The sequence below is a fragment of the Giraffa tippelskirchi genome, chromosome 10 (assembly GCF_054371585.1).
Source record: "Giraffa tippelskirchi isolate mGirTip1 chromosome 10, T2T-mGirTip1v1.2.pri, whole genome shotgun sequence".
Classification (NCBI taxonomy): domain Eukaryota; kingdom Metazoa; phylum Chordata; class Mammalia; order Artiodactyla; family Giraffidae; genus Giraffa; species Giraffa tippelskirchi.
In genome coordinates, this window is record NC_137284.1 from 96,135,905 (window position 1) to 96,280,083 (window position 144,179).

Below are 144,179 nucleotides of genomic sequence, written 5' to 3' on the forward strand. Positions count from 1 at the left end.
CCATTGTGTATATGTACCACCTCTTCTTTACCCATTCATCTGTCAATGGACATTAGGTAGGTTCCATGTCTTGGCTATTGTAAATATTGGTGCTATGAAATTTGGGTGCATGTATCTTTTTGAATTGTAGTTTTGTAGTTTTTTTTCTTCTTTTTGTAAGAAGGTAGCAAGTATAGTGATAAGTGATTTGTGTGGTTTTCCTATAAATGCAGAGATCAGAGGCATATCCTTTTAGCTGTCCAACCTCCTCAGGTTGTAGAAGAGAGCAGAGTAGCCAGAGATTCACTCAAAATTGCATATGTGATGACATTGAAAGAGATGTGTATAACAGGATATTGAATATAGCTCCCTGTGCTATAAAATAGGACCTTTTTGCCAATCCATTCTACATGTAATAGTTTGCATCTGCTAATCCCAAGCTCCCAGTCCTTCCCTCCCCCACCCTCCTTCCCCTTGGCAACCACACGTCTGTTCTCTATGCCCCCGAGTCTGTTTCTGTTTCATAGATAGGTTCATTTGTGGCATAATTTAGATTCCACATATATTTGATATAATAGGGTGTCTGTCTTTCTATTTTTAACTTACTTCACTTAGTATGATAATCTCTAGTTGTATTCATGTTGCTGTAAATGGCATTATTTTATTCTTTTTTGTTTCTGAGTAGTATTCCATTGTGTATATGCACCACATCTTCTTTATTCATTCATTTGTTGATGGAAGTTTAGGTTGTTTGCAGGTTTTGGCTATTGTGAACTATACTTCAATGAACATAAAGTAAAAAAAAAGCAAAGAGAAGTGTAAAGCAGAGAATCTGATGTCTCATCCAGGGTTAACTGCATCACCATGAGGATTTTTATCAACTCAAAATCATGAGTGCCAGGCATGCCAATAGATGAGGACACTGAGACATTGCAAACATTGTTGGCAATGATAATCTCCCGATCCATCCATGCTGCAATAAAACTACCATATGATCCAGCAATCCCACTCATGGGTATATATCTGGAGAAAACCATCATTTGAAAAGATATTTGCACCCTAAAGTTCATCACAGGAGTTTGTACAATAGCCAAGGCAAGTTTCCCCTCTTGGCTTCTGTACTTACTACATTATTTCTTCCCAATGAATAAATATTTCCAAATCTCTAAGATGAGGGCAATGTATTTTACCTAAAGAGGACTGGTCAAAGTAATGGGAACCAAGGGATCAATCTAAGGGCTTCCCTCATAGCTCAGTCGGTAAAGAATCTGCCTGCAATGCAGGAGACTCAGGTTCGATTCCTGGGGTGGGAAGATTCCCTGGAGAAGCAAATGGCAACCCACTCCAGTGTTCTTGCCTGGAGAATCTCAGGGTCGGGGGAGCCTGGTGGGCTGCCGTCTGTGGGATCTCACAGAGTCGGACACGGCTGACGTGACTTAGCAGCAGCAGCAGCTTGCTGTTCCTCACCTTGGTTAGATTTCATGAAATTAAAGTACACAAACAAAAGGGGACTTGTGATTCTTTTTTATTTATTGTACATATTCTGAAAATCTAAGTACAGAATTCGAGCAGCAAAGCTGACTTTTCCAGGGTGTGTGACGGGCAGGGTCAGGGTCGGGGTCTGGGTGGAGGTGCTGAGGGAGGAGACAGGGAGCTGCCCACAGTGTGCGCTCAGGAGTTGACAGGACTTCGGGGTGGGGAAATTATGACATCATAGATAAATACACATCTGAACTGAGATAACCCAAAGCAAAAAGCAAGCAGAGAGTTTCTGGGACTGTAGATGATGAAGAAAGTTCACCTCTCGGTAGCCCCCTCTGTCAGAAGATCTTCCCATCACAGCAGACGCCTGTTCTCCTAAACACACAGGAAGTGATGACAATAAAGTAGACTGTGCTCATGAGGAAGAGTAAGCGGTAGGTGTAATAGGCAGAGGTGTTCACGCGCTGCAGCTGCACGGTACCTAGGAGAAGTCATTTTGGTTAGTTTCAAGTGTTCTTGTGAGAGGAGAGGACATATTCACGGAAGTGGTCACAATGATTTATTTCTGGTGATCTGCAAAGAAGTGGCACCCCTGTTCCACCAAACCCAAAGAAAACAGATACAACCACCATGAGCACCACCACCACCAGAACAACTCGGAATCCAGTTGACAATTCAAGTCGATCAACAACCTCAACTAAATTCAACAGAACCTTCCAAAATATTACCGAGCAAGGTTGTGTTTTTAAAGAATGAGTCCAAATGGGAAAAATATTTGTGAGAAATTGCATTTTGCATTTTTTGCCCCATCACATCTCTGAGTAATAATAACAGGTGATATTCGTTAACCCTAACCAAATGTCAAACACTTATTCTGAGAGCTTTGCATGCAAAATCCTAATCTTATTTAAGTTTTCAAATAACCTATGAGATAATTACTTTCAATCCCCTTTTACCAGTAAAGTGAGGACAGAGAGAAATAATTTGCCTGGTATCACACATTTAGAAAGCACTGGAAATCACATTTCAATCCCAGCAACCTGAGTCTGAAGAAGGTATTCTTAGCTGCTCTATAGTCCTGCATCTGGAGAAGGCAATGGCACCCCACTCCAGTACTCTTGCCTGGAAAGTCCCATGGACGGAGGAGCCTGGGAGGCTACAGTCCATGGGGTCGTTAAGAGTAGGGCACGACTGAGCGACTTCACTTTCACTTTTCCCTTTCATGCACTGGAGAAGGAAATGGCAACCCACTCCAGTATTCTTGCTTGGAGAATCCCAGGGACGGCGGAGCCTGGTGAGCTGCCATCTATGGGGTCGCACAGAGTCGGCCATGACTGAAGCGACTTAGGAGCAGCAGCAGTCCTGCATCTCCGTGTGCAATAAATAGCCCAGACATCAAAGTTAAGCATAAATAGCAAGTTAAATTGCTGATGGGGAACCATCAGAGCCATCACATGTTGTGCACCAATGAGATTCCTATGAGAGGGATAAACCAGGGAAATCTGGTTGTGACACAGTGAGGTGGGTGGAAGGTTTTAGTAAAGAGAACTTTGTCCAAAATGGAAGAAAGTGGTTAGTCCAAATCCCGGAAACCTTAGGAGCTCATGCCTCAGTCACTCGTCTTGCTTAGATATCTAACATCGTGCCCCTGATGTTGTAGGATAACTGCACTTACTCTCCTTTGAAGTTTTACAAGAAATATATGATGTCAAGAAGCAATTAACAACGATGCTGGGCCTGTCTTCCTACTCAATGGACCACAAGGTTGAGTTTCTTCCTGTATACGTTTCCCTTTTCTGTGCTTTACCTTCATGAAGTGAGAACTCCAGAATCACTAGTATGTGGTGTGGAGAGGATCTCAGGAGGTGACATGCTCATAACTCATGGCCCCTGGGTCAGGTCTGGTGTTCGCTGAGTTCCAGGCCCCCTGACACACTGGGAATGGAGGAGGGATCAGCAGGACCATTGCCAGTGCTTCTAAATTCACTGAGAACCTTCGTGTAGGGAGAAGGGGCCACCAACTAGTACTGATCCTGTGCCAGCTAAATGGATACCCTATGGGAGACACTCCACACAGGTGACCCTATCTCTGTAATAACTGAGTTGGGTGCAGTTGTTCCCTACTGGCAGAAGAGGGCACCATTGCCCAGAAATAAAAGTATTATACCCACATTTGTGCAACTAATAATAAAAGAACTAGGGTTAAGTCCTGTCTGTAATAGTCGGAAATTCATGCACTTATACCATGCCCAATGGGTCCACCCTGTCTCAGGGCCTCCATTTTAGGATTTTTGCTCTTTATCTTAGAGAAGGAATAGAGAACTGAGTAAGTGTCTGAACCATTGATTCAGATGGCCTTTGTTGAATCCTCAGATCCACAATTTCAGATAATTGGTCTTTTCCACTTTAAGCCAGAGAAGTTCAAAAGATAAATAGATCAGGAAGAAGGAAAGACTAAAGCATGACATAAAGGCAAATTTGTACAAAAACTTACTGGTTTCATTGGTCAAACAATCATTTGGAGACTCAGTAGTGGGAGCCTCAGTAGTAGGAGCCTCAGTAGTAGGAGCCTCAGTAGTAGGAGACTCAGTAGTAGGAGCCTCAGTAGTGGGGACAATTGAGGCGATAACTACAAGAATTGAGAAAAAGTATTAGTGATTATCTGTGCCCAGGACTTGATACTCTGTGTGTGTTTCAGCAGTAAAGAATCCAGTTGCAATCCAGGAGTCACAGGAGACACACATTCGGTGTCTGCGTCGGGAAGATCCCCTGGAGGAGGGCACAGCAACCCACTCCGATATTCCTCCCTGGAAAATCCCATGGACAGAGGAGGCTGGTGGGCTACAGTCTATAGGGTTGCAAAGATTTGGACACGACTGAAGTGACTTTACATGCATGCACATATGTTTATATGTGTGTGTATATAGTAATATATATGTGTGTGTATATATACACATATAAAATCTGCTGACAGACAGTCATTAAAAACATGAACCCTACAATTCCAAAAACAGTTGGTCTGATTCTATGTAATCCATAGTTTTAATTCATATATGATTTTCTACACGTGAAAATCTTGTAGTTCATGAAGTTCATGAAGGCTACATTTTTCTTTTTTACTGTAACTGGAGGGTAATACCCAAGGGCATCTTATCTTCCTTCTGGATTCATAGCTCCTAGCACTGTGCTTGCTACAAAGTAGGTGTTTGAGAAATACTTGTTGCAAAGACAAATCATCAGAAAAAGTGGCTACTCTGCATGGTCAGCACCCACTGCAGAGATGGAAGAGTTGCTACCCAGTCAAATTCATCCTATCCAAGAGTCCACCAAGCAAATCCCACCTTTGAAAGAGTCTGGCTCAGGCAAACTGCCTGTCTAAGCAAAGGAAAGCAGACACACCTTTCCAACTCATGCACATCCCCTGATTTTCTGCATTTGTGGTGTTTGTGGGCATAATGAAAACAGTATTCATTAAGTTATTAGCCAGAGAGTGACTATAACTTGCTTAAGTACTTCACATGTATTATCTTCTTTAATCCTGCAGTGACACTGGAATGGGGTGTATTTTGGAGGATTCCATGTTACAAAGAGGAAATAAGGATCAGAGGGAAAGTGAATGGCAGAGAGTTGTACCAATGGTATCAGTAATGGCAGAGCAAGCATTCAAAGGGTCATCATGGGAGATTAAATGAGACAGGGCCTGTGGAAAGTACTTTGTAAAATAAGCCACAGAAATAAAGAGAAATTAACTTGTAAACAATATAATTCCTCTACTGTAGATGCTAAAGGCATCTTCTTTTCCAGGTATCTAAATCATTATTATCAATGACCTTACTTTTTTTTTATTACAAGAGTTCAATATTTAAGTTGAATTCCAGATATAGAAAGTTCTAGATATAGAAAAACAGGCCAAATCACATTTATAATGCTGTGACTAGAAAGAAACTGAGATGAATAATGCTAAAAAAAAAAAAAGACTGTCATACAAGTAGAAAGTTTTTAAAAAAGATAATGGACTATTAAATGGAGGAAAACAATGTCACAATAATCGTTTTCTTTATCCTTTTTCTCCTGGATGTGTTCTTCTTCATAGAGATTTGGTTCTGATATGCCATTTTATGCCCTCAATGAGGTCTTTTTTCAGTAAGCTCTAAAAAATTGATTGGAAGTATAAAGACTTAAGAGTAAATCCCAAGAGTGAAAATATTAATAGTCATGTTTAGGTGTTAGTGTGTTAGTGTTAGCTGGTCAGTCATACCTGACTCTTTGTGACCCCATGGACTGCAGACCACTGGCTCCTCTGTCCATGGGATTTTCCAGGCAAGGATACTGGAGTGGGTAGCCATTTCCTTCTCCAGGGGATCTTCCTAACCCAGGGATCAAACCAGGTCTCCTACACTGCAGGCAGATTCTTTACCGACTGAGCTACCAGGAAGCCCATGTTAAAATATCCTCAAAAACTGACTTTAATGTGCTTAAAAGCCTCTTTCTTTCCCTTACAATGACTTTATTCACTAAAAGATAAACAAACCTCTTATTACCATGCATTGATTGAGGTAGAAACAATAAAGTAACAAAGTTTTATAATAAACTCAGTGGTTTTATTATAAGTTCTCTTTCTCAGTGAAGGTTGGTCGAAAATTAGGACCACATTAGGTTTATTTCTCTGCAAAATGATTTCACTGGTATGTACTTCATGTTATATTCTTACCTTTTATCAGAAAAAAAAAAATTTTAAGAAACAGCATTGGAAATTTGCTATAGAATAACATTAACCGAAATGCCATCATTAGCTTTCCAGTCATTAGAAATCCTTGGAAGGCATTTGTTTCAGAATTGTGTTCAGTAAAACACATTATGAACTGGAATGTCTCTCTAATATGGTAACCATCACAATGAAACTTACTATACTTATGTTTTTCTCATCACAAGAAAAATTAAAACCTAGTAGGACACTTAAGTCCATGATTACATTAAACTGCAAATTTGCTTCTTTTCTATTAGAATTAAAAATTAAAATTTAGGGCTATTTTTGCAATTTTATTTTTAATTAGTTTTAGGATAGGAAATAAATAGATACGATGAATATATGAATAAGTACAGCCATGTCATATTTTGGAAAGCAAGTGTTTTCTCTGATGTTATTTCATTTGGTCTTCATTGCAGCCCCAGGACAAAGCCAAGACAAGAGTTCAAACCTGATTTGATCATTGAATAAACTAAGAATCAGAGAAGATAAAGACTTACTTCAGAAATTTGGACTGGTGCAAGGCAAACATCTATGCACATTTTATGTGCTTGGTTCCCACTACTTAAAAAAGGTTTCCTAACCACAAGGAAAAGCACAAAATGGTTCCTTCTGATGGGCACTTTGGGGTCTTTGGTCTGTTAGGTGAACATACAGGACATTAAATCACAAATCTGGTGAGCTACAGGAACACTGCCAGGGCCAAGGCACATCCAGCTCTCTGCCCACACTGCGTGGACATGTCCAGCATCTGCTCACAGGGGCTGCTTTGAGACGTCATGCCTGGATCACAAGTGACCCTAAGTCATCAAGGAAAGTGTATATTCTCTTGACTGCAGTGCATCCTCCTAGGACAGTAATTCACCCCAGTATGTCCATCCACACATCCCTCCAGACCTGGCATGTGCTAGGGCTGCATGCAATAAAAATATCTTGAAAGGCCTTTTCTAATTGCAAGAAATGTATTCATTATGTAGAATGGGAGTAAGTTTGTACACTTTAGCATCACCCAATCTTTGATTACAAATTTTATCTTATAGTGGTATGTAAAATACAAATTTCAATAACCTAAGACCTTAAAAAACCACAGTGGTCAAATTATTCTTTCGCTGAGCTACAATTTGGCTCCCTCATACAAACACCATTTTGTCATTTAATAACTCACTGCTTTGGAATTGTAAAGGAGAACTGAATCGAGAATGACTTCGTCTGCTGAGTAGGACATTCCTGAAAGATGTATGAATGTTCTTATTTCCTAACCAGCCAAGATCACCAACAGTGAAGATCTGTTGTGTGCTCAGTTGCTCGATGCTTTCACACATGTTGTTTCACTTAATCCATACAACAACTCTAAGGCTTAGACATCATATGTTCTTAATATTTTGGAAGATGAAACTGAGGATGAGAGAAGTAAAATTTTTCTTTTTTATGTTTCAAAGCCTATCCTATTGTAATTCTATGGGGAGATAGCAGAACATTTGTGCTACCATTAAATGAAACATCATTTTATCAAGACATATTTGTTTGTTTTTCATTAACACTTAGCTGGAAAGATGGGGTATTTCCTTTGAAAACAGTATTTGGGGAGTTTATATTTATATTTATTTTCACCTACCTTCTTTTATTGAAGGAAAAATAATCTCTTGATCAATTCCTCCTATATTTTTCTTGTGTTTGACAATACATACATGTTGTTTATCCATAGAGTTTTTGGTCACAGTCAGCCAGCTGAACTTCATGTATGTGTCCTTGGTCTTCACGGTATTGCCCTGCTGGGATGGCAGAGCTCTGTTGTTATTTTTTACTCTCCAAGAAACCGTAATGACATCAGGGAAAAATTTCTCCAGGAGACAAAGATATGTTCCAGCATTATCATGGTTGATTTCAGCCATTGAAGGAAGAAAAATAGTGGGCTTGGGGGAGGTGTCTGCAAGAAGGTTTCTCTCTGTAGGGGAATATGAAATAGTAATTAAAAAGAATGGTTAAAGAAACACCAACATGTTGTGGCTTGGAAAAACCTAGTGAGTAGTAAAAGAACAAAAGGTTACTGCTCACTATGGCCTTTCATCCACAGTACATTGTTCGGTGCTTAGTACTGTTTTATTTTCAATGGCAAGACAAGTTCAAGACTTCATGGAGAGCGGGGCTAAGATGGCGGAGGAATAGGACGGGGAGACCACTCTCTCCTCCACAAATTTATCGAAAGAACATCTGAACGCTGAGCAAAACTACTTCTGAACGTTGGCAGAGGACGTCAGGCATCCAGAAAGACAGCACATTATCTTCGAAAGCAGGTAGGAGAAATTATAAAAGATAAAAAGAGAGACTAAAGAGTTAGGGACGGAGACCATCCCAGGAAGGGGGTCGTAACAGAGGAGAAATTTCCAAGCACCAGGAAACACTCTCACCAGAAGGTCTGGGGGAAGATTTCGAATCTCGGAGGGCAACATAACTGGGAGAAAAAATAAATATAACCCACAGATTACGTGCCTAAAGGCGACTCCCAGCAAAGAACCCCAGACGCTCGCATCCGCCACCAGCAAGTGGGGGCTGAACGGAGAAGAGCGGGCGGCACTGCTTAGGGTAAGGACTGGGCCCGAAAGCCCTGAGGGCAATCTGAGGGAGCTAAGGTGAGATAGTAACCTAAACTGTGGGACAGCCAGAGAGAGAGAACTATCCCGGGAAAAGCCCAAATCTAAGGCACTGCCGGCCGGCTCACAGAACAAAGGACTGAGCGATACCAGAGGAGAGCTAGCCGGCTGCGGACCGCCCCATCCCCCACCGGACACAGCAGGCAGGGGGGGCCACCCAGAGCTGGAAAGGGGCAAACTCGGCCCCAGAGAGGGCACCCCCTACCAAACTGCAAACAGGCTCCCAGTTTCTAAGCAAAGACTGCTTGAGATCCTGGAGGGTCGACAGCCCCCGAGAGGGTCGCAGCCAGAGACCAGCTCCCCAGAACCGACACAAAGTACACCGGAGCCGGGCGCGGCCATAAACCGAGGCGGGGACCAGGGAGGTGATAAGCCGCACCGCCCCAACAGGGGAGAGTGTGCTCGCCAAACTCCTGGCTGCCTGAGCTGCTCTGACCGGGAATGGCACAAACCGCGGGCACAACCGAGTCTGCGCCTTTGTGGAGTACCCGGGAGCCTGAACCTGAGCGGCTTAGACCTGGGAAGTGCACGCATTTCAGGGCCCACTCCCCGGCAGCGTAACCTGAAGCCTGAGCAGGGTAGACGGGGAAAGCACAACGCCGTGAGCGGGGGCGAACCCAGTGCGGCCGAGATACTGTGAGCTCGCCACACATACGCCAGTGATATAGGTTTGCAGTGTTCCTCCCTCCCCACAGCACGACTGAAGGAGCGAACCTAAAGAGACCACCCCTGCCCCTTTGTGGCAGGGCGGAAATTACATACTGAAGAGACCCCCAAACAGAAGCCAAATAACAGAGGGAAGCGCGTTGGAAGTGATAGGCCAACAGATTAAAATCCCTGTAGTTAACACCGACTGCACTGAAAGGGGCCTATAGATCTTGAAAAGTATAAGCAGGAACAAGGATCTATCTGAAACTGAACAGACCCCACACTGCTCACAACAGCTCCAGAGAAAGTCAGGGATATATATTTTTACCATTATCATTTTTAAAAAATTTTTTTTGCTTTCTTTTTTCTTTAAGTCCTCTATTACACCTTTAATTTTCATTTTCATAACCCACTATTACCTTGCAAAAAAAAAAAAACCAAAAAACCCTATTTTTAAAGCAAACTGCATACATATATCTTATACCTTTTGTGTTTTCTTCTTTTTTACTGTTTTTTTTCCTGTTTTACTTTTTTTTCTGTTTCTTTTTTTACTGTTTTACTGTTTTTTTTCTTTTTATCCTGTTTTCTTTTTTCTTTTTTTTTATATTGTATGTTTTATAAGAGTCTAACCTCTACTCTAGATTTTTAATCTTTGTTTTACATATTTGATATCAATTTTGTACATTTAAGAACCCGATCTTTAGTACCCATTTTTACTCAGGAGTGTGATCACTGGCTTGATTACTTTCTCCCCCTATTGACGCTCTTTCTTCTCCCCCAGGGAACCTCTATCTCCCACCCTCCTCCTTCTCTTCTCAACCCAATTCTGTGAATCTCTGAGGGTGTTCTGGGTACCGGAGAACACTTCGGGAAAAGAATACTGCCCAGATCTCTCTCGCCCCTCTTGATTCCTCCCTTTCTGCTCATGCTCACCTCTATTACCTTCCTCCCTCCTCTCTATGTATCTCTGTGACCCGCTCTGAGGGTTCCAGACTGTGGAGAGCACAGAGGGAAGTGCTTACTGGCTAGACTGCTCTCTCCACGTCTGAGTCCCCCTCTTCTCCTCCTGGTCACTTCAACCCCGCCTCCCCCACTTCACCTCTCCATGTAACTCAGTGAACCTTGTTGGGTATCCCTCACTGTGGAGAATCTTTTCACCATTAACCCAAAAGTTTTATTATTGATGCTGTATGGATGGAGAAGTCTTGAGGCTACTGCAAGAATAAGACTGAAAGCCAGGGGAAACATTAATTAATGAGATCATCCAATAGCCTCCACATATACACTGAAACCAAGCTCCACCCAAGAGCCAGTAAGTTCCAGAGCAAGACATACCACACAAATTCTCCAGCAACGCAGGAACATAGCCCTGAGCATCAATATACAGGCTGCCCAGACGCACACCAAATCGATAGACATCTCAAAACTCAATACTGGACACTCCACTGCACTCTAGAGAGAAGAAATCCAGCTCCACCCACCAGAACACTGACACAAGCTCTCTCAACCAGGAAACCTTGACAAGCCACCCGTCCAACCCCACCCACAGAGAGGAACCTCTACAATAAAGAGGAACTTCAAACTACCAGAATACAGAAAGGCCACGCCTAAAACTGCAATGTAAACAAGATGAAAAGGCAGAGAAATACTCAGCAAGTAAAGGAAAATGAGAAATGCCCACCAAACCAAACAAAAGAGGAGGGGATAGGGTATCTATCTGAAAAAGAATTTAGAATAATGATAATAAAAATGATCCAAAATCTTGAAAGCAAAATGGAGTTACAGATAAATAGCCTGGAGACAAGGATTGAGAAGATGCAAGAAATGTTCATCAGGGACCTAGAAGAAATAAAAAGGAGTCAATATATAATGAATAATGAAACAAAGGAGATAAAAGACACTCTGGAGGGAACCAACAGTAGAATAATGGAGGCAGAAGATAGGATAAGTGAGGTAGAAGATAGAATGGTGGAAATAAACGAAGCAGAGAGGAAAAAAGAAACAAGAATCAAAAGAAATGAGGAAAACCTCAGGGACCTCTGGGACAATATGAAACGTCCCAACATTCGAATCATAGGAGTCCCAGAAGAAGATAAAAGGAAAGGCCATGAAAAAATACTCGAGGAGATAATAGTTGAAAATTTCCCTAAAATGAAGAAGGAAATAGTCACAGAAGTCCAAGAAACCCAGAGAGTCCCAAACAGGATAAACCCAAGGTGAAACACCCCAAGACACATATTAATCAAATTAACAAAGATCAAACACAAAGAACAAATATTAAAAGCAGCAAGGGAAAAACAACAAATAACACACAAGGGGATCCCCATAAGGATAATAGCTGATCTTTCCATAGAAACTCTTCAGGCTAGAAGGGAATGGCAGGACATACTTAAAGTAATGAAAGAGAATAATCTACAACCCAGATTACAGTACCCAGCAAGGATCTCATTCAGATATGAAGGAGAGTTCAAAAGCTTTACAGACAAGCAAGAGCTGAGGGAATTCAGCACCACCAAACCAGCTCTCCAACAAATGCTAAAGGATCTTCTCTAAACAGGAAACACAGAAAGGATGTTTAAACACGAACTCAAAACAACAAAGTAGATGGCAATGGGATCATACTTATCAATAATTACCTTAAATGTAAATGGGTTGAATGCCCCAACCAAAAGACAAAGGCTTGCTGAATGGATACAAACAAGACCCCTATATATGCTGTCTACAAGAGACCCACCTCAAAACTAGGGACACATACAGGCTGAAAGTCAAGGGATGGAAAAACATATTTCATGCAAACGGAGACCAAAAGAAAGCAGGAGTCGCAATACTCATTTCAGATAAAATAGACTTTAAAATAAAGGCTGTGAAAAGGGACAAAGAAGGACACTACATAATGATCAAAGGATCAATCCAAGAAGAACATGTAACAATTATAAATATATATGCACCCAACATAGGAGCACCACAGTCTATAAGGCAAATACTAACAAGTATGAAATGGAAATTAACAATAACACAATAATAGTGGGAGACTTTAATACTCCACTCACACATATGGATAGATCAACTAAACAGAAAATTAACAAGGAAACACAAACTTTAAATGATACAATAGACAAATTAGATTTAATTGATATTTACAGGACTTTTCACCCCAAAACAATCAATTTCACCTTTTTCTCAAGTGCACACGGAACTTTCTCCAGGATAGATCACATCCTGGGCCATAAATCTAGCCTTGGTAAATTCCAAAGAATTGAAATCATCCCAGCCATCTTCTCTGACCACAATGCAGTAAGATTAGACCTCAATTACAGGGAAAAAACTATTAAAAATTCCAACATATGGAGGCTAAACAACACGCTTCTGAATAACCAACAAATCACAGAAGAAATCAAAAAAGAAATCAAATTATGCATAGAAACAAACGAAAATGAAAACACAGCAACCCAAAACCTATGGGACACTGTAAAACAATGCTAAGGGGAAGGTTCATAGCAATACAGGCGTACCTCAAGAAACAAGAAAAAAATCTAATAAATCAACTAACTCTACACCTAAAGCAACTAGAGAAGGAAGAAATGAAGAACCCCAGGGTCAGTAGAAGGAAAGAAATCTTAAAAATTAGGGCAGAAATAAATGCAAAAGAAACAAAAGAGACCATAGCAAAAGTCAACAAAACTAAAAGCTGGTTTTTCGAGAAGATAAACAAAATTGACAAGCCATTAGCCAGACTCAAGAAACAAAGGGAGAAGAATCAGATCAACAAAATTAGAAATGAAAATGGAGAGATCACAACAGACTACACAGAAATACAAAGGATCATAAGAGACTACTACCAACAGCTATGTGCCAATAAAATGGACAACTTGGAAGAAATGGACAAATTCTTAGAAAAGTATAACTTTCCAAAACTGCACCAGGAAGAAATAGAAGATCTTAACAGACCTATCACAAGCACGGAAGTCGAAACTGTAACCAGAAATCTTCCAGCAAACAAAAGCCCAGGACCACACGGCTTCACAGCAGAATTCTACCAAAAATTTAGAGAAGAGCTAACACCTATCCTACTCAAACTCTTCCAGAAAATTGCAGAAGATGGTAAACTTCCAAACTCATTCTATGAGGCCACCATCACCCTAATTCCAAAACCAGACAAAGATGCCACAAAAAAAGAAAACTACAGGCCAATATCACTGATGAACATAGATGCAAAAATCCTTAATAAAATCCTAGCAAACAGAATCCAACATCATATTAAAAAGATCATACATCATGACCAAGTGGCCTTTCTCCCAGGAATGCAAGGTTTCTTTAACATCCGCAAATCAATCAATGTAATACACCACATTAACAAATTGAAAGATAAAAACCATATGATTATCTCAATAGATGCAGAAAAAGCCTTTGACAAAATTCAATATCCATTTATGATAAAAACCCTCCAGAAAGCAGGAATAGAAGGAACATACCTCAACATAATAAAAGCTATATATGACAAACCCACAGCAAACATTATCCTCAATGGTGAAAAATTGAAAGCATTTCCCCTAAAGTCAGGAATAAGGCAAGGATGCCCACTTTCACCACTACTATTCAACATAGTTTTGGAAGGTTTGGCCACAGCAATCAGAGCTGAAAAAGAAATAAAAGGAATACAGATAGGAAAAGAAGAAGTAAAACTCTCACTGTTTGCAGATGACATGATCCTCTACATAGAAAACCCTAAAGATTCTACCAGAAAATTACTAGACCTAATCAATGAATATAGTAAAGTTGCAGCAGCAGCAGCAGGATATAAAATTAACACACAGAAATCCCTTGCATTCCTATACTCCAATAGTGAGAAAACATAAAGAGAGATGAAGGAAACAATACCATTCACCATTGCAACAAAAAGAATAAAATACTTAGGAATATATCTACCTAAAGAAACAAAAGACATATATAGAAAACTATAAAACACTGATGAAAGAAATCAAAGAGGACACAAACAGATGGAGAAATATTCCGTGTTCATGGATTGGAAGAATTAATATAGTGAAAATGAGTATACTACCCAAAGCAATTTATAGATTCAATGCAATCCCTATCAAGCTACCAATGGTATTTTTCACAGAACTAGAACAAATCATTTCACAATTTGTATGTAAATATAAGAAACCTCGAATAGCCAAAGCAATCTTGCGAAAGAAGAATGGAACTGGAGGAATCAACCTGCCTGACTTCAGGCTCTACTACAAAGCCACAGTCATCAAGACAGTATGGTACTGGCACAAAGATAGACATATAGATCAATGGAACAAAATAGAAAGCCCAGAGATAAACCCACGCACCTATGGACACCTTATCTTTGACAAAGGAGGCAAGAATATACAATGGAGAAAAGACAATCTCTTTAACAAGTGGTGCTGGGAAAACTGGTCAACCGCTTGTAAAAGAATGAAACTAGAACACTTCGTAACACCATACACAAAAATAAACTCAAAATGGATTAAAGATCTAAATATAAGACCAGAAACTATGAAACTCCAAGAGGAAAACATAGGCAAAACACTCTCCGACATAAATTACAGCAGGATCCTCCATGACCCACCTCCCAGAATATTGGAAATAAAAGCAAAAATAAACAAATGGGACCTAATTAAAATTAAAAGCTTTTGCACAACAAAGGAAACTATAAGCAAGGTGAAAAGACAGCCTTCAGAATGGGAGAAAATAATAGCAAACGAAGCAACAGACAAACAATTAATCTCAAAAATATACAAGCAACACCTGCAGCTGAATTCCAGAAAAATAAACGACCCAATCAAAAAATGGGCCAAAGAACTAAACAGACATTTCTCCAAAGAAGACATACAGATGGCTAACAAACACATGAAAAGATACTCAACATCACTCATTATTAGAGAAATGCAAATCAAAACCACAATGAGGTACCATTTCACACCAGTCAGAATGGCTGCTATCCAAAAGTCTACAAGCAATAAATGCTGGAGAGGGTGTGGAGAAAAGGGAACCCTCTTACAATGTTGGTGGGAATCCAAACTAGTACAGCCACTATGGAGAACAGTGTGGAGATTCCTTAAAAAACTGGGAATAGAACTGCCATATGACCCAGCAATCCCACTGCTGGGCATACACACCGAGGAAACCAGAATTGAAAGAGACGCGTGTACCCCAATGTTCATCGCAGCACTGTTTACAATAGCCAGGACATGGAAGCAACATAGATGTCCATCAGCAGACGAATGGATAAGGAAGCCGTGGTACATATACACAATGGAATATTATTCAGCCATTAAAAAAATACATTTGAATCGGTTCTATTGAGATGGATGAAACTGGAGCCCATAATACAGAGTGAAGTAAGCCAGAAAAAAAAACACCAATACAGTATACTAATGCATATATATGGAATTTGAAATATGGTAATGATACCCTATATGTGAGACATTATAAGAGAAACAGATGCATAGAACAGTCTTATGGACTCTGAGGGAGAAGGTGAGGGTGGGACGTTCTGGGAAAATAGCACTGAAACATGTATATTATCATATGTGAAAGAGAACACCATTCCAGGTTCAATGCATGAGACAAATGCTCAGGGCTGGGGCTATGGGATGACCCAGAGGGATGGGATGGGGAGGGAGGTGGGAGGGGGGTCCAGGAAGGGGAACACATGTAAACCCATGGCTGATTGATGTCAATGTATGGCAAAAACTACTACAATATTGTAAAGAAATTAGCCCCCAACTAAAATAAATAAATTTATTTAATTAAAAAAAAAAAAAAGACTTCATGGAACTTGCCCAAAGTCACAGCTGTTAAGATGCAGAGCTGGATTATACCTTCACCCTCACTTTTTCTCCATATGCAGAGATGGGGTGCATCATCTGTGCGTGCCAAGCCGCTTCAGTCATGTCCGACTCTTTATGACCTAAAGACTATAGCTTGCCAGTCTCCTCTGTCCATGGGATTATGACTTTTAAATATCCCACATAAATACCCCACATCAAGTCTTCCAACATTCATGAACGTGTTTACTGATTGAATCCATGCCTCCTACTGTATATAAAATAGAGAAACCATAAGAACCTACTATGTAGAATAGAGAAGTATATTAAATATCTTGTACTACTTTAATGGAAAAGAACCTGAAAAATAATACACATACATGAAAAACTGAATCACTATGCTGTGCACCTGAAACTAACCCAACATTGTGAACTAACTGTACTTTCATGTAAAAAAACGCATTTTCAGAAAGGCTCTTATACTAAACTTATCAAGTAATGTACTTAGAATTTTTCTAAATTCAGAAAATGTTCACCAAAAGCGCATTTTATTTTGGAATTTCATCTGAAGTTTTAGCTTGAGTAATAATACACAATATTCTGGCTCTTGGTGTTTCCCCTATAATTTGAATTTGCCTCCTAAGGCTGCTGAACTGCTTTACTGCCACTATTTTCTTTTTTATCACCAGCTGCTTGAAATATATATCCCGACAAGGGATCAAACCTGTGCCACCTGCATTGGAAGGCGGAGTCTTAACCATTGGAGAACCCGGAAGGTCCTTCATGGGGAAATATCTTAAGAAGGGAGAAATTGGATTTCTCATCTGAGAAGAAAAGAAAATTCTTGAGAACTTCTGCCTGTGCAGCAAAGTTCCTGTTTTTTTCTACTAAATCAGTAAGCAGACACTGTTGATTTTTCACTCATGTTGTAAATCAAGTTGGGTTGTAATGTGCTATTTTAATTTTATACATCTTGCTTTTAGTACAAGTAGTATTTTATAGAACATAAAAGCAAGACACTGTGTATTTGTCCAGCCATATACTTTGTTGATAGTGACTTATGTCTTCCCTCTTTTTGCTCTCTCATTTTTCTTTTATAAACTAAATAATTGGAGCTCTTTCATACTTAAATAAGAATTTTTGATTCATGAGATTTCTATCTATCTTTAATTGACTACACTTCTTGATCATTTTCTTCATAAATTAAAACATTTTTTCTGATAAGTATGAGCATGAAGCTTAAGCTTACTGGTTATATATTTTAGAGTCAATAAATGTTGTGAGAAATGACATCAATTAAATTGAAGGATTAAGATTTAAAGCACATAGAACAACAGGACATATAAAAGTAAACATATTTTAATCTCATTTTTTCCTGCCATGTAAAGCAAAGTCTGCTAAAGAGAGACAGATACCTTCCAATTCAATTTTATGTGTGTGAGGGAACCATAAGATAACTTTCCATTTGAGAAGTTAATAGTACAGCTGCATCCTTCGAAGAATTTCAATTCATCAATAGTTTGGCTACCAACACTCTCCCTCTTGGATGCAATTTTCCCATTACATTGGAATAGCGTAAACACCTATCCAACACCTATGACGTGTTAGCCAACAAAACGTATGGTGCTCAGTCGTGTCCAACTCTTTGCGACCCCATGGACTGTAGCCCATTTGGCTCCTCTGTCCCCGGGCTGATCAGACAAGAATACTGATGCATTAAACAACATGCTAAATATTTCATCACACTATGTCATTTAACCTCATACAACCCCTGCTAAATAATACTGTTATACTATATTACAGATTAGGAGACTGAGTCCAGAGAATAACTTCCATGTTCACATATGTAGTTAGTGGTGGATCGGAAGTTCTAGGTCAGCCTGACTCCAAAGCCCACTGTCTTTGCAAACACCCCTTCAGCATCAGAAAAGGAGACATGTTAACTCATGAAACTTTTCTGTAATTACAAACTTCAACCCTGGGCCAAATACTTTCATGATGGTTATGTACATTATACACGAGCCCTTTATAGAAGTCCACACAGACACGAAGCCAAATTCTATTTCAATATTTGTACAGTGTTGTCTATGCTCTCCTTTACTATGTGGATTTTTTGTAAAATCTCTCCTGAAACTCTACATCTAATTCAAATCCACATTCCCATTTTTGGTAAATATCATTCCTATTTAGTTGCTTCTTACCTTCCCTCTATTACCTTGAAAAAAAATTATATTCTTCTGATACCTACCTGTGACAATGACGTTTGCTCCGACGTTGAAGTTTTTTATGTAATTATTCCACAGTGATTCAAGTCGTACCAAAAACTTTAGACTAATTAGCTTCTCTGATTTCTTCAAATTTTAGTAGAAATATGATGACTTGGAATTCAAGACACTAGGATTCTGGTCCTGGATCATTTTGCTTCTAACAAGCTCTGTGGTTGAGCAAATCAAGTAAACTAACGCCTTTGGTACCTTATTTATTTGAAAATGACGGCTACTGTTAGGTCAAGTGAACATCCTTACTAGTGTTTCGGTGAGCTCAAAATAAAACAGGATCTGAAGAGTCATTTGAATAAAAATTATATAGAGGTAAGAGATTGTAAATATTACTATATTAATATTGACATTTTTATTAGCATTTGTATTTGTGATAATTGTGTGGTCCAACATGACATTTTAATATCATGGGAGCAAATCTTGCCTATCTGATAGGAATTCAGTATCTGGGGTTTACAAGTAGATCCATAGCAACTGATGACCTGTTTGCATTCCTCTGTGTTTTGATGTCTAGGATTCTCCAAGCCTGTATCACAGCTTTTCACACACCCAGTTAATAGGCATTTGTTTTGTCGTGTTTGCTCATTTCCAGGGTGAACAAAATCAAAGGGAACATTGGCTAAAGCCTAATGTATGCAGCCAGTATATAGCATTTCTCTTCTGTTGTCCACAAGAAATGGGTTTTTCCGCAACACAGCACAATCTATGGGCATCTCAAGATTTTACCAGAAATTTCAGCTTCAAAAAAATCTATCCAGTTCATGCCCAAAGTTCAGCTTTCAGCTCCAGGTATGGCCCTTAAGACAAATGACCACAAAAATGGCTGGATGCTTGGTACTCAAATCCTCCATTGTTAAGTTGTATCACTTCATTGCCTGCCCCATCTTATCAGCTGAGGGTCACCATTCATGACTGACATTACATTTTGGTGCCCATTGCATTGATGCATTGGGAGTATAAACGTATTTGTTTGAAGACCTTTTCTTCCATTTTTTAAACTGGATATTGAAGGCAATGTCCCCTTTTTACTTCATTTTCCTACTAAAGACTCCCACACTGAAGTTCTTTTTTCTAATTTTGTGGTGGGAAAACATATTTGAAAATTTGGTGTGCTTATTTTAGTCAGTTAATATAGGGTATCTATTCCACTACATTTTTTCTTGCTTTCTTATTTCTTGTTTTTAATTCACTTCTTTTGGATTGAGATAGAACTGACACATATTCTGAATGTTTAATAAATGCACATTCATGTGACTTACATGATCTTTCTGAGGGAAAGAGATGTCATTTCAGTGTTATGATTAAAAGCAAGAACATTGTTTTCAAATGTGAGTAGCAATACAATGTATGAGCTATTACTAATAGTTAGTTACAGAATCCAGGTCAGGCTGCAGAAGGGTAAATATTCAGGATATAAAAACATGACTTAATGTTTCAAATATCACATAATGATCCAGTCCTCTTACTTTGACAAGTCTCTACTGGATCCCAAACTGCCAGAGTAGCTAGTCATGTGACTTTAGGCAAGTAACTAAACTTCTCTAAACCTCAGTTTCTTTATCTATAAAATGGAAATGAAAGGATTACTGGTGAGGAAAGTGTAAGGCATTGAAACTACGTATCATGGTGTCTATCCTTCAGTAAATATTAACTAATATTAAAATTCTCTTTAATGGCATGGTTTGAGGCCATTTCATCAAAATCTTCCACCAAACAAAAGGTATGCTTTTTATAAGCAATAACTATTACACCAAGCTCAACAATCCAAGACGTCCTACTTCGGCAGCCATGGACCATAGAAGAGAGGTCTCCATTAAGCCAGAATCTAGAATGCTTTTCCACTAGCATAGAAGCTGTTTGGTGTTGAGACTCGTTCTGTGTCTTGATCACCCTTCTGTCTGCAGCTCCCAGCACAGAAACTGTCCTCAATAAATATTTGCTGAGAGAATGAAACAGCAAAGGAGAATGCCCAGCCATGAAGACACTTGCATGAACTTTGGAGCTGAAATGGCTCATTGAGCTCACAAACTGGTCCATGTCCAGACAATTTCACGAGAGATGAGATAGTTTAAATTTCAAATAATCTCAGCCTCCCTCTAAGAAGCTAAAGTAATAAGTGAGATTTATCAGTGTTGTGTAATCATTTATTGTAAGAATTTTCTTCTACTGCTCTTAGGGATGAAATGAAGATCAGTAATATTGGTTTTGCAGGAGATTCAGGAGCACAGTATTTTATCTCAAAATATAGAGAAGAGATAGTAAGAAAAGTGTTTCTCACTTAATAGACTGCCTACAGGAAAAGGAACTCAAACTAATAACTTATACCAATGTGATGATATAATATGCTATTTATTTAAGAATATATTTTAGAATATTTTAGGATATAGAAAGATAAATGAAGCAATAATACTGTCCTTCAGAATACTTTACTATCGAGTGTGAGTCTATTTTGTATATGTTTTCTAGAACACGAATTTCAACCGCTCTCAAGCAGAGACAAGAATAAACAGTTTACAGTGGTTTAGGTTCCATATACAGTGACCAAGAGCTGTAAAACTACTGTTTAGATGCTGAGACCAAGAATGTGGCAGTCAGATCAGTGAGACCCCAATTGTTTCCACAAAGCATCTATCAGATTTTTATGACTAGAGTAAGAATAGAAAACGATACTTACCAGGAGGAGTTACTATGATGTTAGCTCCTTCTCCAAATATCTTCTTCCAGCCTGAGCTGTCACGATGGTAAAAGCTCCTACAATAACCCAGGCTTCTCTCATCTTTATAAAGTGACTAGAAGTGAAAAAACTACATACTGGGAGTTTGATCTTCTGAATTCTTTTTGAAGTCCTTGCATATAGGTTTCACAGCATCCAATGTTTTATAAGTTTTCCTCAGATTTGTTCTTACTATTTAGTCGCTAGGATGTGTCCAACTCCTTTGCAAACCCTTGGACTGTAGCCCGCCAGGCTCTTCTGTCCTTGGGATTTCCCAGGGAAGAATACTGGAGTGGGTTGCCATTTCCTTCTCCAGGAAATCTTCCCGACTCAGGGATTCACTAGGGAAGCCACATTCCTCAGATAAATGGACCCAAATATCTGCTTTCCAAGAAGTAGTAATCACTGAAAACGTTGATGAAAGATGAAAAGTATAAAAACAGGCAAAGAACACATCACTGACACCAACTGGTTAACCACCTGGTTTTCTAAATTTCCAGGAACAGTATTGAAAGAATCAAGACTTTTTTAATTTCCAGGTGTTCAGTTCTGTTGAAACTGCTCAGAGTTTGCATCAGTTGAAAGGCCGCTCTCTTTTCACAAACACCAGGGCTGTTTAGTGATTTGGGAATGTATTGCTAAATAGAGGAAAACCTTCAGTAACTGAAAATGCAAATACCTCATTAGCCATCACATGTGTACTTGATAAATGTGAACAAAGCTCTCCATTCATTGAGCAACACAGTTCTTTACGAAGGTAAAGGGAAATGAGAAAATAAGTCCTATGATGACTTATTTAACATTATTTTTCCTAGGATAAAGGAAGAAATTTGCAGAATTCTCTCTCCTTTGAAATAATACTTTCTTTAAACTAAAACGTGAAAACTATATCCATTTCTTTGATAGTCAAAAGAAGTCTCCTCATGGCTATTCTGTAATTTCAAGCCACTCATCTTGGGGCAGGGGGAAAGAATTTGCCAGAAGCAGCTGAGTACTCCGCTGAACACAGCTGTGCTGTCCATCTGCCAGGACCAGACAGGACAGGCTCTTACTCTCCCGATGTCTACTCCAGATGCACTTGTTAATGGTCTAAGTCCCGTGAGCAATCAGTTCCTCTGCCCCGAGGATGAAAATAAGAGGAGGTCAACACAATGGGAGGGGGTGAGAGATTCAGATGCCAGTTATATTTAGATAGAGTTGTTTTTTTTTTTTTAATTGAGATTTCATGGAAATTTCCTTGCTGTACAGTGGTTAGGACTCTGCACTTTTACTGCTTTTACTGGGCTCAATCTCTGGTTGGGGAAATAAGATCTCATGATCCACAGAATGTCCACCAAAAAAACTGAGAATTCTAAGTTGTTAGTACTCTGGGCTGTCATATACCCTTTGCATGTATTGTAGTCATGAATGATGTCCCTTCAGTTCCTTTCTGAAAACTTGTCCTCTGACTTTCCTTATTCCAAAACCATGAGAAGAATTATCAGGAGCTTTAGGAATTGTCTGTTTTTCAAAATGCATGAAAGATTTAAGCAATAAAATGCAAAAGAGTAACTAAATAGTTATGCAATTATGAAGTTTTATTAAATATAAGAACAGTAAGAAGAAAGAGTATAAGGTTTTACTAAAGGGCATAGAATTAAACCTGAATAAATGGAGAGACATATCATATTCATGAAGGAAAAGCTCAATGTCATAAATGCAAACTCCTCTTAAAATCATGTGTATAAATAGACTAATTCCAATGAGACTTAAGGTAACATTTTATTTTTTTGTTCCATGTTGTAAAGATTGGGGGTGAGCTAGTTATAGTTAATTTAAATTGATATAAAAAGTAAATATAAAATAATTAATAAATTTTTATTAAAAATATTATTTTTAATAACTAATTTGGCATACCAGCTCTTAACCGTTGTTGCAAAGTTACTGACATAACACAATACTGGGGTAAGAATACTGAGGCACAAATAAAACACAAATCCTCCAACCATATGTTAATATAAAAAAATAATTAAGGAATTTTTAATTGTTGGGAAATGATAGGTTGTCCTAAAATTAGTTATGAACTATTAATTATATGTTGGAAGAAAAAATAGCTCTCTATCAAGTACCATAAAAGTTAGGTTTGTATTAAAAGGCATCTAAAAGTGTTAGTTACAAAGAACAATGAATGAAAGTCACTCAGTCGGGTCCGACTCTTGCAACCCCATGGACTGTAGCACGCGAGTTTCCTCTGGCCATGGGATTCTCCCGACAAGAATACTGGAGTGGGTTGCCATTTCCTTCTCCAGGGGATCTTCCTGACCCAGGAATCATACCCGAGTCTCCTGCATTGCAGGCAGATTCTTTACCGACTGAGCTATGAGTAAGAGACTAACTGAGTCCTTGGGCAGAAAAGCTTGGAATGTCAAGAGGACAGGAGACACTTTTACTTAATGTTTAATTTTTAAGAAGGAGAAATTTGGAGAATTTTTTCTCTTTTTTAAAAACTGAAGTGTAGTTGATTCGCAATTTGTGCCAATCTCTGCTGTATAGCAGAGTGACTCCGTTTTACACAATATATGTTCTTTTTTTTTCAACATGTTTTCCATTATGATTCATCCCAGGATATTAGATGTAGTTCCCTGTGCAATACAGTAAGATCTTGTTGTTTATCCATTCTAAATGTAATAGTTTACATCTGCCAACTCCAAATTCCTAGTCCATCCCTCTTCTCTTCTTCCTCCTTGTTGGCAACCACAAGTCTGATCTTTATGTCTATGAGTCTGTTTCTGTTTCATAGATAGATTTATTTGTGTCATATTTTAGATTTCATATATAAGTAATATCATATGGTATTTGTCTTTTTTTTCTGACTTACTTCACTCAATATGATAATCTCTAGTTGTATCCATGTTGCTGCAAATAGCAGTGTTTTGTTCTTTTTATGGCTAAGTAGTATTCCATTATAGATATATACCACTTCTTCCTTATCCATTCATCTGTCAATGGATGTTTAGACTGTTTACACATTCTGGTTGTTGTGAATAGTGCTGCTATGAACATAGGGGTCCATATACCTATTCGAATGACTGTTTTGTCCTGGTATATGTCAGCAAAAACAAGACCGGGAGCAGACTGTGGCTCAGATCATGAACAGCTTATTGCCAAATTCAGACTTCAGTTCAAGAAAGTAGGGAAAAACACTAGTCCATTCAGTTATGACCTAGATCAAATCCCTTATGAGTATACAGTAGAAGTGACAAATAGATTTAAGGGACTAGATCTGATAGACAGAGTGCCTGATGAACTATGGACAGAGGTTCGTGACATTGTACAGGAGACAGGGATCAAGACAATCCCCATGGAAAAGAAATGCAAAAAGGCAAAATGGCTGTCTGAGGAGGCCTTACAAATAGCTGGGAAGAGAAGAGAAGTGAAAAGCAAAGGAGAAAGGGAAAGATAATCCAATCTGAATGCAGAGTTCCAAAGAACAGCAAGGAGAGATAAGAAAGCCTTCCTCAGTGATCAATGCAAAGAAATACAGGAAAAAAACAAAATGGGAAAGACTAGCGATCTCTTCAAGAAAATTAGAGATACCAAAGGAACATTTCCTGCAAAGATGGGCTCGATAAAGGACAGAAAAGGTATGGACCTAACAGAAGCAAAAGATATTAAGAAGAGGTGGCAAGAATACACAGAAGAATTGTACAAAAAAGATCTTCATGACCCAAATGATCACGATGGTGTGATCACTCACCTAGAGCCAGACATCCTGGAATGGGAAGTCAAGTGGGCCTTAGAAAGCATCACTACGAACAAAGCTAGTGGAGGTGTTTGAATTCCAGTTGAGCTATTTCAAATCCTGAAAGATGATGCTGTGAAAGTGATGCACTCGATATGCCAGCAAATTTGGAAAACTCAGCAGTGGCCGCAAGACTGGAAAAGGTCCGTTTTTGTTCCAATCCCAAAGAAAGGCAATGCCAAAGAATGCTCAAACTACCGCACAATTGCCCTCATCTCACACACTAGTAAAGTAATGCTAAAAATTCTCCAAGTCAGGCTTCAGCAATACATGAACCGTGAACTTCCAGATGGTCAAGTTGGTTTTAGAAAAGACAGAGGAACCAGAGATCAAATTGCCAATATCCGCTGGATCATCGAAAAAGCAAGAGAGTTCCAGAAAGACATCTATTTCTGTTTTATTGACTATGACAAAGCCTTTGACTGTGTGGATCACAAGAAACTGTGCAAAATTCTGAAAGAGATGGGAATACCAGAGCATCTGACCTGTCTCTTGAGAAACCTGTATGCAGGTCAGGAAGCAACAGTTAGAACTGGACATGGAAAAACAGACTGGTTCCAAATAGGAAAAGGAGTACGTCAAGGCTGTATATTGTCACCCTGCTTATTTAACTTATATACAGAGTACATCATGAGAAACGCTGGACTGGAAGAAACACAAGCTGGAATCAAGATTGCTGGGAGAAATATCAATTACCTCAGATATGCAGATGACACCACCCTTATGGCAGAAAGTGAAGAAGAACTAAAGAGCCTCTTGATGAAAGTGAAAGAGGAGAGTGAAAAAGTTGGCCTAAAGCTCAACGTTCAGAAAACTAAGATCATGGCATCTGATCCTATCACTTCACAGCAGATAGATGGGGAAACAGTGGAAACAGTGTCAGACTTTATTTTGTTGGGCTCCAAAATCACTGCTGATGGTGACTGCAGCCATGAAATTAAAAGACGCTTACTCCTTGGAAGGAAGGTTATGGCCAACCTAGATAGCATATTTAAAAGCAGAGGCATTACTTTGCCAACAAAAGTCCATCTGGTCAAGGCTATGGTTTTTCCCGTGGTCACGTATGGATGTGAGAGTTGGACGGTGAAGAAAGCTGAGCGCCGAAGAATTGATGCTTTTGAACTGTGGTGTTGGAGAAGACTCTTGAGAGTCCCTTGGACTGCAAGGAGATCCAATCAATCCATCCTAAAGGTGATCAATCATTGGTGTTCATTGGAAGGACTGATGTTGAAGCTGAAACTCCAATACTTTGACCACCTCATGCGAAGAGTTGACTCATTGGAAAAGACCTTAATGATGGGTAGGATTGGGGGCAGGAGGAGAAGGGGACAACAGAGGATGAGATGGTTGGATGGCATCCCTGACTCGATGGATAGGGGTTTGAGTAAACTCCGGGAGTTGGTGATGGACAGGCCGGCCTGGCGTGCTGCAATTCATGGGGTTCCAAAGAGTTGGACTCGACTGAGCGACTGAACTGAACTGAACTGATGCCCTGGAGTGGGGTTGCTAGGTCATATGGTAATTCTATTTTTAATTTTCTGAGAAACCTCCGTACTGTTTTCCATAGTGGTTGCACCGATTAACATTCCCACTGACAGTGTATTAAGATTCCCTTTTCCTCACACTCTTTCCAGCATTTGTTATTTGTAGACATTTTAATGATAGCCATTCTGACTGATATGAAGTTGCACCTTGTCGTAGATTTGATTTGCATTTCTCTAATAATTAGTGATGCTGGGCATCTTTTCAGGTGTCTACTGGTCATCTGTATGTCTTCTTTGGGAAAATGTCTATTAAGGTGTTCCACTCACTTTGCCTCTGGGTTGTTTGTTTTTTGTTATTGTTGTATGATCTGTTCACATATTTTGGAAATTAAGCCATGGTCGGTCACATTATTTGCAAATAGTTTCTCCAATTCTATTGGTTGTCTTTTATTTTTTTTATGGTTTATTTTGATGTGAAAAAGCTTGTAAGTTTGACTAGGTCCCATTTGTTTATTTTTGGTTTTATTTCTATTACCTTCGGAGACTGACCTAAGAAAACATTGGTATAAGTTATGTCAGAGAATGTTTTGCCTATGCTCTCTTCTAGGAAAGTTATGATTTCATGTTTTATGTTTAAATACTTAAGCCATTATGAGTTTATTTTTGTATATGGTGTGAGAGTGTGCCCTAACTTCATTGATTTATGTGCAGCTGTCCAACTTTCCCAGCACCACTTGCTGAAGAGATTTTTTTCCACCTGTTTTTATATTCTTACTGGAGAACTTGTACTTTTTACAAAATTTCTAGGAATGTATCCATTTCTTCTAGGCAGTCTATTTGCTTGCCATGTATTGAGTAATTATTTGTAGTAATGAGTTATTTCCATTTCTTTTTTGGTGGTATAAATGTTAACTTCTTCTAATTTCATGTCTAATTTTGTATCTTTGAGTTCTCTGTCTCTTTTTTTTTTCCTGTGAGTTTGGCTAAAGGTTTACCAATTTGTTTGTCTTTTAAAATAACCATATCTTAGTGTATTGATCTTTTCTATGATGCTTTTAGTCTCTATTTTACTTTTCTCTGATTTTTATTCTCTTTCATTTACCTTTGGCTTTATTTGTTCTTTTTTCTAGTTCTTTTAGGTGTAAGATTAGGCTGTTTGTTTGAGGTTTTTCTTGTCTCTTAAGATAGGCTTGTATCAGTATAAACTTCTCTCTTAGAACAGCTTTTGCTCTATACCACAGATTCTTTTTTTATAGTGTTTTCCTGTTTTCATTGTCTTCAAGTATTTTTGATTTCCTCTGATTTCTTCAATCACACACAGGTTGTGTATAGCATACTGCTTATCCTACATGTGTTTTTGTTTCTTGTACATACACAGTGTCTCTACCTCTAGCTGTGTCCTTAGAAAAATTGACCTGTATAAGCAGAGACAGAGAATGGAAACTGAGGGAGAGATCATAAGGGTTCTGTGACTACATGGAAAAGTAGTTATCACAAAGTGCAAAGAAAAACAGTGATATAATAATGCATTAGTCAGTAATTGGGGGAGAAATTGGATCTCCACATTAAGATTGCTACCTTACGCCCATACACAAAAATTCAAATTAAAGTGGATCAAGAAATCAAATGTGCAGAACAAAGTCTTAATACCAGTGAAAAGTATAAATGAAAATATATTTATGCTTCAGGCTTTCCTAAAGCTGCAAATAGTTACAGTATGTGGTTGCTGATACAGTAGAGCAAGCTAAAGGCAGTGCATTTACTATCCAATTCCTTGCTGTCTGCAGGCACAGAACTAAGAAGGATCTAAAGCTTTGTCTTGTGGTGTGAGACTGTTTGTTTTTTTTTTTTGATTGCGAGATTCTGATGGAAAAATGTGATGACCTGGAGAGCAGCAGCACCCAGGATGCAACAAGACAGATGGGGCTTCGGAGTTGGGGACAAGACCATAAACACTGTTCTAGCAAGCATTCCTGTGCTAGTGCAGGAAGAGTTACGAATCAACTTGAAGAAGAACCAGTAGGAGCGTATCAAAAAATGCACATTTTCAGCCTTCATTCCATGATTCTGATTCACTGTGTTGAGTGCCACCCAGAACATGCACTTTTCTTCCAATTCAGGTGATTCTGATGTAGGTGGTGCATGGATCAGAGTTTGAGAAACACTGTTCCTTGGAGAAGGAAATGGCAACCCACTCCAGTGTTCTTGCCTGGAGAACTCCATGCACAGAGGAGCCTGATGGGCTACAGTCCACTGGTCGCAAAGTGTCAGACATGACCTGGCGACTAAACAACTCAGACTCTTCAGGTAATTTTATAGTTAGTAACCCTATCTTAGAATGTTGTCTATATTACTCTTTTTTTTTTTTTTGTCCCAATTGACACAGAATCTCTTCTCGGGTGAGAATGTCATAGGCCAAGGGCCTGGGCGGGCTTGAGGAGAGAGCTGTTATTAAACGGAACTCTCTCTGTGCTTTTAAATCGCTTTTAATTCTCGACACCTGTTTTATTTAATACCCTCCTACATACTGGGGGCCATTGTAAACCTCTCAGATGACGTGTAGTTTTGTAGCGTTATGAGATTTATTTACATCCCTGTAAAGAGAACTGGATGTTTGCTTGAACTCTGGAGCAAAAAAAAAAAAAGAGACACTGTTCTAGAAGCTCAGACACTGGTACAAATTTGGAGGAACCAATACACAAGAGACCATATACATGTGAGCTGGCATTTCTGTATTTCAATATTAATTTTGCTTCGTTAAATCTAGCCCAATAAGGCAGCCACAATCCTTGGCTATATGACTTTTCGATTGAAATATAGACCATTCATTGATTGTTCACCTAAAGTGTTCTTTAATTTTAATTATTGAGAAAATTATGATCTGATAAGTCTCATTCTAGTTTGGCTCTTGGCCTTGTTAATGGTAAGGAGTAGGGGTAGAAAGAAGTTTTGGCTTTACTTGTTTAAGACAGTTCTGGCTGTGGGCTGAATTTTAACAGAGGGTATAAGCAGAATACAAAAATGGGGCTTCCCTTGTAGCTCAGTTGGTAAAGAATCTACCTGAAATGATGCAGGAGACCTGGGTTCATTTCTTGGATCTGGAAGATCCCCTAGAGAAGGAAATGGCAACCCACTCCAATATTCCTGCCTGGAGAATTCTTGCCATGGACAGAGGAGCCTGGCAAGCTACACTCCAAGGGGTCTCAAGAGTTGGACACGATTTAGCGACTAAACCACCAACCACCACCACCTAAAACAATCACTTTTCACCCTATAATTTCACTAGGTCAACCATGCCCTAGATGATTTTGTAAGAGAAATATCAATTTGTCCAAAAGATAAATTGGATATCAGCTTGAGGTTCAAGAAGTCCGAGTTTTCATTTCATCATTTCTCATTCTTCATACTCCTGGATAATAAAGATGATCTGTTCCCAGTCATTTTCTCTGGATAATCATCAGGTGAATGGTTCAGTAATATCTAGCCTTTCCATTTTCCTCTCCTAAATATCTCCCCTAACAGATAATCTAGGTTCTCTGTCTGTCTTAAAGAGACAATAATATGAACTCTACCAGCTTCTGGGAGAGCTGAGAATATGCTGCCTGCCAGACTGCTTGCCGACAGACTGGAGATGGAGGCCTGTTTTTAGGAAAAACTATGGTTATTGTGAGTAAAGCTCAAAATTCTCCAAGCCAGGCTTCAGCAATACATGAACCGTGAACTTCCAGATGTTCAAGCTGGTTGTAGAAAAGGCAGAGGAATCAGAGATCAAATTGCCAATATCCGCTGGATCATCGAAAAAGCAAGAGAGTTCCAGAAAAACATCTATTTCTGCTTTATAGACTATGCCAAAGCCTTTGACTGTGTGGATCACAAGAAACTGTGGAAAATTCTGAAAGAGATGGGAATACCAGACCATCTGATCTGTCTCTTGAGAAACATGTATGCAGGTCAGGAAGCAACAGTTAGAACTGGACATGGAACAACAGACTGGTTCCAAATAGGAAAAGGAGTACGTCAAGGCTGTATATTGTCACCCTGCTTATTTAACTTATATACAGAGTACATCATGAGAAACGCTGGACTGGAAGAAACACAAGCTGGAATCAAGATTGCTGGGAGAAATATCAATAACCTCAGATATGCAGATGACACCACCCTTATTGCAGAAAGTGAAGAAGAACTAAAGAGCCTCTTGATGAAGGGGAAGGAGGAGAATGAAAAAGTTGGCTTAAAGCTCAACGTTCAGAAAACTAAGATCATGGCATCTGGTGCCATCACTCCATGGGAAATAGATGGGGAAACAGTGGAAACAGTGTCAGACTTTACTTTTTTGGGCTCCAAAATCACTGCTGATGGTGACTGTAGCCATTAAATTCAAAGACGCTTACTCCTTGGAAGGAAGGTTATGGCCAACCTAGATAGCATATTTAAAAGCAAAGACATTACTTTGCCAACAAAAGTCCGTCTAGTCAAGGCTATGGTTTTTCCAGTGGTCATGTATGGATGTGAGAGTTGGAGGGTGAAGAAAGCTGAGCGCCACAGAATTGATGCTTTTGAACTGTGGTGTTGGAGAAGACTCTTGAGAGTCCCTTGGACTGCAAGGAGATCCAATCAATCCATCCTAAAAGAGATCAATCCTGGGTGTTCATTGGAAGGTCTGATGTTGAATCTGGAACTCCAATACTTTGGCCACCTCATGCGAAGGGTTGACTCATTGGAAAAGACCTTGATACTGGGTAGGATTGGGGGCGGGAGGAGAAGGGGACGACAGAGGATGAGATGGTTGGATGGCATCACCGACTCGATGGACATGGGTTTGGGTAGACTCCAGGAGTTGGTGATGGACAGTGAGGCCTGGCATGCTGCAGTTCATGGGGTCACAAAGAGTCGGACATGACTGAGCGACTGAACTGAACTGAACTGAACTGATGTCTATTGTGGGGAGGGAGAAGGTGGCCATGGAATTTAAAGTTTGATTCATGGGCATTGAGTTCAGGGTTTTTCTTTGTTCAGGGTAAAAAGAAATTGGGGGAGGAAGTGAAGCAGCTGCTGATATCAGGGCTGTGATTTGCAGCCTCAAGCAAAATTTCCAGTGCAGTGTAAAGGAAATCTGAACCAACGTGCTTATCCCAGATAGCACAGTAGTATATGCCAGAATCACTTTCTTGCAGATTTAGGATTGTAAATATATAGCTCCTCCCTGTGCTCTTATAGACATGGTATTTTGTTTCATCGATTCCTGATTCAAGCACAGGCTTTGAATTGTAGCTGTCGTAATAAAAAAGGCGTCGGGGGGCCATCCTCTCCTCGTGTTTGTACAAGTGGATATAGGTGGCCCCTTGTGTAAGATCACAAGGGAACGAAGCAGTCTCCCCAGTCTTACTAGTGATTAACATCAAGTTGGAAGATACCTGCATGACTGCAATGGGAACAGCAGCAAAAATTAATGAGGAAGAGGAAGCACTAATTTCTTAGTACAACCCTCTCCATCCCCCCAGCCCCCTCCCCTCAAATTGCCACAAAATACAGAAAAATTCCAGGAGCATCCAGGCAACACACTTACCAGGAGCCAGGACAACCATAAGCAGCGCTGGTCGCCGCATCCTGCCTGTGCAATGAGCTAGACTGGGATTCCGAGCCGATGTGACAGGCAGAGAAGTCAGGGAGGATCTCTCTTAAAGACCACCAGGCTGATCCCAGAGGGGTGGAGGAGCCCCTCCTCCTGGGGAGGAGCCCCTCCTCTCTGTACCAACCCCTTTCTGGAGGGCCCCCCTGTGGCAGTCTGGGAGCTGCCATCTCCCCCACAGGAGAGGAGAGGCCTGAGCACTGAGACTCAGAACTGCCAGCGGATGGATCAAATGTGAGCTCTGGGGAGGAGAGCCATGCCTGTTGCCTGGTGGAGTGAGCAGTCCTGAATGGGGCTAAGTTCCCTGCAGTTCAGCATTTCAGTGTTTATGCTGCTGCCACGGTCTTGTCCGGTGACATCCTTATATTCCTTCCCTGAACTACCTTCCCTTTTACACCTGTAAGCAAACTCTGAGGCAACAACCAGAGAATCCAATAAGAACTGAACCTGCTTTATTATAACAAATTAAAATCGATTATGTTGGTCTACATTTGACTGTCCTTAAAATTAAACGCATGTGTGTTCGTGTGTGTGTTTGTGTGTGAATCAATTGGAGAGAGGATTCATGTTCATCCTCAAGTAAAAGGCTGTGTCATATAGAGTGTCCAGATATCATGAAAAAATAAGGAGCTTCACAATAGTTGGAGAAGACAAACTAAAAGCATATTTTTTTTCCAAAATTCAGGGAAATGCAAATCAAAACTACAATGCAATATCACCTCACCCATGTCAGAACGGCTATTATTGACAAGGCTAGAAATAACGTGTTGAAGATGTCCAGAAAATAGAACCCTTGTGCACTGTTGGTGGGGATGCAAATTGGTGTAGTCGGTATGAAAAATGGTATGGAATTTTCCTCAAACAGTTAAAATGAAACTACCACATGATCCAGCAGTTCCACCTCTGAGTGTTTATCTGTAGAAAACGAAAACACTAGGAGATAGCTGCCCCCCATCTTCACTGTTTATAACAGCCAAGGCACGGAAAAAAACCTAAGTGCCCATCAACAGAAGAGTCAAGTACCTGTGGTGTACACACACACACACACACACACACACACACACACACACACACGCGCGCGCATATAATACCATTATTTGGCCCCTGATTATGTCATGGGTTTAGACAGCTCTCCCAACTGCTTTACAGCTCTGGGTCTTGACCGGTTCTTTCTCTTCCTTTCTGTTTCTCTACCTCTCTCTGTCTGTCAGTCTCTGTGCACAGATCTTCTCTATTTCCTATTGCTACCCCACCCTTGTACACTCTCTTTCTTTCTACCTCTGACTTTCTTCCCTTTCTCTCTTTCTCTTTATCTCTCCTCCGTTTTACAATTTCCTTCCTCATCTTTATTTCTGTCACTTTCTGTCTCTCTTCTTGCCTATCTCTACCACCTGTCTTTTCTTTACTATTTCTCTATTTATATTTCTTATTGATTTGATTTCTCTCTCTCTCCCTCTCTTTTCATTTTCTCTCATGATCATCCTAACTACTTTAAATTTTCTGTTATTCCAACATCTGCGATATCTCAGCATTGGCCTCTGGTAACTGACTATTCTATATTACCATGTTGTGATGTTCCTGGTTCTATAAGTTAAGGAGTTTGGGATTATATCCTGCACATTTAGAATATCATGTTATGGACTTTAGGCAGTGTCTAATACTATGGAGTGTGATGACTTTTTTTTGTTAGCCGAGAATTGACCCAGTTGTGGAATTCTCTCAACGGGCAGGTCCAGATAGTAGAATTTTCAAAGACTTTGCAGTGCTATTCACACTACATTGTGTGTACCACCCCGAGTAGTTTCAAATCAAAATTTAAATAATATGGTTGCAATTGTATAGCCACATTTTTATAATGTGGATTTTTAAAACATTTTCTTTATAGGTATACATTGGTGAAGGATGAAAACTACGTCAGAGTCCCACATTTCTGAATAAGGATGACTTAGTTCGTTTTGTTTACTGTAGCCAGAATGTCTCCATGTAGGGCATGATTTAATTACAAACCCTATCTTCTGAGGGCAGCAAGGGCAGTAGCCCCGGGAGGTGGTACTGTCCTTGTCTCCACTTACACGGAGGCAGAGAGACTGAGGGTGAGTGACTGGTCCAGGGTCCCACAGCTGGCAGGGGCAGAGCCAGGATGCAGGCGCCCCGTCTGTACCAGCATCCACTCTGGTCCGCACAGAACGGTCGTCTCTGGAGTGTGTTGGAGCTTCTGAGATGACAGGTGTGGTCCAGTCACAGCAGTCGGGCTCCACCTGTCTCCGGTTTGGGGCACATTGTTCAGTCCCTTCAAATCATCAAAGGAAACATTTCAACCTCACAAATATGAGCAAATCATCAGTCAATTGTAAAAGCTGTATTTCTGCATAATGATTTAACCATAGAAGGGAAAGAATAGATCTTAAAACTTCATCTGATAAGAAAAAAAATCTGTAACTATGTATAGTGAAGGATGTTAACTTATGTAGACTTATTGTGGTGACCATTTCAAAATGTATACAAATATAGAGTGATTATGTGATATAACTTAAACTAATAAAATGTTATTTACCAATTATATCTGAATAAAAAATAATGAAATAAAATTTTAAAGCAGGAAAAAGTAGTGCACTGATTCATAGAAGGTGGGCAGTTGGCATAGAGTCAGATAGGCTGGCAGAGGCAGCTGGAGTCCTGGTATTGAAGGTCCTGCATCAGTGATATCCACTGTGCTTTGGGCCCTTTTCCTACAGACATAAGACAAAATCGTGGGCCTGTGAATAGTAGATCCTTTTCTAAAAGGCTTTAAGTTCTCGTGTTGCCCTACACATGCTTTTTCAAGTGTAGCATTGTGCCTTTTACACTGCATCTCAAACATTGTGTTCTCTCTTCTTCTAAGTGTGAAAAACCTTCATTGAAAGTCACCAGAAAGAAAAAGGAACTGGAGATGGGGTCTCCCTATTGAAGGTTGAAATGGTGACATCCACTGCTGACATTACTGAACGGCTAATAAAGAATTTATTTATTGTAATACCTCACAGACATGGTACCATACCCACATCCATTTATGTCGCCTGTCTGTGGCTGGTAAGATAATGTCGTGGTCCACCCTATATTCAGTAAGACTGGATCATATCTGTCAATGAATAGTTGCAGAAAGTCTTGTGCTGTGTTCCTAATCAAAGAGACTTCTTAATATATTGGAATAACACTTTTTTAGTATGTAAAATATCTTTTTATTTTGATTTGCAGAATGGAATTTTTTTGTCTCATGTTTCAAATTTCTTTTGTATTTCTTTTTTAACTCCCTACATTTCCCTTATGTTTTTTAACTCATTCATATGTGCTATTTGTACAATTTTAAAACACAATTAAATCCAACATATCAAATGCTTAGTTTTATTTTTCCTGTTTGCATTATGTATTTGGCCTAAAATGTTGGAATTACACAAGGGGAACCTGAGGGATTGTGAATACATATAGAAGGTCACCAGAGCTAGAATCTTTCTCTTAGAAGTATGATCTAAAATATTCTGAATACCCTTCTTTATACCCTTTCTAAGAAATTATTTCCCCGTGTGTTTAGTTAGCTTGAATCAAAATGAACTCAATTCTATTGTGAGCTGTTTTTGTTAAAAAGAAATATTCAACTCAGTGCTTCGTGGGAAGCAGCATGTCTATCAGTTTCCTGTCATTATTCATTATGACATTTAAGAACAGAAGTGCAGCTGGAGCTCCCTGGGAGCCTGGGGCCTCACCAGAAGGAGCACCTCATGTGGAGAAAGGGGGAGCTCCAGGGTCGGGGTGTGGACTAAAACCTCAAGACTTCAATGGTGTCATCACAGTGAGAACGTCCTGTCCCAGGAGTGGACCCACGTCTACACCATGACCACAACGGGGCCTGAGCCGGACATCGGTGTGTGACTTTAACCTAGGAAGGAGCTCTCCCCCTACGCTCAGGCTGGACTAGTAGGACGTGGCCAGTCGTCCTGGGAGGGCAGGGACCCCAGATGTTGGCTCTCAGAGAAAAGACAAGAGGAAGGAAGCATGTGACTTGACTGTGCTGCAAGTTCAGACTGTGAGAGCTGAAGCCTTGACCTCAGTCATAGAGCCCTGCTTCCCCCTGGAAGCCCCAGGAGCCACAGTCTACTCCTGGTCTTGTTTTTTGCTGACTGTATAGAGCTTCTCCATCTTTGGCTGCAAAGAATACAGTCAATCTGATTTCGGTGTTGACCATCTGGTGATGTCCTTGTGTAGAGTCTTCTCTTGTGTTGTTGGAAGAGGATGTTTTCAATCTTAGGTCTTCACAAATAAATTTTGGAAACATGCAATTTAAATAAACAGAAGCACTGTTTTCACACACGAGTAATAATACAAATTATAACCTATTACAAATTAAGAACTCAATTAAATAATCCATTTAAAAGATCAAGATACAGAGGAGTAAATGTTCAGAATATAAATACTTAGACTTCATTTTTCTCACCTTCTGTAATGGTCCAGACTCTGTCCTTTGGAATAAACAAGTCTCTACTGAATCCCGATATTTGCCACAATATTTGTAACTTGTTATGTGACTTTAGGCAAGTACCTGAACTTCTCTAAACCTCAGTTTTCTTATCTGTGGAATGGGAAGAGGAGGATTCCTTCTGAGGAAAAGATAAGGCACTGAAACTACTTATCATGATGTCTAGCCCTCAGCAAATAGTAGCTGATATTATTATTATCCTCTATAGTGGGCCAGTTTGGGTTCATTTTATCAAATTCTTTGGACAGATAAAATATATGAATTTTATAAGCAATAACTATTACATCATTTGAGAAAGAAACAAGCTCATCAATGCAAGATCTGTTGTTTCTCTGGCAGCCACAGGCCATAGAATATGGGCCCAATCAAGCCAGCATCTAGAATGCTTTTCCACTAGACTACAAGCTGTTTGAGTGTTGGGATTTGTTCTGTGTCTTGTTCACACTCCTGTCTCCAGCATCCACACAGAAACTTCCTCAAAAAATGTTTGCTGAGAGAATGAGCAAGTGAGGATGTTCCACCATGCAGACTCTTTTCATGGACTTTGGAGCTGAGATGGCTTGAACTCACAAATTCCATTACACTGGTCCATTTCCAAGCAATGCAGCAAGAATTGTCATGACATACATTCTGACTGCTCTCAGCTTTCCTCTATGAAACTAGAGTAACAAGAAGTGGGATTTACAAATGTTATATAGTCATTTATTATAAGAAATTTTGTTTGCACTGCTGTTAGGTCTTAGGTGAAGATCAGTAATACAGGTTTTGCAGGTTATTGGGGGAAAACTATAGAGAATAGAAAATTTAAAAAGTGTTTCTCACTTAATAAACCATTTATAAGAAAAGGAATTTTTTTTTGTAAATTCCTTTACAAAAAACTTTACTGACATAAACTTTGCCAACAAGTTTACTGACATAATGACATGTTATGGTAATGGTGTAAGTATATTGAAACATAAATGAAACAATGAAACAGATATAGTCCTTAAAATATTTTAATTGCTAGCCTGAGTCTATTGTGCATGTGTGTGGATATTCTAAAAGATGAATTTCAGTGGCTTACAAGCAGGAAGTAGTTTTGTTTCCACGTACATCCATACACAGTGACCACTAGCTGCAAAACTGCTGTTCGCATGCTGAGGCCAAGTATATGGCAGTCATTAAGGGGGATTTTAAGATTTTGTCTTTTTTTTCTGAAAAGCATCTATCAGTCTTTCATGACTAAGGTAAACATAGAAAAAAGTTACTTACCACAGGGAACTACTATGAGCTTAGCTCCTTCTCCAAACATTTTCTTCCAACCTGAGCTGTCATACTGGTTCAGGCTCCTACAATGATCTCAGCCTTCTCCTACCTTCATGAAGTGACTAGCAGTTTAACACCTTCGGGCTGGCAATTTGACCTTCTGAGTTTTTTTGAAAGTCCTTGATAATGGGTTTTATGGCATCTGGTATTTTATAAGTTTTCCTCAGATCAATGGACCCAAATATCTGTTTTCCATGGTGGACTAATCATTGACAATACTGATAAAAAATGAAAAGGATAAAAGCAGGAAAAGAAGCGTTTGTCATTAGCAGGTTAACCACCTGTTCTGCTTTCCCATATTTCCAGGAATTGTATTCAAAGAATTAAGACTTTTTAAAAAAAATTTCCAGGTGTTCAGCTGTGTTGAAACTGCTCAGAGTTCACATCAAAGGAAAAGCTCTTCTGTTCTCACAAACACCAGGGCTGCTCAGTTAGTGATTTGGGACTGTATTTCTGAAAGGAGGAAACTCTTCAGTAACTGAAAATGCAAATTTGCCAATTCAAGTGTACTTGAGAAATGTGGACAAAGTTCTCCATTCATCGGGTAACATGATTCTGTTTTGGGGGAGGAAGAGTATTGTTGACTTACACTGTTGTGTTAGCTTCTAAGATGAAAACCAATAATACATATTCTGCAAATTATTGGAGATAGAAGAATGATGTTTTTTTAATCTTAAATGATAAAGAAAAGAAAATTCAGGAAAGTGTTTGTCACTTAATAGACCATTTACAACAAAGTGATTCAATTATACATTTATATGTGTGTATATATATATGTATATATATATACATATTCTTTTCCAATATGTTTATTACAGGATATTAAATATAGTTCCCTATGCTATACAGTAGGACCTTGTTGTTTATATATTTTATATATAATAGTTTGTATCTGCTAATCCCAAACTCCTAATCTATTCCTTTCCCACCCATTTCCCCTTTGGTAGCTATAAGCTTGTTTTCTATGTCTGTGAGTGTGTTTCTGTTTTGTAAATAAGTTCATCTGTGTCATATTTTAGATTCCACATATAAGTGATATCACATGGTGTTTGTGTTACTCTGTCTGACTTCATTTAGCATATCATCTCTAGGCCCATCCATGTCACTGCGAATGGTGTTATTTAATTCTTTTTCAGGGCTGAGTAGTATTTCATTGTGTATATATACCACCTCTTCTTTACCCATTCATCTGTCAATGGACATTAGGTAGGTTCCATGTCTTGGCTATTGTAAATGTTGGTGCTATGAAATTTGGGTGCATGTATCTTTTTGAATTGTAGTTTTGTAGTTTTTTTTCTTATTTTCGTAAGAAGGTAGCGAGTATAGTGATAAGTGATTTGTGTGATTTTCCTATAAATGCAGAGATCAGAGGCATATACTTTTAGCTGTCCAACCTCCTCATTTTGTAGAAGAGAGCAGAGTAGCCAGAGATTCACTCAAAATTCCATATGTGGTGACATTCAAGGAGACGTGTATAACAGGATATTGAATATAGCTCCCTGTGCTATACAATAGGACATTTTTGCCAATCCATTCTACATGTAATAGTTTGCATCTGCTAATCCCAAGCTCCCAGTCCTTCCCTCCCCCACCTTCCTTCCCCTTGGCAACCACACGTCTGTTCTCTATGCCCCTGAGTCTGTTTCTATTTCATAGATAGGTTCATTTGTGCCGTATTTTAGATTCTACATATATGTGATATAATAGGGTGTCTGTCTTTCTATTTTTAACTTACTTCACTTAGTATGATAATCTCTAGTTCTTTTCATGATGCTGCAAATGACATTATTTTATTCTTTTTTATGACTGAGTAGTATTCCATTGTGTATATGCACCATATCTTTATTCATTCATTTGTTGTTGGAAGTTTAGGTTGTTTGCTTGTTTTGGCTATTGTGAAGTATACTTCAATGAAAATAAATTAAATTAAAAAAAAAAACAAAGAGAAGTGTAAAGCAGAGAATCTGATGTCTCATCCAGGGTTAACTGCATCACCATGAGGATTTTTATTAACTCAAACTCATGAGTGCCAGGCATGCCAATAGATGAGGGCACTGAGACATTGCCAGTATTGGTGGTAATGATAATCTCCAGATCCATCCATGCTGCAATAAAACTACCATATGATGCAGCAATCCCAATCACGGGTGTATATCTGGATAAAACCATCATTTGAAAATATACTTGCACCGTAAAGTTCAACACAGGAGTTTGTACAATAGCCAAGGCAAGTTTCCCCTCTTGGCTTCTGTACTTACTACATTATTTCTTCCCAATGAATAAATATTTCCAAATCTCTAAGATGAGGGCAATGTATTTTACCTAAAGACGACTGGTCAAATTAATGGGCACTAAGGAATCAATCTAAGGGCTTCCCTCATAGCTCAGTCGGTAAAGAATCTGCCTGCAATGTAGGAGACTCAGGTTCGATTCCTGGGGTGGGAAGATTCCCTGGAGAAGGAAACGGCAACCCACTCCAGTGTTCTTGCCTGGAGAATCCCAGGGAAGGGGGAGCCTGGTGGGCTGCCGTCTGTGGGGTTGCACAGAGTCAGACACGGCTGACGTGACTTGGCAGCAGCAGCAGCTTGCTGTTCCTCACCTTGGTTAGATTTCATGAAATTAAAGTACACAGACAAAAGGGGACTTGTGATTCCTTTTTATTTATTGTGCATATAATGAAAATCTAAGTACAGAATTCGAGCAGCAAAGCTGACTTCTCCAGGGTGTGTGACGGGCAGGGTCAGGGTCGGGGTCTGGGTGGAGGTGCTGAGGGAGGAGACAGGGAGCGGGCCCACAGTGTGCGCTCAGAAGTTGACAGGACTTGGGGGTGGGGCAATTATGACATAGATAAACACACACCTGAACTGAGATAACCCAAACCAAAAAGCAAGCAGAGAATTTCTGGGACTGTAGAGGATGAAGGAAAGTTGACGTCTCGGTAGCCCCCTCTGTCAGAAGATCTTCCCATCACAGCAGACGCCTGTTCTCCTAAACACACAGGAAGTGATGACAATAAAGTAGACTGTGCTCATGAGGAGGAGTAAGAGGTAGGTGTAATAGGCAGAGGTGTTCACCTGCTGCAGCTGCAAGGTACCTAAGAGAAGTCATTTTGGTTAGATTCAAGAGTTCTTTTGAGAGGAGAGGACGTATTCACAGAAGTGTAACAATGATTTATTTCTGGTGATCTGCAAAGAAGTGGCACCCCTGTTCCACCAAACCCAAAGAAAACAGATACAACCACCATGAGCACCACCACCACCAGAACAACTCGGAATCAAGTTGACAATTCAAATCGGTCAACAACCTCAATTAAATTCAATAGAACCTTCCAAAATATTAAAAAGCAATGCTCTGTTTTTAAAGAATGAGTCCAAATGGGAAAATATATGTGATAAATAGCATTTTGCATTTTTTGCCCCATCACATCTCTGAGTAATAATAACAGGTGATATTCGTTAACCCTAACCAAATGTCAAACACTCATTCTGAGAGCTTTGCATGCAAAATTCTAATCTTATTTAAGTTTTCAAATAACCTATGAGATAATTACTTTCAATCCCCTTTTACCAGTAAACTGAGGACAGAGAGAAATAGTTTGCCTGGTGTCACACATTTAGAAAACACCGGAAATCACATTTCAATCCCAGCAACCTGAGTCTGAAGAAGGTATTCTTTGCTGCTCTGTAGTCCTGCATCTCTGTGTGCAATAAATAGCCCAGACATCAAAGTTAAGCATAAATAGCAAGTTGAATTGCTGATGTGGAAGCATCTGAGCCATCACATGTTGTGCACCAATGAGATTCCTATGAGAGGGATAAACCAGGGAAATCTGGTTGTGACACAGTGAGGTGGGTGGAAGGTTTTAGTAAAGAGAACTTTGTCCAAAATGGAAGAAAGTGGTTAGTCCAAATCCCGGAAACCTTAGGAGCTCATGCCTCAGTCACTCGTCTTGCTTAGATATCTAACATCGTGCCCCTGATGTTGTAGGATAACTGCACTTACTCTCCTTTGAAGTTTTACAAGAAATACATGATGTCAAGAAGCAATTAACAACGATGCTGGGCCTGTCTTCCTACTCAATGGACCACAAGGTTGAGTTTCTTCCTGTATACGTTTCCCTTTTCTATGCTTTACCTTCATGAAGTGAGAACTCCAGAATCACTAGTATGTGGTGTGGAGAGGATCTCAGGAGGTGACATGCTCATAACTCATGGCCCCTGGGTCAGGTCCCATGTTAGCTGAGTTCCAGGCCCCTGACACACTGGGAATGGAGGAGGGATCAGCAGGACCATTGCCAGTGCTTCTAAATTCACTCAGAACCTTCATGTAGGGAGAAGGGGCCACCAACTAGTACTGATCCTGTGCCAGCTAAATGGATACCCTATGGGAGACATTCTACACAGGTGACCTTATCTCTGCAATAACTGAGTTGGGTGCAATTATTCCCTATTGGCAGAAGAGGGCACCATTGCCCAGAAATAAAAGTAATGTACCCACATTCGTGCAACTAACAATAAAAGAACTGGGGTAAAGTCCTGTCTGTAATAGTCGGAAATTCATGCACTTATACCATGCCCAATGGGTCCACCCTGTCTCAGGGCCTCCATTTTAGGATTTTTGCTCTATATCTTAGAGAAAGAACAGAGAACTGAGTAAGTGTCTGAACCAATGATTCAGATGGTCTTTGTTGAATCCTCAGAGCCACAATTTCAGATAATTGGTCTTTTCCACTTTAAGCCAGAGAAGTTCAAAAGATAAATAGGTCAGGAAAAAAAAGACTAAAGCATGACATAAAGGCAAATCTGTACAAAAACTTACTGGTTTCATTGGTCAAACAATCATTTGGAGACCCAGTAGTAGGAGCCTCAGTAACAGGAGCCTCAGTAGTGGGGACAATTGAGGCAATAACTACAAGAAATGACAAAAAGTATTAGTGATTATCTCTGCCCATTATTTGATACTGTGTGTATGCTTCAGCAGTAAAGAATCCACCTGAAATCCAGGAGTCGCAGGAGACACAGGTTCGGTGTCTGGTTTGGGAAGATCACCCGGGGGAGGGCACAGCAACCCACTCCGATATTCTTCCCTGGAGAATCCCATGGACAGAGGAGGCTGGTGGGCTACAGTCCATAGGGTTGCAAAGATTTGGACACGAATGAAGCGACTTTACACGCATTCACATATGTTTATACGTGTGTGTATATTGTAATATATGTGTGTGTGTATATATACACATATAAAATCTTCTGACAGAGAGACAGTCATTAAAAACATGAGCCCTACAATTCCAAAAACAGTTGGTCTGATTCTGTGTAATCCATAGTTTTAATTCATATACGATTTACTACACGTGAAAATGTTGAAGTTCATGAAGGCTACATTTTTCTTTTTACTGTAACTGGAGGGTAATACCCAAGGGCATCTTATCTTCCTTCTGTATTCATAGCTCCTAGCACTATGCTTGCTACAAAATAGGTGTTTGAGAAATACTTGTTGCAAAGACAAATCATCAGAAAAAGTGGCTACTCTGCATGGTCAGCACCCACTGCAGAGATGAAGAGTTGCTACCCGGTCAAATTCATCCTATCCAAGAGTCCACCAAGCAAATCCCACCTTTGAAAGAGTCTGGCTCGGGCAAACTTCCTGTCTAAGCAAAGGAAAGCAGCCACACCTTTCCAAATCATGCACATCCCCTGATTTTCTGCATTTGTGGTGTTTGTGGGTATAAGGAAAACAGTATTAATTAGGTTATTAGCCAGAGAGTGACTATAACTTGCTTAAGTACTTCACATGTATTATCTTCTTTAATCCTCCAGTGACACTGGAATGGGGTGTATTTTGGAGGATTCCATGTTATAAAGAAGAAATAAGGATCAGAGGGAAAGTGACTGGCAGAGAGTTGTACCAATGGTACCAGTAATGGCAGAGCAAGCATTCAAAGGATGTTCGTGGGAGATTAAATGAGACAAGACCTGTAGAAAGTACTCTGTAAAATAAGCCACAGAAATAAAGAGAAATTAACCTATAAACAATATAATTCCTCTACTGTAGATGCTAAAAGCATCTTCTTTTCTAGGTATCTTAATTATTCTTATCGATGATCTTACTTTTTTTTTATTACAAGAGCTCAATATTTCACAGCAATTCCAGATGTAGAAAGTTCCAGATATAGAAAAACAGGCCAAATCACATTTATAATTCGATGACTCGAAAGAAACTGAGATGAATAATGTAAAAAAAAAATAAGAAAAGATAGACATACAAGTAGAAAGTTTTTAAAAAAGATAATGGACTATTAGATGGAGGAAAACAAAGTCACAATAATCGTTTTGTTTATCCTTTTTCTTCTGGATGAGTTCTTACACAGATTTGGTTCTCATATGCCATTTTATGGCCTCAATGAGGTCTTTTTTCAGTAAGCTCTAAAAAATTGATTTGAGGTATAAAGACTTAAGAGTAAATCCCAAGAGTGAAAATATTCATAGTCATGTTTAGGTGTTAATGTGTTAGTGACTGACTCTTCGCGACCCCATGAACTGCAGACCACCGGCTCTGTAGTCCATCGGATTTTCCAGGCAAGGAGATTGGAGTGGGTAGCCATTTCCTTCTCCAGGGGATCTTCCCAACCCAGGGATCGAACCAGGTCTCCTACACTGCAGGCAGATTCTTTACCAACTGAGCTACCAGGAAGCCCATGTTAAAATATCCTCAAAAACTGACTTTAATGTACTTAAAAGCCTCTTTCTTTCCCTTAGAATGACTTTATTCACTAAAAGATAAACAAACCTCTTATTACCATGCATTGATTGAAGTAGAAACAATAAAGTAACAAAGTTTTATAATAAACTCAGTGGTTTATTATAAGTTTTCTTTCTCAGTGAAGGTTGGTCGAAAATTAGGACCACATTAGGTTTATTTCTCTGCAAAATGATTTCATTGATGTATACTTCATGTTATATTCTTACCTTTTATCAGAAACAAAAAATTTTAAGAAACAGCATTGGAAATTTGCTATAGAATAACATTAACCGAAATGCCATCATTAGCTTTCCAGTCCTTAGAGATCCTTTGAAGGCATTTGTTTCAGAATTGTGTTCAGGTAAAACACATTATGAACTGGAATGTCTCTCTAATATGGTAACCATCACAATGAAACTTACTATACTTATTTTTTTCTCATCACAAGAAAAATTAAAACCTAGTAGGATACTTAAGTCCATGATTACATTAAACTGCAAAATTTGCTTCTTTTCTATTAGAATTAAAAATTAAAATTTAGAGCTATTTTTGTAATTTTATTTTTAATTAGTTTTAGGATAGGAAATAAATAGATATGATGAATATATGAATAAGTACAGCCATGGCATATTTTGGAAAGCAAGTGTTTTCTCTGATGTTATTTCATTTGGTCTTCATTGCAACCCCAGGACAAAGCCAAGACAAGTGTTCAAACCTGATTTGATCATTGGATAAACTAAGAATCAGAGAAGATAAAGACTTACTTCAGAAATTTGGACTGGTGCAAGGCAAACATCTATGCATATTTTATGTGCTTGGTTCCCACTGCTTAAAAAAGGTTTCCTAACCACAAGGAAAAGCACAAAATGGTTCCTTCTAATGGGCACTTTGGGGACTTTGGTCTGTTAGGTGAACATACAGGACATTAAGTCACAAGTCCGGTGAGCTATAGGAACACTGCCAGGGCCAAGGCACATCCAGCTCTCTGCACACACTGTGTGGACATGTCCAGCATCTGCTCACAGAGGCTGCTTTGAGACGTCATGCCTGGATCACAAGTGACCCTAAGTCATCAAGGAAAGTGTATATTCTCTTGACTGCAGTGCATCCTCCTAGGACAGTAATTCACCCCAGTATGTCCATCCACACATCTCTCCAGACCTGGCATGTGCTAGGGCTGCAATAAAAGTATCTTGAAAGGCCTTTTCTAATAGCAAGAAATGCATTCATTATGTAGAATGGGAGTAAGTTTGTACACTTTAGCATCACCCAACTTTGATTACAAATTTTATCTTATAGTGGTATGTAAAATACAAATTTCAAAAACCTAAGACCTTAAAAAACCACAATGGTCAAATTATTCTTTTTGATGAGCTGCAATTTGGCTCCCTCATACAAACACCATTTTGTCATTTAATAACTCACTGCTTTGGAATTGTAAAGGAGAACTGAATCAAGAATGACTTCGTCTGCTGAGTAGGACTTTCCTGAAAGATGTATGAATGTTCGTATTTCCTAACCAACCAAGATCACCAACAGTGAAGATCTGTTGTGTGCTCAGTTGCTCGATGCTTTCACACATGTTGTTTCATTTAATCCATACAACAACTCTAAGGCTTAGACATCATATGATCTTAATATTTTGGAAGATGAAACTGAGGATGAGAGAAGTAAAATTTTTCTTTTTTATGTTTCAAAGCCTATCCTATTGTAATTCTATGGGGAGATAGCAGAACATTTGTGCTACCATTAAATGAAACATCATTTTATCAAGACATATTTGTTTTTCATTAACACTTAGCGGGAAAAATGGGGTATTGCCTTTGAAAAATAGTATTTTGGGAGGTTATATTTACATTTATTTTCACCTACCTTCTTTTATTGAAGGAAAAATAATCTCTTGATCAATTCCTCCTATATTTTTCTTGTGTTTGACAACACACACATGTTGTTTATCCATAGAGTTTTTGGTCACAGTCAGCCAGCTGAACTTCATGTATGTGTCTTTGGTCTTCAGGGTATTGCCCTGCTGGGATGGCAGAGCTCTGTTGTTATTTTTTACTCTCCAAGAAACCGTAATGACATCAGGGAAAAATTTCTCCAGGAGACAAAGATATGTTCCAGCATTATCATGGTTGATTTCAGCCATTGAAGGAAGAAAAATAGTGGGCTTGGGGGAGGTGTCTGCAAGAAGGTTTCTCTCTGTAGGGGAATATGAAATAGTCATTAAAAAGAATGGTTAAAGAAACACCAACATGTTGTGGCTTGGAAAAACCTAGTGGGTAATAAAAGAACAAAAGGCTACTGCTCCCTATGGCCTTTCATCCACAGTACATTGTTCGGTGTTTAGTACTGTTTTATTTTCAATGGCAAGAGAAGTTCAAGACTTCATTGGACTTGCCCAAAGTCACAGCTGTTAAGGTGCAGAGCTGGATTATACCTTGACCCTCACTTGTTCTCCATATGCAGAGATGGGGTGCATCTTGTGTGCGTGCCAAGCCGCTTCAGTCATGTCCGACTCTTTATGACCTAAAGACTATAGCTTGCCAGTCTCCTCTGTCCATGGGATTATGACTTTTAAATATCCCACATAAATACCCCACATCAAGTCTTCCAACATTCATGAACGTGTTTACTGATTGAATCCATGCCTCCTACAGTGGAAATGTGGAGTCCCCATCACTGGACTGCCAGGGAAGTCCCCAATTAATTTTTTAAAAAATCTCTTTTGTTCTGTAATACTGGAGCCTGTTTTGAAGTGGATGGGTGGGTGGTGGGAATAGGGATGGCGGGGGCAATTGGGTAACTGATGGTTTCTGCACTGGTGAAAATCTTTGCTAGCTTCTAAACTGCTTCCCTCTCCCATCCCGTGTTTTGCAGTTTATGCTCTGTTTGTCCAAATAACACATGCTCATGTTCTGCAACTCTGTGGAATCTCATTCTTCATTTAACTGATCCTGGAATGAACCATAAAAATAAATACCCGGAGAAAATGTATTGGTTTTACAAAACAATATAGTTACTTTTGAGAATGGGAATCAACACTCATGTGTACTTGACATGTGTACTATGAAGTTGAACTTTGAGCTCTAGATGTGGATACCATGCCCAATTCTGAAGTGATGAGATTCTCTTTATTTCTAATTTTATATGACTTCTAAATTTTATACCTGTACCACTCCAGATTGTGGAGTAGAGCAGCATGTTATTTATAGTGCTTTGATTGTGTAACAGTATTTCCAAAACTTCTATTAAAAATGTATTATTAATCCCAAACTCCTAATTTGGGATTAGCAGATACACACCACTGTATATAAAATAGATAAACAGTAAGAACCTACTATGTAGAACAGAGAAGTATATTAAATATCTTGTACTAACCTTTAATGGAAAAGAACCTGAAAAATAACACACACACACGCAAAACTGAATGACTTTGCTGTGCACCTCAAACTTGTATACTTTCATGTGAAAAAATGTATTTTCAGAAAGACTCTTATACTAAACTTATCAAGTAATCTACTTAGAATTTTTCTAAATTCAGAAAATGTTCACCAAAAGCACATTTTATTTTGGAATTTCATCTGAAATTTTAGCTTGAGTAATAATACACAATATTCTGGCTCTCAGTGTTTCCCCTATAATTTGAATTTGCCTCCTAAGGCTGCTGAATTGCTTTACTGCAAGTATTTTCTTTTTTATCACCAGCTGCATAAAGTATATATCACAACAAGGGATCAAACCTGTGCCATTTGCATTGGAAGGTGGAGTCTTAACCATTGCAGCACCGGAAAAGTCCTTCATGGTGAAATATCTTAAGAAAGGAGAAATTGGAATTCTCATCTGAGAAGAAAAGAAAATTCTCGAGAACTTCTGCCTGTGCAGCAAAGTTCCCGGTTTTTCTACTAAATCAGTAAGCAGACAGTGTTGATTTTTCACTCATGCTGTGAATAAAATTGGGTTGTAATGTGCTATTTTAATTTTATGCATCTTGCTTTTAGTACAAGTAGTATTTTATACATTATAAAAGCAAGACACTGTGTATTTCTCCAACCATATACTTTGTTGATAGTGATTTAGGTCTTTCCTCTTTTTGCCCTCTCATTTTTCTTTTATAAACTAAATAATTGGAGCTCTTTCATACTTAAATAAGAATTTTTAATTCATGAGATTTCTATCTTTAATTGTCTTCACTTCTTGATCATTTTCTTTATAAATTAAAACTTTTTTCTGATAAGTATCAGCATGAAGCTCAAGCTTACTGGTTATATATTTTAGAGCCAATAAATGTTGTTGTTAGAAATGACATCAATTAAATTAAAGAATTAAGCTTTAAAGCACATAGAACACCAGGAGATACAAAAAAATAAACATATTTTAACCTCATTTTTTCTTGCCATGTAAACCAAAGTCTGCTAAAGAGAGATAGATACCTTCCAATTCAATTTTTTTTTTAATAAATTTATTTATTTTAGTTGGGGGCTAATTACTTTACAATATTGTAGTGGTTTTTGCCATACATTGACATGAATCAGCAATGGGTTTACATGTGTTCCCCATCCTGAACCCTCCTCCCACCTCCCTCCCCATCCCATCCCTCTGGGTCATCCCATTGCCCCAGCCCTGAGCATTTGTCTCATGCATTGAACCTGGAATGGTGTTCTGTTTCACATATGATAATATACATTTTTCAATGTTATTCTCCCAGAACGTCCCACCCTCACCTTCTCCCTCAGAGTCCATAAGACTGTTCTATGTATCTGTGTCTCTTATTCTGTCTCGCATATAGGGTTATCGTTACCATCTTTCAAACTCCATATATACAGAGTGAAGTAAGCCAGAAAGAAAAAACTCCAGTTCAATTTTATGTGTGTTAGGGAACCATAAGATAACTTTCCATTTGAGGAGTTAATAGTACAGCTGCATCCTTTGAAGAATTTCAGTTCACCGATAGTCTGGCTACCAACACTCTGCCTCTTGGATGCAATTTTCCCTTTACATTGGAATAGAGTAAACACCTATCCAACACCTATGACGTGTTAGCCAAAAAAACGTACGGTGCTCAGTCGTGTCCAACTCTTTGCGACCTCATGGACTGTAGTCCACTTGGCTCCTCTGTCCATGGGCTTATCCAGACAGGAATACTGATGCGTTAGACAACATGCTAAAGATTTTATCACACTATCTCATTTAATTCTCATACAACCCCTGCTGGATAATACTGTTATACTATTTTACAGGTTAGGAGACTGAGTCCAGAGAATAACTTCCATGTTCACATATATAGTTAGTGGTGGATCGTAAGTTCTAGGTCAGCCTGACTCCAAAGCCCACTTTCTTTGGAAACACCCCTTCAGTATCAGAAAAGGAGACATGTTAACTCATGAAACTTACCTGTAATTACAAACTTCAACCCTGGGCCAAATACTTTCATGATGATTATGTACATTATACACGAGCCCTTTATAGAAGTCCACACAGACACGAAGCCAAATTCTATTACAGTATTTGTGCAGTGTTGTCTATGCTATCCTTTACTATGTGGATTTTTTGTATAATCTCTCCTAAATCTCTACATCTAATTCCCATCACATTCCCATTTTTGGTAAATATCATTCCTATTTAGTTGCTTCTTACCTTCCCTCTATTACCTTGAAAAAAAATTATATTCTTCTGATACCTACCTGTGACAATGACGTTTGCTCCGACGTTGAAGTTTTTTATGTAATTATTCCACAGTGATTCAGGTCATATCAGAAACTTTAGACTAATTAGCTTCTCTGATTTCTTCAAATTCTAGTAGAACTATGATGACTTGGAATTCAAGACACTAGGATTCTGGTCCTGGTTCATTTTGCTCCTAACAAGCTCTGTGGTTGAGCAAATCATGTAAACTAACGCCTTGGGTACCTTATTTATTTGAAAATGACGGTGCAACTGTTAAGTCAAGTGAGCATCCTTGTTAGTGTTTTGGTGAGCTCAAAATGAAACAAGATCTGAAGAGTCATTTGAATAAAAATTATATAGAGGTAATCCCGGGGACGGCAGAGCCTGGTGGGCTGCCGTCTATGGGGTCGCACAGAGTCAGACACAACTGAAGCGACTTAGCAGCAGAAGCAGCAGCAAGAGATTTGAAATATTACTATATTATCATTGACATTATTATTAGCATTTTCATTTGTGATAATTGTGTGGTCCAACATAACATTTTAATATCATGGGAGCAAATCTTGCCTATCTGATAGGAATTCAGTATCTGGGGTTTACAAGTAGATCCATAGCAACTGATCACTTGTTTGCATTCCTCTGTGTTTTGATGTCTGGGATTCTCCAAGCCTGTATCACAGTTTTTCACACACCCAGTTAACAGGCAGTCATTTGTTTTGTCGTGTTTGCTTATTTCCAGGGTGAAGAAAATCAAAGGGAACATTGGCTAAAGCCTAATGTGTGCATCCAGTATATAGAATTTCGCTTCTGTTGTCCACAAGAAATGGCTTTTTCTGCAACAACAGCACAATCTATGGGCATCTCAAGATTTTACCAGAAATTTCAGCCTCAAAAAATCTATCCAGTTCATGCCCAAAGTTCAGCTTGCAGCTCCAGGTATGGGCCTTAAGACAAATGACCACAAAAATGGCAGGATGCTTGGTACTCAAATTCTCCGTTAAGTTGTATCACTTCATTGCCTGCCCCATCTTATCAGCTGAGGGTCACCATTCATGGCTGACATTACATTTTGGTGCCCATTGCATTGATGCATTCGGAGTATAAACGTATTTGTTTGAAGACCATTTCTTCCATTTTATAAACTGGATATTGAAGGCAATGTCCCCTTTTTACTTCATTTTCCTACTAAAGACTCCCACATTGAAGTTCTTTTTTCTAATTTTGTGGTGGGAAAACATATTTGAAAATTTGGTGTGCTTATTTTAGTCAGTTAATATAGGGTATCTATTCCACTACATTTTTTCTTGCTTTCTTATTTCTTGTTTTTAATTCACTTCTTTTGGATTGAGATAGAACTACACATATTCTGAATGTTTACTAAATGCACACTCATGTGACTTCCATGATCTTTCTGAGGGAAAGAGACGTCATTTCAGTGTTATGATTAAAAGCAAGAGCATTGTTTTCACATGTGAGTAGCAATACAATGTATGAGCTATTACTAATAGTTAGTTACAGAATTCAGGTCAGGCTGCAGAAGGATAAATATTCAGGATATAAAAATATGACTTAATGTTTCAAATATCACATAATGATCCAGTCCTCTTACTTTGACAAGTCTCTACTGGATCCCAAACTGCCAGAGTAGCTAGTCATGTGACTTTAGGCAAGTAACTAAACTTCTCTAAACCTCAGTTTCTTTATCTATAAAATGGAAATGAAAGGATTACTGGTGGGGAAAGTGTAAGGCATTGAAACTACCTATCATGGTGTCTATCCTTCAGTAAATATTAACTAATATTAAAATTCTCTTTAATGGCATGGTTTGAGGCCATTTCATCAAAATCTTCCACCAAACAAAAGGTATGCTTTTTATAAGCAATAACTATTACACCAAGCTCAACAATCCAAGACCTCCTACTTCTGCAACCATGGACCATAGAAGAGAGGTTTCAATTAAGCCAGAATCTAGAATGCTTTTCCACTAGCATAGAAGCTGTTTGGTGTTGAGACTCGTTCTGTGTCTTGTTCACCCTTCTGTATGCAGCTCCCAGCGCAGAAACTGTCCTCAATAAATATTTGCTGAGAGAATGAAAGCGCAAAAGAGAATGCCCAGCCATGAAGACACTTGCATGAACTTTGGAGCTGAAATGGCTCATTGAGCTCACAAACTGGTCCATGTCCAGACAATTTCACAAGAGATGAGATAGTTTAAATTTCAGATAATCTCAGCCTCCCTCTAAGAAGCTAAAGTAATAAGTGAGATTTATCAATGTTGTGTAATCATTTACTGTAAGAATTTTCTTCCACGGCTCTTAGGGATGAAATGAAAATCAGTAATATTGGTTTTGCAGGAGATTCAGGAGCACAGTATTTTATCTCAAAATATAGAGAAGAGATAGTAAGAAAAGTGTTTCTCACTTAATAGACTGCCTACAAGAAAAGGAACTCAACCTAATAACTTATACCAATGTGATGATATAATATGCTATTTATTTCAGAATATATTTTAGAATATTTTAGAATATAGAAAGATAAATGAAGCAATAAGACTGTCTGTTCTTCAGAATACTTTACTATCTAGTCTGAGTCTATTTTGTGTGTGGTTTTCTAGAACACAAATTTCAACCGCTTACAAGCAGAGACAAGAATAAACCATTTACAGTGGTTTAATTTCCATATACAGTGACCAATAGCTGTAAAACTACTGTTCAGATGCTGAGACCAAGAATGTGGCAGTCAGATCAGTGAGACCCCAGTTGTTTCTACAAAGCATCTATCAGATTTTTATGACTAGAGTAAGAATAGAAAAACGATACTTACCAGGAGGAGTTACTATGATGTTAGCTCCTTCTCCAAATATCTTCTTCCAGCCTGAGCTGTCACGATGGTAAAAGCTCCTACAATAATCCAGCCTTCTCCAATCTTTATAAAGTGACTAGAAGTCAAAAAACTTCATACTGGCAGTCAGATCTTCTGAATTCTTTTGGAAGTCCTTGCATATAGGTTTCACAGCATCCAATGTTTTATAAGTTTTCCTCAGATTTGTTCTTACTATTTAGTCGCTAGGATGTGACCAACTCCTTTGCAAACCCTTGGACTGTAGCCCGCCAGGCTCTTCTGTCCATGGGATTTCCAGGGAAGAATACTGGAGTGGGTTCCATTTCCTTCTCCAGGAAATCTTCCCGACTCAGGGATTCACTAGGGAAGCCACATTCCTCAGATAAATGGACCCAAATATCTGCTTTCCAAGGAGTAGTAATCACTGAAAATGTTGATGAAAGATGAAAAGTATAAAAACAGGCAAAGAACACATCACTGACACCAACTGGTTAACCACCTGGTTTTCTAAATTTCCAGGAACAGTATTCAAAGAATCAAGACTTTTTTTTAACTTCCAGGTGTTCAGTTCTGTTTAAACTGCTCAGAGTTTGCATCAGTTGAAAGGCCGCTCTCTTTTCCAAACACCAGGGCTCTTTAGTGATTTGGGAATGTATTGCTAAACAGAGGAAAGCCTTCAGAAACTGAAAATGCAAATACCTCATTAGCCATCACACATGTACTTGATAAATGTGAACAAAGCTCTCCATTCATTGAGCAACACAGTTCTTTACGAAGGTAAAGGGAAATGAGAAAATAAGTCCTATGATGACTTATTTAACATTATTTTTCCTAGGATAAAGGAAGAAATTTGCAGAATTCTCTCTCCTTTGAAATAATACTTTCTTTAAACTTAAACTTGAAAGCAATATCCATTTTTCTGATAGTCAAAAGAAGTCTCTTCATGGCTATTCTGTAATTTCAAGCCACTCATCTTGGGGCAGGGGGAAAGAAATTGCCAGAAGCAGCCGAGTACTCCTCTGAACACAGCTGTGCTGTCCATCTGCCAGGACCAGACAGGACAGGCTCTTACTCTCCCGATGTCTACTCCAGATGCGCTTGTTCAAGGTCTAAGTCCCGTGAGCAATCAGTTCCTCTGCTCCGAGGATGAAAGTAACAGGAGGTCATCTTGGGCAACTGTCCATTCACAGGAACTCAGATCACAGTCCCAACGCAATGGGAGGGGATGAGAGATTCAGATGCCAATTATATTTAGATAGAGTTTTGTTTTTTTTTAATTGAGAGTTCATGGAAATTTCCTGGCTGTACAGTGGTTAGGACTCTGCACTTTTACTGCTTTTACTGGGCTCAGTCTCTGGTTGGGGAAATAAGATCTCATGATCCACAGAATGTCCACCAAAATAATTGAGAATTCTAAGTTGTTAGTACTCTGGGCTGTCATATACCCTTTGCATCTATTTTAGTCATGAATGATGTCCTCTCATTTACTTTCTGAAAACTTGTCCTCTGATTTTCCTTATTCCAAGACCATGAGAAGAATTATTGGGAGCTTTAGGAATTGTATGTTTTTCAAAATGCATGAAAGATTTAAGTGATAAAAAGCAAAAGAGTAACTAAAGAGTTATCCAATTATTAAGTTTTATTAAATATAAGAACAGTAAGAAGAAAGAGTATAAGGTTTTACTAAAGGGCATAAAATTAAACCTGCATAAATGGAGAGTCATATCATATTCATGAAGGATAAGCTCAATGTCATAAATGCAAACTCTTCTTAAAATCATGTGTATAAATAGACTAATTCCAATGAGACTTAAGGTAACATTTTATTTTTTTGTTCCATGTTGTAAAGATTGGTGGTGAGCTAGTCATATTTATTTTAAATTGATATAAAAAGTAAATATGAAATAATTAATAAATTTTGATTAAAAATAGTGATTTTTAATAACTAATTTGTCATAGCAGCTCTTCACCCTTATTGCAAAGTTACTGACATAGCATGATAATGGGGTAAGAATACTGAGACACAAATAAAACACAAATCCTCCAAGCATATGTTAATATAAAAATATAATTAAAGCATTTTTAATTGTAGGGAAATGATAGATTGTCTTAAAATTAGTTATGAATTATTAATTATTTGTTGGAAGGAAAAATAGCTCTCTATCAAGTACCATAAAAGTTAGGTTTGTATTAAAATGCATGTGAAAGTGTGAGTTATAAAGAACAATGAATGAAAGTCACTCATTCGGGTCCGACTCTTGTGACCCCATGGACTGTTGTAGCACACAAGTTTTCTCGTTCATGGGATTGTCCAGGCAAGAATACTGGAGTGGGTTGCCATTTCCTTCTCCAAGGGATCTTCCCGACCCAGGAATCAAACCCGAGTCTCCTGCATTGCAGGCAGATTCTTTACTGACTGAGCTATGAGTAGGAGACTAACTGAGTCCTTGGGCAGAAAAGCTTGGAATGTGAAGAGGACAGGAGACACCTTTACTTAATGTTTAATTTTTATGAAGGAGAAATTTGGAGAATTTTTTCTCTTTTTTTTATATTGAAGTGTAGTTGATTTACAATCTGTGCCAATCTCTGCTGTATAGCGGAGAAGGCAATGGCATCCCACTCCAGTAATCTTGCCTGGAAAATCCCATGGACAGAGGAGCCTGGTAGGCTATAGTCTATGGGGTCGCTAAGAGTCGGATACAACTGAGCGACTTCACTTTCACTTTTCCCTTTCATGCACTGGAGAAGGAAATGGCAACCCACTCCAGTATTCTTGCCTGGAGAATCCCAGGGAAGGCGGAGCCTGGTGGGTTGCCGTCTCTGGGGTCGCACAGAGTCGGACACGACTGAAGCAACTTAGCAGCAGCAGCAGCAGCTGCTGTATAGCAAAGTGACTCGGTTTTACACAATATACGTTCTTTTTTTTTCAACATTGTTTTCCATTATGATTCATCCCAGGATATTAGATGTAGTTCCCTGTGCAATACAGTAGGATCTTGTTGGTTATCCATTCTAAATGTAATAGTTTACATCTGCCAACTCCAAATTCCTAGTCCATCCCTCTTCTCTTCTTCCTCCTTGTTGGCAACCACAAGTCTGATCTCTATGTCTATGAGTCTGTTTCTGTTTCATAGATAGATTTATTTGTGTCATATTTTAGATTCCACATATAGGTAATATCATATGGCATTTGTCTTTCTTTTTCTGACTTACTTCACTCAATATGATAATCTCTAGTTGTATCCATGTTGCTGCAAATAGCAGTGTTTTGTTCTTTTTATGGCTAAGTAGTATTCCATTATAGATATGTACCACATCTTCCTTATCCATTCATCTGTCGATGGATATTTAGGCTGTTTCCATGTTCTGGTTGTTGTGAATAGTGCTGCTATGAACATAGGGGTCCGTATACCTATTCGAATGATTGTTTTGTCCTGGTATATGCCCTGGAGTGGGGTTGCTAGCTCATATGGTAATTCTATTTTTAATTTTCTGAGAAACCTCCATACTGTTTTCCATAGTGGTTGCACCAGTTTACATTCCTACTGACAGTGTATTAAGATTCCCTTTTCTTCACACCCTTTCCAGCATTTGTTATTTGTAGACATTTTAATGATAGCCGTTCTGACTGGTATGAAGTTGCAACTTATCGTAGATTTGATTTGCATTTCTCTAATAATCAGTGATGCTGGGCATCTTTTCAGGTGCCTACTGGCTATCTGTATGTCTTCTTTGGGGAAATGTCTATTAAGGTGTTCATCTCACTTTGCCTCTGGGTTGTTTGTGTTTTGTTATTGTTGTATGATCTGTTCACATATTTTGGAAATTAAGCCCGTGTGGGTCACAACATTTGTAAATAGTTTCTCCAATTCTATTGGTTGTCTTTATTTTTTTTTATGATTTATTTTGATGTGAAAACGCTTGTAAGTTTGACTAGGTCCCATTTGTTTGTTTGTTTGTTTTTTCTATTGCCTTCGGAGACTGACCTATGAAAACATTGGTATGAGTTATGTCAGAGAATGTTTTGCCTATGCTCTCTTCTAGGAAAGTTATGGTGTCATGTTTTATGTTTAAATATTTAAGCCATTATGAGTTTATTTTTGTATATGGTGTGAGAGTGTGTCTTAACTTCGTTGATTTATGTGTAGCTGTCCAACTTTCCCAGCACCACTTGCTGAAGAGATTTTTTTCCCCCTGTTTTTATATTCTTACTGGAGAACTTGTACTTTTTACAACATTTCTCAGAATGTATCCATTTCTTCTAGGCAGTCTATTTTCTTGCCATGCACTGAGTAATTATTTGTAGTAATGAGTTATTGCCATTTGTATTTTGGTGGTATCAACTGTTAACTTCTTCTAATTTCATGTCTAATTTTGTATCTTTGAGTTCTCTCTTTTTTTTTTCCTGATAAGGTTGGCTAAAGGTTTACCAATCTATCTGTCTTTTCAAACAACCAGTTGTTAGTGTATTGATCTTTTCTATGATGTTTTCAGTCTCTATTTTACTTTGCTCTGATTTTTATTCTCTTTCATTTACCTTTGGCTTTATTTGTTCTTTTCTTCTAGTTCTTTTAGGTGTAAGATTAGGCTGTTTGAGGTTTTTCTTGTCTCTTGAGGTAGGCTTGTATCACTATAAATTTCTCTCTTAGAACAGCTTTTGCTCTATACCACAGAATTTTTTATGATGTTTTCCTGTTTTCATTGTCTTCAAGTCTTTTTGATTTCCTCTGATATCTTCAATCACACACGGGTTGTGTATAGCATACTGCTTATCCTACATGTGTTTTTGTTTCTTGTACATACACAATGTCTCTACCTCTAGTTGTGTCCTTAGAGAAATTGACCTGTATAAGCAGAGACAGAGAATGGAAACTGAGGGAGAGATCATAAGGGTTCTGTGAGTACATGGAAAAGTAGTTATCACAAAGTGCAAAGAAAAACAGTGTTATAATAATGCATTAGTCAGTAAGTGGGGAAGAAATTGGATCTCCACATTGAGATTACTACCTTACGCCCATACAAAAAAATTCAAATTAAAGTGGATGAAGAAATCAAATGTGCAGAACAAAGTCTTAACACCATTGGAAAAGTATAATGAAAATGTATTTATGCTTCAGGCTTTCCTAAAGCTGCAAATAGTTACAGTATGTGGTTGCTGATACAGTAGAGCAAGCTAAAGGCAGTGCATTTATTATCTAATTCGTTGCTGTCTGCAGGCACAGAACTAAGAAGGATCTAAAGCTTTGACTTGTGGTGTGAGTCTGTTTTTTTTTTTTTTTTTGATTGCGAGATTCTGATGGAAAAATGTGATGACCTGGAGAGCAGCAGCACCCAGGATGCAACAAAACAGATGGGGCTTCGGAGTTGGGGACAAGACCATAAACACTGTCCTAGCAAGCATTCCTGTGCTAGCGCAGCAAGCCTTACAAATCAACTTGAAGAAGAATCAGTAGTTCAGTTCAGTTCAGTTCAGTCGCTCAGTCGTGTCCGACTCTCTGCGACCCCATGAATTGCAGCACGCCAGGCCTCCCTGCCCATCACCAACTCCCGGAGTCTACCCAAATCCATGTTCATTGAGTCGGTGATGCCATCCAACCATCTCATCCTCTGTCGTCCCCTTCTCCTCCCGCCCCCAATCCTACCCAGCGTTAGGGTCTTTTCCAATGAGTCAACTCTTCGCATGAGGTGCCCAAAGTATTGGAGTTTCAGCTTCAACATCAGACCTTCCAATGAACACCCAGGATTGATCTCTTTTAGGATGGATTGATTGGATCTCCTTGCAGTCCAAGGGACTCTCAAGAGTCTTCTCCAACATCACAGTTAAAAAGCATCAATTCTGTGGCGCTCAGCTTTCTTCACCTTCCAACTCTCACATCCATACATGACCACTGGAAAAACCATAGCCTTGACTAGACGGATTTTGTTGGCAAAGTAATGACTCTGCTTTTAAATATGCTATCTATGTTGGCCATAACCTTCCTTCCAAGGAGTAAGCGTCTTTTAATTTCATGGCTCTACACGTGGACATCACCAGATGGTCAACACCAAAATCAGATTGATTATATTCTTTGCAGCCAAAGATGGAGAAGCTCTATACAGTCATCAAAAACAAGACCAGGAGCAGACTGTGGCTCAGATCATGTACTGCTTATTGCCAAATTCAGACTTAAATTGAAGAAAGTAGGAAAAATCATTAGACCATTCAGGTATGACCTAGATCAAATCCCTTATGAGTATACAGTGGAAGTGACAAATAGATTTAAGGGACTAGACCTGATAGACAGAATGCCTGATGAACTATGGACAGAGGTTCGTGACAGTGTACAGGAGACAGGGATCAAGAAAATCCCCATGGAAAAGAAATGTAAAAAAGCAAAATGGCTGTCTGAGGAGGCCTTACAGATAGCTGGGAAGAGAAGAGAAGTGAAAAGCAAAGGAGAAAAGGAAAGATATTCCCATCTGAATGCAGAGTTCCAAAGAATAGCAAGGAGAGATAAGAAATCCTTCCTCAACAGTCAATGCAAAGAAATAGAGGAAAACAACAGATTGGGAAAGACTAGAGATCTCTTCAAGAAAATTAGAGATACCAAAGGAACATTTCCTGCAAAGATAGGCTCGATAAAGGACAGAAATGGTATGGACCTAACAGAAGCAGAAGATATTAAGAAGAGGTGGCAAGAAAACACAGAAGAACTGTACAAAAAAGCTCTTCACGACCCAGATAATCATGATGGTGTGATCACTCACCTAGAGCCAGACATCCTGGAATGGGAAGTCAAGTGGGCCTTAGAAAGCATCACTACGAACAAAGCTAGTGGAGGTGATGGAATTCCAGTTGAGCTATTTCAAATCCTCAAAGGTGATGCTGTGAAAGTGCTGCACTCATTCTGCCAGCAAATTTGGAAAACTCAGCAGTGGCCACAGGACTGGAAAAGGTCAGTTTTTGTTCCAATGCCAAAGAAAGGCAATGCCAAAGAATGCTCAAACTACCGCACAATTGCACTCATCTCACATGCTAGTAAAGTAATGCTCAAAATTCTCCAAGCCAGGCTTCAGCAATACATGAACCGTGAACTTCCAGATGTTCAAGCTGGTTTTAGAAAAGGCAGAGGAACCAGAGATCAAATTGCCAATATCCGCTGGATCATCGAAAAAGCAAGAGAGTTCCAGAAAGACATCTATTTCTGCTTTATTGACTATGCCAAAGCCTTTGACTGTGTGGATCACAAGAAACTGTGGAAAATTCTGAAACAGATGGGAATACCAGACCATCTGACCTGTCTCTTGAAAACCTGTATGCAGGTCAGGAAGCAACAGTTAGAACTGGACATGGAACAACAGACTGGTTCCAAATAGGAAAAGGAGTATGTCAAGGCTGTATATTGTCACCATGCTTATTTAACTTCTATGCAGAGTACATCATGAGAAACGCTGGGCTGGAAGAAACACAAGCTGGAATCAAGATTGCCGGGAGAAATATCAATAACCTCAGATATGCGGATGACACCACCCTTATGGCAGAAAGTGAAGAAGAACTAAAGAGCCTCTTGATGAAGGGGAAGGAGGAGAGTGAAAAAGTTGGCCTACAGCTCAACGTTCAGAAAACTAAAATGATGGCATCTGGTCCCATCACTCCATGGGAAATAGATGGGGAAACAGTGGAAATAGTGTCAGACTTTATTTTTTTGGGCTCCAGAATCACTGCTGATGGTGACTCAGCCATGAAGAATCAGTAGGAGCCTATCAAAAAATGCACATTTTCAGCCTTCATCCCATGATTCTGATTCACTGTGTTGAGTGCCACCCAGAACATGCACTTTTATTCCAGTTCAGGTGCTTGTGATGAAGGTGGTGCATAGACCACAGTTTGAGAAACACTGTTCTAGAAGCTCATACATTGGTACAAATTTGGAGGAACCAATACACAAGAGACCATATACACGTGAGCTGGCATTTCTGTATTTCAATATTAATTTTGCTTTGTTTAACCTAGCCCAATAAATCAGCCACAATCCTTGGCTATATGACTTTTCAGTTGAAATATATACCATTCATTGATTGTTCACCTTAAGTGTTCTTTAATTTTAATTATTGAGAAAATTATGATCTGAGAAGTCTCATTCTAGTTTGGCACTTGACCTTGTTAACGGTAGGGAGTAGGGGTAGAAAGAAGCTTTGGCTTTACTTGTTTAAGACAGTTCTGGCTGTGGGCTGAACTTCAACAGAGGGTATAAGTAGAATACAGCAATGGGGCTTCCCTCATAGCTCAGTCGGTAAAGAATCTATCTGCAATGCTGCAGGAGATCTGGTTCAATTCTTGGGTCTGGAAGATCCCCTGGAGAAGGAAATGGCACCCCACTCCAATATTCTTGCCTGGAGAATTCTTGCCATGGACAGAGAGCCTGGCAAGCTACACTCCAAGGGGTCTCAAGAGTTGGACACGACTTAGCGACTAAACCACCAACCACCACCACATAAAACAATCACTTTTTCCCCTATACTTTCACTAGGTCAACCATGCCCTAGTTGATTGTGTAAGAGAAATATCAATTTGTCCAAAAGATAAATTGGATATCAGCTTGAGGTTCAAGAAGTCCGAGTTTTCATTCCATAGTTTCTCATTCTTCATACTCCTGGATAATAAAGATGCTCCATTCCCAGTCATTTTCTCTGGATAATCATCAGGTGAATGGTTCAGTAATATCTAGCCTTTCTATTTTCCTCTCCTAAATATCTCCCCTAACAGATAATCCTAGGTTCTCTGTCTGTCTTAAAGAGAAAATAATACGAACTCTACCAGCTTCTGGGAGAGCTGAGAATATGCTGCCTGCCAGACTGCTTGCCTACAGACTGGAAATGGAGGCCTGTTTTTAGTAAAAACTATGGCTGTTGTGGGGAGGGAGAAGGTGGTCATGGAATATAAAGTTTGATTCATGGGCATTGAGTTCATTGCTTTTCTTGGTTCAGAGTAAAAAAAATTGGGGGAGGAAGTGAAGCAGCTGCTGATATCAGGGGTGTGATTTGCAGCCTCAAGCAAAATTTCCAGTGCAGTGTAAAGGAAATCTGAACCAATGTGCTTATCCCAGATAGCACAGTAGTATATGCCGGAATCACTTTCTTGCAGATTTAGGATTGCAAATGTATAGCTCCTCCCTGTGCCCTTATAGACATGGTATTTTTCTGCATTGATTCCTGATTCAAGCACAGGCTTTGAATTGTAGCTGTCGTAGTAGAAAAGGCGTCGGGGGGCCATTCCCTCCTCATGTTTGTACAAGTGGATATAGGTGGCCCCTTGTGTAAGATCACAAGGGAACGAAGCAGTCTCCCCAGCCTTAGTAGTGATTAACATCAAGTTGGAAGATACCTGCATGACTGCAATGGGAAAAGCAACAAAAATTAATGAGGAAGGGGAAGCACGAATTTCTTAGTACAACTCTCTTCCCTCCCCCACCCCCCTCCCCACAAATTGCCACAAAATACACAAAAATTTCAGGAGCATCCAGGCAACACACTTACCAAGAGCCAGAACAACTAGAAGCAACGCTGGGGCCCGCATCCTGCCTGTGCAATGAGCTAGACTGGGATTCCGAGCCGATGTGACAGGCAGAGAGGTCAGGGAGGATCTCTCTTAAAGACCACCAGGCTGATCCCAGAGGGGTGGAGGAGCCCCTCCTCCTGGGGAGGAGCCCCTCCTCTCTGCACCAACCCCTTTCTGGAGGGCCCCCCTGTGGCAGTCTGGGAGCTGCCTTCTCCCCCACAGGAGAGGAGAGGCCTGAGCACTGAGACTCAGAACTGCAAGCAGATGGATCAAATGTGAGCTCTGGGGAGGAGAGCCATGCCTGTTGCCTGGTGGAGTGAGCAATCCTGAATGGGGCTAAGTTCCCTGCAGTTCAGCATTTCAGTGTTTATGCTGCTGCCACGGTCTTGTCCGGTGACATCCTTATATTCCTTCCCTGAACTACCTTCCCTTTTACACCTGTAAGCAAACTCTGAGGCAACAACCAGAGAATCCAATAAGAACTGAACCTGCTTTATTATAAGAAATTAAAATCGATTATGTTGGTCTACATTTGACTGTCCTTAAAATTAAACGGATGTGTGTTCGTGTGTGTGCTTGTGTATGAATCAATTGGAGAGAGGATTCATGTTCATCCTCAAGTAAAAGGCTGCGTCATATAGAGTGTCCAGATTTCATGAAAAAATAAGGAGCTTCATAATAGTTGGAGAAGACAAACTAAAAACATATATTTTTTCCAAAATTCAGGGAAATGCAGATCAAAACTACAATGCAATATCACCTCACCCATGTCAGAATGGCTATTATTGACAAGGCTAGAAATAACGTGTTGAAGATGTCCAGAAAATAGAACCCTTGTGCACTGTTGGTGGGGATGCAAATTGGTGTAGTCGGTATGAAAAATGGTATGGAAGTTTCCTCAAAAAGTTAAAATGAAACTACCACATGATCCAGCAATTCCACTTCCAAGTGTTTATCCGTAGAAAACGAAAACACTAGGCGATAGCTGCCCCCCATCTTCACTGTTTATAACAGCCAAGGCACGGAAACAAGTGCCCATCAACAGAAGAGTCAAGTACCTGTGGTGTACACACACACACACACACACACACACACACACACACATAATACCATTATGTGGCCCCTGATTATGTCATGGGTTTAGACAGCTCTCCCAACTGCTTTACAGCTCTGGGTCTTGACCGGTTCTTTCTCTTCCATTCTGTTTCTCTACCTCTCTCTGTCTGTCAGTCTCTGTGCACAGATCTTCTCTATTTCCTATTGCTACCCCACCCTTGTAGACTCTCTTTCTTTCTACCTCTGACTTTCTTCCCTTTCTCTCTTTCTCTTTATCTCTCCTCCGTTTTACAATTTCCTTCCTCATCTTTATTTCTGTCACTTTCTGTCTCTCTTCTTGCCTATCTCTACCACCTGTCTTTCCTTTTCTATGTCTCTTTTTATATTTCTTATTGATTTGATTTCTCTCACTCTCCCTCTCTTTCCATTTTCTCTCATGATCATCCTAACTACTTTAAATTTTCTGTTATTCCAACATCTGCGATATCTCAGGATTGGCCTCTGGTAACTGACTATTCTATATTACCATGTTGTGATGTTCCTGGTTCTATAAGTTTAGGAATTTGGGATTATATCCTGCACATTTGGAATCTCATATTATGAACTTTAGGCAGTGTCTAATACTATGGAGTGTGATGACTTTTTTTGTTAGCCGGGAATTGACCCAGTTGTGGAATGCTCTCAATGGGCAGGTCCAAATAATACAATTTTCAAAGAGTTTGCAGTGCAATTCACACTACATTGTGTGTACCACTCCGAGTAGTTTCAAATCAAAATTTAAAGAATATGGTTGTGATTGTATAGCCACATTTTTATAATGTGGATTTTTAAAACATTTTCTTTATAGGTATACATTGGTGAAGGATGAAAACTACGTCAGAGTCCCACATTTCTGAATAAGGATGACTTAGTTCGTTTTGTTTACTGTAGCCAGAATGTCTCCATGTCAGGCATGATTTAATTACAAACCCTAACTTCTGAGGGCAGCAAGGGCAGCAGCCCCGGGAGGTGGTACTCTCCTTGTCTCCACTTACACCGAGGCAGAGAGACTGAGGGTGAGTGTCTGGTCCAGGGTCCCACAGCTGGCAGGAGCAGAGCTGGGATGCAGGCACCCCGTCTGTACCAACATCCACTCTGGTCCGAACAGGATGGTCATCTCTGGAATGTGTTGGAGCTTCTGAGATGACAGGTGTGGTCCAGTCACAGGAGTCGGGCTCCACCTGCCTCCAGGTCAGGACACATTGTTCAGTCGCTTCAAATCATCAAAGGAAACATTTCAACCTCACAAATATGAGCAAATCAACAGTCAATTGTAAAAGCTATAACTCTGCTTAATTATTTAATCACAGAAGGGAAAGAGCAGATCTTAAAAGTTATAAGAAAAAAAGATTCTGTAACTACTTTCAGTGTGGGATGTTGACTTAGTGTGGTGACCATTTCAAAATATGTACAAATATTGAATCATTGTGTTGTGTAACTGAGGCTGATGTAATATTTTATGCCAATTTTATTTTTAAAAATACATTTTTTTTAAAAAAAGAAAGGAAAAGTAGTGGACTGAATGGAGTAGTTGGGGGCACTGGTATAGGGACAGACAGAATGACAGAGGCAGCCATAGTCGTGGCAAACAGAGGCCCTGTCCGTTTCAGTGGTATCCAACACGCTTTGTCCTCTCTTTTCCACAGCAGTGTTCAGACATAAAGCAAAAATGTGGGTGTGTGAATAGTAGATCCTTTTCTAAAATACTTTATAATAAATTCTTGAGTGACCTCAACCATGGTCTCTTCAGTGTCACAGCTCATGTTTGGTACATAAGCTTTGTTATAAAAACACAGAGTAAAATGTAGCCTTTTGCCTTTTCTTGTTACATCTCAAATATTTTATGTGTTCTGTCTTTTTTTACATGAAAAGACCCTTCATTGAAAGTCATCAGATGGGGTTTCTTTTTTTGAAAGTTGAAATGAAGACATTCAACACTGATGTTATTGAATGGATAATAAAGAATTTATTTATTGTGTTGCCTCACAGACATGGTACCATATTCACATACACTAAAGTCTTGCCTTCCCATGGCTCGTACGATAGTGTCATGAAGTGAAGTGAAAGTCATTCAGTCATGTTCAACTCTTTGCAACCTCATGGACTGTAGCCTGACAGCCTCCTTTGTCCATGGAATTTTCCAGGCAAGAACATTGGAGTGGATAGCCATTCCCTTCTCCAGGGGATCTTCCCAACCCAGGGATAGAACCCAGGTCTCCCTCACTGCAGGTGGATTCTTCCATTTGAGCCACAAGGGAAACCTTGGACCCCCTATATTCAGTGAGACTGAGTGTGATCTCTTAATGAAAAGTTACAGAAAAGTCTTGTGTTATCTTTCTAATCAAAAGACCTCTTAATATATTGGAATGGCATTACATTGTAACCAAAATTTCTATTTTGATTTGCAGAATGGAATTTTTGTTTAATGGCTCAGATTTCTTTAGTATTTTTTCAACATACTACATTTCTCTTCTATTTTTAGCTCATGAACATGCAATATATGCACAATTGTAAAAAGTAATAAAACTGAACATATCAAAATGATTAGTTTTATTTTTCTTGTTTTGCATTATATATTTGGCATAAAGTGTTAGAATTACAACAGGAAGACAAGATTGATTGTTAATACATATAAAAATACCATTTTGTATTATGTATCATGAAATAATCTCTTTCTCTTGACTTATCGCCTAAAATAGTCTGAGTAATCTTATTTTGAACCAACTCTATGAAATCATTCTCCCTTGTGTTTAGCTAGTTTGAATTAAAATGAACTCAATTATATTATGAGTTGTTTTGTTAAACAGGAACATTCAACTCAGTGCTTCATGGGAAGACAGTGTTATCTGTCAGTTTCCTTTCATTATCCATTGTCAGTCAAGAAAAATCCAACTGTGTGTGATGGAAATAGTGCTGGTTTGGGTGGAAACTGGCCATTTGTACAAATCTAATCGGCTCCATCTGTGCTTGGTCTAAGAATGGGCCCCAGAATAGAGGTCAGCTGGAGGCTCCCTGGGAGCCTGGGGCCTCACCAGGGGGAGCTTCTTACATGGAAAGAGGGGGAGAGGGAGCTCCAGAGTCCAGCCATGGACTAAAACCTCAAGACTTCAGTGGTGTCATCACAATGAGAATATCCTGTGTCAGGAGTGGACGCACGTCTACACGACGACCATAGCTGGGGCCTGAGTCGGGCATCAGTGTGTGACTTTAATCTGAGAAGAAGCTCTCCCCCGATGCTCAGGCTGGATGAGAAGGGTGCGGCCAGTGCTCCTAGGAGGGCAAAGACTCCGGATGTTGGCTCTCAGATTTTCCTTTAAAAGGATCCATTAGAGAAAATAGAAAAAATATACAATCATTTATTTCTATCTCTCATACTATGAATTGAACATTATTTTATGCCTATGCCTTTTATAGAAATACACAGACACACATAGAAATGAGGGTCATACTTGTTAATATAGTTACCCAATAGAAAATATGGTTAGACAAGACACAAGAGGAAAGAGGATGTGACTTGAATGTGCGATGAGGTCAGACTGTGCGAGCTGAAGCCTTGACCTTAGCCATGGAGCCCTGCTTCCCTCTGGTGCTGGATGGATGGAGTTCAGGGTATGGACTCCTACTCTGGACCTGCTGGGTTGGGGGGGACACCTGCTCTTCACGCTCACGTTGCTGAGCAACCCTCTGCTATTCACTCATCACACTGTCATCTGATGTTAGTGCCCCTAGTAAGCCTTGTTTGGGTTGACTCTGAAGTCATTTTGTCTTTTTGGGGGGACTTAGATGTCTCAGTGTTTGAGATTCCATTGCACAGATGAGGTTAGGGCCTCCGTATCTCTGTTCTTATGAGGAAGAAAGCATCTCACATCTGTCCACACAGCTTGGTTCAGGGATCGGGTTTTGTGTCACCCCATCTGCACTGAGAAAATGAATCAAGATGTACAAGCCTCAGTAAGTCACAGATCATGGAAGGCCACGGGATACTGGTGGAACATCAGAGATGACCTTAGTGCTGCGAGGAGTCCTGTCTGCTCTTTCCTTCAGGGTCGTGAGCATGGTTGAAGGTGCAGCATCTGAACATCTTGGGTATAAGTTTCCCAACTCACCTGGGAGCTCATTGGAGGAACTGTATACAGAAACGATGGGGAATCCGGATCACAAAGCCTAGAGTATGTGTGATAACAATTGCGTGCCTGTGCAGAAAGACCTTTTCTTCCCTTAGCTGTGACCCTTTGAAAGTGAACAAAGTAAGTTGTGGTTTAATTGTGCTTATTTTCTTGTGACATCCCAGCTACCCCTTGCACAAACCCAAACAGTAGGGGCTGGTTTGACTTTGAGCATTTTCCACGAACCAACCACATTTGACAGAGCAGGTGAACAAAGAAGCCTGAAAGAGTGAAACCCCACCAGCCTCACCAGCACCCTCCTGCTGCCACTCAAGCTGTCTCCCCACCGCCACTGCCCTCCCCCCTCTACACCTAGCAGGCCAGGGCAGCCCAGGGCAAGAGGGGCAGGAAGTTGCTGAGAAGCTGGAAACCACAGGAGACACTGCCTTTGGGGCCCTGGAGGGGAAATCAGCTGCACTAAACTTTCAGCAATTTGCAAGTTTACCCTCTGGCCTTCTGTGCTTAATACATTGTTCCTCCCCAATGAAGAAATAGTTCCAGATCTCTAAGATGAGGGCAGCGTATTTTGTCTAGAGAAGTCTGATCAAATTCATGAGAACCAAGGAGTTGACCTAGATTACATTTCATCTATGTTGTGGCTGATTGTTTATCTTTTTATTTTCAAATGGAGACCTCATTTTGGTTCTACATGAATTTGTTTCATACACACTGAAGCTGACTGTAAACAGACAAGCAAAAAGCCTTCCCAGTTGTAAATGAGACATTGTTGTAATTCTAGTACGTAAAAGATTTTCTGTTAAAGTGATCTATTAGACAAAATTGGAAAAATATACCATCATTTATTTTTTTCTCCCTTGTCCTATAAAATGAACATTTTTTACGCCTTTGCCTTTTTTAGAAATACACAGACACACCTAGAAATGTTGTACACAGAGACACATATAGTGTTGTACTTGTTAGTACCGTTACCTAGGAGAAAATAGGGTTAAAGGACATGAACATTATTTCATAGAAAAAGAAATTTAATAGACTTAAATATGTGAAAAATGCTTATGCTCACTCATAATAAAAGAAAAGAAAATTAAAATAGCAAACATATACTACTGTTTACTCATCCAATTAGCAAAATCCTGACATTTCACAGCACTCTCCTGGCATTCACATACCTCTGGTACAAATGCAAAATGGTGATATTTCCACTGGCCATATCTATTAAAATCACCAATACACACAGTCTTAATGCCATAAAACATTATTAGAATTTCATCATTTTAAAAATGCAGCAAGATGTGTAAATAAAACAATGATGTATTATGAGGAAATGATTTTATAAGTTATTGTACATTCACCAGCAAAATATGATCTAGCTGTCTAAGCATCTCCCTGCATTTACCGTAAAGGAGCTCTAGATTGTGTCAGTGGAGAGAAGTATAAAACAATATATTCTGTATGCTACCTTTGAGCATAAAGAGGGAAATTAGAATATATATATACATGCATATATTTATTTATATGTACACTCATATTTACTATAAAGGATGCAGAGAAAACAAAATCATGACTTGAAAGAGAAGGAGAGGTAGAGACTAATGTATTTTTTAGAGGGTTTTGATTGATTTTCAATCCATGCAAAGATATTATCTGACAATTTTAGAAAGCCCTTGAAATGCAGATTATTTTTTCAGTGGCACTTCCTGATTAATGTTCCATTTCTTTGAATAACTATATTTTTTGAAGATGCATAGTAGTCTGTCATAGGACATTGTTTACTTTTTAGTTTCTTACTGGTGACTATGGTTCATTGGGGGCTGCAGTAAATGGTACTACAGTGAATGAACATCTGGGCACATAAATCTTAGAATATACATTTGTTTCCTTAGGAAACTGATGAGTGAATGGTAAGATAACTTTCCACGTAAAGCATGTGGTAGCTTGTGTAATGAACTCTGTGATGGTTCCTTGACGCCTGAGATCTGAGCTAGCAGTGCTGAAACTGTTTCAGTCACTTGATGCTTCAACCCCTGGCTGCACATTAGAATTACTGAAGGAGCATTTTTAAAGTCTAATACCTGGGCTGTGATGAAGGCTGGGACTCAGTAACTTTTTTCTTATACGGTTATGTATTTACCTATTTATTATTTCTATGTATTATTTATTTATTTATCACTGTAATTATTTATTTACGGCTATAATAAGAGAGCCACTGGTAATAATGAAAAAGCAGCAGGATTTAAGTCAGGTGGACTTGGCCCATGAAGACTCTGGCACTGCTCTCTGTTTAACTATGGGCATATTTCATAGACTCTTTGGGACCTCCTCTTCTTATCAGTGAACTGGAGATACTAGGTGACAAAATATAGGCTTGGCGATCAGAGAGACCCAGTCCTAAAATGTGTGTGACGAGCACATACCTCCACATCTTCAAGTGTAAACTGTGAACTATAACTGTACCTTCCTCCAAAGAGCTCTTAGAGGATTAAAAAAACTAACCTGGTGAACAGTAGAAACTGAGTTCCTGCTCAATCCATATCTAACCTGTCTGCAGGGGAAATGAGATTAGAGATGGTTTTCAGGGCTTATGTGTGGAATTGACTGTTTCTACAGCGGAGGTACCAACAGTAGAAGCTCAAACGTTGTTGAGGACCGAGCATCGTTAACTCATCAATTCCACATGCTCCAGGAGATAGGGGGCTACAACTTTATTACACAGATGAGGAAATGATAGCACAGAGAGTTCCAATAGCTGCCTGAGGTCGCACAGATACTAATATAGACCCAGGGTTTAATCCAAGCCCGCGAGGGTCAGAGTCTGCATGCTTTACCCTCCACTCGATGCCCCTCTGGTGTTGGTGCAGTTCCCACAGGATTAATGTAAAGAGCAGGAGGCAGCGCCTGTGACACACTAATACAGATCTGAGTACCCAGTGTAACACCCAACATGCTGGGTGTTACACTGTCACCATAGGAACATCTCAAACCAGTGGGTCTGAATCTGGTGACTGAAAGAAAAGGAACTTGGGCACCTTTATTTGGCGGTAGTTTCACTTGGAGCCAGTGCTCCAAAGAAAGCACCATAACAACCATCTCAGGGAAAGACTTAGAAATGTGGTGTTGACTATTATTACAATCAGTGCTGAATTTGACAGCTTGGTTGCCATGCTGCTTCTTACCTTGGTTAGATTTCATGAAATTAAAGTACAGAGACAAAGGGGACTTCTGAATATTTTTAAATTTTTTGTGCCTATTATGAAAATCAATGATTTGAAAAACTGTTATGCGATAATGACATCATAGATAAACACATACACGAACTGAGATATCTTAAACCCACCAAGAAAGTAGAGAATTTCTGGGACAATAGATGATGAAGGAAATTTGACCTCTTTGTAGCAACCCCCTGTCACGAGATCTTCCCGTCACAGCAGACGCCTGTTCTCCTAAACACACAGGAAGTGATGGCAACAAAGTAGACTGTGCTCATAAGGAGGAGTAAGAGGTAGGTGTAATAGGCAGAGGTGTTCATGAGCTACAGCTGCAGGGTACCTAGAAGTCATTTTGGTTAGTTTCAAGTGTTCTTTTGAGAGGATAGGGCATATTAATGAAAGCAGGGATCACAATTTATTGTGGTGACCTACACCACAATTTATTTCTGGTGACCTACAATGAAATAGTACTTCTCATGCCCCAAACCCCAACCAAAACATGTACAACCACCATGACCACCACCACCAGGAAAAATCAGAATCCAGCTGACAATTCAAGTCCATCAACAACCTCAGCTACATTCACTAGAACCTTCCAAAATATTAAAAAGCAAGATTATGTTTTTATCGAATGAGTCGAAAGGAAAAATATTTGTGATAAATAGCATTTAGCATCCCCTTCATCTCTGAGTAACAGGCAATATGCATTAAGAAAGTGAAAGTATTAGTCACTCAGTCGTGTCTGACTCATTGCATCCCGATAGACTATAGCCCACCAGGCTTCTCTGTCCATGGGATTTCCCAGGCAAGAATACTGGAGTGGGTTACCATTTCCTTCTCCAGGGGATCTTCCCAACCCAAGGACTGAACCTGGGTTGCCTGCATTGCAGGCAGATTCTTGACCATCTAAACCACCAGGGAAGCCCACTAACCAAATATCAAACACTTATTCTGAGAGCTCTGCATGCAAAATTCTAATTTTATTTAAGTTTTCAAATAACCTATGAGATTATTATTTTCAACCCCATTTTACCAGTAAACTGAGGAGAGTTGTCTTGTGTCACACATTTAGAAAGTACCAGAAACTACATTTCAATCCCAGCAACCTGATTCTGAAGAACACATTCTTAGCTGCTCTGTAGTCCTGCATCTTGCATGCAATAAATACACAGACATCAAAGTTAAGCATAAAGAGCAAGTTGAATTGCTGATGTGGAAGCATCTGAGCCATTACATGTTGTGCATCAGTGAAATTCCTATGAAGGGTATAAACCAGGGAAACCTGGCTGTGACACATTGGGGTGGGCGAGAGGTTTTAGTAAAGGGGACATTTCACAAAATGGAAGAAAGTCTTTAGTCTAAAACTCCTAAAACATCAGGAGCTCATGCCTCACTTATCCATCTTTCTTGGATGTCTAACATTGTGACTGTGATGTCATAAGATAACTGCCCTTATGCTCCTTTGAAGTTTTGCAAAAAATATATGATGTCAAAAAATAATTAACAACACTGATGGTGAGCCTGACTTGGCTACTCAATGGACCACAAGTCTGACTTTATTCCTGTATAAGTTTAGCTTTTCTATGTTTTATCTTTATGGAGTCAGAACTCCAGAATCATTAGCACTTGGTATGGAAAGGATCTCAGAAGGTGACATGCTTGTAACTCACTGCCCAGGGCCAGGTCAGGTGTTAGCTGAGTTCCAGGCCCCCTGACACTGGGAATGGAGGAGGGATCAGCGGGACCAGAGCCAGTGCTTCTAAATTCACTGAGAAGCTTCATGTAGGGAGAAGGGGCCACCAACTAGTACTGATCCTTTGCCAGCTAAATGGATACCCTGTGAAGACATTCCACGTTGGCAATCTTTGTAGTAACAGAGTTGGGTGCAATTGTTCCCAGTTGGCAGAAGAGGGCAGTATTGCTCAGAAATAGAAGGAATGTATACCCACATTCGTGCAACTAATAATAAAAGAACTGGGATTGAAGTCCAGGCTGCCATAATTCAGAAGCCCATGTGCTTACACCCCTGCCCATGGATCCACCCTGTCTCAGGGCCTTAGCTTTGGGATTCTTGTTCTCTCTATATATCTTATAGGAGGAATAGAGAACTCGGTGTGTGAACCGTTGATTCAGATGGCCTGGGTTGAATCCCCAGATCTGGCTACATGACTTTGCATAAGGAACTGAGACAACTTGGATTGACCTGTATATAAACTGGATAAAAGTTCTGAGATATCTTTCCCAAATAGCAATTTTCACATTTTAAAAGTTGTCTGTAACTGTTTCCTGGCAATAATGAGCTTGTAGAGCCTGTTCAGGCCACTTACGATTTGAGATAATAGTATAACCACATCATTAGGCTACAAAACAGTGTTCATCTTTCTCCTCTCTGTGAGACTGTGTCCAACTCACTGGAAGTGGTGTCTGATCATTAAGAATCAAGTTAGCAAGAATGGTGGGGGTGATTGCTTCACTTCGCCCTTGTGGAAAATTTTAGCTCTTCTATCAGAAGTCCACTTTTGATAAATTTAAGAATTGTTCTAGAGCAAAGACTGCCACCATGTCCCACCTGCTGTCTGCTGCACACAGTGGAGGTGTTTGCTCCAGGACCTTGCTTCAGACGTTTAAACTCCCCCATCCATTAAATCATTGATGTCTCTTAAAAAAAAAAAAGAAAAGAAAAAATAATTGTTCTGTGCTGCTATTCTAGTTAAGAATAGTTGTTATGCACTTTAAAAATTAATATGTTTATGACCCAGCTATCCCACTGCTGGGCATACACACCAAGGAAACCAGAATTGAAAGAGACATGTGTACCTCAATGTTCATCGCAGCACTGTTTACAATAGCTAGGACATGTAATCAACCTAGATGTCCATCAGCAATGAAGGGATAAGAAAGATGTGGTACATATACACAATGGAATATTACTCAGCTATTAAAAAGAATGAATTTGAATCAGTTTTAATGAGATGGATGAAACTGGAGCCTATTTTACAGAGTGGTAAGCCGGAAAGAAAAATACCAATACAGTATACTAACGCATATATATAGAATTTAGAAAGATGGTAATGATGACCCTGTATGTGAGACAACAAAAGAGACACATATAAAGAACAGACTTTTGGACTCTGTGGTAGAAGGCGAGGGTGGGATGATTTGAGAGAATAGCATTGAAACATGTATATTATCATATGTGAAATAGATCGCCAGTCCAAGTTCAATGCATGAAACAGGGCATTCAAAGCAGGTGCACTGGGACAATGCTGAGGGATGGGATGGGGAGGGAGGTGGCTTTAGAATGGGGGACACATGTACACCCATGGCTGATCCATGTCAATGTATGGCAAAAACCACTACGATATTGCAAAGTAATTAACCTCTAATTAAAATAAATAAATAAAAATTTAAAAATACATAAAAATGAAAAAAAATAGTATGTTTAATCAGCTATCAATGATCTGTGCATCCCCAGGATAATGTTTGCAAACCCATTACTCCAGTTTATCAAGATTGATCCTACAGTTCCCTTTGTCACCAGCTCAAGAAGTTTGGTGTTAGCTCTTTTTTTTCCCCTTTTATCTTAACTCCCCTTTCCCAACACGGTTATTTCAGCTCTAGAACTTGGCTCTCTCAGCAGGCTGTGCCTTTGTAATAGCAGTGGCCATAGACAAATCACTTAACCTGTCCATGTCTCAGATTTCTCAGATGAAAGCTCCTGAGGAATTAGGGTTGTGGTGATTAAATGAGTTAATTTAATATGAACGTATTGTACAGAAGGGAAATGTTTTTTCCCCCTACCCTCCTAAGTTTTCTGGCTGAGGCCTTATAAATTGGACTAACAAAAGACAGATTAATTGGAGGAAAATTGTGGGTTACTTGCATGTACATTGCATAGACATATGGGACACATACTCAGAGATGGGTAACTCAAAGGAGTCCTTAGAACTGAGGGTCTATTTACCTAACTTGGAGGTGTGGGGGGGAAGAGCCTTTATGGAAAAGCAAATGACTCTTTGGACAGATAAATGGGCCCTTGAGGGGATATGTGGGAGAGGTGATAGTTGGTGGCTTTGCGTGTCTGAGTGTCTATGTGTCTGGATGTGGCATTGGCTTCTCCTCTCCCAAAAGAGATTATAGTTGCTTCCTACAGGGGACTTATGACAGTTGAGTTCTTTGAGGAGGCTCTGCTTTTAAGCAGATAAGGAATTTCAGGAACTGAAATGCCTTCAGCTCAAACTAATCCTTATGTTAAGTGACACATTTGGGGATGGGATATCCTGATCCCCTTCAATATATAAGACCATGTAATAGTGCTAGAGCATTTCTGACAAGTACTCTCTGAGTATGTGTAGCAAGCACTCTCTGACTGTGTGTAGCTGTGACTGCTGTGACTATCACGTAGGATCTTCTGTGAGCATGTATAATGGAGGTTTGGGTCCAGCTCGCCTGTACCACAGCTTGCGTCCTTCGAGTTAAAGGTGAGGGAGAACTTTATGCCTTACCTCTCCTTCCTTCAAGATTCTGAACTCCTAGAGAACAAGATGGAGCAGAGACATGTGGGTAGATGTGATCCCCTGAGCCCCTGGGGCTGCCTGGAAGGTGAGCACTTGAGGACAACTTGACTTGAGCCAAGAAAAGTACAAGGTCAGAGGTCTCTGTCTCAGAGAGCAGATGTTTGCTTCATATTTAAAAATCAGAGCTGCAGTGTTCCTGCTGCCACTGTAAAATCTGAGTTCTTTCTTTCCTGCAGAAGATTATAATTCCTCTGTTCTCCTTTGGCTAAGGAAAAATTGAGTATGAACTGACTTGTTTTCTGTGTTAACCTGATTAACACTAGCCTATTTACCAATTATGTGTGAGCTAAATCACATTACAGAGTTGTACGTAGCAGCCTGTTCTATGATGGTGGGACTCATGTGTGCTCCTTCATTTTAAGGTTAAATCTGAATGTCAGCTATTTACTCCTGCTGGTGCGAGGCAAGTGGAAGCAGGCCTCAGCAATTGCAGGTGGGGTCCTGCAAGCTTACCAACAATGGGAGGGTGTAGACACCCACAGATGATCAGTTCTGCCAGGGACTCGTGGGATGAAATTAAAACACATACATGCACACAGAGTAAATCATGTGTCCCAAAGTTGACTCTGCCTGGGATTTGGGGTTTGTTTTGCTTGTGCATTTTTAATATCCTCTGTGGCATCCTCCAGCCATGCTGAATTGCATTCCTAGGCATTCCAAGTTTTCTCTGAGATTATTATTCTTTTGTTTTTATTTGTTTGTTTTTTACTGTGTTGGTCACCAAGTTACACAGACTTTGAGTCATCCACTCTTACTCTGATAATTCTATTATTAAGCTCTAGTAATTTTACTGAACAACGCATATACTTCCTTATGTAGTAGAAACACATGTATCTTGATTGATTAAAATTACAGCATATTCCAAGAGAATGTGGAGAATGGGGCTTCCCTGCTCGGTCTGATCTATTTGTTCTGTAGGTAGGACTTGTATCTTTGGTCTGTACTTGGTCTGTTTATGACATGGAAGCCAGAAGTAACAGAGCACTCTGGCCTTTTAAAAATTTATGTGGAAAGAAGTATAAGAGAATGAGAAATCTACAAGAAAGGCTATTTATGAACTCTGACCTGTGATGCCATGGTTAAGGATGCGGACACTACAGTCTAGCTCCCTAGGTTCAAATCCTGGCTCCTCCACTGGTTAGCTCTGTGATCTGGGAAAGTGTGCACCATTTCTCCCCTGGAACAATACAGATGACATTACTAGTACCCATTGTCTAGACTTATGTTTTAAGAATTTAGAGAAATAATCCACATGTAGTATGTTGAAGTATGGTCCTCCAAAAGATATGTCCAGGTTCTAATCCCCAGAATGTATGAATGTTACCTTATTTGGGAAAAAAAGGGGCTTTGCTGATTTAATAAAAATAAAGACTGTGAGACAGGGAGGCTGTCTTGGATTATCTGGAGAGGTACTAAATCAAATGACAAGTATCCTTACAAAAGTAAGGGTGAGAAAGATGAGATCAACAGATGAGGAAGCGGCTATATGGCCAGGGAGGCAGAGATCAGACTGACTCAGCTATAAGTGAAGGGAAGCTAACAGCCACCAGAAGCGGGAATAGACAAGGAATTGATTCTCCGATATATTACCTCTAGAGGAAGCACAACCTATCAACACCTTGATTTCAAACTTTGGCCTCCAGAACTATGAGAGAATAAATTTCTGTTGTTTTAAACCAAGTTTGTAGTAGTTTGTTATAACAGCCAAGGGAAATAGTACAAAATACAAACTATGTAAAGTTCCTGGTGTATAGCAAATAATAAATATTAGGCATCATTATAATTACCCCTGATCTATAGAAAAATGTGGCCTAATGGATCCTGGTTTCTTTGTGGTCTATCGGATCACTTAAGTTACTCCTCCTTGCATGAGGAGTCGCTAGTACTGAGTTGCCAAGAATGGAAGATTTTTCTTTGGCACTTCGGAGAGGGCAGAAGTGTTTGTCAAAGTCTCCAACACTTTCCTTAGAGAAAGGAAATGTTGATGGCAGTTCCTACATTTTGAGCCAAGCCAGAAACACACAGTGCACAGATAATGAAGTTTCTATTTATAACACGGACTTGTACAGATTTCTCCATCAGTAGAACTCTGCAGTTGGACTACAGATCCCACATGTGTCCAAATATATTTTGTGTGACTTAGCCAGTCTCAAGGCTTCCTGGAGCTGCAAACACAAGCAGATGGTCCTGGCAGGGGTGACACCACAGCATGTTTGCTGAAAGCATCCTCTGGAAGCTTCTTATAGGAGAGGGATTCTGCATGTTAAGTAGGGTGACCATGACAGTGAGCCTGGTTTGTCTGACTGCCTGGTGTTCTCCTGTTGTACTAGCACCCCAAATGGTTTAGCAGTTGTCACTCTCAAAAATGTCCCAGTTTAGGTGATAAATTCTGTGCTTACTTCAACGCGAAGACACATCATAGTCAGCTTGCCAAGGAGCAAGATCTAAACTCACAGGAAAAGGTTTCTCTCCTAATGAGTTAGACAGTTTTGTAACAGTAGCTCTAAAACTGACAGAGGTAAGGATGATAAATCCATGTGTATCTCTGTAACATACTTTTTTCCCTCATGGCTGTAAAATTAAAAGGCCCCAAAGACCAAATAGAAACGGATAATGAAAAATCCAGAATTTTAGCAGATAATTAATATTAAAAGTCCTTAACATTTTGGAGAACTTACTACCAGAGACCCAACCAGTCACAACGGATGAAGGGATTCTTGCAGAATGCAGTTCATACTCCAGATTTACCAAGGTTAAAAAAGATATGCTCATTGCTGGTACTGTGTGACTGGTACTATGGTCCGCAAGGGTAGACTGTTTTCTTTCTGTGGAGCAGTGCATCCACAGAACACATCCAGCTGGCCATGCCCACCTGGGCCAACATGGTGAATGAGTCTACAGGATTTCTAACTGACCATTGTCCCTACTGCACTGGGAGATGGCTGGAATCAAGCTGTGGGGGAGATCTGTCCAACTGGAGGGAGTGAAGTGACATCCCATTTTCTGAAACTTTGTGGTGTGTTTGAGATGGCACAGTGGAGAGGTAGAAGGCAGAAAGATGACAATATTGGGGAAGAATCATTTCAATGGGAAAATCCTTCTCTTAGTGGAGGACACAAAGCCAACAAGAGATTTAGTTGAAAGAGGGAACTATTATCAGAATTATTGGTATGGCTTAGATCCAAATTTGATAAAGTGTTTGAGGGAGTCTAGTTTTCTCAGGATACCATCCTAAACTCTCCAGAGATGAAGGAAAAAGATTGGAAAAGCCCAGCCCAGCCATATCCCTGTGATTTCAGAATTTGGGGGAAAGAGGGAGGTTGTGGACAGCGTAATAGAGGTAAAGGGGAGACCTGGACATGATTGAAAAGTAGGAAAAAAGGTACAAACTATTGTTAAGTATCATGTAACATGCAATAATGCTACATATTGTTGGTAGGCACACGCGTAAAGCTTCCCAGGTGGCGCAGTAGTAAAGAATCTGCCTGCCAATGTAGGAGATGCAAGAGAACTGGGTTTGATCCCTGGATTGGGAAGATCCCCTGGAGGAGGAAATGGCCATTCACTCCAGTATTTTTGCCTGGAATATTCCATGGACGGAGGAGCCTGGAGGGCTATAGTCCATGTGGTCACAAAGAGTTGGACACGACTGAAGCAACTGAACACACAGACACACACACACACCCCTCCCCCCCACACACATAGATAATAAAATTATGCCAACATGCCTGGGAAGAGTACACAGTCACTGGAAGGAACCAGTTATACCCGGGGAAAAGAAAAGGAGACAGAGATGGGCCATGGTGGGGCTGTCTCTGTCATCGTTCTCCCCAAATTATGTTAGAAGCAATAATTTTGAAAGCAGAGATGGGAACCTGACTTCCATGTCCCTGTCCTCCTGTCCCTCTCGAGTGCCGTTACTTCTGGCTCCTCACAAGGTTCAGGCCAGAACTGTGTATTCTTGGGTATGAGATTCTCTATGTTCTTCCCTCCTAGCGGGCAACTGCCAAACTTTGCCTAAAACCCAATTATTATATATTCTGGATCCATGGACTCAAAGTTACATATTTCCTCATGGGCAGAATAGTGTGAGATTTTAGCAAGTAACTTTTTCAGCCAATCAACGACCCATATATACATGAGGTTAATGGCTCCAGGAGAAGCTCAGACTAAGCACGGAGTGGAATGTGTTGGGGAGAATCCAATAAACCTGTGAGTACATGGAAAGAAATGAGTTAGGCTACATGAAAAGGGTTTTCCCAGGTTTATAATAAGGACTCTCTCCCCTTTATATACTCCTCCAGACGACTGTTTCCCAAAATGTGGTAACCAATTGGCACTCCAATATATTTATTGGGCCCAACCTAGACATGCTGAATCAGAAACTCTGGGAGTGGTGCTGTCTATTTCTGTTTTAACAATCCCTTTAGGTGATTCTGAGGGACACTGAAGTGTGGTAACCATTTCTCCAGACTCACACCTTTGCCCATGATGATTAAAAGTCATCATGACTATGATTGCTTTGTAGAGGATACAGATGTCGAATTAAAATGTTGTATTCCTGAAAACTTACATAATGTCTACAGCAATTTTATCTTGAAGTCATAAAACTGGAAGTAAATGACCACTACCATCCTAATAGGCCCCATTCCTATCACCCTATCCAATTCAACCAAAAAGAAAGCACAGAATGTTAATGGTAAAGAAAATTAATTAATCACAATGATTTTAAATGATAGTGAAAACTAAAAATAAGAAGAATCAATATAATGCTAAAATTAAAATCCAGTAAAATAAGCTGAAAGTTAGAATTAGAGGAGTATCAGTGGAATTTGTATAAAAATAATAACATCTGGCCATATAGTGCCTCCTTCATATCAGACAGAAGGGGAAAACAGAGAAGAAACTTTTGTTCCTTTTTGGGAACAAGGTCCCTGATGGAGTGAGGCAGTGGGTGTGCCTTGCCAGGGTCTGGGGCCAAACCATCCTAGTGTTTCTGGTGAAGAAGTGATGGGGGAGAAGTGGGCACACCCTCATCACCTTCCCTTCCACTCAGCCCCTCTCAGGACCTTTCAAATCTCCACAGAAACCAGAGGAGATCTTCTTAGACCCATAAAAATCCCTGTAACATAAATATCATGTCTGTTACTGTGACAGTGCCTCATTTGGTTCTTTTATTTATTTATTTATTTTACCAAAGGTACCAAACATTTGGTCTGTGCTGGTTAATTAGGAGTTAATTTGCTTTGAATTGGTTCAAGTTCTTTGCTTTTGTTTCTTGAAATCTTGGCTTTAATGGTTTCAAAGACATACATTTTCCACTAACCATGCAGCAGAGACAAGAACCCGAAGCCCATTGAAATAGATATTACTATCAGTTGGGTTTAACGACAATTAAAACGGCTCTTCTAAGTTTTGTTAAATGTTTTTCCCCCTCCTTGTCTTACTCTTTCTCTTAAATGAGGAGGCACTTTATAAATATCCAAGAGCACAGACAATACCCAAGCAGCCCACATCATTGCCCGGATCTTGGAGGCTGAGGGGAGAACAAGGGCTTTAGTTTGATCCATCCAACAGAGTCCACGAGTCCCCGTGCAACTGAGGGTGAACTGCCTACAGCTGTGGCTAATGAGCAGTGATGGCCTGAAAGTTGGTGGGGAGTTTTTTCCTTCTTCCAGAAGAGGCTGGAAGAGAGGTGACTGCCTTCCAGACTACAGATGAGCAGGGTGAAGTTCTAGATCAAATTGGAGGTAAGACTGCAACTGGGGGTGACTATGGCAGGGGTTGCCAACCTCTAGGATCTAATGCCTAATAATCTGAGGTGGAGCTGACATAATAATAATAGAAATAACATGCACAATAAATGTAATATGCTTGAATCCTCCCGAAACCATTCCCCGCTACCCACCCCCACTCCTCTACCCCTCCCCCATTTGTGGGAAAACTGTGTTCCATGAACCAGTCCCTGGTACCAAAAATGTTGGGGAACCTCTGCTCTATGGGATAAAAAACTGATACTTGTACTACTTCTGAAAAAAAAAAAAACTTTTAGAATTCATGTTCTCTTCTACTAAAAGAGAAAAAATAAATGTTTGGAATAATAATACTTAAGGGGAAACTGTACAGTATTAAATAGGGTTCAGAGTGGGTATGTTTTCATTAATCACATTTTGCTTTGGTAATATCTGTATATAGTACAAAAATTTTAGACTAGTAGCAACTATGCCATTAAGATGAATTCTCCCTTCTATTCCTGTATCCTGAATCTCGAGATTTTCCCACTCAGGAGACAAAAAAATATATATTGTTAAATTTAGTTCAAAGATTTTTAATGTTTTAAGTTGTTGGTCAATTAGTCTATATTTCATTTTATTTTATTTTAGGGGAGAGGGCAGACTATGAATTGCCTGTGGTCAGCTTGCTGTGCTTTTTCTTCGCAAATGCCTGTAAACAACCTTTCCGTAATCCCTGATGAGCCAATACTTCCATGTTGTAAGTACACCTGTATTCTGAAATAGGATTTTCTAGATTCTGTGATCCGCATGTGGGTAGAACCTAGAATGTCTTTTGCTATTAAAAACAGCTTGACAAAGGGAATTTTAATAAAATATGTTGGAGATGGTGTAAGACTGGGCTTAAGAAAAAACATGAGCGAAGGAATGATAATGATGATGATTATGGATGGTTCCCAGCTGATGATGGTTCAGCTTGATTTTCTGACTTTACAATGGGCTTCCCAGGTGGTGCTAGTGGTAAAGAACCTGCCTGCCAATGCAGGAGACTTAAGACAGGTGGGTTCTATCCTTGGGTCAGGAAGATTCCCTCGAGGAGAGCATGGCAACCCACTCCGGTATTCTTGCCTGGAGAATCCCATGGACAGAGGAGCCTCGCAGGCAACAGCCCATAGGGTTGCAGAGTCACACAGGACTTAGCACACACACTTAGCACGTGGTGTGAAAGTGAGACACAGTCAGTAGAAACCATACTTCAGACTGAGTTTTGATATTTTCCTGGGCTAGTGATCCAGCAGTAGATACCCTCCAGTGATGCCGGCAGAGTCAGCTAGCCACAGCCCCTGGTCAGCCACACAATTGCAAGGAGAAATAACCCACACTCTTAAAACCATTTGGTTTTTCACTTTCAGCACAGTATTCAGTGATTTACATGAGATATTCAACACTTTATTATAAAATAGACTTTGTGTTAAGTGATTTTGCCTAACTGTATTCTAATGTAAGTATTCTGAGCATATTTAAGGTAGGTTCAGCTGAGCTATGGTGTTTGGTAGATGAAGCGCTTGTGTGTGTGTGTGTGTATGTAATTTGGCTGCACTGGATCTTAGCTGCAGCATGCAGGATCTCATTCAGAACCTGGAGCCCCTGCATTGGGAGCTTGGAGTCTTAATCACTGGACCACCAGGGAAGTCCCAGATGAAGTGTTTTAAATGCTGTTTTGGCTTAAGATTAAGATACTTTCAGTTTACAATGGGTTTATTGGGATGTAAATGTCGAAGTGGAGAAAGATCTGTGTTTTGTAGATTTACTGTGTGCTGAGTCCTTCAATGCATTACTTCAAAATTTGAAGTTTAAATACAGCAACTCATAAAGGTATTAGCATGCTTGTTTAAAGGTTCAGAGATTTACCCGAGGCTCTACAATTGGTGAGAGCCAGAATTCAAACCCAGGCATTTCTTGTTTCAAAATCTGTGGGCTTTCTTTTTTACCTATTGTTTTTCAAGCTGGCCCAGGTTACTTCTTACAAAAGGATGACATATGAAACCGCTGAAATCACAAAAAAGAGAACAAAACAGGACTAGTGTTGGAAACAATATGAGAAGAAACCATGGGGGTTCAAATGGAGGCTGGGTTATTTTTTAAAAATCTTGTTAAAAAGAACTATTACATGGTTAATATAGCATCACAAACTGATACTTCCCTTTTGCTATTGTAACATCTGTAGTAGTGCTAAGAATTCTCTTGTCGCATTAGATCCCCTCTGGGAGAAGAATGGTTTGCCTTTCTGAATGTTTGCACTGTGGTGTCTGCAGTTTCCAGTTTGGTTCACTTGGACCTGGATACTCTGATTCCTGGACGATTGACCTAAGCTTTGTGATTACCGGTGGGGTAGCTGTGATAGAATATTTTAATGGTTTTCCAAGAAAAAGAATATAATAGTTATCTATTGTTGCATAACTCGTTACTCTAAAACTTAATGGCTCAAAACAACAACATAAACTATTTTACGTGCGTGTGTGCATGCTCAGTTGTGTCCGACTCTTTGCGACCGCATGGACTGTAGACCACCGAGCTCCTCTGTCCATAGAATTTTTCAGGCAAGAATACTGGAGAGGGTTGCCATTTCTGACTCCAGGGGATCTTCCTAACCTAGGTATTGAACCTGTTTCTTGCATCTCCTGCATTGGCAGGTGGATTTTTTTTAAACACTGCACCACCTGGGAAGCCCATCTTATAGTTACTATGGGTAATAATTACACATGCTCTCCAGTTCAGAGTCTCACAAATGTGCAATTAAGGGCTTGATTAGCTCTGTAGTCGTCTCAAGGATGGACCTAGCAAGGATGCACTTCTAAATTCGTTTGTGTGGCTGCTGGCTGGACACAGCAGTTCCTCTCCACAGGAAGTTCTCCTCGGGGCAGATCACAGCATGGTAGCTGGCTTTCAGCACAGTACCAGCAAGTGAGAAACAAGGAAGGGTGCCCAATACTGGATATATAATTTTCTATAACCTAATCTTAGAAGTAACATTTCTCCTCTCCTTTCCTTTCTTCTCCTCTCCCGTTCTCTGCTTTCTGACAAGTCAATTCGTCCAACCCATATGAAAGGGGAGGGGATGACGTAGGAGCATGAATACCAGTGCACTGGGGCTCTAAGGCCATTTTAAGGACTCCTACCACAGAGACAACATACTGTAATTGCCTGCTTACTTAGAACCTGTTGACTTTGTTTCTCCCTTTTGACTGTACACTCTGTAAAAACAAGGACTGTATCTGTTTTGCTTACTATTGTAACAAATGCAGTACCCAGTGCATAGTCAGTAAATGTTTAATAAATGAACGGAGTGAATAATAAATTTCAAAAGTGGATATGATCATGACTCTCATCCAAGTGAACACCTGCTAAATCTTTTATTTAACTTATCAATTAATCAGAGTACAAAGTAAGATAAAAACCATTCAAGTGAAAACCTGAAGGACCAAATATTTATTATCAGATAAGTAATGTTGACATGATTTTAATAAATGAGTTCAAACTGGCAAAACTGGTCAATATTCACAGGGAAATAATCAATGGCCACACTAAGCACACGGGATACAATTTGCATTTCTGTGGACAAAAAGTATTCTGCCTACTAACAGTTTTCTACAATTAGCTTCCCCCTCTAAAATAATATAGTCACAGGCAAAGACTCAGATAACCTTTGGGGAACTAGATGGTGTGCTCAATAAATTTCAAAATCTTGCAAAATTTTTACTTACAAATGAATTGTACAGACTGGGAGAAAATGCACCTCAGGACAGGGCCGGCTAGAGAGTAGTCATAGGTCTTTTCTTTTCAAATTCATGTAAGCAATTGGGATGCTTAATAGGAGACCCAAGTTTCTTTATGATTAGGAAATAGAGCTTCTTAAATATGTTAGTTTCTTAGATGTATCTCCGTACTTTGATAATACATTACTGTTCCCTTACACATGGTTCTTGACCTTGTGGAATAAAGAATATCTCTGGCAATGGAGAGTAAAACCAAACCATCCCAATGCTATGGGGGTGCTAGTCTTGTAAGTAGAGTCCAAGGTTATAATACTGTATAACACATAAGGTCCTAAGGCTTATGAGATCCAGAGTTCTATCAGCAACTTCCAAACACAAGTGGACAAGCCTGTGTTTATCTTCCTTGGTGGGGGTAGGAATAATGTCCTTGTCAATGTTTGGACTCTTAGCTTCTCTCTAAAATCAAAATATGCTGAAGTGAGGCCAGAGTAATCTTATTTTGAAGGTACTTCTCAGATAATTCTAGGTGGCCAAAGTTTCTTATCCACTGGCCTAGATTATTTTTATTGAACACGTTCATGGTTATGTGGTTATGACCAAGATACATCAGAAAAACTTATTGAGGCCTCTGTATCCACCACAGAGAAATTTTATGTAGCTTTTCCTTTGAGTTTCTCCAAGCAAGTACAGAGATAAATGTTTCTTCTCTACTAGGTCATTAATCAAAAAATCTAAAACTCTGAGAAAACACATACTATGCTTTGACCTTAGCTAATAAATCATTACAGAAAGAAAGAAACAAAATAAGAGGTGCAAATACAAATCTCTTCCTATATCCTCAGACCATAGATGATGGTGTTATTGCCCTGATTGATGTAGCCTCAATAAAAATAATTTATTTTTAGCATCAATAAATGGACATTTCAGCAGATATTTGCAGTGTGCTGCTGGGTCCTACTTGAATAAGAGAAAGACAATTATGTACATTTTCATACCATGCAAATTTTGCTGAATTATTTCACTACACTTAAAAAGCTACAACTGTTTGAAATTCAGATGAATATTTGCCATCTGTGGTCTTCATTAACGTTGTAATGGCATCATGATTTCATACATTTCTGTTGATAAATAGGAGGAACCAGATAAAGAGGAACCAGAGATCAAATTGCCAATATCCGCTGGATCATCAAAAAAGCAAGAGAGTTCCAGAAAAACATCTATTTCTGCTTTATTGACTATGCCAAAGCCTTTGACTGTGTGGATCACAATAAACTGTGGAAAATTCTGAAAGAGATGGGAATACCAGACCATCTGACCTGTCTCTTGAGAAACGTGTATGCAGGTCAGGAAGCAACAGTTAGAACTGGACATGGAACAACAGACTGGTTCCAAATAGGAAAAGGAGTGCATCAAGGCTGTATATTGTCACCCTGCTTATTTAACTTATATACAGAGTACATCATGAGAAACGCTGGGCTGGAAGAAACACAAGCTGGAATCAAGATTGCCGGGAGAAATATCAATAACCTCAGATATGCAGATGACACCACCCTTATGGCAGAAAGTGAAGAAGAACTAAAGAGCCTCTTGATGAAGGTGAAGGAGGAGAGTGAAAAAGTTGGCTTAAAGCTCAACGTTCAGAAAACTAAGATCATGGCATCTGGTCCCATCACTTCATGGGAAATAGATGGGGAAACAGTGGAAACAGTGTCAGACTTTATTTTTTTGGGCTCCAGAATCACTGCTGATGGTGATTGCAGCCATGAAATTAAAAGACGCTTACTCCTTGGAAGGAAGGTTATGGCCAACCTAGATAGCATATTTAAAAGCAGAGACATTACTTTGCCAACAAAAGTCCATCTAGTCAAGGCTATGGTTTTTCCAGTGGTCATGTATGGATGTGAGAGTTGGACGGTGAAGAAAGCTGAGGGCCGAAGAATTGATGCTTTTGAACTGTGGTATTGGAGAAGACTCTTGAGAGTCCCTTGGACTGCAAGGAGATCCAATCAATCCATCCTAAAAGAGATCAATCCTGGGTGTTCATTGGAAGGTCTGATGTTGAAGCTGAAACTCCAATACTTTGGGCACCTCATGCGAAGGGTTGACTCATTGGAAAAGACCCTAATGCTGGGTAGGATTGGGGGCGGGAGGAGAAGGGGACGACAGAGGATGAGATGGTTGGATGGCATCACCGACTCGATGGACATGGGTTTGAGTAGACTCCTGGAGTTGGTGATGGACAGAGAGGCCTGGCGTGCTGCAATTCATGGGGTCGCAAAGAGTCGGACACGACTGAGCGACTGAACTGAACTGAACTGAACTGAGACTTTTACCAACTAGTTTTAATTTTGTAGTCCATAAACTGTAACAGGTAATCTGATTTATTATAAATAAATCATAGAGTGAGAGGAGATGTTAGAAACCATCAATTTTAATATCCTTCCTTTATGAGACAGGAAACCAAGACTTTGAAAAGGGGAACTGATACGGGCTGCATTTTGTCCCCTCAAAATCCACATGTTGAAGTTGTAATTCCCAGTATCTCAGAAGGTGACTGTGTTTGGAGATAGGACCTTTAAAGAGATAATTAAATTAAAATGAAGTCATTAAGATAATCCTATTTAATTTGTGTTCTTTTTTTTTTTTTTATTTTAGTTGGGGGCTAATTACTTTACAATATTGTAATAGTTTTTGCCATACATTGACATGAATCAGCCATGGGTTTACATGTGTTCCCCTTCCTGGACCCCCCACCCACCTCCCTCCCCATCCCATCCCTCTGGATCATCCCATTGCTCCGGCCCTGAGCCCTTGTCTCATGCATCGAACATGGCATGGTGTTCTGTTTCACATATGATAATATACATGTTTCAATGCTCTTCTCCCAGAACGTCCCACCCTCACCTTCTCCCTCAGAGTCCATAAAATTGTTCTATGCATCTGTGTCTTTTATTCTGTCTCGCATATAGGGTTATTGTTACCATCTTTCAAATTCCATATATATGCATTAGTATACTGTATTGTTGTTTTTCTTTCTGGTTTACTTCACTCTGTATAATGGGCTCCAGTTTCATCCATCTCAGTAGAACCGATTCAAATGTATTTTTTTTAATGGCTGAGTAATATTCCATTGTGTATATGTACCACAGCTTCCTTATGCATTCGTCTGCTGACGGACATCTAGGTTGCTTCCATGTCCTGGCTATTGTAAACAGTGCTGCGATGAGGGAATTTGGACATAGCAGTTTTTATTCTCTTTGACTTGCTGTAACAAAATATTAGAGCTTGGGTGGCTTATAAACAACAGAAATTTGTTTCTCAGCATTCTTGAGACTGGGAGGTCCGAGATCAAGGTGCAGGCAGGTCTGGTGTATAGTGAAGGCCTGGTTCATAGATGGCTATCTTTTTGCCATCTTCAACGGTGGAAGGGCATAGGATCTCTCTGGGGTCTCTTAAAAGGACACTAATGCCATTCATGAGGATTCCACCCTCAAAATGTATTCACCTCCCAAAGGTCTCACTTCTAAAACTATCCTCACATTGAGGATTAGGATTTTATCATATAAATTTTGAGGAAATACATTCAGGCTTTTGCAGGTGTGTACAGAGGGAAGGTGATGTGAACACACAGGGAGAAAATGGCCACCTGCCAATAAAAGAGAGAGTGGCCACAGAAGAGACCAACTCTGATGGCGCTTTGTTCTTGGACTTTTTGCCTTCAGAACTGTAAGAAAATAAACTTCTGTTGTTTAAGCCACCTACTCTGCGATACTTTGTTATGGCAGCCACAGAAAACTAACACAGGAAACAAACTGTCCAAGTTTAAAGAGCTAATTAGCTATAGAACTGGGGCTAAAATCCAAGGCTTCTACCTCTCAGTTTGGTATATTTGCTCCATGTCGTGGTGCATAAAAGATTAGTTCTCAAAAAGGTTTAGTTATGCAAAATCATAGTATTATTAGTATACCAGAACAGTTTGAAGATTGTTCTTATTCCTCATTCACCTTAAACATTAGATGATCTCAACAAGTGTTGGATATCAGGATGTGGTTGAACATTAGGTTTAACACATTATTACCCTGAAATCCAGACAAAAAATCTTACCATTTCAGTATATGAGCCCTATAAGCTATGAAAAACTTTGACATTTGTTATTGTATTATCATAGTCTCATCTTTGGCATTACCTCTGCACCCCAAGATCTGAACTTAGTCTCTTACATACTATGTGTAATGCCGGCAGTTCCATGGCACTACACTACACTATACCATGACTTTCTCTCTACATAGTTTGAATCCATGACAGCCTACCATTATAGCTGACACCTTAAAATTTGGGGCACAAAAATTTAAACAAAAAGGAAATTTCAGGATTCTTTGACAGTGAGTTTTCTTTTGTCTTCTTTGGATTTTGCTCTTTTCATATCTCCTCTGTAATTGGCTTACTTACCTCAAATAGGAACCCAAAGTAAGGTAATAATTGTAATCAATTATATAGAGGGATTAGGAACTGTCATGATCAAGAATAATAAGCAAATGCATAATGTTTGTTGTAAAACTGGCAGCACAGATTTTATGTAGGATTAACAGGTAAAACACGGACTTCCCTGGTGTCTCAGATGGTAAAGAATGTGCCTGCAGTGCAAGGGACCTCGATTTGATCCCTGGGTCGGGAAGATCCCCTGGAGAAGAGAATGGCAACCTACTCCAGTATTCTTGCCTGGAGAATCCCATGGAGATAGGAGCCTGGTGGTCTACTGTCCACAGGGTCACAAAGAATTCGACATGACTGAGCAACTAACATTAACACACTAACAGATAAAACACAAGATATTGAATACAATATTTGGGACATATTTATACTAAAAAATTACTCTCTGTTTTCTGAAACTGAAATTTAACTGGGTCTTCTGTATTTTTATTTGTTAAATCCAGTAACCCTAATTTTATAGATTTGATGATGGATTGAATATCAAGAATTTTCCATGTAATGAAAGACTCCATAACTTTCTCTTTCTAACCTATGCAGGAAAGATTGAACTGAACAGATCTGATAATTTTTTTCTCAAAGCAGAGACCCATTTACTGGAGAGACAGTGATCTAAATAGGAAATAGATGGTCAACTGACAACATCTTGTAAAAACTAAGTGAAAGTGTGAAAGTGTTAGTAGCTCAGTCATGTTTGACTCGTTGTGACTCAATGGACTGTAGCTGCAGGCTTCTCTGTTTACGGAATTCTTTAGGCAAGAAAACCCAAGTGGGTAGCTGTTCCCCTCTCCAGGGAATCTTCCTGACCCAGGGATTGAACTTGGGTCTCCTGCACTGCAGGCAGATTCTTTACCATCTGAGCCACCAGGGAAGATCCAAGAACTAAACATGTCTGATGTTTAGTTTCTCAAAGCAGAGACCCATTTATTGGAGAGATCTAAATAGGAAGTAAATTGTCAATTACCAACATTTTGTAAAAACTACCAAACCTGTTTATAAAGAAAAACCAAGTTTATTGCTTATTCCACTAAGGGAAGTCATTATACTGACAGTAGTTTAGTAGTGTCTCAAGAAGTGGTGGTTAAGGCAAGGTATTTGCAAGGACTGGGGTGTCTATTGTGGGTCTTTCAGTGTGGTAGAAGGGATGAAAGAGATTGGGCAAAATTTATGAAATAGTTGTTTACAGTTGACGGGCCCAGCAAGGCAAGGGATTTGAAGTTAGCCTTGAAGAATAAATAGTCTTTGATGAGTCCTATAAGTGATATGTTACTCTGAGGGAAAGCTTAGTGGTTGATTATTTGGATGAGTGGATTTTCAGAACATTTCTGTAACAAAGAGCAAACACAACAATGACAGTAACAAAACACATAATTAATTTTAAGCTATTTGCAGTTTCATCTTCCAAAGCAAGAATTTTGTGGAATATGTAAGTCCTGTAGTTGCAGAAAGTCCAATATTAAAATCACCTTAATGTAGGAAATCGGAGAAGGCAATGGCACCCTGCTCCAGTACTCTTGCCTGGAAAATCCCATGGATGGAGGAGCCTGGTAGGCTGCAGCCCATGGGGTCGCTGAGAGTCGGACACGACTGAGTGATTTCACTTTTCCTTTTCCTTTTCATGCACTGGAGAAGGAAATGGCAACCCACTCCAGTATTCTTGCCTGGAGAATCCCAGGGATGGCGGAGCCTGGTGGGCTGCCGTCTATGGGGTCGCACAGAGTCGGACACGACTGAAGCGACTTAGCAGCAGCAGCAGCAGCGATGTAGGAAATAAGCTACAGAGCAGCCAGTCAGCAGTTCTCTAAGTGTAATCCAAGAGCTACAGGGATGCTGAGATCTTTTTAGAGGATTGACAAAGTTGTCAACTTTCCAATTACATGTTTGTGTGAAGCCAGATTTTCTTCATCTGTTTCAACTGAAACAACATATTACAAAGGATTGAATCAGGTGAGAGCCTCTCTTCTATTAAGCCAGACATTAGAGATTTGCAAAAATGTTAATGCTCTTCTTCTTATTACAGTGTTTGGTTGTTATTGTCAAGAACCATAAAAGCTCTGAGGTTTGGCAGATTAACAAGTTAGCTTATCCAGTTTAATGGAGGTTGACAGAAGGCATGAGACTTCTGTGTCAGAGTCAAAAGACTTTATCGCTCACAGCAGAACCAGTAGCCAGAATGTCAGTGTATTACGTCAATTTCCCCAGTGAGCACCAGGTCCCCAGGGGTGACATGGATGGGTCTAGATGGATGCCTGTACATGCAGTGAGCTGCATGATAAAGAGAATGACTGACCTTGAGGAGCCTGTCATTTATTGCAAGCAATGAGCGAACCTACCCTTTGTACTGCAGGGACGTGTTACTTTATCCCTCAAGGCTGCTTGCTGTCTACCCAGCCATGGGAAAATCTGGGTACAGAGCTGTCAGAGGCTTGCATTCTTGGCATCCACAGCAAGATGTCTGGGAGCATGAGACACTTCGGGATGCACGTCACTCAAAAGTTATTTTCATAAAAACATCTATGTCAACATATACTGACTATCTGAGAAGGAAATGGCAACACACTCCAGTATTCTTGCCTGGAAAATCCCATGGACAGAGGAGTCCGTGGGGCTGCAAAGTCAGACACGACTTAGCAACTAAACAACAAGAATACTGGCTGTATTATTGCTCTCTTTAAATGAATAAAGTAATATTTAAACTTTTTATTTTTAATTTATAACTGATAAGCTAGTTATAATCCTTTAAACAAACTCTAGGGGGTCTCAATAATTTTTTTTTTAAGAGTATAATCTCCTGGGACTAAAAAGTTTGAAAACTACTGTTATAAATGGTTTCATTTCTCACTATTATAGCCCTCTTGATTCTTTCCATTCACCTTAATTCTAGATCTAAGTTATTTATTGCTGCCAAGAAATGCCAAGGGATTTATGCAGTATGTGCTCTGGCATCATCTCTTTTAAATATTCTCTTGATACCTCACCACTGCTGGTCTCCATCACCCTCTTGGTCCCAAAGAAGGCTGGAAAAACAAGGTGTCTTCTGGCCCAGATGGCCCTTGGAGCACTGAGACATTCCACCCAAGGCCACTGGCTAAAGTCGGCAGAGTGGCTTTTCGTTCTTCTTTGATGTCAGGAGGGAAACAGTTCTGAACCTTGGCGGTCTATGATCTGTGCCATTATTTAATTCTTCAGTTCTCTTTAATTAGAAATTCCCTGAACATTTTTTTTCCCTTTGGGAATTCTTTGTTGCTATTCATGTTTATTCAATAAATCTTCCTTTCTTTCAAAATTTTCCAACAGGAATCTTTGGAATGTCCTTGCTACATATATTTAATTATATTTTTATATATATAATACATTATATATACATATATATATATAGGCTTCCCTGATGGTTCAGATGGTAAAGAATCCGCCTGCAATGCAGGAGAACTGGATTTGATAATGACCCTTGATTATGTTTGTATTTTGACAGCACAGGTCTTGAAGTTTGTCTTTGTATCTTTTCTTCCTTACATTTTCTCAGGAGATGGCATTCCAAGGACTTTTTACAAAATAGCCACTTGAATGATTCCTTAGCACTGTCTAGATTATGGTCACACTGAAATATCTTAAAATTCCAAATAGATAACACCCCCACAGGAGGTTTACTATCTAACTAGCACATTTATGTAACATTTCACTAATAATGAGCAGATATTACTTTTTTTAAATAAAAAATTATATTTAATTATAAAAATAAGGGGAAATAAATGTGTAGAATATAATACTTTGGCAACACAGACTTTAAAGCTAATGCTTCCATTCAAATTCAAGTAGAATACAGGCTAGGAGACTGTGGGTGCCTTTGAGTCAGGAGTTATATCTTACTCTACTTTCTCACCTGAACACCTAAGAAAAGGTCTGAGCACACCATGGGTTTTCAATAGGTGTTTGCAGTATTGAAGAGATAAATAATAAAATTTATTAAGTGCTAATTTTAATAGAACTCATAAACATCTCCATGGAGTTATCTTCTTACTAGATCATTTGAACTTCCCCACTCAAGCTTCCAAATCCCTGGACACAATTTCTTAATAGACTTATACCATAGCTGAGTATACTCACATTATTTGGTTGCATCTGTCGTTTTGTAGAATGATCAAATAACGGCCATCTCATGTGGCTTATCCTAAATAAACCTAAGTCACTATTTATTTTTGTATTATATGTACTTTGATAGGGGTAAAATAAGGCAAAAAAAAAAAATCAACAGATGGATGATCCCTTAAATGAAACAACCTCATGGTGTTTCTAGATTGCCAAAAAGGGGGTGGACTTGGTGAGGGGTTCACCATGGTATGTTAGAGACATAGGAATCATTTGTGGGTGGATTAGTAAGCTGTAACCAGACAGACTTTGTTTCTGAACCACTCCTGTTAAGGTGGCCTGTAGGGAAGAAAGTATGAATCTGGATTAGAGCTCTAAAAGAAGTACAGGGCACTGTAGAACTTTGCAATCCTCTCTGAGGATGGAAGCAAGAAGATGCACAATGTTTCATTTTGTCCTTGGAATTTTTAAAGATACTACTTAGCCCCATTTATGATGGGAAAAGCAGTTCAAGCAAAAGAAGTAGTAACTGAATCAGCAACAACAGTTCTGGCCAATGAGCTCTTCAGTAGTGCTGGCCAAACTCATTTTAATTATTTCACTGAAACCTTCCTTTCTGGGAATAATGCACTTTTTGGCTGACAGCCTTTTGACCTAGAAATGTCCGATTTGCCTCACCTTCCATCTCCAAATAAACATACACAAGAATATTTTATTGGTTAAAGCAAGTGATACAAGTTTTATTGGATACAAGTGATACAAGTTTCTGAGTGACTTATAGCAGTAGATGTGTCTAGAATAGTGTATTATGGACTAGAGTTTTTACCACAAACCTCACAAGGTAACTCATTGTACATCATGACCCGATCCATAAAGACAGATAGACAGACATACACACACACCTGAAAAAAGTATTATTTAATTTTGATATTCAGGATTCACAATAATATTTTACTTTTTATTCTATTTCATCAAAAAATGGCCCACTAAACCCACTAAATTTATTTCCAGAATCAGCAATAGATTCCCCACCTACCTTTGGGAAACAAGAAAGTATTCATCCATAAACATTTAAAATCTTTAGTTCAATAAAAGTTGATTTAAGAAATGTAAACAGGTACAATCACCTACAGAATTGAAAATTTGTGGGAGGGCATGCCTGGTGACACAGAACGGCTAGCAATATTTTGTAAACAATTAAATGAAACTCAGGAGTGCTTGAGGGTAGGGTTTTATTGCTGATTAATCTAGGTTGTTTCAGAAGCAGATGCCTTCTATAACTTCTACTTACCTTGTTTCAAATGTATGAAATCCATTACAAAATCCATTACAGAAATATGTAATGATTTTTAAATTGTTTTAGCATGTACCATTAATTTTCTGAAACATGATTGCTAATAGAGCTTTTAATAATAATACTTTCCTCAAGAATGTGATTCTCATGGTTGTCAAGGGATTATTGAAGATATCGAAAGCAATCTTCTGCCAACCGTGTTTATACATTTCTGTATCTGCATTTATTTGTTATCTGTGTACCTATATGCAGGGTATTAAATGATGATAAACCTAAAAGTTAAGCAGGGGAAGAGGACAATTGAAACTTTAAATAGGATAGTCAGGGAAGGTCTCAATGAGGTGACATTTGTGTTAAGATCTGAAGGTGAGGAGAGCAAGACATGTGGATGGATATCTTGAGGAAGAGTTTTCCAGGCAGAGGGAACAGTAAATGCAAAGAAACTGATGTTGGAGCTTGTCTAGTGTTTTAGAGAACCAGCAAGGAGTGAGTAGTAGGAGGTGACATGAGAGCAGTCACCACAGGACAATTATATGAGACACTTTGAGCCACAGGAATTATTTTGCTTTCACTTGGAGTAAAATGTGAAGCTACTAGTGGATTGGGAGCAGGGGTATCATAAAAACTGTCTTCCATTTGTACAGGGTGCTGTGTGATATATAGACTAAGCGGTGTGGAGACAGTGTGGAAGCGGTGAGACCATTTACTAAAACCATTACATTTATTATGACATGACATAGTGATGTAACTTATTATGACCTTTGTAATTGGGCTTCCCTGGTGACTCAGATGGTAAAGAATCTGCCTACAATGTAGGAGATCCAGGTTCTGTGTTGGGAAGATCCCCTGGAGAAGGGAATGGCAACCCACTCCAGTACTCTTGCCTGGAGAATCCCATGGACAGAGGAGCCTGGTGGGCTACCGTCCATGGAATCTCAAAGAGTCGGACATGACTGAACAACTAACATTGTAATAATCTGCACAAAAAATGATGTTGGCTTGGGTAGGGCAGTAGCAGAGGAGTGGGGAGAAGTGATAGGACTGTGGATCTATTTGAAGGGGTAATTGGTGGTATTTTCTTAAAACTGGACGTAGTTGTGAAACAAAGAAAAGTTGAGGTTGACTGAGGATTTTGTCCTGAGTTACTGAAGAGCCCTTGTAGATCAATTAGAAAATGATGAACACCTCGGTGGAAAAATGGATCATGATGTAATTGAACATAGAAAGTGATTTTCCTTAAAGTATTTTTTAAGTAAATCTTTTATCCCAGAAAAGTGCACAAATTGTAAGCATACAGCTGGATGAATATTCACAAAGTGTACAAAACACACCTGTGTAACCAGCACCCAGATTCACAAACAGAACATTACCTGCATTCATTATCATGCATCCCCCCCTCCTAAAGTAATTATTTTTCAATTTAACTCTGCATTTATGCTAAACACTCTCTGCACAGCAAATGATGTGGATGTAGAGCGATGGGCCACCGAGGGCCAGTGATGGGCAGAGGAGGCGATATCTTTAGAAATCAGGAGAGGGAAACTTGAGAAACTCACCTGCAACCGTGTGACAGGAATTAGTCATCTGCTTGATCTCATGAAATTCATACTGAAAAGTTCTTTCCTAATAATACAATGTGAGACAGACAGATAGTAAAAATAGACATATTTTCTACATAGGGTTCAAAATTAGAAAGTTCATAGGAGTTGCTAAAAAATTTTAAAAAGAATCCTGAGTTGACAAAAAAAGAAACTTACATAAAAAGTGAAATTGAATGTACTAATGTTTAATGATCTGTACTTTCAAAGTAAAATTTTTATTATCTAGAAAGCTTGGTAAAGGTGAGCATAAAAATAAGATTTAGATGCTGAAACTAAAAACTGGATTTGGAATATAGAAGCTGTAGTTTTAGTTTTTCTCAGAAATTACATATAAAAATATCTATGAGCCAAAGTGGGTATGAGGGACTTGGGATAGAAAAAAGAGATGAAAGGAAGTTCCTAGATGACTACTTGAGTCCTCCTCCCAGCAACTCACCCCGACCCCAAACCTGGAAATAAAAATCTTGCATTTCGAAAGTGAAGACATCTCTTCCTGTAGATGCTGAAAATGTGAATTAATTCTAAAATTTAATTGCAACATTATTTTGGTAGCATCAAAAATATTAAGTACATCTAAAAGGTCACTCTTTTTATTGTTGGTAAAAACAAATGGCTGTCAAAATTAAAATTTAATACTGAGAATAGTGAATGTTGACTCCCTTTATTAAAAAAAATATTAAGAGAATAATATGCTGCAGTTACTGTACTGGGATAACTTTGTTTTGCCTCTTAATATTCATTCCTCCCCCTTTGGGTAAGGCATCTCTATTTTGTCCTGAGGAAAGTACTTAATCCTCACTGCATACAGTCTGGTAAGAGGGGAAAGTGCCTTGTCCTTTTCTAGCAGCAAGTGGGCCTGTGCCCCAGGAGAAGCTGTCCAAGCCCTGTCTCCTGGAACAAGCATCTTGAGCTCAGTAACCAAACAGAGGACACTATGCAATTGATGCTGATTCACTGGGGAGGTTGCTCCTTGAAGACATTGTTCCTCATCTTGAACTGCCCTGGTTCTTGCTCTTAGATCAATCCTTCAACTTCTCATTCACTTTTGGGAGCCCTCACTTCATATTCTATAAGCTTCCTTTTTTGCCTAAATTTAACTAGAATTGTTTTCTATATTTTGAAACCAAAGAACACCAATTGACAATCTAGTACTATTTATCAGAGAAAGACCACCTTTCCAAAATTTTGCTAGTAAGTACAATTTGATTGAATATTGAATGAACTTTTGGAAGAAGACCAGGAAATATTTCATACTTACAAATAGAAACTTTTTAAGGAAAAATATTCAATAGTGGCATCCTGTTCAAAATACATAAATTCTTAAGAATAAATTTAAGAATCCATCAAGTAGGATATGTGCATACACATACACACACTCACACACTCAGAGAAGAAATGCAGTTACCAAGATTTTCATTTTAATGAAGACTAAAGCAGCAAGTATTAGCTGTTTTCATATTGCCCCAACTTCTAGAGGCAGAGTCTACCCTGCTCTTCATTGGCAAGAACTTGATATTTATTCTTTGACGCCAAAGAAAGTGAACTAAATGATTTTTCCAGGAAAAAAAAATCTCCCTCTTGGGTCTTTTTGGAGTCCTTATCCAACCATCACTTAAACTTTATGAGCCATAAAATGAAACTGTTACAAATCACGTGTAAATATTCTTTCAAATTTATGTTCAAAATAAGGGCTTTGTGGTCAAGTACAAGAATTTTGAAGTAAAAAAGACTTCAGTTCAGACCCTGACTCTTCTGCTATAACATTGAGGAAGTTAATTGCCTGCTTTGAACCTAACTTTCTGTAACAGGAAAATGTCAATAATTACACCTACCTATTTGTAACGTGTTCACAGCTGGTATCATTATTAATAGTTGTATTCATAGGTAGAAATTAATACTTCAAGAAACTACTTCTTACTGTATAAGAAGTCAACTTTTAAAATTTGCATATTTCTAGGATAACTGTAAACTCTGGGAGTTGGTGATGGACAGGGAGGCCTCGTGTGCTGCAGTCCATGGGGTTGACTGAGCAACTGAACTGAACTAAGGATAACCGTGGGCTTCCCAGGTGACACAGTGGTAAAGAATACACCCGCCAATGCAATAGACACATGTTCAATTCCTGGATTGGGAAAATCCCACAGAGTAGGAAATGGCAACTCACTCCAGTATTCTTGCCTGGAAAATTCCATGGATAGAGGAGCCTGGCAGGCTACAGTCCGTAGGGTCGCAGAGAGGTGGCACGACTGAGTGACTGAACACGCACGCAAGGATAACCTTAAACGAAAATTGATTTTCACATTTAAATTTGAGCAATGGCTATATGGTAATTGAGATTATTTTTAGGAAAAGGAATGTTCTTGATTTTTGAAAATAATGTAGAAAATTTCTTATTTCTGATTGAAAAAGACATCTGTAAAGACTTCATGCTGACATCACAGGAATGCATCTATGCAAATATAATTTTTTCCTTCTTCTTAGGCAATATGGAAGGAAAAAGAAACATTTTAAAACATTTAAGGCATGATTGGAAGTGCTCGAAAACCAACTAAGGCCCTTTCAATGATTAGCAGAAAGCAGCTGGAAGAGCCTATGGATTACAGCCAGAGACTCCATCAATATGTATTGATCCTATTCTTCCCAGAAAGATACTATAATAGTTGTTAATATACCCAGATACTCTTTATATCATCTTTCTCAATTTTATAAGCTGCATTCCATCATTTTGAGTCTGAGTCCATGTCAATTGAAGACACTTATTAGGCATGACAATTCAATGGCTGAAACCAGAAAACAGACACAACAGATATGTCATACCCTATTAAATTATCTAAATATTTTATCCTTAAAAGGTCAACTTAAAAAGATACTCATACTCAGAATCTTCCCAAAGAGATTGTTGAAATTAGCCCCCTATAACAGGTGAATTCTAAGCAAATGGTGGCCATCAGCCTTTAAGAATTACCCAAATAAGAGACTTACTATGTAAAATATTTCATACTCAGAAAATATTTCAAAAGTTCTAATTCTTTTGGTTTATTTTACCTATTTTCTCTAAGTGATATTGTCACAACTATTTATGTATCAGCTTATTGCGGAAGTATCATTGCCAACAGAGATTTTAGATACACTCCCTTGATGTCTACTAAACCTTCCAGTTGTCTTCACGGGGTTGTCTGGTTGTCCTTTTATTAGTGTTCTAATCATCTTCAAAAGTACTTACAGATACATCTTTCTGACACAAGACAGCATGCTCCATGAGGTCAAGAACAGTATCGGTTTTGTTGACTGCTGTATTCCAGTTAGTAACCATACAGAGACTGGCCTGAAGTTAGTACTTAACCACTATTTGTTGAATGAATATCAGACTTGTGGAGGCCATCATGCACTGGTAAGAAACCAACCATGGCAATATCCCTAGGTTTGTCTTTATTTTCTTAGCTTTTGGTGTTAACACCCTCCACCCACAGTGTTCTATCAGAAAGCCTATCAGATGACTGAGAAACCTGGAGGCTAAAATTACTCAAGCCATGCTTGCCATGTATTGATATCTGTATGCCACACCCTGCAGTGAATCTGGCCCCACCTTCAATATCCACGTTACTGCAGACACATAATGATGTGAGTGGCACTGTGTGTGAACATGATCTCGAAATTTTTTTAAAAATGAAATATTGCAATGCAATGACATCCACCCATCTTTCATTTAATTTCAAATCTCTCTCTCTGAAAGTGTTTATTTCTTACTCATATGATTTCTACCAAAAATAAAGACATGGATGTTACTCTGCCTTCCATGGAACCGTCTGTATGAACTACCCGACATTGTATTCCAAAAAAGAATGTGAACCCAAAATCATGTGATGAATATTTTGAAAGTTATTTTGATTCTTTTCATCACACCCCCACAATTATTCATCACAAAAGGAAAGAGGAAATGTCAGTATTAAGTGTCCCCATGTGACAGAAGCTTTATGTCTAATAAAGGATATTAGGTATTTTTAAGATCTAATTTAACTTTCACAACAATACTAGCTAGTGTATAGGTATTGCTTACCCTTATTTTCACAGTGTTAGTTGTTCAGTCATGTCCGACTCCTTGCGACCCCATGGCCTGTAGCCCACCAGGCTCCTCTGTCCATAGGATTCTCCAGGCAAGAATAGTGAAGTGGGTTGCCATTCCCTTCTCCAATTTGCTCAAGACTACTGGAAATGAACATCCCAAGGGCACATGGCTAATGACTATCAGAGCTAGGATTTGAATCTGCCTGTTTGATTTGAAAACCTGTGCTGTATTCCTCCCAACATCTCAAAGCAATAAGTGCACACTGGAGATCACACAACTCCAACGGAGATGCAAATTAGTTTAAATATCTTCTTTTCTCAGCTGTATTTTAATTACTGTGCTGTTGTCAGACCTTTATAATGGTGAGAGTTGGTAGTCTGGGAGACCCCACAAAGGTAACTGTTCAGAAAGGAAATTGATGATAGGTAGCTAAAGCTACACAAGTGTTTAATTTACTCTTTTTCTTCTTCAGTATCAAAGTTTATTTAGTTCCAAAAGGCAGAATTATTGAAATAAACTTTTCAGTGTGTAGAAATGGCCTCTCAAGAAAAAGTTTCCTTGCTCTTGAAAATGTTTTTGTTGGAACAAAATAAAAAGGTACCAGAGAAGCCTGTCTGAAGAAATGACCTGAGTCAACAACTCTGTACAGACACAGTCTGAAAGATTTGTGAATCTGGGTAAACACTTCCGAAGGAAATCTAACATTTCAGAGTTCCAGCCCAGTTTGGGGGCATATTTTAAATAAACATTTACCAGGCAATACTCTTTCTGTGACTATAGTTTCTTAAAACATTGAAACAATGGACTAACTTTTGCACAGGGCACATAAACAGTCTTTCCAAGGAGTTATTTTGACTGGGAGTAGATATACTGTAATTTCATTATCTATTACCTCATAAGACACAGGTTAAAAAATAAGAGTATGTAATAAGATGTTTGGGCTTCCCAGGTGGTCCATAGTGGTAAAGAACCTGCCTGCCAGTGCAAGAGACATAAGAGACACTGGTTTGACCCCTGGGTTGGGAAGATCCCATGGAGGAGGGCATGGCAACCCACTCCATCCTTGCCTGGAGAATCCCATGAACAGAGGAGCTTGGTGGGCTGTGTTTCATGGGGTCGCACAGAGTCAGATACGACTGACTAGGGATTTTGGTATGGGAATATGTTTGCTGCTAAATGTTTTCCTTAGGGGGCAGTAGAGGGTTGTTGTTCAGTTATGCAGCGGTGTCCTACTCTTTGCGACCCTATAGACTGCAGCACGTGGAGAAGGCAATGGCAACCCACTCCAGTACTCTTGCCTGGAAAATCCCATGGACAGAGGAGCCGGGTAGGCTGCAGTCCATGGGGTCGCTATGAGTCGGACACGATTGAGTGACTTCACTTTCACTTTTCACTTTCATGAATTGGAGAAGGAAATGGCAACCCACTCCAGTGTTCTTGCCTGGAGAATCCCAGGGACAGGGGAGCCTGGTGTGCTGCCGTCTATGGGGTCGCACAGAGTTGGACACGACTAAAGCGACTTAGCAGCAGCAGACTGCAGCACGCCAGGCTTCCCTGTCCTTCACTATTTCCCAGAGTTTGCTCGAACTCATGTCCATTGAATTGGTGATGCCATCCAACCATCTCATCTTCTGTCGCCCCCTTCTCCTCCTGTGTTCAATTTTTCCCAGCATCAGGGTCTTTTCCAATGAGTTGGCTTTTCACATCAGGTGGCCAAAGCATTGAATCTTCAGAATCAGTCTTCTAGTAAATATACAGGGTTGATTTCTTTTAGAATTGACTGGCTTGATATCCTTGCTGTCCAAGGGACTCTCAAGAGTCTTCTCCAGCACCACAGTTCCAAGGCAGCAAAACTTTGGTGCTCAGCGTTTTTTATTGTTCAGGTCTTACATCTGTACATGACTACTGGAAAAACCATAGCTTTGATTATATGGACATTTTTTGGCAAAGTAATGTCTCTGCTTTTTAATACGCTATCTAGGTTTGTCATAGTTTTTCTTCCAAGAAGCAACTCTTTTATTTTCATGGCTGCGGCCACTGTCCACAGTGATTTTGGAGCCCAAGAAGATAAAGTCTGTCACTGTTTCCTCGTGTCCTCATCTATTTGCCATGAAGAGATGGGACCAGATGCTGTGATCTTCATTTTTTGAATGTTGAATTTTAAGCCAGCTTTTCTCTTTCACCTTCATCATGAGGCTCTTTAATTCCTCTTTGATTTCTGCCATTAGGGTGGTATCATCTGCATATCTGAGGTTATTGATATTTCTCCCAGCAATCTTGATTCCAACTTGAGCTTCATCCAGCCTGGCATTTCACATGATATACTCTGCATATAAGTTAAATAAGAAGGGTGACAATATACAGTCTTGATGTACTCCTTTCCCAAATTGAAACCAGTCCATTGTTCCATGTCTGGTTTTAACTGTTGCTTCTTGACCTGCATACAGGTTTCTCAAGAGGCAGGTAAGGTGGTCTGCTATTCTCATCTCTTTCAGAATTTTCCAGTTTGTTGTGATCCACACAGTCACAAGCTTTAGTGTAGTCAATGAAGCAGAAGTAGATGTTTTTCTGGAATTCTCTTGCTTTTTCTATGATCCAGTCGATGCTGGCAATTTGATCTCTGGTTCCTCTGCCTTTTCTAAATCCAACTTGTACGTCTGGAATTTCTTAGTTCACATACTGTTGAAGCCTAGTTTGAAGGATTTTGAGGATTACCTTGTTTGAAGGTGAAATGATTGCAATTGTGCAGTAGTTTGAACATTCTTTGGCATTACCCTTCTTTGGGATTGGAATAAAAAATTGAACTTCTCCACTCCTGTGGCCACTGCTGAGTTTTCCAGATTTGCTGGCATAGTGAGTGCAGCACTTTCACAGCATCATCTTTTAGGATTTTAAATAGCTCAGCTGGAATTCCGTCACCTCCACTAGCTTTATTTGTGTGATACTTCCTAAGGCCCACTTGACTTCGCACTCTAGGATGTCTGGCTCTAGCTGAGTGATCACACCATCGTGGTTATCTGGGTCATGAAGATCTTTTTTGTATAGTTCTTCTGTGTATCCTTGCCATCTCTTCTTAATATCTTCTGCTTCTGTTAGGTCCATACCATTTCTGTCCTTTTTTGGCCCATCCTTGCATGAAATGCTCCCTTGGTATCTCTAATATTATTGAAGAGATCTCTAGTCTTTCGCATTGTACTATTTCCGCCTATTTCTTTGCACTGTTCAGTTAAAAAGGCTTTCTTATCTCTGTTGCTATTCTGTGGAACTCTGCATTCAGGTGAGTATGTCTTTCCTTTCCTTCCTTGCCTTTCTCTTCTTTTCTCAGCTATTTGTAAGGCCTCCTCAGACAACCACTTTGCCTTTCTACATTTCATTTTGATTACCACGTCCTCCACAATGTTATGAACCTCTGTCCATAGTTCTTCAGGCACTCTGTCTATCATATCTGATCCCTTGAATCTATTTGTCACTTCCATCATATAATCTTAAGGGATATGATTGAGGTCATACCTGAATGGCCTATTGTTTTTCCCTACTTTCTTCAATTTCAGTCTGAATTTTGTAATAAGGTGTTCATGATCTGAGCCACAGTCAGCTCCCAGTCTTGTTTTTGCTGACAGTATAGAACTTCTCCATCTTTGGCTACAAAGAATATAATCGATCTGATCTGGTATGGGAATATGTTTGCTTCTAAATGTTTTCCTATAAGGAGCAACAGAGGGAGACTACAACAATAAAGTTGAGGTAGAGAAGACACATTTATGAAAAGTCAATTCTAACACAGGTTTGTCACATAACTGGTGAAAAATATACATGTGGTATGTGTTTATACTCTAAACTGTAGCAATTCAGAGACTATAAATATGTGGATATTTATATATACACTCATACATATGCATGATATCCATTTATTCTCATGTGCATACAAAATTGTTGAGATTTTATTTGGCTTGTTTTCATAAAATAATAGTCCACAAAAAGTACAGAAGGTGAGCTATAATCATCATAGTTATTTGAAGAGTGTTTTAACCCCTACAGTCGTCAGACATTTACAATTCAATGTATCTTAATTGAATGTTTTCTTATATACAAGCACAATAAAGAAAGATTATATTTATTCCAGTAATTGAAATGTGTTGTCAAAAATAGCCGTATTTACATTTGTATTCTCATCTTGCATTATTTTTGACTCTTACAAAGGGCTTTATGTTTTGGTTTAATTGAATTATAATCTTGTATTTTGGCCCAGTTGTACTCAAATTTTAATTCTACTTTAATAAGACCTACTTAATCTAAATCAGTGTCTAAAATGAACTTTGCATATTACCTAAATTATCTTTTTCAGATATAGGGATTTTAGATCAATTAAATTTAGAAACTTTAAGACATCCATAGTTCTTATTTTTGTTTTTCTACCTTCTGGAAAAGGAAAAGGAAAGGAAATAATTTTTTACTGAATATCTGTTATGTGCTGTACCAGGTAACTTGTGTAAATATTATCACAGAGTCATTGTTCATATACCAGTAGATGGAGCTAATATCACTTGACCTCATTCAACCCAGGACAACTTGCCTAAACTTACTCATTTCAATGAATCTTGGATTATAGAAACTAGACTGACAAACAGTTATTAACTATTTTGTTAATTTGAAATAGCATATTTCAGAATCTTAGATTTTAGAACAGTGTCTAAATACCTATCTGTGGCTTGCATTTCTTTACACAACTGCATCTTACATTTATTCAGCATAAGTTTATATTCCTTGCCACAGAGCAGAACTCAGTACCTCCTGAAGTAATTTCGCCTATGAACTACTTTCGCGCTAAGAAGCTTTTTCCTAATATAGAGTAAGAATTTTCTCCCTCTAAAATCCAACTTTTGGTTCTGAATTTATCCCTGGAGGTCATGTAGAAGCTGATGTAACAAAGTACCAAAAACTGGATGGCTTACAACAATAGAAATTTATTCTATTTCTGGAAGGTAGAAGTCCAAAATCAAGGAATTGGCAGGACCATTCTCTCACTGAAATTTCTGAGAAAGAATCTGTTCCATGCTCTTTTCATAGCTTCTGGTGTTGCCAGCAGTCCTTTTTTTTTTTTTTTTTTTTTCAGCTTTAGATGCATCTCTCCCATCTCTGGGGCTTCACAGGTGGCCAAGTGGTAAAGAATCCGTCTGTCAATGCAGGAGACAGAGTTTTGATCCCTGGGTCAGGAAGATCCCCTGGAGTAGGCAATGGCAACCCACTCTAGCATTCCTGCCTGGAGAATCCTGTGGACACAGGAGCCTGGCAGGCTGTAGTCCATGGGGTTGCAGGGCTGGATATGACTGAGTGACTGAGCACACTCCCAGCTCTGCTTCCATGATAATATGGTATTTCCCTGTGTATCTGTGTTTGTATTTTCACTTCTTATAAGACACAGATTAGGGCTCACCTTAATGATGTCATTCTAGCTTGACTATATCTGCAAATACCCTATTTCCAAGTATTATCATGTTCACAAGTACCATGGGTAAGAAAATACACATATCATTTAGGGAGCATAATTCAGCTTATTACAGTTCCACTGTTTGAATTACTAATTGAAGAGCAAAAAGGAGAAGATAAAGGTGAAATAGCCCTACTTTAGAGAATCTCAGACTAGTCAAAAAAGGTCCATATAGAATTAGAACATGTTGAAAGTGATTGAAAAAAAAATGCTATGAGACTAGAGGGGAACAAGTGATCCATTCTGATTAGGCAGGTGGAGCACTGAATAGTCAGTGCTCTGTGTGTTTTGAATATATTTAATTTCCCAATTTATAATGGGAACATTGTTGCTTGCCCCTTACTTTCATTTTTTACTTTTCATTTCTATTTTTTGTGACAAATCAGATAATATTTTCCTAAGGTATTATGTCTTTAGAGTTTGCTGACAAAGACTTTCTTCATCTCAACCTTACGTAGCTATTCATCAGTAATTGTGGGGACATAATGGTCAAGCTCAATTTTTGTTTTCAAATTCTTAATCTACGTTGTGGAAATTTAAACTTTATTATGTAAAAATGATAATGGCAAATTATAGCAACAATAATAATCCTAGATCTAGGAATCATCATGTAGGAAGAATAGGAAGTTAGATGTTTACTTAGAAATTTATTCTTATTTTTATCTTCTATGATTGCTGTAGCTAGGACTTCCAAAACTATGTTGAATAATAGTGGTAAAGTGGACACCCTTGTCTTGTTCCTTATCTTAGGGAGAATGCTTTCAGTCTTTCACCATTGAGAATAATGTTTGCTGTAGGCTTATCATATATGGCCTTTACTATATTGATGTAGGTTTCTTCTATGCCCATTTTTTGAAGAGTTTTAATCATAAATGGGTGCTGAATTTTGTCAAAGGCTTTTTCTGCATCTATTGAGATTATCATATGGTTTTTATCTTTCAATCTGTTAATATAGTATATCACATTGATTGATTTGCATACATTGAAGAATTCTTGTGTCCCTGAAATAAACCCAACTTGATCATGGTGTATGAGCTTTTTGATGTGTTGCTGAATTCTGTTTGCTAAACTTTTCTTGAGGATTTTTGCATCCATGTTCATCGGTGATATTGGCCTGTAGTTTTCTTTTTTTGTGTTGTCTTTTCTGGTTTTGGTATTAGGGTGATGGTGGCCTCACAGACTAAGTTTGGAAGTGTTCCTTTCTCTGTAATTTTTTGAAAGAGCTTTAGAAGGACAGGCATGAGCTCTTCTCTAAGTGTTTGATAGAATTCTCTTGTGAAGCCATCTAGTCTTGGGCTTTTGGTTTTTTGTTTTAGGAAGTCCTAGCTACAGCAATCAGAGAAGAAAAAGAAATAAAAGGAATCCAGATTGGAAAAGAAATAAAGCTCCCATTGTTTGCAGATCACATGATACTGTATATAGAAAACCCTAAAGATAGTATCAGAAAATTACTAGAGCTAATCAGTGAATTTAGCAAAGTTGCAGGATACAAAATCAATACACAGAAATCACTTGCATTTCTATATACTAACAATGAAGAATCAGAAAGAGAAATTAAGGAATCAATCCCATTCACCATTGCAACAAAAAGAATAAACTATCTAGGAATAAATTTACCTAAGGAGACAAAAGAACTGTACACAGAAAATTATAAGACACTGATGAAAGAAATCAAAGTTGACATAAACAGATGGAGAGATATTCCATGTTTATGGGTAGGAAGAATCAATATTGTAAAAATGACTATATTACCAAATGTAATCTACAGATTTAATGTGATGCCTATCAAATTACCAGTGGCATTTTTCACAGAACTAGGGCAAAAAATTTCACAATTCATATGGAAACACAAAAGGCCCCAAATACCCAAAGCAGTCTTGAGAAAGAAGAATGGAGCTGGAGGAATCAACCTTCCTGACTTCAGATTATACTACAAAGCTACAGTCATCAAGGCAGTATGGTACTGGCACAAAAACAGAAATGTAGACCAATGGAACAAGTTAGCCCAGAAATAAACCCATGCATCTATGGGTAACTTATTTTTGACAAAGGAGGCAAGAATATACACTGGGGCAAAGACAGCTTCTTCAATAAATGGTGCAAGGAAAACTGGACAGCTACATGTAAAAGAATGAAATTAGAACACTTCCTAACACCATACACAAAGATAAACTCAAAATGGATTAAAGATCTAAATGGAAGACCAGAAACTATAAAACTCTTAGAGGGAAACATAGGCATAACACTTGATGACATAAATCAAAGCAAGATCCTCTATGACCCACCGCATAGAGTAATGGAAATAACAAAAGTAAACAAGTGGGACATGAATAAACTTAAAAGCTTTTGCATAGCAAAGGAAATGATAAGCAAGGTGAAAAGACAACCCTCAGAATGGGAGAAAATAACAGCAAATGAAACAACTGACAGAGGATTAATTTCCAAAATATATAAGCAGCTCATACAACGCAATGCCAGAAAAGCAAACAACCCAATCAAAAATTGGGAAAAAGACCTAAACAGACATTTCTCCAAAGAAGACATACAGATGGCCAACAAACACATGATAAGATGCTCAACATCGCTCATTCCTAGAGAAATTCAAATCAAAACCACAATGAGATATCATCTCACACCAATGAGAATGGCCATCATCAAAAAGTCTACAAACAATAAATGCTGGAGAGGGTGTGGAGAAAAGGGAATGCTCTTGCACTGTTGGTGGGAATGTAAATTGATATAGCCACTATGGAAGATGGCTTGGAAATTCCTTAAAAAATTAGGAATAAAACCACCATATGACCCAGCAACCCCACTCCTAGGCACATATCCTGAGGAAACCAAAATTGAAAAAGACACATGTATCCCATTGTTCATTGCAGCACTATTTACAATAGCTAGAACATGGAAGCAACCTAGGTGTCCACTGACAGATGAATGGATAAAGAAGTTGTGGTACATGTACACAATGGAATATTGCTCAGTCATAAAATGGAATGATTTTGAGTCAGTTCTAATGAGGTGGATGAACCTAGAACCTATTATACAGAATGAAGTAAGTCAGAAAGAGAAAGATAAATATATTCTAATGTATTTATATAGAATCTAAAAAAATGATATGGAAGAATTTATCTACAGGGCAGCAATGGAGAAACAGACGTAGAGAATAGACTTATGAACATGGGGAGAGGGGAAGAGAGGATGAGATGTATGGAAAGAGTAACATGGAAACTTACATTACCATATGTAAAATAGATAGCCAATAGAAATTTGCTGTATGGATCGGGAAACTCAAGCAGGAACTCTATCAACTTAGAGGGGTGGGATGGGGAGGGAGATGGGAGGGAGGTTCAAAAGGGAGGGATTATATGTATACCTATGGCTGATTCATGTTGAAATTTGATAGAAAACAACAAAATTCTGTAAAGCAATTATCATTCAATTAAAAATAATTAATTTTAAAAAAAGAAAAAAATCCATACTGATCTTTAGATGATGAGTAAGTGTCCTTTAGACAGAAAAGAGGAGTAAGGCATTCTTGGTAGAAAAATGATACAAGGAAAAAGTAGAAGTAAGAGAGAAATTGTTTGGAGTTGATGTGTTTGCAATTAGAAAGCCTACAGTTGGAAAAGCAATTTGGAATCAGATTGTGCAAGATTTTTGTATGCCAAACTGAGATGTATGGGCTTTGTTCTTTAAGAAACTAGGAACCAGGAGAGTCTATTCTCTCTATAAATGAACACACATGAAAAATTTCCATAAATTTCTATAAATTTCCAACACATGAAACAGCTCACATATTTCCCTTGAGATTGTCTTCTGCACACAAATCAGTCAGTTCAGTTCAGTAGAGTCCCTCAGTCGTGTCTGTCTTTTTGCGACTCCATGGACTGTGGCATGCTAGGCCTCCTTGTCCATCACCAACTCCTGGAGTTTACTCACACTCATGTCCATTGAGTCGGTGATGACATCCAACCATTTTATCCTCTGTTGTCGCCTTCTCTTCCCGCCTTCAATCTTCCCCAGCATCAGGGTCTTTTCCAGTGAGTCAGTTCTTCACATCAGGTGGCCAGAGTATTGGAGTTTCAGCTTCAGCATCAGTCCTTCCAAAAATATTCAGGACTGATTTCTTTTAGGATAGACTGTTTGGATTTCCTTGCTGTCCAAGGGACTCTTAAGAGTCTTCTCCAACACCACAATTCAAAAGCATCAATTCTTCGGTCCTCTTCACATAATATGGTTTGACTTTATCACTTTTGGATAATTTTTCTGTGAACATACTTCAGTTTATATGTGGCAGTTATTAAATATACTTTATTCTGTTTCCTTTCACATTTTTAAAATGCTGCTTCACATGTGTAATTTCTTAGATTTTACCATTTCCCCTGCTTTTTTCCTCCCACCATACACCCAATACATCTCAACACATACAAAACATCAGAACTTTATCTTATTAACTGAGTAGATATTTTATTATATTTTGGTGAATAAAGTGATTGATTGCTAGTATCAACAAAAAATTTGTATTGGTAGCAATGCTACAGACCTCTTCTTATCCTCTCCAACAAAGCATCAAGGTGGCTATTTTTTTTACATGTCTGTATTGAGGTGATTGGAGAAGGCAATGGCACCCCACTCCAGTACTCTTGCCTGGAAAATCCCATGGATGGAGGAGCCTGGTAGGCTACAGTCCATGGGGTCACTAAGAGTCAGACATGACTGAGCGACTTCACTTTCACTTTTCCCTTTCATGCACTGGAGAAGGAAATGGCAGCCCACTCCAGTATTCTTGCCTGGAGAATCCTAGGGACGGCGGAGCCTGGTGGACTGCCGTCTATGGGATCGCACAGAGTCGGACATGACTGAAGTGACTTAGCAGCAGCAGCAGCATTGAGGTGATGTCCAAAATCAAAAGTGGGCAGTAGCCAAGCTCTAAATTGGGGACCAACTAATAAAATATCAACTTCTAAAAAGGATAACTTATTTGGAAACTTGCAATAATTTTATTCTGCAGTTTTCTTAAAGTTGGTCCTACAATACAACAAAACCATTGCTTTATTTTCATTAAACCAAAATAGAAAAAAAAGATCAAGTAAGTGTTACCTACTTATGATATCCCTTCAGTTGTCTCCAACTATGCCAAATATCTTTAATGCTATTATGGTTAGCTTGGAAGGCCATGTAACAACCTTTGCAGATGTACCAACTTAGACAGGGAGAAAACAATGGCTAACTGTTACAAAATAAGGTGGGGTAGTAGCAAACATGCCTCAGGTGGTTTAAGTGAATTCCTTGAAAGTTAGCCAGTGGAAATTTGGAAGACTGGGCAACATGTTGCCTTTTGTGATCAGTGGGTGGCATCATTTTTAATAATGAATCTTGTCCATACAAGCAAATGATTGTTTTTTAAACAATAATAACAAAAATCCAACAAAGTGTATCTAAACATGATGAAAACTAAATTTAAAAAAAGTAAATATTTGTGATTATAACTGAATACTAAAACTAAAGTATCTAAATTGTAGCTTTGGCTGAGGCCTTGTAAGCATGTGCAAATGTGTCCCATATATCAGATGAGGTGTGAGATTAGCCTATGGTACTTGCAAAGGAGATGATCAAAAACTAGTTCTGAGTAGGTTGCCACCCACATTGAAGATCCAAAAGGGCAGAAACGGAGATTAGAAGAGGAATTAGGGGAAAGCTATCAGAGAACTGTAAGTCTACTACCCTCTGCTTCTTTATCCTGCCTTGAAAAACAGGCATCAAAAGAACCAGTGAGCTCGGCATGGTTCTTCCAAGGTCTTGCTTCTTGGAGACCCAGTGGACCCAGTCTCAGGTCAGACAAATTAAAGGGTAGGAGGCTGACTGTGGTTGGCTGGTTGGCTGTTCTGATGGTGGAATGAGGAGACATTGATCCATGGGGGCAGGCTGTTTTTCCAGAATTTGTTGGGGACAAAGAATGCGTGAGTTTCTTACAGACCAGATGAGAGAAAGGAGAAGTAGAGGAGAGTAAGTGAGGAGGCTTTACCTGGAGAGATTCTCTCTCTCAGAAGAGAGAAGCTGGAGGGGCACCCTGAAAGTCTAGGGGCCCAGGTAGGAATCATGGGCTGTCAATCAGATGTGGTGCATTGCCCTGCACACAGGAACCTTGGATAAGTCTTCCCAGTAATGGGCTTCCCTCCAAAGAAACTTGAAAATCATTCCCGAAGAGAATAGAGCTTTCAACACCTGCCAAGTCCAGAGAACTGACATATAACATCGTAATACTTTCAGGTATACAGCATAATAACTCAAAATTTGCATATATTACAAAATGATGTCTGCAATAAGTATTATTAACACCCATCCCCATACATACTTACAATTTTTGTCTTCTGATGACAAATTTTAAGATCTAGAACAATAGTAATTCTAAAGATTAGGTTTGGTTGCAAGTGATCGGGAAATCAAAACCATAAGCATAAGCAGATTTTTATCTACCCCCCACACACTGTAGCAACATGTGGTGAATCCATGGTCATCAGAGCACCAGATTCCTTCTGCATCATTGCTTTGCCATCCTGAATACCTGGCCTCTTCATCTTTTCTAGGTGACTGCTTACCTTCTGGCCCCAGGGTCTGCATTACAACTAGCAGTAAGGAGGAGTAGGGACAAAACACATCTTCTCCATGTAAGGACATTTTCTAGAAATCGTACAGCACAATTTTGCCAAATCACATAGGCCAGAATTTATTGACATGAGCCCAGCTAGCTGCAAGGAAGGCTGGGAATAACCTTTAATCTGGGTGACCACATACCTTAATGCATTTGTGGGTTCTGTTACCAAGAAGAATAGAAGGAATGATGTTGAAGTGACAACTAGCAAGGCCTTTGCATATTACATTATGTCAGAGATCTATTTTCCTCAGATTATTTTTGAAAATGTTACTGATTTGTCTATAAAATACTATGGTATTTGTAGATCTCTCCTTATATTTTATTTTACAATTATTGCCCAACCTAGACAGCACATTACTTTACCAACAAAAGTCTGTCTGGTCAAAGCTATGGTTTTCCAGTAGTCATGTATGGATGTGAGAGCTGGACTATAAAGAAAGCTGAGCGCCAAAGAATTGATGCTTTTGAAGTGTAGTGTTGGAGAAGACTCTTGAGAGTCCCTTGGACTGCAAGGAGATCCAACCAGTCCATCCTAAAAGAAATCAGTCCTGAATATTCTTTGGAAGGACTGATGCTGAAGCTGAAACTCCAATACTTTGGCCACCTGATGCGAAGACCTGATTCATTGGAAAAGACCCTGATGCTGGGAAAGACTGAAGGCAGGATGAGAAGGGGATGACAGAAGATGAGATGGTTGGATGGCATCACTGATGCGATGGACATGAGTTTGAGTACGCTCCAGGAGTTGGTAACGGACAGGAAGCCAGGCATGCTGCAGTCCATGGGGTTGCAAAGAGTCGGACATGATTGAGTGACTGAACTGAACTGAACTGAAACAGTATTATAAATGTCAGTAATGATAGAATTATTTTAAAATTTTATTTTCACCATAATCTTTAATATGATCTTTTGCTTTGATTTTAAATAAAACATACTGAATAAATATTTTCCATGATATTTGTTTATAAAAAAAAACTTTGTATTAAAGACTCAAATATATTGAGTAATGAAATAAGGCATATTATGCCACCACTTAGACCATCCCTCATTGTTATTCACTTGGACTCTTTATTAATCACCCATGTCCAATTCTTTCTCTGAAATACATTGAAAATGTCACTGCTGAAATAATTTCCTTGGAAGAGTTGTTGTTCAGTTACTCAGTTGTGTCTGACTCTTTGTGACCCCATGGACTGTAGCATGCCAAGCTTCCCTGTCCTTCACTATCTCCCGGAGTTTGCTTGAATTCATGTCCACTGAGCCGGTGATGGCCATCCAACCATCTCATCCTGTCTTCTGCTTCTCCTCCTGCCCTCAATCTTTCCCAGCATCAGGATCTTTTCCAATGAGTCAGCTCTTCACATCAAGGGGACAAAGTGTTGGAGCTTCAGCTTCAGCATTAGTCTTTCCAATGAATATTCAGGGCCCTGGAGTACAGCTATGATAATGTCACTTCTCCATATAAACGTCTTAATAAGTTCCTCATTTCCTATGGAACAAATCCAATCATTTTAGCCTAGAATCTGCTGCTTCCCACAATATTATCCAAAACATAATCTTTAGGTCTGTCTTCCATTTTATCTTTTTAAACAATCATCCTTTGTGGAAATATTCCATATATCCCATCAACACCTGACACTTTTAGTCTTCTCTACCTTTGCTAATGAATTTGTTTTTGCTTAGACCAAGCACCTCCCCACATCTCCCCTTACATGTACTCCCCCCTCAACTTCTTCTTTTTCTTCTACATATTTTATTATTCTGCAAGGACCTATGAAATGCCACCTTCTCCATGAAGTGTGGCCAAACACCAATATTTTCATAAACTTACTTCTATAGGTCAGGTCTTAAGTAGTTTGTATATCCATTACTCTCTTACCACATCATACATTTATTAAATAAATAAATTTTGTTTAATTTTAATTCACCCACAGTACTTTGTATTTTAAGTAGATGTGGTAAATATTTATTGAATTAGTAACATAATATTTTGTCTTCTCTATGATTTAGTGCTCCTTGGAAGCAAACTTGTATTATTAAGAAGTGAAGAAGCATATTTAGGCTCTCATTTTTTACTTCCAGTTAAAGTCCTGTTCCAGACAATAGGAAGTAAATGGTATTACTACTTGAAACCAAATGAGTCATTCATAAACTGATTCAGAATCAGCCTTATATCTTTTTCAAGGACACCAGCAGTAGCAAAAATATATTACAAACTCCACATATTCTGTCCTCATAAAGAATGTATCTTTATTAGTCATCCTTTAGCATTCCTTCAGCATGATAGTTCCTCAGTGTGACAGTTTAAATTTATAGACAAATCTATTTTCAATAGTCAAAAAAGAAAGTTGGGTATTTTGTGTTTGGATAAACCTGATTAATATCAAGTTTGGGCAACACTCAGAATGATAATTAAGCTTTTGAATACTTAGATAACTTGTGAATGCATGGAATAAAATGTGGTAGTTATCAGAAGGTGTATACTACAAGTTACAACAAATTAGATTTGCTTTCTCTTTCAGTTGCCATAATGGAAAATCAGGGAAACATTATGTGCACATATATCTTGATTTCTTTGTTATTTGAAAGTGTTCTTTATGAAATATAGAACAGCAATAAAAGAAATAAAAGAGAGACAAAAGTCACCATCTAATAATCACTTCTCTTTGTTTTTCCAAATTCTGTCCAGTTCATTTTCATTATCTTATTTAGTCACCAAATGTTTGTTGAACATGTTCCCTCACCTCACCTCCTCTCACTACCCCTGGACTCCTGGCAACCACTAATCTTTTTATCCTGTCCATAGTTTTACCTTTTCCAGAATGTCATGCAGTTGGACTCATACAGTACGTAACATTTTTAGATTGACTTCTTTCATTTAGTAACATGCATTTAATCTTCCTCCATATCTTTTCAGCTTGATAGGTCATTTGATTTTGTGCTAAATAATATTCACTGTTTGGGTGTACCACAGTTTATTTATCCATTCCTCTACTGAAGGATATCTTGGTTGCTTCCAAATTTTGCTGAGTATAAATGAAGCTGCTGTAAATATTTTGGGAAAGTTTTTATGTATTCTTAAGTTTTAAGTTCAATTGGGTTAATATCAAGGAGTACAGTTGCTGGATTTTATGGTAAAAGTGGCCTTAGTTTTATAAGGAAGCACCAAACTGTTTTTCAAAGTGGCTGTACTGTTTTGCACACCCACCAGCAATGAATGAGAATTTCTATTGCTTCCAAGCTCACCAGCTTTTGGTATTACCAGTGTTCCTAGATTTTGGCCATTCTAATAGGTGGGTTGTGGGACTACTTACTTTTTCAAAGACTGCTGACCCTGTTGATTATACCTAATACATACTTCCTTGGCTGTTATAAATTCTGAAGCAGCATGGTCCCAAAGCACCTGTCAATTTTTGTTCATAAATCCTTTGCAGTCTTAGTAACCAAGTTTAGACTAACAATTACCTTTATTGTTTTCTCTAAAATCTGAAAAATGATATCGTCTGCAAAACAAAGCAAATTTTACAAGATAAACTGGTTTTTAGCAGACTCTATCTTTACAGGATATCTGGGTAGTTTAGAACTTCCATTATATGTATCTTTTGTTCCTGGGAAGTTTTGTGATTTGCCTTTCACCCCTATCTGATTGAACAGTCCATAGATCCAGCCCCAAATCACCATCATTCATTTTTATCCTCATCAAGACAAAACCTTATCACTCTATTCTTAGAGGACATCCAAAGTTTGTTTCAAAACCAAGATTCTATAATTTTTGTTTTATATAATTAAGAGCTAGAGGGAAATGTCCTGAATGGATAGCTTTGATATTTGTAATTTTTTTCCTTAAATAATAATAGTTTTTAGTTATATAATTATGGTGTAACAGAGGAGTGGTAGCTACAGCCTTAACTTGTTAACTATTTAAAAAAAAAAACACTACTATCTGTTAATAGCATTTACACATGTAAATATTTAATTAATTTTTCCTAAATGAAATCTTCAGTGAATCACAAAGCAACCCTTACTACACTGAGAAAATTTCAAATTTATAACGCCAGAAAGGCACCCTAGATTTAAACCCTAGCTTCCCTGACTGAACACGAAGCCCTAGTTCTGTTATACTTTTTTGCAGTTCCTAGAGCAGAAAGTGCAGGTTAGATGTTACTCGTGATCAGACCCTTTTCTATGTAATTTGAATAGCCTTTATCCAACCAATAAAGAGAGAAGAAAAAAAATCCCTGGCAAATTCAGAATTATTTGTGATATTTAAAAAATAATGGTTAATATCAACTGAGTCTGTGGATATACACAGAAGAACTAGTTTCCAAAGCAACAGTAGCCAAGTTGCCCTTATAAATTCAACTATGTGAATTATTTATTTCTAGAGATTTTTCAGTAAGGATAATAAAACCAAGTACACAGTAGCTATTCCATATTTTCAGCAGCTTCCATTTAAAAAGAAAATCATGAGGCATTTAGAAGAAATAAATATTCTGAACCAGCACATTTGTGTTATTCTTCCCATTTACCTCATTTTCATGGCATGGGAAAAACTGTGCACAGAAAGAAATGAAAGGTGACCTTTTTATGTCATGTACAGGTTAAGTAGGCATGTTTTCTCAACAGAGATACATAGCTAATGAACATTATCTAAGCACCATCCCACCAGCAAAACTCTCTAGATATTTGAGCAGAGAGATAGCTCTCGTTGTCCATGAAACAAGGTCCCTTTCTCTATTCTTTCTGCTAATAAGTGGGCAGTGATTCAGTGAGTAATAGGAGAGGGGGATTCCATCAGCTGGGGTCACAAAGACTCAAGTTTCATATGCACTTAAGCAACTTGTGACATCCACCCACCATCACTGAGGGATGTTTTTGTTTATTGTCCTTCCACAGGTCCCTTGGAATGATCTCTGGGCATGTCTTTTATTCTCTTCAAGCCTACCTTACCTTCCTTTAAATCTGCTTCCTCCACAGGCAAAGCTGAATGGTGGAATTGAGTATTCAGTACTTCCTGTATTGGCCTCCCTTAGGCACTGGCTTAAAATGTTTGTCTTTCTGTTTACTCTCTCCTGTCTCTCAAAGTCTAGCACAAAATACACAATAGCATGGAGGGTATCTTGTTCGGTTTTCCCAGGATTATGAGGCCATGTTTCCCCAGATTGCTAGGGTTTTCCCACAGCTCTGTCAATGATTTGCTGCTACCAATAACAATATGTAGCAAAGGTTGATTCAGTGACTTCAGTCTTGGATATTCTCTTTTGTACAGAAAAAAGTAAAAATGATGGAGACATAGCATCACTGTTCAGTAACATTTCATGTATATCTGTCCTTAAGAATGTAGTTGAATTGAGCAAAATCAAAACCTGTATCTTTGCTGTACCCATATACTGGAAACATGGATAAATTATTAGAATTGATTCATATTTTGTAATTTTTAAAAACTTGCTCTAAGATGTAAAACACTTGCTTCATGCAAAGTAGGACATAGACATTTAGTTAAGGCAATTTGAGCTATATTTCTTCTCCCTCAGGTGACACTCAGTTTATAATCATTTTTCTAAATCACATATACTGACATTTACCAATTACTTAGTTTGTAATTGATCAATTGAGACTCCCCAATATGATGATGAATAGTTGATTTTGAATGATAGCTACATTCCAGTGAAATGATAAGATTTTCATACCCAAATAAAAGGTAGTAAACAGTGCTATCTCACTACTGGAGTGGCACTCACTCCAAAAATTAAGAACTTCTGACTTTTATCAGCTTATAGGTTCTAGTTTTTCTATAAATTTCAGTGGCTGGGTACGACAACCTTAAAAAAGTGGGTCCAAATACAAGTCCTCCTCTACTCCTGGACATAGAATCTCAGGATTGCTCCTGAGGAAAGAAAAAGATGTGAAAACCAATTCCTAACCTTTTTGTTAAGGATGCATCAATATAGAGATGTACTAAGCTTTATCCTCAATAGCTTCCGCTATCTGTCTTATTCCAGTACATTTTGCATGCATTATTTTACAACCACTGCAAAGAGGTAAATGGATGAGTAAATAAGTATTAATCACAAGTACTTATCCAGTTTACTACCATTATACTGCAACAAGTGTGAAATAAATCTGTTTTGATTTAATAATCTGAATTAGCTCAGTTAAATTCAACATGGCAGCACAGGGTAAGTGTTTAGTGCTGAGAAGAATGTCAGGAAGAGAAGGGTACTCAAGGAGAGACATGGAGGCCAAGCTAGGGAATGTTGGAGAGGATGACAAAAGTCTACTTCTCCTGCTGAAAATGCTTGGACTGGGGAGAGAGTAGGGAGCCATATAATGGCAGATATTAATCATAGTTGTTACAAGTAATTCATACAAATATGAATGAAGTGAACCTAGAACTTCCAGATTTTCAAGTTGGATTTAGAAAAGGCAGCGGAACCAGAGATCAAATTGCCAACATCCGTTGGATCACAGAAAAGCAAGAGAATTCCAGAAAAACATCTACTTCTGCTTAACTGACTATGCTAAAGCCTTTGACTGTGTGGATCATAACAAACTGGAAAATTCTTCAAGAGATGGGAATACCAGACCACCTTACCTGCCTCCTGAGAAATCTGTATGCAGGTCAAGAAACAATAGTTAGAACCAGACTTGGAACAACGGATTGGTTCCAAACTGGGAAAGGAGTACGTCAAGGCTGTATATTGTCACCCTGCTTATTCAACTTATATGCAGAGTACATCATGCAAAATGCTGGGCTGGATGAAGCACAAGCTGGAATCAAGATCACTGGGAGAAATATCAATAACCTCAGATGTGCAGATGATACCACTCTTATGGCAGAAAGCAAAGAGGAACTAAAGAGCCTCTTCATGAAAGTGAAAGAAGAGAGTGAAAAGCTGGCTTAAAACTCAATATTCAAAAAACAAAGATCATGGAATCTGGTCCCATCACTTCATGGCAAATAGGTGGGCAAACAATGGAAACAGTGACAGACTTTATTTTCTTGGGATCCAAAATCACTGAAAATGGTGACTGCAGCCATGAAATTAAAAGACACTTGCTCCTTGCAAGAAAAGCTATGATCAACCTAGACAGCATTAAAGAGCAGAGACATTACTTTGCTGACAAAGGTCCATATAATCAAAGCTGTGGTTTTTCCAGTAATCATGTATGGATGTGAGAGTTGGACTATAAAGAAAGCTGAGCACCGAAGAATTGATGCTTTTGAGCTGTGGTGCTGGAGAACTCTTGAGTCCCTTGGACTGCAAGGAGATCCAACCAGTCAATCCTAAAGGAAATCAGTCCTGAATATTCATTGGAAAGACTGATGCTGAAGCTCCAGTACTTTGGCCACCTGATATGAAAGACTGACTCACTGGAAAAGACCCTGATGCTGGACAAGATTGAAGGCAGGAGGAGAAGGGGATGACAGAGGATGAGATGGTTGGATGGCATCACCGGCTCAATGGACATGAGTTTGAGCAAGCTCCGGGGCCTGGTTTGCTGCAGTCCATGTTGTTGCAAAGGGTCAGCCATGACTGAGTGACTGAACTGAACTGAGATATAAATGAAAGCCCTATTTATTCACTTAAACTCCAAACTTTCTCATTTTTCTCACTATCCAAATTTTACCCATTGTTTGAGTCTGTAGTTTCATTTGTTAATTCATTCATAAATTTGAAGAGCCTTCTTGTTTATCAAGAATTACTCTAGACACAGAAAATGGGGTACTAGTTTCCCAAGATTTGCAGTACAGTAAAAATAGTGTATTAAAGATCAACACATGAGTGGGGAAAAAGAAGATGAAACTGGGGAAGTTGAATTTAGCAGGAAGCACTTGAGCTATGGAGAAAGGGAAGAGCATTTCAGTCTGAGAAAACCATCTGATGAAACCTAGTGATATGCATGAAGATGGTGTGCTTGAGAGTACTCCCATACGTATGGTTGCTTGGCAGGTCTGAGGACATAAAGAGAAAGAAGGAAAAATGAAGATCTACAGGCAGGCTGGAGAGGAAGGACTCTGCAAGCCAGGGTTTGACATTTTGGATTTTTCACTTGGACCCTTAGGGAGACCCGGAATTTTTTAATGTTGAGGATTAACCTGCTCAGATTTGTATCTTTGAATGAAACATAGGTTGGAAAGAGGGAAAAATTAATAAAAAGAGACCAATAATCAGACTAAATATTTTTGTTTCTTAACTGGTGCACTGGTAGACTCCCTGAGTGTTTGAGGAAAAAATAAATATTCACTGAGAAATTAAAAATATTGATGTGGGACTCAGAAAAAAAAAGGGAGGTATATAGGGGTGACCGACAATATCAGTTGGGTGAGATGCCTAGGAAAATGGAGAAAATAGGATGAGTTCTAGAAAACACCAATATTTAGAAGTAAGCAAAAGATAAGAAACCAGCAAAGAGTCTAGTGGAATGGGAAAAAACCTGGAGAATTTAGTGTCCGTGATCCTGATGGAAGTACATTTTAAGAAGGAAAGAAAAAATGAACAAAACAAAATGATTCATCAAGGTGCGGCCTGATGACCATTGGTTCTGTCTTTAGAAGCCATTACTACTCAGAGTGACAGCTACTGCTGCTGCTAAGTCATGTCCAACTCTGTGCAACCCCAGAGACAGTCACCCACCAGGCTCCCCTGTCCCTGGGATTCTCCAGGCAAGAGTATTGGAGTGGGTTGCCATTTTCTTCTCCAAGGCATGAGAGTGAAAAGTGAAAGTGAAGTCGCTTAGTCATGTCTGACTCCTAGCGACCCCATGGACTGCAGCCTACCAGGCTCCTCCATCCATGGGATTTTCCAGGCAAGAGGACTGGAGTGGATTGCCATTGCCTTCTCCAGAGTGACAGCAGAGGGAATCAATCACTGGTGAAGAGAGGAGAAATAAAAGGTGAAGATGGGGGTGGAGGGAAGAAAAAGATGGGATTGTAGCTGAAGTAGAAGGTAGTGTTAGGCTTTGTTTTTATGCATGCATGCTCAGTCACTCAGTCATGCCCCAGTCAACTCCCTGGACAGTACCTCACCAGGCTCCTCTCTCTATGGAACTTTCCAGGCAAGAATACTGGAGTGGGTTGCCACGCCCTCCTCCAGGGGATCTTCCTGACCCAGGGATTGAACTCTTGTCTCCTGCTTTGGCAGGTGGATTCTTTATCACGGTGCCCCCTGGAAAGTCCTTTTAAGCATGGGAGCAGGTAAACTTGTTTATAAACTTCAAGTCAATAGAGAACTTCAGAAGAGAGAGAAAGAGAGTACTTGATGGATCAAATCCCAGAGAAGTCCCCAAGCAAGGAGATGTCACTAAATTGGTAAAGATGCTTTAATGAGAAGAACTTCAGAGTTAAAAAAATTCTTAAAATGGAGGAAGGGTAGGGTTTGAATTGGAAATTTATTCATACATCTGCCATCAAAACGTTGATCTAATTAGTAAGAGGGGATAACACCCTCAATTTCACTTAATTTGAAAGCCTACTGTTTGAAATTATTTGTAAATTCACAGATTGTAGATTTGAAAGGGGTTTGAAGAATCTCGTAAAGTTTCTGTCAGGTCAGTAAGGTGCTGAGAAAGGAGGAAAGTCATGACTTGGAGCCTGTTTTTCTGGATCTTGCGCCTAGTGGCTATGGTGCTTAATGGAGGAGGGGTGCACCTTTCTGCTTCCTCCTGCCTCTCCCGTCACCGCAGGGAGGTCCAGATGGTAGGTGGGAGGGGATGGGGGCTGAGATGGGCCTGGATTCTGCTTGCAAATGTACTGAGGACTTATTTTCACTGCTTATGATTGGTGGTCTCTCTGTCTGCAAAGTGATGTAAGAGTCATTTGAGTCCCATAGCTGATAATCAAAAGCATTTTTTTAAAAAGTTAAGTTGGAATGAGATATTATGAAATTATAAACCTATAACATAGAAGTGTCAGATGCAAGTAAAGTAATGACACCATAGCACCTCCTTTTGTACACAGGAACCTGTATTTAACATCAGAACTTCACAAACACTCAATATTTTAAGAAGCTAACCATTAGTAGTAAACAATTAATTTTAATGCCACTTTACTTAAAAATCTGGAGGAGGAAGTGGCAACCCACTCCAGTATTCTTGCCTGAAAAATATCCCGTGGACAGAGGAGCCTGGTGGGTTGAAAAGAGTCAAGCACAACTGAGCAACTGAGCATGCACACACTTTTAAACATGTATTCATATTGAAAAAAATGTACTTCTAAGGTCACTTTTAACTCTGAAAAATAATTGGTGTTTGACAGTTCATGAACTGCTTTGCAATCTGAAAAGAAAATAAAAATTTTTCTTGATTGTAAAAATAATGCATACCATAATTAAAATATTAAAATACATAAAAACATTTAAAATTATATAAAATGTTACCACCTAGAGATCAGTCTTATTCATATTTAGGCAACCATCGCCTCAGATATCTCTGTAAATGCACATATGCACATATATGCTTATCAAAATTTCACTAAATAATTCTATATTTTTAATGATGTCATAAAACTTGATTTTTTTAATTTATTTTAAATTTCAGAATTTAATTTTCAGGAATTGGAAACCATGGCTTCTAAATGTTCTTTGTACTTTAGCTTACACTGCAACATAGATAAACAGATGCATTTGCTGAGTTAGAGGAAAGTGAAGCAGAAGGTGGATGTGGGAGCCAGCACCCTCAATTCCGAGGATCTCTAATTCCCTCCTCTGCTCAAAGGGGCCAAGTGCCCTGCCCTTGCTCCACACTTGGAAACCATTATTCCTTCTCATGGGGTCATATGGATTTGTTCCATGTATTCTTGTGTGTACACTGTTTTGACTTGCTTACTGGTCTTGGATTCCTGTTTTTCTGTTAACTTTTCTTCTGTTTTCCAATGAAACCGAGATTAAACACCTTACAGATGACTATCTGGATAAAGATGGCTGAAGGAGACCAGACATCCTGCATGGCCAGGGTAATATCACGTGTCCATCTAAATTTCCTTTCAGATCAAGTCTCCTGACTTCTACCTGGAGCCAAATGAGCACCAGGCAGTGACCTGAATCCCTCCTGAAAAGGAAAGTATACAGCAACCCAGAGGAAGAAGATAAGGGCAAAAATTACATCTTGGTGGCAAACCTGGGATATAACATCTATCACTGGTTTTAACACTTAGTATCACATATTTTGCCAATTTTTACCAGTTTGTATTATTTATTGTTTTTTTGTTTAAAGAGATACTATCCAAAGAGTCTATTTGTTAATCAGTTCAGTTGTTCAGTCATGTCTGACTCTTTGCGACCCCATGGACTGCAGCACACCAGGCTTCCCTGTCCATTACCAACTCCCGGAGCTTACTCAAACTCATGTCCATTGAGTCGGTGATGCCTTAAAACCATCTCATCCTCTGTCGTCCCCTTCTCTTGCCTTCAATCTTTCCCAGCATCAGGGTCTTTTCCAGTGAGTCAGTTCTTCGCATCAGGTGGCCAAAGTATTGGAGCTTCAGCTTCAGCATCAGTCCTTCCTATGAATATTCAGGACTGATTTCCTTTAGAATGGATTGATTGGATCTCCTTGCAAGTCCTGAGGACTCTCAAGAGTCTTCTCCAACACCACAGTTCAAAAGCATCAATTCTTTGGCACTCAGCTTTCTTTCTTTTCCAGCTCTCACATCCATACATGACTACTGGAAAAACTATAGCTTTGCCTAGACGGACCTTTGTTGGCAAAGTAATGTCTCTGCTTTTTAATATGCTGTCTAGGTTGATCATAGCTTTTATTCCAAGGATCAAGCGTCTTTTAATTTCATGGCTGCAGTCACCATCTGCCATGATTTTGGATCCCAAGAATATAAAGTCTGTCACTGTTTCCATTGTTTTCCCATTTATTTGCCATGAAGTGATGGGACCAGATGCCATGATCTTAGTTTTCTGAACGTTGAGCTTTAACTTTCTCATTCTCTTCTTTCACTTTCATCAAGAGGCTCTCTTGGAAAGTGAAGGTGAGCTTCCTTTTTACTACTGTACATTAGGAAGGAAAGTGGCCCAGTCTTGAAAGTGAAAGTCACTCAGTCATGTCTGACTCTTTGCCACCCCATGGAAATACAGTCCATGTCATTCTCCAGGCCAGAATACTAGAGTGGGCAGCCTTTTCCTTCTCCAGGGGATCTTCCCAACTCAGGGATTGAACCCAGGTCTCCCACATCGTGGGCAGATTCTTTATCAGCTGAGCTGCCAGGGAAGCCCAAGAATACTGGAGTGGGTAGCCTATCCCTTCTACAGGGGATCTTCTCAACACAGGATTTGAAGTGGGCTCTCCTGCATTGCAGGTGGATTCTTTACTAGCCTAACTGCAAGGGAAGCCCATTTTGTTAATAGCTAGTCTTTTTTGTGTTATACTTTCAATTCAATGGCACTTTGAAGTATAATAGCTTTTCTATGAGCATTCCCATCAAATCAAGACAACAAAAAAGCATTTCTTTTCATTTGCTGGTATATGGAGAAGAAACTGTTTTTGCTTTTTATAGAAATTCGAATTAAAATTGAACCTTTTGGACCTTTTACAGAATAGCTAAATTATGCTCTAAGATTAGCTTTACTGCAGGGTTAATCTCTGAGAATATCCCAGAATGTAATCTTACATTCTAGGTTTGATCATTTCTCTTCTTTTCCTTTTTAAGAAATTTTATTTATTTATTTGTCTGCACCAGGTGTTAGTTGCAGCAGGCGAGATCTTTACTCTTTTTTGCGGCATGTGGGATCTAGTTCTCTGAACAGGGATCGAACCTGGCCCCTCTGCATCAAGAACACAGAATCTTAGCCATTCGGCCACCAGGGAAGTCTTTTGTATTTTTTTAAACCATATTTTTAAAAAAATTATTTTAAGTTTTAGTTTTTATTTTGTATAGAAGTATAGCTGATTTACAATGTTGTGTCAATGTCCACTGTACAGCGAAGTGATGCATTTATACACATACATGCATTCTTTTTTAATATTCATTTCCATTATAGTTTGTCCCAGAACATGGAATATAGTTCCCTGTGCTATAGAGTAGGACCTTATTGTTTATCCATTCTAAAAGTAAGTTTGCCTCTACCCAACCCTGAACTCGTAGCCCATTCATTTCCCTCCCTACCCTCTTGGCAACCACAAGTCTGATCTCTTTATCTGTGAGTCTGTTTCTGTTTTGTGTGTGCATGCATACTAAGTCACTTCAGTCGTGTCCAACTCTTTGTGACCCCACGGACAGTAGCCTGCCAGGTTCCTCTGTCCAAGAGGATTCTCCAGGCAAGAGTACTGGAGTGGGTTGCAGTGCCTTCCTCAAGGGGATCTTCCCGACCCAGGGGTCGAACCCGTGTCTCTTACGTCTCCTGCATTGGCAGGCAGGTTCTTTACCACTAGCGCCACCTGGGAAGCCCCTTCTATTTTGTAGATAGGTTCATTTATTTCATATTTAGATCCCACATGTAAGTGATACCACATGATATTTGTCTGTCTCTTTCTGGCTTATTTCACTTACTATGATAATCTCTAATTATATCCATATTGCTACAAATGCCATTATTTTCTTTTTTATGGCTGAATAGTTTCCTGTTGTATGTATGTACCACATCTTTATCTATTCATCTGTCAATGGACATTTAGGTTGTTTCTATGATCTGACTATTCCAAATAGTTCTGCTATGAACACAGGGGTGCCTGTATCTTTTTGAATTAGAGTTTTGTCTAGGTAGGCTTCCCTCATGGCTCAGATGGTAAAGAATCTGCCTGTAGTGCGGGAGACCCAGATTCGAAACCTGGGTTGGGATGATTCCCTGGAAAAGGAAATGGCAACCCACTCCAGTATTCTTGCCTGGAGAATTCCGTGGACAGAGGAGCCATGGACTACAGTCCACGAGTCACAAAAAGTTGGACACAGTTGAGTGACTGACACCTTGCCCAGGCATATGCTCAAGAGTGGGATTGCTGGATGTATGGAATTCTATTTTTAGTTTTCTTAGGAGCCACCCAACTATTTTCCCTAGTGGCTGCACCAACTTAACATTACCTCTAATAAATAGTGTAGGAGGGTTCCCTTTTCTCCACATTCTCTAGCATTTGTTATTTGTAGGCTTTAATGATGGCCATTCTGGCTCATGTGAGGTATACCTCATTATAGTTTTGATTTGCATTTCTCTAATAATTAGAGATGTTGAGCATCTTTTCATGTGCCTACTTGCCATCTTTCTGTCTTCTTTGGAGAAATATCTATTAAAGTCTTCTGCCTATTTTTTATTGGATTGTTTGATTTTTGTTGTTGAGTTGTATGAGCTGTTTGCATATTTTGGAGATCATGGGCTTCATCATTTCTTAAATTAAGGGATGATTCAGCTTTCTTTAATCTATGGCCTTTGCCATTTTGTTCCTTTTCTGCAATATTCATACACATTGAAAAATTATTTTCTATATAAAATGTTATGAGATAATTGTTTCTTAAAAAAATGACTGAAAGTAAATGAACAATATTATATACCAGTTCTGGTTGAAGGAAATATTAGTGTCTATTAATGTTATTCTCTATGCTTTCTCAACATTTTTAAATATTTCACAAAAGAACTTTTTACTGTAATACTTTTATTTTGACATAATTTAATATTTACTTAAAAATAACAAGAATAGAACATAGAATTCCTACATACCCTTTGTTCAAATTCTCAAAATTTAATACTTTACCACACTACCTTTACAATTCAGTCTTTCTACATATACATGTTTTGTTGTTTTTTTTTTTCCTGAGTCATTTGTAGTAAGTTGCATGTCTGATATTCTTTTACACTTCAATTCTTCAGTGTACATTTCCTAAAAATCAAGGACTTTTCTTACAGTACATTTACCAGAAATTAATACAATGTTTGGATTGTATTGACACAATACTAGTTGGATTCCAATTTTCTCAATAATACCCTTTTTAGGGGAAGGAAATCCTGGACCCATGTTGGCTGTCAAGTCTCCCTAGTTGTCTTAAATCTAGAAGAATTTTTAGTCTTTCTTTCCTGTCATGAACTTGGCATTTTTGATGAGTCTAGGTCAGCTATTTTGCAGAATGTTCTTAAATTTTGGTTTTCAAAAGAATTTTTTAAGATTTTAGAGATTGTGTATTTTCTGTTTCTCAAACTAACTTAAAATTTCATCTAATTCTGAACACATTTCCCTTCAACCAGCCCTGGTTCTTCTCTGCATCCTGTTTCCACAAAAGGTGTCATCATTTACCAGTTTTTAACCCAGAAACCTAGGAGTTTCCCTGCTCTTTTTTATCCAGGTAACATGATGGAGATATCATCTCATAGCATTTTATATAGAAAATAATTCTTATGTGTGTGTGTGTGTATTGCAGAAAAGAAAGACAATGGCAAAAGTTGTAGACTCAAGTAGGTTCATAGGAGTCCCTCTTCTCCATCCCCACTGCCATTCCTGAGTCCAAGCTTTCACTTTCCATAGCCCCCAGCCATCTCCACACCTCCACAGATTTTCATCCTTAAATCTCCCCCAAACAAATCTTAAAATATAAATCTTTCAGTGCTTCTGTGTTACTAAAGTAATTCAAGAATTGCATGTACCCCAATGTTCATTGCAGCACTGTTTATAATAACCAGGACATGGAAGCAACTTAGATGTCCATCAGCAGACGAATGGATAAGAAAGCTGTGGTACATATATAAAATGGAATATTACTCAGCCATTAAAAAGAATACATTTGAATCAGTTCTAATGAGGTGGATGAAACTCGAGCCTATTACACAGAATGAAGTAAGCCAGAAAGAAAAACACCAATACAGTATACTAACATATATATGGACTTTAGAAAGATGGTAACGATAACCCTATATGCGAGACAGAAAAAGAGACACAGATGCATAGAACAGTCTTTTGGACTCTGTGGGAGAAGGTGAGGGTGGGATGATCTGAGAGAATAGCATTGAAACATGTATATTATCATATGTGAAACAGATCACCAGTCCAGGTTCGATGCATGAGACAGGGTGCTCAGGGCTGGTGCACTGGGATGACCCAGAGGGATGGGATGGGGAGGGAGGTGGGAGGGGGGTTCAGGATGGGGAACATATGTAAACCCATGGCTGATTCATATCAATGTATGGCAAAAACCACTGCATTATTGTAAGTAATTAGCCTCCAACTAAAATAAATAAATTGAAAAAAAATTGCACAGTTTATGGGCTAAATCACCAGTGTCTTTTCGATGTATCAGAGTCTATATTCTGGCTTTAACTCCCAGCCATCCCTCTCTTGCCTCTTATGCTCCAGTCACATTGAAATACTTGAAAATTTGCAAACAATCCTGCTGGCTCCTGCGTCTTGGCCTTCACATATACCCATCCCCTTAGTCTTAAGTACACTTCTCCCTCTCCATTCATGCATTCTTTTTTATTTAGCTAGCAGCAACTTGTCTATTGGAACTCAGCTCAAGCGGTCCCTCCTCTGACAAGACTTCCCCAACCTCATTCCCCACCTCAAGCAGTGGGATTCTGTTTTTTCTATGATCTCTGGGAAAACAAAACAAAACCCTATAACAATTATAACTATCATGTAACACTTTCTGGTACTAAACCATTCCTGAACGAAACTAACAGTTCAGAAGCCAGAACTCAGTATGCCGTCCTAAGAAGGATAAATGATTCATTTACTTTACTCTCTTTGTTTTGTCCTGCAGTGGTTAGCTTCAACTCTGACTGCTCTAACCTGTATGACTGGCTATGTGAAGTTTCTTATGATTCTTTATTCCATTTATAGCTCTCAAACTGAGGCTTTTCCTTCTGAGAGTGGACTGCTGGCTGTTTTTTTAAAAATCACATCAGTGCTAATTACATGTATATAAATCATAAAAATTGGCAGTGTAAGAATAATGAGTGGTAGCAACGTTACTACCATAAAGATTAACTGCCCAGGAAAAAAAAAAAAAGATTTGATGTGATGGTTATTGTCAATGTGTTCTGGAAAGTGCAATGGTTGATACAAACAGTTTCTGGGACTCTAGCTAGGCTTTCTCTGCTCTGGGTCATTCTGTGAGTAGCATACTGCCTGGAACTCAATAAATATTTATGAAATAAACAGTGGTTTTGTCAAGCCTAAGATATAATCAGGCCTGTAAAGGAAAGAGGAAACTATTATTCAAGTTATCTGCTTCAAAGAAAAGACTCAGCATTTAGTACTACAGGTTTCAAAACTAATTTTGACATGGTTTCACCCAGGTTCCCAAGACGAAGGTCAGAGCCTTGCACTGAACCCTGTTACAGCACGTATTTTTTACAAAGTTACTCTAGCCTATGTTTAGTTTCTAGTTTATATTCCTGTAAGTCAGTGGTTTTTCAAATCTGCCTTCATATAAGAATCATCTGTGATGGTTTGAAAAAATACAGATGCCTGGGACCTATCCCCCAGAGGTTCAGATTTAATTATCCCTATTTATTTTTGGAAATTAGGCATTTTAATATGAAGTGCCAGTTGGTATTGGGGGGAACAATCTTTTTTATTTCTGTCTAATGTCTGAATAATTTTTGTTTAATTGGACTTTTGTATACTTTCTGTTTTTTTCCCCCAGATTGCATGAGGCTGTTGAGAAAGTTATAACTTATGTAATCATTTTTATATAGAATTACTATGCTTGGCATATATTTTCTTCAGAGAATAGCAACATGGGGGGATTTAATAATTTAAATAGCATTTAGTGATTTGAATTCCCACATAGGATTCCTAGGAAGACATAGGTATAACTGATGATGCTGAAGTTATCGATACAAAAATAAAGACTTGTCCTTAGCTGCTACATTGTTGTGAGTGATGATGTGAAAAACACTAATGCCATTTTCTGTGAGTTCTAGGAAAAATAAAACAGATAGGACTTCTAGTAGCTAAGAGTCAGTACAGTTTAAAGTAAATGAATGGTCTTCAATTTATGAATAATTGAGTCATCTAGTTCTTCTTTGGAGAAGGCAATGGCACCCCACTCCAGTACTCTTGCCTGGAAAATCCCATGGACGGAGGAGCCTGGTAGGCTGCCGTCTATGGGGTCGCACAGAGTCAGACACGACTGCAGCGACTTCACTTTCACTTTTCACTTTCATGCATTGGAGAAGGAAATGGCAACCCACTCCAGTGTTCTTGTCTGGAGAATCCCAGGGATGGGGGAGCCTGGTAGGCTGCCGTCTATGGGGTAGCACAGAGTCGGACACGACTGCAGCGACTTAGCAGCAGCAGCAGTTCTTCTTTAGGTGGCCACATGTCTAATATTTTCATGAAATAAAGATAGCTTTCACTGACACAACAGTAAATTAAAATAGTTAATCTTTATTTTAAACCATCATATTGCATAGTAATTGCCACCATGGATTGGCTACTTCACTAATGTATAGTATAGATGTCAACTCAAAACTTGAAATCAGGAAACGTTCTTTTTATTAAATGTTGGTTTTCCATATTGTGGTTGCTATTTTGTTTCTAAAATCTTAGTCTAAATTCAGTATATTTTGATAGGGCACATGAAATATGAAAGAAAGGCTGAAGAGATTACATTATTGTAATCTAGCTTGTAAAAGCTTTTATCCCAGATAAGTATATTAAAGAGTAAAATTACGGTCATGAAAATGTTTTCATTGTGTTTAAAGTGACTGAAACCCTTTGTTTTGCAGAGAGAAGAGAGGGCAAGAGTGCTAAGAATAACTTAAAACAGGCCAGATTCCAGGCCCTCTTTCTAAGACATCAGGACAAAAACTACTTTTGATATCAACTAACTCTTGCAAAATATTATTAACATTTAAGTGCAAATGAGTTTGAAACATGTTCACTCTGTTTTGCTTAAAGTACAATTATTAAAACACTGGCAAAAGTGTGGAGAACAGAAGTCTCCAAGCATCACCTGTGCACAGAAATGTGGGCCTTGATTCTGCCTTTCACATGGGCCCAGGCTTCTTACCATGATGTTCTAGTAGGAAGATTGTTCCTAAATATTATCTCCAGCAAAAAGGAAAGTATCAGTAAGCTTGATCAGTGGTTTTCAATATGTATACTATTTACAAAAATAATGGGAAAGTCTTAAATGTGTCCTAACTCATACTGGAACATAATGACCATAAACCAAGTAAAAGAGCTGCCTCAGGAGTTATCCATATCCCTACGGTGGGAACTTGCCGCTATCCACATGGTGGGAACTTCCTTGCTTGTCACCCAACTATCTTCCCTTTGGCTCTGGCTTTATGATTAGAAGGTAACAGGGACGATTTGCTACTAGGATTTTGATTCTTCCTTTTTTTTTCAGTATTCATTTATGAGAAGACATGCTATTTATGCAGCTCAGTTTCCTCACTCCCTTTTATTTGAGTATGCAAATATCCCCTTTACAATGATCTATAAAACAGTGATGACTATCACACAGGGAGCATAAGGATAATACTTTACTTCCCAACAGCACTAAGAACCTTGATTTAGATCAAGTAAATATAACTAGCCAAATTGAAAACTCCATAACCTGTGGTGGCTGTTGTTTGGTCACCCAGTCATGTCTGACTCTTCGCATCGCTATGGACTGCAGCATGCCAGACCTCTCTGTTCCTCACCATCTCCTGGAGTTTGCCTAAGTTCATATCCATTGCATCAGTGATGCCATTTAGCCATCTCATCCTCTGATGCCCTCTTCTCCTTCTGCCCTCAATCTTTCCCAGCATCAGAGTCTTTTCCAATGAGTTGACTACTTGTATCAGGTGACCAAAATATTAGAGCTTCAGCTACAGCATCATTCCTTCCCATGAGTATTCAGGGTTGATTTCCTTTAAGATTGACTGGTTTCATCTCCTTGCTGTCCAAGGGACTCTCAAGAGTATTCTCCAGCACCGCAGTTCAAAGGCATCAACTCTTTGGGGCTTAGCCTTTTTTACAGTCCAGGTCTCACAACAGTCCAGTATGTGACTACTGGAAAGACCATAGCCTTGACTACATGGACCTTTGTCAGCAAAGTGATGTCGTTGGTTCTCAACACACTGTCTAGCTTTGTCATAACCTGTGGAGCAAGTGTCAGTTGACATTAACGATGAAGAAAATCATGCCTTCCAGGCATACATGAGTTTTCTTTTAAACAACAGCATGGTCACACTTAGATTTCTCTGTGTTTCTGTTGTCTGGCTGTGGTGGGAGTGAGGAGGGGATTGTCACAATTCCTACTTGCTGAGAGTTTCTGTTGGAGAGTACCATAGTTTTCCTTCATCTGTAATCATGGAGAATTGTCTAAGACCAGCAGTGATATAACTTAATGGCTTTGGAGAGTGCCATAGGAGATATCTTGGAGGGATTGTCTTCATAGGGATTGCATATTCAGACATGGCTTAGAATGCTGATCTAAGAGATTTGGAGTGGCAACTGGGGTGGGGGGAAGGAGATAGTTTCCATCAGTCTGTATGTTCATTTGCCCCATATCGGTATGATACTATAGAATGGTAAGGGCTGTCAGCAGCATTAACTGGACTCATTTGCTTAGAGAAGTGGATAAAGTTATGATAAATCATATGAAAGTGACTTTGTTGAAATTTTTATTCAGCTGAAGGCCAAGCAGACTTGCTGCTTTTCAAAGAGCAGGAGATTAAGAAGACTATTGTAGCCAGGGTGGGCTCAGATGCTCAGAAAATAGGAATACTCCATTTTCCATTTCCAGAGTTTATAAAATGGTATAGGTTGTATCTTGATCAGTATTTAAAAAAAATAAACTAATTTCAAGAAAAGGTATTATTTGGGTGGCCTGAGGACATAGGGCTAAACCTTTAGATATTGTAGCACATTTTGATGGTACAGGAAAGTACTCCTTTCCTGTGCCATCACTTTCATCAGTTTCTGGTGATGGAAAGAATGGGTCAGCTTTACGCAAAACTCTCAGGCATTTCTTGTGTTTGGAATATGGAGTATTATAGGATTTCAGTCTATTCGGATGAGAAACAATGAGTACTATTGTATTATAAACACTTAAAAAAATAGGAGATCATTTCCTAAAATCCTTCCACTGTCTGTTGGTGGTCTGCTCACCACTCTGATAAAAAAAAAAAAAAAAGAAAAGAAACAAAATGGTTTTGTCGAAAGGGCGCAGTCTTCATCTTACCTATTTTAAAATAAAGATTTATCCCAATATGTTTTTCAAGTACTCTACCTACCTCCAGATGAAGCACCCTGAAACATTATGAATTTGTATATGATGTAAATTTGAACATAATATGATCAGTGATTGGTTAACTGTCACCAGACCTCTGATTTCATTAACTTAGCAAATTGTTGCCCCATTTATACAGTTGAAGGTTTTGGACCCTTCTTAACAGTGTATGATGGATTTTTACTCTGTAGTTAACCTGTGTTTCAGAACTAAACACTAAAGCTTAGGACCCTACATATTCCCCATTTTCCTCTGAATATAGGTGGAAAGGAAGAAGTTATTAAAGGGAAATCTATCCGATTTACAGATACTATGATTCAAAAGGAAGAATGGTAATGACAGTACTGAGACTGAGCTCAGCTTTCTTTGAAGACCTTACGTCTGTATGTGGGGGCAAGGGGTGAAGAGGACTGGAGATACTAATGGTAGGTATGAGAACCTTGATTTTTCAAATTAAAGGTGTTTGTATTTTTGAAAATTTGTCTCTTCTATACTAACTTTTTTGGTGGGAGGAGGGGTAGAATAAATACTCAGTTTCTCAAATTTTCTTTCCCTCCCCTTCTTCCTTCTCTTCTTGCCAGATGGCATAAGGACACCCAGAAACCTTTGAAACCTCATGGCATCAGAGGGATAGTTGTCTGGTATACGTGCTGACCTGGGGAGTTCTCTAACATCTCTGAGTGTGTTTCGTTCTCTGTGGGATTTATGATACTCTGAGTAAACAAGTCCATCCTAAAGGAAATCAACCCTGAATATTCATTGGAAGGACTGATGCTGAAGCTGCAGATCCAATACTTTGGCCACCTGATGTGAAGAGCCAACTCACTGGAAAAGACCCTGATGCTGGGAAAGATAGAAGGCAAAAGGAGAAGTGGGAGGCAGAGGATGAGATGGTTAGATAGCATCGCCAGCTTCACAGACATGAACTTGAGCAAACTCCAGGAGAGAGTGGAGGACAGGAAGGCCAGGTGTGCTGCAGTCCATGCGGTCACAAAGAGTTGAACATGACTTAGCGACTGAACAACAACAACAAAGCAGTGGGTTCTGTTTGTATTTAGGGCAAGTCAGCAGCTGCTGTTCTGATGTCTGTGATCCTTGTGATGGCTTCTGGCTACTTGTCTTACGAATCTATGACTCCATGCACCTTCTCAACATTTTTCTTTTACTAGTTCTCCCTGGATGGAACTTCTGGATCTTTCCTTGAGTTGCATAAATCCTGAATAATCCAAAGCAAATTCTCATTTGAGACCTTTCTTTTTATCTGAACACAGCTAATTGCTGTATGTTCCCAACAATAGTTACCCAGTATCGATGCAGAGCACATCAGTATCAGTTTTAAGAGAAGTGTGATTACTATTTGCCCTCAGATCTCACCAACTCTCTTTCCCTCCATCCCCTCCCTACTCTCAGCCTAGGTTTTTAAGGTGGGAGAGGGGCAGGGCCAAAACATTAACATTGGAGGCTCCACACTCACCTCACTTTTCTCTCCTCTCACCACCCTCCAGGCTGTCACCACCTGTGTGACAAGAAAGGCCTCTAGAAAGATTACAGTCTACATCCTTTCTTCCCCATGGCTTGTAGCAAATCTCCGTGCTTTAGGATTCTTGATCTTTCAAGGAAAGCTTTAGGAATTTAGGAAACCCTTTTCTTTCTCAGGTGCAAAACTTTGCATCAAGCGTATGCTTTCATGACCAACTGTACCTAACTTTTTAAAAGTTTATTTTGAAACCTGAAAATGAAGACTTTCTTCTTTGTTCTTGGCTGGTTCTGCTTATGGTCTGAAATAATGACCACTTCATCCTTGATGGGTAAAGACTGGATAACAGGAATTACCCCTAAAGTGAAAATTACATCAGATGGTATTTCAAACTTTTTCCCTATTTTACAGTTATTAACAACTTCTAGTTATTTCCAAGCATAAGTATATTCTTTTCCAGGACCAGCATTATAGGCAAGTTATAGGAAATGAAGGAGTATTCCATGATAGAGTGAAATTATCCTATGAAACAAGTTTAAGGAATCTAGATTCCTTTACTTTTTAAATCATATGAAGAGAGGGCCTGAGAAATAGGTTGAGTTGATGTGTTGGCGGTATCACATAATAAGTTATGAGGTTAAATTTATATGTTGGTGATATTATATGACTGATATTACTCCTACTCTCTCAAAACCTCTCTGGGGTGCTTTAACATCTAGATTTGGTGACAGACAGCTGAGAACAGCAGGACTGAGTTACTCACTAGGAATAACTCTGGTAAGTCAGATTCAAGTAAGGACTAACTTCCTGGCAACCATCTTTGCCACCACTGTGCATGCATGCTAACTCACTTGGGTCTCGTCAGACTCTTTGTGACCCTGTGGACTGTAGTCCGCCAAGCTCCTCTGTCCATGGGATTCCCCAGGCAAGAACACTGAAGTGGGTTGCTGCGCTCTCCTCCAGGGGATCTTCCTGACCTAGGGATTGAACCCACTTCTCTAATGTCTCCTGCATTTATGATCAGTGTCAAGATGAGAGTGAAAACAGAAAATTTGAAATATCCCCAAAAGCATTTTAATGTCTCCTTTCACTTTATAAGGCAAGTACTTCTTTGTGTGTGTGTGTGTGTTTTCTTTTTTTTAAATTTATTTATCTATTTTTTACTTCACAATATTGTATTAGTTTTGCCATACATTGACATGAATCCGTCATGGGTGTACATGTGTTCCCCTTTCAGAACCCCCCTCCCACCTCCCTCCCCATCCCATCCCTCTGGGTCATCCCGGTGCACCAGCCCCAAGCACCTTGTATCATGCATTGAACCTGGACTGGCGATTCATTTCACATATATTAATTTACATGCAAGTACTTCTAAGCAGCAACTTGACTTGTTCTGAAAGGATCAAGAATATGTATTCAGAGTGTCGATGTTTTTTGATTGCATCACAGGAGAAGTTTTTGTCTTAATAATTAGATTGAGACTTTAAGATGAGTGGCTATGCCACAGATATGTCATGTATCTCTGAAAATGTCTAAGCAATATTAGCTATTGTTTTAGATAAGTTGGTATATTATACTCGGTAGATTAATCTTCTATAATTTCATGGTACAATCTCACAGAAAAACTGTTTAAATAATTTTGCATGGTATAAGGAATTTGGAATTTCCTTTGAACTTTGCAAATGGATGGGCATTAGATAAGGAGGGAGAAAAAGGTTATATTCAGTAGGAAGGCTAGTGAGAGTAAATACAATGATTATGAGAGGGTGAGCACATCCACTTGACTGTATTAGAGACTGAAAATAGAAGTGAAAGCCAAATGCTGGAATACTCAAAAGCAAGCAACAAAAGTAGTGAAGTGACATTATGGAAGCAGGTGAGGTCTACACTTTCTTCCACCCAGTAGCACAAAAGAAACAAATTGGATGCTCTCTGACTTTGGTACCAGCTCTCCTTAAATTATTCAAGAAGACCCTAGAGTGTGTCATGAGTGACTCTGTTTTATCCCGCCAATCTTGTTTTCTATCTAACTCCCCATGATGAACCTGAACAATGGCTGCATGTGTCCTCTGTTATTGCCATGACATCATTTCTCATCTCTAATGTAGATGTTGTGGCTTGGCACCCAGGTCATGGTCCTGCTTTTGTTGTGCTTCTAATGTCTATAGCATTCAACTCTTCACGGTCCTATGGCTAAAGTGGGACTATTCCCACTTATGTTACACTCGGTTCCTTGGTTAATGAAGCAGCAAGCTCTCTCTTCTCAGGGCCTTGCCTAAAATTGTTGTTCAGTTGCTCAGTCATGTCCAACTCTTTGTGACCGCATGGACTGCAGCACGCCAGGCTTCCCTGTCCATCACCATCTCCTGGAGCTTGCTCAAACTCATGTCCATTGAGTCAGTGATGCCATCCAACCATCTCACCTTCTATCATCCCCTTCTCCTCCTGCCTTCAAACATTCCCAGAATCAGGGTGTTTTCCAATGAGTCAGTTCTTTGCATCAGGTGGCCAAAGTATTGGAGCTTCAGTTTCAGCATCAGTCCTTCCAAAGAATATTCTGGACTTGACTGGTTTGATCTCCCTGCTGTCCAAGAGACTCTCAAGATTATTCTCCAGCACCACAGTTCAAAAGCCTCAGTTCATGACTCTCAGGCTTCTTTATAGTTCAACTCTCACATCCATACATGACTACTGGAAAAACCACAGCTTTAACTATACAGACCTTTGTCAACAAAGTAATGTCTCTGCTTTTTAATATGCTGTCTAGGTTGGTCATAGCTTTTCTTCCAAGAAGCAAGCGTCTTTTAATTTCATGGCTGCAGTCACCATCTGCAGTGAATTTGGAGCTCAAGAAAATAAAGTTGCCTAAAATTATCACAGCCTATTTCCCCATGGTCTCTGACCACAAATTGTAGAGGGTAAGGGATAAAGCCAGAAAACAGTTTTGATTTACATACACTAAACTGTTGTATTAGTTAGCTACTGCATAACACATTATTCCAAAACTTAACCACTTAAAGAAAAGTACTATCACATGGTTTCTGCCGGTCAGGAATCAAGGCATGGCTTAGCTGGGTCCTCTGGCCCAGTGTTCCTTATCAGACAGAGTCAAGGTGTTGGGAGGGGTCTGATATCAAGGCTCACCTGAAGGAGGTCTCAGATCTCCTGCTAACCGGTTCCTTGTCAGACTGGCCTGTCTTAGGGCAGCTCCGAACATGGCTGCTGGCTTCTCTCAGAGCACGTGAGGGAGAAAGCAACTGAGAGCTAGCAAGACAAAATTCTCTTTCTTTTGTAAACTAATCTCTGAAGTGACATCACTTTTGCTGTATTTTATTTGTTAGAAGGAAATCAGTTGGTCCAGGCCATATTCAAGGGGAGGGAATTACCAAGGACATGAATGCCAAAAAGGGAGGATCACTGGGGCCATTTCAGAGGCTGCCTTCCACAACTTTTGAGAATTTATCATCTTTTCAGGTGATTGTATCCTTTTGCTTCTTGAGGTGATTGTATCGTGAGTTTCTTGTACAAGAACCAGGCAAACTCAGAAATATCTGAATTTGTATAGGCTCTCACTCTCAGATTTGCTTTGTAATTACTTCAGAAAAAAAATCTGGCAGCAATATATTAGGTGAATTAAAGGCTGTGTGTGATTGAAGCAGTAAACTAAAGGACTATCGTAATAGTCCTGACAGGAATTAATGAGTCTAAACCAGAATGGTGGTAGGGAGCTGAAAAGGAGGCTATACATGCAAAACAGGCAGAAAAGAATGAATTGAAAAATCATTGCTTCTAGTCTGGATATCAAAAGTGAGAAAAAAAGGAACAGCAATGACTTGGATTCACAGATGGCTCCAGGGTGTTGATGACGTTTATGAAAAATTGGAAAACTTGGAAAGAAATCAGGTTTGAGGGAAAATGGTTAAAATGGATATGCTAAATTTGAGTTTATGTTTAAATTATGAGTGAGCAAATATGGCTGGTCTAGTTTTGTGCTGGTTGGCCTCACACATGCAAAGATATAGAAAAGAGTCCCATGACTTTGAGGTTACATAAGTTCTAGAAGGCCAGGGAGAGTGACTGATGCCAGGAACAGGGGTGAGGACAGAAGTTGTGGACTGACTTCTTTTCAATAGAGAAAACTTGAGAAGAGATGGAGTCAAAGGGAAGGCTCCAGTTGGGCCAACAGGACACACAGAAGAGCCCTCAGATAAACCTTAGATTTGACATCACTTTGTGGTTTACAAAATACTCTGACTTATGCTCCTCTTTTACAGCTTTGCTGAGCAGTTGCAATCATCTCCGTTTATGCATGAGCAGAGGAAGGATGGACCAGACCTTAACTGACCTGCCTAAGATTATACAGCTTGTAGGTAAGAAAACCGAGATTTCACTCCAGATCTTTTGATAAACTGCCCACTTCCTTAGACCTGCTTTTTAAGGTATGTGAAACAGTAGAAAAGAGAGAAGTTTTAGACTAATATGGCACTGTGAAAAATTCAAAAGCAGAGATTTTTTAAGGAGGTTATTAATAATCTCAAACACTGCAAAAAAATTTTAGAGAATTGTCATGGGAAAAAATGGAGAATAAGAATTTTATACTTGAGGAGTAAAAAGAATCAAGCTTTTTGCACTTGTGAAGAACTGCACATTGGGAGTCATGCAAGCTTTTGGCCATCCTTGATCCTTAGGAAGAGTAATGTTTCCAAGAGAGTTGTCAGAGTTCTAAGTGGTTAAGTCAAGGTTATAAACAGCACATTCAAAGAGTGACTATGCAATTAGATGTTTTACGTCAGAATAGCAAAATCTCCATTTACAAGCCACACCAATAGAAACCCATATTTCACCAATTTTATAACTTGAGGCTGAAACCTATCTTCATGAGCTGAATCAGTGAATATTTCTGTCACTTTTGGTACTTTAAGACTAGAGTTTCTTTCTTCCCTCTTTCCTTCTTTCTTCTTTTCTCTCTCTCTTTTATTTCTATTAACTGTATTTGGCCACACTGGGTCTTAGATGCATCATACAGGACCTTTGATCTTCAGTGTGGCATGTGGGACTTGTAGTATGTGAGCTCTTAATTGCTGTTTGTAGGATCTAGTTCCCCAACCAGGGATCCCTGCATTAGGAGCATGGAGTCTTAGCCACTGGACCACCTGGGAAGTCCCTAGAGTTTCTATGGAAAAGTTGGAAAATCTTATGTATCCTAAATCTTACATAATTCATGATTCTTAGTATTCTTAGTATGTTATTGACATAGAAAGGACACATTTCTTTTTTCATGGTGTTGAGGTTAATTGTGTCAGACTATAATAACATAAAATGAAGTTCCTTGAAGTTTCTTAGCATTTCTACAATGTCCTAATTAGAGATATTACGTTAAAAAATGTGGCATCATTTTCTCCTTTTGGGCATGAGGAAGTTTTCATATAGAAGTATGTTTAATTTACTCTGAAGAGTGGCTCATTTATCACTATCTCCTAAACAGCATCTTCTGATTTTAAAGGTTGTATCAAAGTCTGGGTCATGAAGATCATTTTTGTATAGTTCTTCTGTGTATTCTTGCCACGTCTTCTTAATATCTTCTGCTTCTGTTAGGTCCATATCATTTCTGTCCTTTATTGTGCTCACCTTTTGCTTCAACAGTATGTGAACTGTGACCTTCCAGATAGCTGGACTTAGAAAAGGCAGAGGAACCAGAGATCAAATTGCCAACACCCGTTGGATCATAGAAAAAGCAAGAGAGTTCCTGAAAAACATCTACTTCTGCTTTATTGACAACATCAAAGCCTTTGACTATGTGGAACACAACAAACTGTGGAAAATTCTTAAAGAGATGGGAATAGCAGACCACCAGACCTGCCTCCTGAGAAATTTGTATGCAGGTCAAGAAGCAACAGTTAGAACTGGACATGGACACATATACACCCATGGCTGATTCATGTCAATGTATGGCAAAAACCACTACAATATTGAAAGTAATTAGCCTCCAATTAAAATAAATAAATAAATTTTTTAAAAAAGCACTGGACATGGAACAACAGACTGGTTCCAAATAGGGAAAGGAGCACGTCAAGGCTGTATACTGTCACCCTGCTTATTTAACTTATATGCAAAGTACATTATATGAAATGCTGGGCTGGATTAACCACAAGCTGGAAACAAGACACACACACACACACACACACACATGTGGTATGCTATGCTAAGTCACTTCAGTCGTGTCTGACTCTTTGAGACCCCATGGACAGTAGCCTGACAGGCTCCTCTGGTCCATGGGATTCTCTAGGCAAAAATACTGAAGTGGGTTGCCATGTCCTTCTCCAGGGGATCTTCCCAACCCAGGGATCCAACCCTCATTTCTTGAGTCTCCTGCATTGGCAACTGGGTGTTCTTAACATTAGCGTCACCTGGGAAGCCATATATATATGTATATACATATACACATATATCTGTCATTTCATGCTATTTTAAACATAAGTATTCTTGTTTTCAAAGTGATAAAAAATATTTCATTATCTAAACAACCCAAATTCTGAAGCAGTTAGAACTTTACTGCAAAGAACATTGACTTAATTCTTGCTTGTCTGCACAAAGAGGAAAGCAAGGCCAGTCTGCAGATATCGGCCTCCTCTTCCCTGTGAGCTGGTGAGCCTGTGATTTATGGTGGGGCAGAGTCATTTCTGTCTAGTGAGTCACTCATCAAACGAGTGGACTGTAAATACAACAGCCTTGACATTGACACTGCCAGCGCTGCATGACTGCTCCACCTGCTGCAGGGAAACAAAAGAAGGTGAAGAGAAGCAGAAATGCTTTATCTGAAAGATCTACAGTTTGCTACAATGGAAAGTTTTCAGTGCTTACGACAAAAGGAAATAAAACAACTTTTACAGTTAAAACCTAAATCCAGCAAGCAAAAATGAAACCAACCAACCAAACAAACAAAAAAACCCCCAAAAGCTGTTTGAAAAAAAAAAAAAAAACGCTTCAAAATTATCAAACAAGAGATGCGGTGATTTAAAGAAGTCTGAGCAAGGCATTTCAATGCAGCTTATTTTGCTAACTTCTCCCCTTTCCTCCCGCTTGACCTTTATTATTTTCTCCCCATTCCCTCATTTTCCCTCTTCCATCCTCATTCCTCCTCTACCTCCCTACCCCTCTTCCCTGCAGACTTCCACCTTCAGTTTCTATATCAAATTTTTTTCAGTGTTAAGAAATGGAAACTTATCACAGGAATTGGGAAGTCTAGAGAAATGGAATGGAAATGTCTGCAGGCCATTATGACAATCATCCATAATTTGAATTTAAAAATTGCCACAAGCACAATTTTATTTGTCATAATGCTTTCTTTTGTTTCTTCTTTTTGTTTTCTTTTTCAATTTCAGCAACATATTTCTCAGTTTCTTCAGGATTTAAAATCTTAAGAGATTGATCTCCCCTCATGAGAGCAAGTTCAATGTTTCTGCCACATGTCTGAATCATCAAGAAGGGCCTTGATGACCAGCTTAATGATCAAATGGTCCATTTCAGTGGTTTAATCAGTATAGTTCTTCTCTAGAAATTAATTCTGTGACTTGCCACCTGGTCTATGACATTGGTCTTCTGGCATGGTATGTGCCTGAGGAATCAGTCTCCCAAGTGATGGGAACGTGAGCCTGAAGGGGGTTGAATGAGAGCCAGCCCCTCCAAGCAGGAACAAAACCTCAGATCAAATGCCCAGGAGCCCTGCGGGGATAAGACTCCCAACCCAGTCCTGGCATCCATCACAGAGAGTGTTTATAGGTTCTCTGTTCTCTCTGAACTCATTTACATTAGAGTCAAACAAAAAGTAAGCAAAACAAAGTACTTTCTGGACAAATATAAGTCAAAACTACTGTAGAATTTCTGTTTTGTAAAATGTTATAAAGGTGGCTATTTCATTGCCAGTTTCTCTTGCAACTGAGGATTGTTAGTATAAGGAATATTCTTTGGAAAGCTTGACTTTTTCTAAGTTAAAGTCTTACAGAATATGGAAATGACCAAAAGTATTAACATAAAGTTTGATTATGAATATTTTGTAGGAAATAATTCAAAATGTCAAAAGAATTTTTATCCCAGAGTTGTTAGTATAGCAAAAATGTGTTACAGAAATGTGTAAAAAGGAAACTATGACTCTGTAAATCATGGTGTAAACATGCAGTGAGATTTTGTGCAGCTACTAAAAATGATTCTTTCCAAGTTTTCAATGATATATGGAGATAACTTAGAAAAAAGCCACAGTATATCTTGGCAGCAAGTGAAGGAATGTGGTCAACCTATATTTATTGATATGGAACCATCTTCAAGACAAATGAGGTAGCAAGTAGGATTTTTCATAGTCACAAGCTTTGTTGTATGAAAATGTAACTTCACTTTCCTTACCATAATATCTGAATCTTACTTCCTTTATCTCTAATGGAGGAAGACACAATCAAGTCATTTCTTAGGTAGACTGTCAAATGCAATGACAGAGTCTTGGTCATTACAATGTTTAGGCTGAAACAAATCAAGTATTGGGTGCTAGAATTCTGCTACAGTTGATCTTGA

At 39.1% G+C, this 144,179-nt stretch overlaps 3 long non-coding RNA genes and 2 gene segments (V, D, J or C); 3 read left to right on the plus strand and 2 right to left on the minus strand.

Annotated features, from left to right (window-relative positions):
• Positions 1 to 1,491: 1,491 nt before the first annotated feature.
• Positions 1,492 to 32,214, minus strand: LOC145524200 (T cell receptor gamma constant 1-like). The segment is given in 6 exon segments: positions 1,492 to 1,942; positions 3,956 to 4,090; positions 7,824 to 8,153; positions 21,258 to 21,313; positions 31,689 to 31,983; positions 32,128 to 32,214. Coding segments are annotated over 6 exon segments (999 nt in total).
• Positions 1,738 to 7,151, plus strand: LOC145524204 (uncharacterized). Its single transcript, XR_014067309.1, has 3 exons — positions 1,738 to 1,895; positions 3,122 to 3,225; positions 6,628 to 7,151. It is a non-coding gene; the product is annotated as an uncharacterized LOC145524204 (long non-coding RNA).
• Positions 8,344 to 35,562, plus strand: LOC145524206 (uncharacterized). Of its 3 annotated transcripts, XR_014067311.1 has the most exons (6): positions 8,344 to 8,502; positions 16,994 to 17,199; positions 18,669 to 18,895; positions 19,176 to 19,372; positions 28,682 to 28,868; positions 35,072 to 35,562. It is a non-coding gene; the product is annotated as an uncharacterized LOC145524206 (long non-coding RNA). The 3 variants fall into 3 exon arrangements; XR_014067313.1 differs by lacking the exons at positions 18,669 to 18,895; positions 19,176 to 19,372; positions 35,072 to 35,562 and adding an exon at positions 30,084 to 32,680; XR_014067312.1 differs by lacking the exons at positions 18,669 to 18,895; positions 19,176 to 19,372; positions 28,682 to 28,868.
• A 5,083-nt stretch (positions 35,563 to 40,645) lies between these two features.
• LOC145524202 (T-cell receptor gamma chain C region DFL12-like) lies at positions 40,646 to 62,854 on the minus strand. The segment is given in 6 exon segments: positions 40,646 to 41,099; positions 42,824 to 42,913; positions 46,616 to 46,945; positions 53,234 to 53,289; positions 62,329 to 62,623; positions 62,768 to 62,854. Coding segments are annotated over 6 exon segments (954 nt in total).
• LOC145524203 (uncharacterized) lies at positions 40,898 to 51,569 on the plus strand. Its single transcript, XR_014067308.1, has 4 exons — positions 40,898 to 41,052; positions 41,993 to 42,096; positions 48,452 to 48,656; positions 51,150 to 51,569. It is a non-coding gene; the product is annotated as an uncharacterized LOC145524203 (long non-coding RNA).
• Positions 62,855 to 144,179: the final 81,325 nt, after the last annotated feature.